General features: G+C 40.6%; 2 protein-coding genes across 3 annotated transcripts in view; one reads left to right on the top strand and one right to left on the bottom strand.

The window, feature by feature from the left end:
- Positions 1–35255: 35255 nt before the first annotated feature.
- Positions 35256–114520, top strand: LOC116040047 (cadherin-10). The gene is made up of 12 exons (XM_031285279.2): positions 35256–35506; positions 57635–58022; positions 68936–69230; positions 73107–73226; positions 78737–78904; positions 80976–81163; positions 85537–85790; positions 91207–91343; positions 92744–92865; positions 95321–95438; positions 95697–95948; positions 112386–114520. The coding sequence occupies exons 2-12, from the start codon at positions 57786–57788 to the stop codon at positions 112886–112888; spliced, it is 2394 nt and encodes a 797-aa protein (XP_031141139.1). The 5' UTR covers positions 35256–35506; positions 57635–57785; the 3' UTR covers positions 112889–114520.
- A 2608-nt stretch (positions 114521–117128) lies between these two features.
- drosha (drosha ribonuclease III) overlaps positions 117129–144179 on the bottom strand; it is a 95356-nt gene continuing 68305 nt past the window's right edge. For both annotated transcript variants that reach the window (XM_031285174.2, XM_031285173.2), the window contains exons 25-32: positions 142333–142490; positions 136754–136859; positions 134391–134532; positions 131690–131772; positions 129745–129848; positions 125890–125982; positions 124900–124946; positions 117129–117762 (exon numbers count right to left, since the gene is read on the bottom strand). In XM_031285174.2, coding sequence (XP_031141034.1) covers positions 117632–117762; positions 124900–124946; positions 125890–125982; positions 129745–129848; positions 131690–131772; positions 134391–134532; positions 136754–136859; positions 142333–142490 — 864 coding nt within the window. In that variant the 3' untranslated portion in view covers positions 117129–117631. The remainder of the gene's footprint in view (positions 117763–124899; positions 124947–125889; positions 125983–129744; positions 129849–131689; positions 131773–134390; positions 134533–136753; positions 136860–142332; positions 142491–144179) is intronic.

The following is a 144179-nucleotide window of genomic DNA, read 5'->3' on the forward strand; positions in this document are numbered from 1 at the left end:
GCCTTCTTATAGCCTCCCACAAATTTAGAGAAAAATGCTTGTAAAAATCAGACCTTCACTTGAGATTAATTTCATCTGCCTACAGGATGAGGATGTAAAATGAACAGCTCGTATTGTCAGCAATTTTCAGGCATCCCTCAACAAAAAAACATGAAAGTGGCAACTCTATTCAACAGATAATTGAGACTAGAGATCCAAGGCAGCGTTTCTACCTCTGTTCTTCTGATAGAATATTATACTGTGCTGCATCCTTATTTCAGTAAAATTGCCAGTGAAACCTCTCATCTCTCCTCAAACTTCTCAATTCTATTTTGAGAAAAAAAACGAAACAGGATCAATCTCAAGATTGTATCAGGACAGAAAAATAATGTAGAACCACAGTTTTTTGGATATAAGCTATAAAAAAAAAAAACAATATCCCCAACAAAAACAAGTCCACAAACACACACACACACACACACACACACACACACACAAAAAAAAACCTCACCAATTCTTGTGCGAGATTACTGGTTCTGGCGCTAAACACACACACACACACACACACACACAAAGAAATGACACGGTGGGAATCAACAGAGTTAATCTGGGGCTGAATCACCTGGGGAATCACGGTCCCTCAGCTCATCAGAGTCCAAGGCAAAGTTGAGGAAGACACCTCTAGCAAACCCCACCATAACACATCCAATATCCCTGACATGTTTAGCTGTCTGCCCATGTGTCCCCTGCCAGAGGAGAAAAACCTGGAGATTAGATCATATTAGATAACAGGGCAGATGACCCGCTAGGTGGGATTTTGGGGGCATGTTTTGAACCTTTTCCATCATGGGCTGCAATTCTTTCAGAAAGGCTGAAAAGTGACCCGGCTCCATAGTTTGTCATAGCTCCTTCCTACATCTGATATCAAAAAGTGTTTTCCAACATAACACTGTGGCATGGACACGCACAACAATTTGTTGCTACAAAAAACAGAAAAGGCATTTGTTGACAATAGATTCCCAGATAGACTCCCCTGGCCACTCTGCTAGTTAATTATCATTCCTTTATAACTTTCAAAAACAGCTGAGCCCTTCATTTAAAACATCCATAGACAATATTCCCTAAGTATATACACACAGCCAAAAAAACATCCCATAAAGCCGGCCAGCGTCAGACCCACAAGGCCTACCGCTATTTTCCAAAAAAAAGCGATACTGTTTAAATAGGTTCTTTTGATGAACTTCTGCAAACCCCATTCGGATTTGATTTCGGAATACAAAAGAGGATCATTACATAAACATCATCCAACCACCCACAGCATAAAATTAACAGCATCTAACAAGTTCTGCAGACAGAGAAGAAGTAGCAGGCAAGCAGAGGTGTGCGCGCTTGTGAGCAGGATGTTCTCATGAACCATCCATACCTGTAGCTATGAAAAGTAATGCACTGTAATTCACAAGTATTCCACGTATTTATTACTGTATACACCACAATGACTGGCAAGGTAAATTACAGTAGAGTGAAAGGCAGCGTAGGGAAGAGGTTGGGGAGGATGATGGGTCCTAAAACACCTGGAACACCTGGTATCCTGGAAGAAGTTAAGGGGAAAACACAAGACTTTCACCCAGGAAACGGGTGTTCATGTCCCGGTAGTACTACTTAAGGGGACCGGTTTTAATCCAAATCACAATGTTTTTTTCTAATCTTCTAATCTAATCTCTAAACCTATTTTTGAGGAGGAGGAAATAAACTTAAAGTTTTCGTTGCGAAAGCATGACCTCCGTGATCGACTCTTCTGGGCTTTCGGTGAAGCGACCGATAGAAAAAGAGGTAGGTGACAGTACAAACTTTGAATTTAAACCGTTTCTTCACAATGTCTGAGTTGAAAACACATCTTGTTGTCACATAAGGGCCCTGTTCATGTTGCACAGAAATTTGAATTGCATTTTATCTATTAAGAGGCACAAAGGCACTCTTTAGAACATGCCCCCGCAACTGGCATTTTAACTAACTGGGAACTATGGCCATTAGCTGCAGCAACTCCAGTTTGCTAGCACCGATTTGGTCGTTTTTTTTCCTGTCGACAGTACTCAGAGACATCTAGCAATCAAGATTCAGGTAAAAATCGGCCGGATTTCTCCTTTAAAGGTGCAGTAAGCAATGCTGCGCAAAGACTGCCAAACAAATACACACCCCCCCTTCAGAAGCTCCGCCCCCCCAGATTCATGGACAGATAACTACTGGCCAGCCAGCACATTCACACGCTGAATTTGACAAAACGTGTATTGATTAACATCCCTTACTATACCTTTAACTAGTTGTTTTGGTGTCTAAACTTAACTGCCACTTACTTCATAGGCTCTGTATTTGTGTTATTACATTATCTAGGTCACATAACAGTGATATAACCACAACATGTATCCTGTGATTCATTCAAAACATTACTTTGTTTAAAAAAGTAATACATTAATATATCTTTATAAATTTGACTGAAAGATACAATTATATTGTTAGTCACAATTATTTCTGAGACAATTAACCATACAGCAAAATTTGGAAATGTTGCAGCTCTAGCTAAATGTGCCAATATGTGCCACCAGCTAGTCCCTAACTTTGTCCATCTGTAATTTGGTGCTAGGCAGGTAGTGAACAGTGGATTTAGCCGAGTTTTTTTTGCTAAATACAACAGCCTGCTGTTGCTGGAAAACGGCGAGGTTTAGCTAAAACAGTTAACCGTAAAAAAGTAAACCGTTAGCTAAAGCGTTATGAACCACAGTAGAGCTGTGGGAAACTGCAGAATAGGGTGTGTCGGTACACGATCCGTGCTGCCTGCACGATCCGTTCTGCGACTATGCTCTGTTGTACGAGGATTTACGACGTAGTTGTAGCGGTCTATCGTTAGCCTCCACAGGCAAGCTAACATTAGTTTAGCTAACAGCTAATTAGGCTAACCGCTAGCTGATTGTAGCGGTCTGCCATTAGCCTCCACAGGCAAGCTAACGTTAGTTTAGCTAACAGCTAATTCGGCTAACCACTAGCTGAGACAGCATGTAATAACTTTAAAAGACCCTCAAAATAAAACCTGAAAATAACTGTTAAAATATCTAACAGCTGTTACGTCAGTTCTACTTTACTTGTGCTCATTTAAAATACAATCAATCAATACTTGTCTTTATTACTGTATTACTGTAAAGTCTTAATTTAGCTGTAGCCTGCTTTTCCCAGTGTTTAGTTTGAGTTGACGTTATTTTAGACTGAATCAAGCTGTCAGCTAGCAGTTAGCCGAATTAGCTGTTAGCTAAACTAACGTTAGCTTCCCGGTGGAGGCTAGCGTGGAACAGATCGTGCAGTGTCGTATCCTAGGTAAAACAGGATTATCATCTGTGCGTGTGCATGCACATGACGGATCGTGCAGGCAGAATGGATCGTGTACCGACAGGGTGATAATTTTTTTGTAGGTTCCTTACAAACCCCTTTCATTTTACACATCATTTGACATATTTCTAATATAAAGATATTTATTAGTGCAGCTTTAAGGTAAGGTTATCTTGGATGGATTTTTCTGCTTGTATTATTATATCTATAGTAACACCCCTATTCCTGCACCCACTTTTCCGTACAGAGACAAAAGATTAGCCATGGACAACCTGGTCTGAAACAACATTAGCAGTCATCCTCTGGTCTGCTGGCGATTGCTTATCCCCACGAGCAATGCTGCAAGTGCCTCAACAACAAGCACATGTGTAGTGGACAAGCCACAATGGTCTTTATGCAGAGAGGTGCCGGCAGTGTTACAGATATTTCGGTTACTCGCCCAGGCTGCAGTTGGAACACAATGATAGAGATGACCTTCTGTGCCAGAAAGGATGTGTTCATGACCAGCCCTGAAAAAGGAAGACTTCATGCCACCAACTGGATGACCTCTTGGCCATTTTTGCTCATTCAAAGTTATATTATTCTGTTACTCCAGCTTCTCCTCTACTAAGAGGAGATTGTTTTCTTCTACTAAAAGCAAGGACAGACTGCAGGACCTGATAGGCCGTGTGATAAAAGCATCTACAGCTTGTTGCTTCAACGGCTGCTAAAAAGACAGTCAACTCACATTTTGTTTTTAAAGATTATTTTTTGGGGGGCTTTTCCCTTTATTCGATAGAGACAGTGGATAGACAGGAAAGGGGGAGAGAAAGAGAGGGGATGGCAAAGGGCCGCAAGTCAGTTTCGAAGCCGGTCCGCCGCAAAGGACTCGGCCTACATGGGGCGCACGCACACTCTACTGGGTGAGCTAGAGGCCGCCCCTTCTCGGCTAAAAACCTAGGTGAAAAAACTTTATGGAAAAAAGCTTTTAATGCTGGTACACTGAACATGTATGGTGTTACTTTGTAGATATTACAATACATTTGGCCATTACTGTAAAGTAATGCTGCAGTATAAGGGTTAGTGTAATATGTTTTGGCTGGGGAATATTTAGAGTTCTGGTGTTTGGGAGGTTTTATTGGCCGTTGGGCTGGTTTTGATTGTCCATTGGGCTGTTTTTGACATACAGACCTAGCAACCCTGGATCCCTGCATAATACACAGCGACATGGGTGTTGCGGGAAATGTGTGCCAGGTATACACTGAAAACTTTAAGTAAGGGGGAAAGATGAAAAGGTCAGTCTTTGGTATTCTGATAAACTGATCAACTCCCTCCCTCCTCCGCATGGCTCACTTCTTTTGCAACCCCTCTTCAGAAAATCATAAAGGAGCGAGCTGTGTTTGTGAATTCCTTCCTTGGAGAGACTCGAGGAAGAGCACTGAATTATGGGCACCCCGGTGCAGAATGAAAGAAATATTTCTAAAACTTCCTGAAGAGCAGCTGAGCTCTCCAGGCCCAGTGAACGGAATTTGATTTAAGTTTAATTTCACTGTTTTTCTGTTTATTGCACCTGACTCCTGGACAATGACAAGGGCCTTGTGCTGTCTGCAGCAGCTGGAGGACAGGGATGGTTTCAATATTGGCTCATAAGAACTCATCTGCCATTCAGTTGCAAGGCATTATCTAGATTTTCTACAAACTATTGTATATGGAAAATTCATCTTGTGTGTGTTTGGGGGCATTGTGTTCATACTGAACAATCCGTGCACACATGGAGCTTAATTACAAGTATAAAAGAATAATTATTTTTAAATGAAGTTGTTTGTCTTGATTTTGAGTGTGTAACCCACGTGCGCATGGCCTCCATATGGGGAAGTTTCCACCAACGCCTCTCTGTGGTCCACCACTCGGTTCTGTGGGTTGCAAAAAGACTTTAATCATCTCAGCTATAATTGACAAGCTTGTTTTAACTGCGTCTGCACACAGCCACGGGAATGCGATTTGACATCTGTTGCGGAGGCCATTGGTGTTGCATTACTTATGGTGGTGGCAGCAATAGATTTTTTTTTTATTTCAAGCAGTACAGTAATTCAGCTATACTTTTTTTTCCATCTCAATTTTTTCTCCCTGCCTCCTCCCTCCCTCTCCACCTCTCTTTTTCTCTTTCTCTCTCTGTCTCACTCCTCCCGCCCACAGTATACCCTGGTACTTTGATAAAACAGTGAAATTAGAGGTCATTTTGGTGAGCTCCAAAAATAGAAGGCAATCCAAGTTTTTCCAGCCACCTGGTCTCTGAGGAGTCTGGTAAAATCAGAAATGGTAGAATGTAATACTAAAACAATGTTACAAGAGAGGAGCCGTGGCTCCCTGCTAGTAACATTAGCGTCCCTCAGAGACACACCCCCCTTTAGACAACACTGTTTCATTAGATCCACATGGCCGCACAAACATGATGCGCTGTGTTCAGAAAACCTGACTTTACATATTCAGTTATTGGTTTGAATGAAGAAAGTGATGACAGCAATTCTATCTATCTATCTATCTATCTTTCTATCTATCGTTCTATATATCCATATATCTACTGTATCTATCTATCACTCTATATATTATATATCTATCTATCTATCTATCTATATCTATTGTTCTATTGTTCTATCTATCGCTCTATATATATCCATCTATCCATCTACCTATCATTCTATATATCTATCTATCTATCTATCTATTGTTCTATATATCCATATATCTACTGTATCTATCTATCTATCGTTCTATCTATCACTCTATATATCATATATCTATCTGTCTATCTATCTATCTATTGTTCTATTGTTCTATCTATCGCTCTATATATATATCCATCTATCCATCTACCTATCATTCTATCTATCTATCTATCTATCTATCTATTGTTCTATATATCCATATATCTACTGTATCTATCTATCTATCGTTCTATCTATCACTCTATATATCATATATCTATCTGTCTATCTATCTATCTATCGTTCTATTGTTCTATCTATTGCTCTATATATATATATATCCATCTATCTATCTACCTATCATTCTATCATTTTATCATTCTATCTATCATTCTATTGTTCTAGCTATCGTTCTATCAGTAGTCCTATCTATCTATCTACCTACCTATCTATCATTCTATATATCCATATATCTACTGTATCTATCTATCTATCTATCTATCGTTCTATCTATCGTTCTATCGATCACTCTATATATCATATATCTATCTGTCGTTCTGCTGTTCTATCGTTCTATCTATCTGTCTATCTATCGTTCTATTGTTCTATCTATCGCTCTATATATATATATATCCATCTACCTATCATTCTATCTATCATTTTATCATTCTATCATTTTATATATCTATCATTCTATTGTTCTATCTATCGTTCTATCAATGGTCCTATCTATCTATCTATCATTCTATTGTCCTATCTGTCTATCTATCTATCTATCTATCTATCTATCTATCTATCTATCTATCTATGTGACAAAGCTTGTGACTGCTAGGGGGTGAAGGGGGGCCAGCAGTAATTTCCTCCTCCTCAGTGAGATGCTGGACAGAGGAGGTGATGGGGGTGTAATGGAAGCTGAGTGTCACAACAACATTGGCAGGACAGGAATGCAAGGAGATGAAGTACAAGAGAGGCCGAGGCCAAAGGGGCTGAGCTGCGAGAATGTGGGGGAGTCTTTATGAGCTGTGATGGAAAGAAATGGGTGTTTTTCAACTGAACTGCCCTTACGTGGCAGATCATATAATATAAAATATCGTATAATGTTTTTACTAGAATATCACTGACCAGAATTACAGTAACAGGAAGCTTTTGTTTTGTTTTTCATGCTGCAGCTGGATACAAAACCTCCATTAGCGAGTGATCAAACATGAAAACAGTAAACGCAACAAGTGCCAATTTAGACTGGGATTAGAGTTGTTTAAAAAAATGCATCTCAGTCGTATTATTTACTTTTTGTGCTGGATCGTTTCCTGTTATTATACCTGACTACACATGAGAAGAAAGACTGGTGGTCTGTAAGCTTCTGTTATTTGTATCTCAGGTGGTGAGTGCTCATTGCTGTGATGTTGCACTGCACTTTGTACACATCAAATGCCAGTCACACAATGCCTCTGGTACTGAGACACCTTTTCGTTTGGATGTGTTAAGCTGTTACAGTAAAGGGATAGTTTAGATGTTTTGAAGTGTGGTTGTATGAGGCACTTCTCTGTAGTCAGTGTATTACCTACAGTCAGGGCTTTAAATTAACTTTTTTGATCGCCAGCCAACACGGCAAGTAGGTTTTTTAAAGTTACCAGCCAATCATGTTCTCCACTAGCCACGTTTGTTTTTTCGTAGTCTATAACTATATCCTCTTCTGGGATTGCTCCGGTGCTGCAGGAAATTCCGCCGGATGCATGTCTTTTCGCTGATGTCCGTTTCCTTCCGCTTTCTTTGTGTTGGAATTTTAAACTCCGGTGGATTTATGAGGACTATGGTTAACTGCTCCTCAGATCTCTGCATGGTGAATTGATACAGCTAGCTAGACTATCTGTCCAATCTGAGTTTTCTCTTACACAACTAAAACAACTTTTGAACGTATACGTTCCACCAAAACAAGTTCCTTCCCGAAGCTATTTTGCAGCGGCTCTGTGCAGAGCTTAGCACCGCCCATGACGATTGTCATTGGTTTAAAGAAATGCCAATCAACCAGAGCACGTTTTTATCCTATCCCGTAATGCTGTGTGGACTAGCCAGACCCCCCTCCGCAGCGGTGGAGGAAGGTCTGGCAAAGTGAGACTAGTTTTTTCCTAACTAACTTTACTTTCATTTCTGCTCCTCTGGTTTGTTTCTCGCCGTTTCGTTTGTCTTCTCCCGTTCAGCGGAGCTCGTAATCGATACTGCGCATGCTAGGCACGTAGCCGACGGTTGTGCGAAACGTCACGACATAGTGTTCATGGGAAATGTAGGATTAGAAGCAGTGTTTGCCAGATAAAGATTACATTTCCAAGCCAAAGACATATAAACCGCCAAAATTTCTCCTTTGACAAAAGCAGTAACTCTACCTCGCACAAAACGGGAGTTGCTGCTCTACTGCAGCCTCGTTCAGTTAGTTAGTTTGTGTTATTGTGTGACTTTGGTGTTTTAAAGGATTAGTTTGGGTTCAACAAAGTCACACAATATAAAAACCTGAACCGATCGAGGCAGTGGTAGAACAGCGACTTTCCAAGTTCTGCGAGGTTAAATTACTGTTTTTGTCACTGGAGTTGGAAAGGGCTGTCTGTCTAAAATTCATTCAAGCCCCTATGTGCATAATTTAGATGTGATTATACAGTAATAATGCCTGGTTCCAGCCATCATATTTTTTGGGTGATTCAAAAAGGTCTGGTGTTGTGTGCATTAGCTGCTATTTTCCCTGTTGGAAAACCAACCAAGAGCTCTTACAAATGGCATCAAGCTTGAATGAGATTGATGCAGCTATACAGGTCGTTGCCTTTTTACAGAAAATACAGAAAATGATAAATGGCTAGAACATACATTTATGCCACCACTAGGAGCTGCTAACTCCAACAAATCCTGCACATATTGGCTTTTAAAAAAAGCCAGCATTACTTGTTGGTTTGAGACAGAATGTGACCCCCAGTCTCTAGTGCCAAAGTTGAATGTCTTACCCTTACTTTTTGCCATGCTGCCTAAAGGTCACTACCGTCTGCACTGGCACTGAATGTTGGCGATGGATATAAATGTCCCACAGAATCAGCCACTATGAACTTAATTCCTTGGAAGACTAGGCTGGTTATATCAGCAAGTGTGTAGAAAAATACTGTAGATATTTATTTGTATGAAATGTTCAGCAGTAAGCACCAGTAGAGTGACAATAATCTGATATGTTACTAGAGGGCAGATAGGAGACAAAAGAGGAGGAGTGGTTTGACTGTACTGTTGAAGCACCTGGAGAATTGGGCAATTAGATAGCAAGCATTTTTCAACCCAGGTCCTTGTGACAGATTGTAAGGAACATAGAATAATTGTAAAGAGCCCTGATCGGCCTTGGAAAGTGGCGGAGAGAGAGAAAGACAGGACTGGAGAGAAGCTAAGAGGCCTGTTGAGAGGCTGAAGACAACACTTTGAGGCATCAACACTGAAGCAGAGGGGGCTGGAGTGATACAAACTTGATGTGCAGAGGAATAAGAAAATACAAGGCCACAGACCACAGTTAGTTCTAGTGGTATTCATGCAAATGAAAACTGCTGCAGCTTATTAATTTCCAAGGTCTTGTTTTGCCCTACATTCTCAAATGTCGCAGTCAATCTGAAGCCTGAGAGAAATGTCAAACTTGTATCAGAATTAATTCCAACTCTCAGGTAGTCTGTGGTGAAATCTGTTTTGATACTGTATGTAGCAGGAGAGTCTCTGGTAAACACAGTGGGCATAAGCAGACACCACTGTTGGTTCATCATCTATAAATCAATATTTTGTGTCGCCATGTGCAAAAAAAAGGGTATATTTTCATTATACAGCTGGGAATAATATTGTATGAACACAATGCCGACAGGTCCATGTAAATTGGAACAGATCCACTTAAGTGCTGTGTTTTAGGCTGGATAATGTGCATCAAGTGACATGGCGCCAATTTCCCGCAACCTGTCAGCGATTCATTGCCAAACCAAACCAATAGTTACCTGTCATTTCCTCTATTACCTTGTCTGCATTGTTAAAATGCATTCTAATCTCGCTGCGATGTGGCTCACTTATTGGTGAGGTGAACATCCCCAGCGGAGGATGACGGCGATGCTGTCGACGCTCAGCGCTGACCCCGCTCCAATTTCCTCCTCATCTCATTTCTACACGGCTGCACTCAACCAGAGAGAGAGCGAGAGGAGAAGAAGAAGAAGAAGAGGAGGGGAGTCATCCTCCGAATGGAAATGGCCACTTTGAAAGAGTCCCTGGGAAATGCGCCGTCCCCCAGTGTAGTTTCATTGCAGACGGGGGCCATCAAAAGAGCTCGGCACTGCTACAGCAAAGGATACTAATGATCCCATGACGCTTGGAAAGGACTGCTGGAGCGTTAACCTCGCTCAAGAAGACCCATCCTATGTAGGTCAAAATGAATAGGTTCTGCCTCAACACCCCTCTACCTGAAAATAACAGATATTGTCCTCCTTTCCCCCCCTCTGCTCTATCACAAAAATGACAAAGGAGGCCCTTTGTGACACATCTCTGGGTTTTACTGCAGTTGAAAAACACATTGCAAAAGCTTTTGCGTCACAATAGCGTTTTGTTTTGTTTTTGTCTTTAAATCAGCTAAGGTAATTGTACTTGTTTCAGTACAATTTAGGTTGCTTAAAAGATTTTCTGGAACGGAGGCAGCATCACAGTGGAGAACAACTCTGATCCTTTCAATACATTGTTAATTGAAGAGCTTTTATAGGACTTAAAGGTTACAATCCCTGACCCATTTGTAGTGCAACATTTTCAAATTGAATGCCAGGTCTTTTGAAAGGCAGATGTTTTCTGAAGCTGCTAGAGGCTGGTTAATATACCCGGTCTCTTTAAAAGGATGTTCACGTACAAGTAGTTTGCAGTTGCAAATGTGTATTTTTTTTAGTAAATGTTATTGCCTCGGTTACTGTTTTTAATCAATGTGGCAAGGACATATTTATACTGAACATATCAGCAAATGTTTCACTGCCGACCCAAAATGGTGTATATGTACTGTGAGAACAAATCAATAGTAAATGAATATTTAGTGCAGGTTGTTATACAGTAAGGTTGATGCTAGAATGGATGGTCTGGGGGGACGGGTGAAGGCATGGCCCAATTCTGATTGCTTGATCGGTTGATTAGGTTTAGGCATGAGGAGTGAGATTGGTCAGGTTATGGGAAGAATATCAGGGTAAGCCAATCAGAGGTGGAGTAGGGCGGGTTCATGCCGTCGTCGGTCCCTCCAGACCATCAGATTTTTATCTCCAGTGGGGACAAAATGTATCCCCCTCTCAAAGTGATCAAAACTACTTCACCAATAGGCCATATATTATATACCTAAAACAGAAGTATTTTAAACTAAGTAAAGAGCTGTAACATGAACAGTCTATAGTGCCATAGAACAATAATATCTGAGCGGCAGTTGCTGGTTGTATTTAGCCGCTACAGAGCTCCGGGATGCCGGCTACCAGCGACAGTTGTTTAGCCGCCAACAGGTGACTGTGAGCCGGCTACAGGCACCGCCAGATGATGGTCCTTTCAGGGGCCGTGGTAGTGGAGTTTAGCCAGAAAAGGTGAGCACCATGCGGCGATGGCAGTTGAGTTTAGGCACCAAAATGACTAGTTAAGTTTAGGAAAAAGATTTTTGGTTTAGATTAAAACCCTCCCGATGAACTTTTTTCTGGGTGAAATTATTATTTATTTATTTTTTCCGCGAAGTGAACTGTTTTGTGTTGACACCACGTTGTGCAATTTCATTTTGAATGATTTTTTGTTGAATATTGAAGTGTTTTGGCATGGCTGGCCTCATGCCTAGCCCTTTCAATATCCACACACATATATATATATATATATATATATATATATATACATGTATTATAGTGATCAGTTAAAACAAACAAAATCTTATTTTTCATCATGTGTTTAAAGAAATGACAGCTTGGGTCTCAAACAAGGGACAAAATAAAATCTTTTGTTGGTTTGAAGGGATCCATTAATTAGACATACTTCATAAAGGCCTTGTGTGCTACGATAATGTGATGTGAATAATAATCACATATTGGAAGCACAAGTGTGATATTGATTCAGTCACACATGTTCCTCTGCAACAGCGGAATAAAAGACATTTGTGAGAATTAATGCGCTGATTTGATTATGATGCAGTGTAAACTCTCTTTCAGTTCCCTGATGAGGTAATAATGACACAATTTATTCATACTGACATGTTGCCAGATTAATTTTCCACCAATTTTGAACAATTATCATTATTGAGGGGGGGATTTTATTCAAGATAAATGAGGTGAAGAAAAGTTTTGCTGGCTTCAGCGCTGATGAATACACAGAGAGAGCATCCTTATTAAGCACCACTACTAATTCCAAAAGCACTCTCATTCATCATTCATAAACATTTGTTTTGTGTAGTTATTTTTATTTGTTTTCCGAGCTTGGCTTTTTCATGCCTGAGGCTCGCTTTTAACACAGGAAAATACGGCCATTGTAAGATTGGAGCGCTGGTTTCCTCCCTTAGGACTCTTTAAGGGTGTTTAAAATGCATTCAAAAGATACTAGGAGATGTGCTAATGCTCCACAATGTGCTACGCAGTCAGAAACAATCAGACTCCTCATCTCCCTTTATGCTGCATACACATTTACATAACAATGACATGGTCACACGTGCGAGGCTATACGACAGCCGCACAATCAAATTTGTCAAAGAAGCATTCCGTCCTGCTGATATTTCCCATTAAGCATCCCTTCTGCAGCTTTATTGGTTGCCATGCCAATGCTTGTGTCGACCAGGAAGCTAATTAGCAATGTGTCTTGTTTTCTCCTTGCTGATATCCTCATGTTTTTATGCATTAGTACTCTGCCACTCAAAAGTTTTTGAGCACCCTATATTTTAGCAAATTTTTTTGGGGGGGAGAATCTCAAGCAGAATGTGATTGTAAATGCCATAAATCAGAGCATATACATGAAGAATAATTACAAGTAAAGTAAGAAATGTTTTATTGGAAATGTGGTAGATCTAAGTGGAAAGTGCTTAATAAACTCAAAATGTCAAACTTGGATTCATCAATCCAGCAGTCCAGTGTTTACGTTTCTTAGCCCAAGCCTCTTAAACCCTCTTTTGAAGGCTTAATAAAGGTTTCCGAGCTGCTACACAACGCATCCGCCCTGCTGCTTAAGTCTTCTCTGCACAGTTGAACTTCTTCTGTTGACTCTCATTCAGCTGTGCCTTGATGTCATCGGCAGCCAGCCCTGTGTTACGCCAGCTACAGCAACTTATGAACTTGTTTGATTTAGTTGTCGATCTGGGTCTGCCAGGCCTTTTTTTCATCACAGTCCTTCTCGGTTTCCCGGCGCCTTTTGATAGCAAAAGCCACAGCTCTTTTTTTGCTCATTTCTCTTCAAGCCAGTCTTTCATTCCTCAGAGTAATAACAGCTTGCCTTCCCTGTCGTGAGCTGTCACTTCCCCATGATGACTGCTGAGTGCCTCGGAGTGTTCTATTTGCGACGTCGTTGTATTTAAGAACATATTAATTGGCATCCTCTCAGATCCTAATGGATCTCTAAAAGTCCCATTTCTCAATTCAGTTTTACTTATTTTCCTTTTATATGTTCTAATTTTAGGATGTTTGCATTGGCCCACTTCTTGAGATTTAACCAAAAGTGGCAAAAGAAAGTGGGTGTGGGACATTTTTGGAGTGACTGCACATATTGCATATACAATATATGCTCTCCTTAGTGGACACGAAAAAGATATGAATGAAATGATAAGGAAAGCTTCCATGTATCTTGTGTACACAAATATTTTTTGTACAGAGGTATACTGTATCTTGTGCATCTTTTCCTCTGCTGTGTACAGCCGCAATAGCTATATCTGTGATTGTATCTCTATGCTGTATGCAGGTATTCCTACATAGTGAGCGCACTGCATCCAGAAGCAGTCCTGTGATGCACCAGACTACAGACTGGGGAGACGCTTGTACTCCAACTCCTCTTTTCTCGTGCAGCTGCAAGACGTTTCCTATCAGCGCAGATTATGCCAAGCAGGGCCTATAGCTTTCATCTAAATGTCAGTGGCAAAGGCGTGTCAGTTAGATAAAAGCCCAGATAGACGACCGCCGTCAAGGCACATTCAACAGTGCGGGGGTAGAGGTAGAGAGGAGGGGATTGTGTATGTGTCAGTGTATTGACGGATGCTGCATGCTGAGTGCTATAGTCTCAGTGTGTAGGATTGCCATTTTTTTTTTTTTTTTACCCCTGATCCAAAGTTTATCTCTCCTAGTTTTTTTTTAGTTTGAGATGAACTGGTAAGTTTTGATAAGATTCCCGCAGTGAATGACACCCTTTCCATACCATTTCCTTAAGCATCTTTTATTTACTGGAGGCTAAAATTCATGAAGTGAATTCATTTCCAGACACCTCGTTCTCATCCTTCAAGCTCTTTGAGCGCTACTGTATGGCTCGTAGGGCTGAACGATGAATCGTTTTTCAAATCGAAATGGCGATTTAAAAGAATGTCATTAGCTAATCGTGAAGTTCAACAATTAATTGAATGTGCAATATTTTGTTGAATGTTTGGTGTACCATTTGGTTTAACATTATGTATTCCTCTTTTTATTATTATTATACATAATGTTGTCAAACACTTACAATATTAATCTGAGCCTGTCAGTGGCATAACGAGCACTTTTGTGAAGGTAAATACAAGCTGGACAATTGCTCTATTAACTTACATTGTAGCTTGTTTCTCCACTGCCGACTGCAGCGATCTTGCTTAATATTGGACCAATGTCAAAGATTGTTGTTCCCATCAGTCAATTAGACACAAAAAACATAGGAACATAGGGTCCAGGTTGAAAAAAACGGTAGTTACCCTTTAAGATAAGGATCTGAATACTTCTTCCACCACTGCACCTCAATCAAATTAAAGCCATGTGCCGCTGCGGAGGCCAGTGAGCTCCCTCAAGTCTTCCTGTTTGGCTTGACCCAGACAATTCTACAACCAATGATGCACATGATGCGGTCTTTCGGCTGGGGGCCGCCACCCCGGCAAGGGTCCCTTTCATTCTGAACTCTTAGATGAGGTCGCAACCCTGCTCTCTAAGGGGGTCATGGCCACAGATGGGACCTCGCCGCCCCGCGTTCGCTGCTGGGTTTGATCTCAGAATTGAGTTGCAGTCCTGGTGAGGTAGGGCCGCGTCTGCATCCGCCTCTTTAAAAGAAAATGGGTCTGTGTTTATGTTAACTCACAATGATTCACTGAGTGCCAAGGATAATTACCAAGGGTATTCCTTTATTGAATGGTAATTACATAAGACAAATAGCCTCCGAGCAACCGACTTCCTGAGTAAAACAGCTTTCTCCCAGTGCAGCTGGGTGGCGATGCCGCCAAGAGTTGGCGTGTTTATTGGTGTTGCTATCCACTCAAAACACTGAAACAAAGAGCCAAAAGGTGGCTGATTAAAAAATGAAAGGATGAGGGAATAATTATACAGTTTGCAGTGTTACTTGACCAGCTTTCTTTATTTTTACTGAACACAAATTGCTCCCAGCTTAAGTGAGGGTAATAAATCAAAAACCTTCAGCACTGTGTGAGTGTATTTGGCTACCGCTGTACTCTGACAATATCGCCATTGAGTCTACTGTAGTACAGTTGATTTCAAACTTTTTTCCCCCCCCCCGACCTTCAGATTTATATTATAATAACCGTTGACAATCTGCCATTTCCAAGGCCAACCCAGTCACAAGGTATACGGCCAGATATGGAGACAGAACATCATCATAGTAATTGACTTCTGTCCAGGTCTTGACTGAAGGTCATGCAGGCAGCCAGACAGATGAGTAATTAAAATCTCTTCTGCTCTTTAAGACACTCATTGAAGTCCACCCTTCATTTGGAACATCATTAGTCATGCTACAACTCACTCAAGCTTTATATCCTGAAACTTCCACACATTTGCATTCACACACAATGTATAATCATTAGCAATATCCTAAGTAATTGAAGGTGGCACTTGGGAAATGGTTACCTGACACTGACAAGTGGAGGATGGAGGGCGCTGTCAGTGAGGTGCCAGGCTTGCTACCTTCTTTTGCTTCATCAGTCATAATCTGTCAAAGTGCGATGAGCGGGAGGTTAAAATGTTCACCACAACTTGTTTCTCCACTTTGAAAGTGATGGGAACAAATTCAAAATGCACAAATATCTCATCTTCAGTGCAGAACAATCTGTGCTAATTCAGCTCTGAGTGCCGAGACAGCGTTTACCATGGGTAAGGCCACACTCATCGATTTAGTTTAATACTTTGATCATTTTAAAATGCTTCTCTAGGGCCATTTTAACTCTCTGAGAGGACGAATGACTCCAATCAACACTTGAAATAAAAGTCACTGAGAAGTCAACACTTATTAGCACTGGAACATTTACAGCTAAAATTAAAATAAGATGAGGAAATAGAAAAAACATTTACAAAGTAGTAGTCGAAGAAGAAGAGGGCATCCTTTATTAAATTCCAAGGGGAAAGTAATACTCTGTTTGTATGCAACGTTCCTTTACTTTTCTTTCATGATAATGTCCACTTTCAAAAACATAGGATATGCTTTTTAATATCATATACATGCCATGTACAAAACATGTACTGTAACATGTTCATATAGGGCTGGGCGATATGGAGAAAATCAAATATCACGATATCTTTGACCAAATACCTCGATATCGATACCGCAACGATATTGTAGTTTTTACTATTGGTGCTTTCACAAAATATTTACACAATGAGATTTTTGATAAATAATCATCAGTAATGTAGATATAATGACTAAGTGGGTAAAGGCAAATAATAGAACAGCTAGAACAGTCTGGTGAGTTCAGAAAATGACATCACTTTACTGTAATGCAGCCTTTAAAACCAGGAGAAGACAACACTTATGCCATAATACGATATTACGATATCCAAAATCTAAGATGACATCTAGTCTCATATCACGATATTGATATAATATCGATATATTGCCCAGCTCTATGTTCATATTCATGTACAGTATGCAAAGCATACAAATTGCACATGTTACAGAATACTGTGATTCTTTTTAAGTTTTCAGTAAATCGGAGTATCAAATGGAAACATCTAATACAAGATAAGCCCCTTATGATATAGCTATGTCTGAGAAAAATAATTTTTAGAAGGTTTTGAAATGATACAGAAGTAGTTATCTCTCAAATGGTTCCACAATCCAGCAGCTCTCATTGTGACTAATTGTTAGGCTTTTCTACTGTATTATCTTGCCCTGCCTCTGAATGTGAATGTGCAAGCATTTGTAAACATAAAACAATACACCAGACAGTCATGCACAAATGACAGTAATGCCCATGAACCCATACCAACACACACACACACACACACACACACAGCAGAAACACAGTTAGAGGCACTCACATACCCTGCTGCTGTGTCCCCGTGCTCTCGTTTACGTTATGTTAGCTTTTGACACAGTTCTGCAGTAGCACTGCCAGGGCACACTTTTACCTTTATTGTACTTGGCAAATTGTTGTTTACATGTGGTGATTGTGGTTATGATTTTGAAACAACACACCCATAACTGGGAAAGAGACAACAATAAGACACTGCCGCACGTAAAGGCGAACACACAGTCAACTCTGGTCTGGCTGGCTGTGGTGAGTGTAGAGTGAATGGACACATCACAGCAGCCTGCGGTGCTGATGGAGCCTGGCCCATCCGTGGCCTTGCCAATCTGTCATCCACTGTGTACCCTAGACACACACACACACACACACACACACACACACGCATACACACACACACACACACACACACACACACACAAGCGTTTATGTCCACACACAGCCTGCCAGCCGGCCTATGAATCAGTCATCTCCTGCTCTTCTGCGACCTCCACTCACCGCCGTTCGTTGCCTGACTGACAAAAGCAGCCGGCCACAGCTCAGCTCTCCTCATCGCCGCAGGAACCTGTTTGGAATAGCCGCTCTTTGATTCCTGTGTGACCCACAGGCACCATTCAGGCTTCAGGTCCGCTTCCCTGCCCCGGCAGTGTCACCAGGTCTGACTCGTCGGCAGGCAGACTTTTTTTGAGGAGCATTCTTGCTCGGTTTACTTGGGCAGTTGAGGAAAATGGCATTTAAACTCAGGTGGGGCGTGAAATAACTGCGCTGGAAAAGGAAGGTTTCAAGAGAACTGCAAGCAAACTTGTTTGGAGAAAGAATGATTCCAGGCCACATAATAAACTACCTCAAACATAAGAGGTTATGAAGAGGCTGATATCGGCATCTGATGGTTAGCTGTTCTTCGAAGCCAGAAGCAAAACAGATGAACTGAGGCCAAAACTCATATTCAGCTACTTCTGTATGTGTTTATAACTGCTATCAACACCAGCGTGGGTGAGCAACAGCAAAGAAGTCCATAATGATTAGGGACAGGGCTGCGGCAGGGAGTCCATTCAGAGTAATTTTGCCCGACCACCCACCTCTACCCTCCGCAGCCCACACCAAATCTCTAACCTGGCAGGATGACAGGTTACCAAAACTTTGTCCAATTAACAAGCTCCATGTGAGTTCATGTGACAAGCCCTGGTTGGCCTGTAATTGGGCAGTGCCGACCTCAATCAGCCAAATGCAACAACAAAAAAATGCACCAAAGTAAACTTTAACTGTGGTTGACAGAAAACGAAAACAAACTGCTGGGCACCAGTACTTACTGTATCGACGGCTTGTCAGATTAAATACATCACATTATACTGCATTATACTGTGCATCCATAGCCTTCATGGAACTCTCTTTCACAGTGATGTATAAAGAAACAGGATCTTGGGAGATGTGATTCAGATGAAATATATTTCCTCCCTAATGCATCAAAAATGACTATGATGATTGAGCAATGATGAGCATGATTGTTTGTGCAAAGACGTTAGCTGTGAATTTGACCATCTTTGTTTTAACGCTGATATGATAGGACCAGGGGTGAAATGAGCAGTTATGCAAGCGTAACAGTTACTACACATTCTGCATTATGTTGTCTGACAGACTCGTTTTGCCAGAAAATGGGAAAAAAACGGAGGTAAGCTGCATCCAAACACCCATCTGATGAATAAAACATTTGCAAAGACAATCAAACTCTCTTTGACACGTACAGTCAAATCACACGCGCCTGGTTCTCTGATGGCTGTCGGCTAGAAACGCCAGCCCTGTCTTTGTCGAGAGTGGCAGCGACGGAGAGACGGAGCACGGAGAGAAGCTCCATGTCCATTATCTGTTCTCTCTCACTTAAACAATGTGGCTTCCCCTCGTCCCCACCCCCACCCCCACCCCACCATCACCTATGGACTTTCTCCCATGGTTCAGCAGCAGGGAAGTCTTATAATTGGTTAGACTGCTGCACAGTCAGAGAAACACTGTTCTTTTCTTACCTCATTAGAGACACCCATATAGCCGCATTGCAATTTCAATAAGCTTTTTGATTTGAGGCGCTTTTAACATATGCAGACATTCTATTGACTGAATACATCCATTTTACACGCAGGGACATGCACTGTATTTCTATTTAATTTGCCTGGCTCATCCTGGATGAATGTGATTGCTGTTTGATCTATGTTAGAAAGATTAGATAGATGCATAGAGACATGTTTTTTCCTAAGCCAACGCTTGCTAACTGCATTGAACTGAACGCTTTTATCAGCCTATGCCTTGGTTTGGCCTACCTGTCTTATCGAAATGACTGAATGAATGAAGGCATTGTAACATTCACACTTTTTTGCACTTTAATTGTTCTTTGTGCATTGATAAAGATATATTTAGATAGATATTTTTACACTGGGACTGGCAATATGGCAGCTAAATGTTATGTTTGTTTTATGGCTGAAAGGATTTGTGTCCTAGCTAGCATAGCTAAAATATCACCATAGCATTATCATAGCAGCAGAGCATGCTATATTACTACATTTTCCAAGATTGATAAATAGAGTGTTCAAAGTAAAGGTGGATGAAGTGTTGACTTCTGTAACCCTTGTATATTGTTCATATTTTTGTTACACAGCCAATTATCCCGGGTCTGGTGGACCCACCACATTATCAGGCTTTTAAATCAATACAGCCATAACAGTGTATGTAAAAATACTTACAGTAAACATACTAACAAATGTTTACTTTAGCTCAATTACCAATGATATATATACATCATTTATGGTTCATATTTGCTATTTACCCCTGTGAGATCACATTTTTGATCATATGATCATTTTCGTTTTTTTGTGAGAAAACAGGAAATTCAATTATAAAAAAGGTAAAAAAAAAAATAGAAACAAGATTTTTGATCATTATTGGTGCTTATTTCTTAGAACTTGATCGGAACAGGTGAAAGTACTTGAAATGTAACAATTTTGTAACTTTGTGTTGGAATAGCAGGTGCAGAAAGACAACATAGTTTCATAGCACCTACATTTAAATACACTCGGGTCCAGTAGACCCGAACACCTCATATGTAATAGTTATGCGTAGAGGGGGTGTACCATGTGCAGTCATTGAAAATAAGTTATTTTTATGTTCTTCACAGAAAATGAGCCAAGGCCAGTGAGTTGAGTTAGAAGAAATAATAAATAGCATCATTTTTCTTTTAGCAAACATTGAAAACAGGTCCCATAGACCCGAACACCATACAAGGGTTAAGTGAGACTATCCTCCCTGAAAAAAACGCTCCCATACGTCTATATATATATATATATATATATATATATAAACCAAAGCTGATAAGCAGCTCATGATGTACATTAGAGAGTTTTCTGTCATGCACTGGCCTCGCTGTTACCTCCATTGAAACAGCACCTGTCCATTTTACACCAAGGACCTGATTCAGCGCTGCCTCCCTTCAGTTTTCTGACTAGATCTGCATTATGTTATAATGCTTAACGCAGATTAAAGTTACAGCGTTATACTATACGTATGCATTGTGAAAACTGAGCTCAAGGGGGAAAAGATTTTTTTGTAAATCTGCAAAGTTGTCTGATACTGAAAAAGCAAACAAATTATCCCAACTCATTGTACACACCCTCTCATTATGATCCAGGCTATAATAGACATATTTTGCCTCTGTCTCTGTGATTATATGGGCAGGCTGAGCCCCCAGCATGCCCCTGTTTTTGCCCTGCCATTTGCAAGGCCTTGTGGGATATGACTAATGGAGTGTTGTGCTTAAAGGATTGTGGTGTCTGGTGCGAGTGTTCCCTGGGTCGTGGTGAAGTTAATTACCTGGGATTGAACAGTTACTTTGTCCCACTCCAGGGATCCAGTCAGCAGACAGGAGAGGAAAGCGATGCATCTTGAACTGGCTGCATATCCAGGTCACTGTGGAAAAAAACAACACCTTTTTCTTTTTCTTTTTTTAATATGTAACCCTCCTGTGTGTCTCTTTGATCTCTGCATATGGCTTAAGAGTCAGACTCATTTCATGAGAGCCATAGGACACCAATATGTCCCCATGTGGGGATACTGGGAATGTAATGGCTACCTCTCTGACTTCTCTGTTTACTCTGTCAAAGAGAGAAAGAACATGTCTTTTTGTGTATTTACTTTACTACTTTTTTACTAATTAACCACACACTATCCATGATGTCCTTGTAAAAAAATGAACAAGTTTTTATTTATTCAAGATTTTATATTAAAAACATTTTTTTTTCCAAGCCACGCTTAGTCTTGCTTTGCCAGACCTTCCTCCACAGCACTGCGGAGGAGGATCTGGCTAGTCCACACAGCATTTCGGGATGGTAAAAAAAACATGTTCTGGTTTATTGGCATTTCTTTAAACCAATCGCAATGGTCTTGGGCGGTGCTAAGCGCCAGAACAGAGCCACGGTGCCGCTGCAAAATAGCCTCAGGAAGGAACTTGTTTTGGTAGGACATGTGTACGTTAGAAAGTCTGTTTTAGTCGTGCAACAGAAAACTCAGATTGGACAGATAGTCTAGCTAGCTGTCTGGATTTACCCTACAGAGATCTGAGGAGCCAGTTAAAGGAGAATTCCGGTCAATTTCAACACGTAGCTCTGTTGTTTGGAAATTTGGAGTGCTGGCAAAACAATCGGTGCTGCCTACACTGTGTTATCCCCCTGCTAGCGTTAGCACCCAACAGGCTTAAACAGGGCAAGTTTTAAACGTGTTTTAAGCCTCTAAACATGCTCGAAATGTCATTACAAGTGCCTACCCATGTGCAGTGTTTCCTTCCGAGCGAACACAGCGAATCTGACTGCAGTAGATGTGACAGGCATAAAAGTTGTGTTAATCCAGCCAGTGCACATACCTCCGGGGATTTTTTTCCGGTCAAGTCCACACTAGTCGATTGTCGAACTCCTACAAGCCAATATTCCAGTCAAATTTGATAACTCGGTGTAGGCAGCACCGATTGTTTTTCTTGCTACTGACAGCACTCCAAATTTCAGAGCTACGTGTTGAAATTGACCGGAATTCTCCTTTAACCATAGTCCTCACAGATAGACCGAAATTTAAAACACAAAGAAAGTGGAAGGAAACAGACATCGGGCCGAAAAGAGTGAAATCTGGCGGCATTTCCGACGGCACTCTTTTGGCACCTGACTCTAGCAATCCCAAAAGTGGAACGTTGTGGGTATAGACTAAGCCCCCGTTTTACTTACTATTCAGGTGGTTGAAGGAAAGAAAAACTTATTCAACTTTGTTTGGGAGTCACCTGGATAAAGCCTTGAGTTACTTCACTGCTTCTTCAGATAGTAAAGTAACATCAGTGAGAAAATGTCAGGTCTTAAACGCACACACCTTTGCACTCCAAGCAGCCAAAACAACCCAAACACCCAGTAACCTAAAAAAAAAAAGGGGGGGGGGGGGAATAAATGCCTGAATGCAGAGGGTGAAGAGATGAAAAATAAAATAAAAAAAGTTGAAGAAATCCCTATGAGCGTTGGAGCGTTTATCAGGGGGATATATATCCCCAACTAGTTGGCAAGTGTGCAATGAAGCCTGCCACAGTGTCACGCCGCGCTGTGGCTTTTAATAGGAACACGGCTTAAGAGGCCCTTACATCTTTCGTTTCACTTGAAGTTGTCACTCAGTAATCCCTCGGTAAAGTGTAATGCCGCTGGATTAGCGCCGCAACCCCAGATTTCCAAATTATCATCTGAAAAAACCCACTGAATGATGTCGCTAATAGGAACCAAATTATGCAAAAGAAGACGCCCCCCCCCCCCACCCTCTTTCAATTCGTCATGTCACTTTTTCCTCTCCCTCTGTAACTTTTATGAGGGGCTGATTAGCATGCCGCTGTGTTTATGTCCACTGCTCGGAACTCAGAAAAGAGGAAAAGTAAAAATGTCCAGATGAATATACAGCATCGCAGGAGGATTTATTAATAGGGGGCAGTCTCAGTCCATCTGTGGTTGAGCTCAGGCCTAATCCTTCCCTCCAACTGAATGAGACTGTACAAATTCCCCGTGATGGCCCACGTCAACAGCTGCCGGAGTGGGTGGGGAGGATGAGAAGCGATGGGAAAGGAGAGGAAAAGCATCCAAGGCCTCCTCCCACTGTCCACACTCCCTGGAGTCATCTTAACCAAAGCTGCAACCCAGGCTGACCATGTTTGTTGTGATCACTAAGCCCGGAGACTTCCACTTTCAGGATAAAGATGATTTCCGCCGGCCCTCCTCCAAACCCACACACCAAGTCTGACTTAGATTCTTTTTTTGGCAAACTCTCCCTGTGTGCCTTTTCTCTTCCTCTTTCCCACTCATACAGTGCTTTCATGTACTACTGTAACTCAGTCTCTCTCCCAGTTAAAAGACTGAGAAGACTTCCTCCCAGAGTGCACTTCAGCACATCTCACCCATGCTAAACCCCGTGCACATGGGGATCATGTGCTGTTTTTTTGTCCATACTTTGTCAACTCTGTATCAAAACGCCACAGAAGCCCAGTATCGTGACTACACCATGACTATAGCCGCTCAAACCCCGCCCACCGAGAGATCAATGCTGATACAGAAGGAGACAGAGAGCAGACATGTTTTTGCCGTTCCACTTCTTTCTTCAGACACAGCCAGGGGACATAGGAGGAGGGATGATGGTAGCTTCAACCTGCCCTCGCAGCACAATTGGGCTGCCTGCCATGAGCCCCATGATTTATGATGCCGTCAAAATGTACACTGTTTTTTCGGTTGCTTCACCAAGGGTCACTGTGTTGTCTTAGATGCCTCTATCTCCCGGTGTGCTGTGATGCTCTCAAATCTAAAAAAAGAACAACTAATCTCCAGCAGTCAGTGTCCATTTTATCTGCTACGAATGATGTTAAAATGCTAATTCTGCATTTTTAATATTCTTCCTCATTCCTCGATACTGTGATAGAATCCGTTCTCTCCCTTTCTTGCTGGGAAAGGAGCAGTATCTTAGATGCTACATGCCCACAAAGTCTTCAGATGTTAGCACCAATTACCGCAAAAACCTGCAGAGTTGCATATCTACACAAAAGTGACTAATAGGCTTTGAATATCACCTTAAATGGTGAACTGCTGAATGTATACCTCTACATATGCATGGAGCTGTGCTATTCAAACCTCTGCAGAGATCAGAGATGGACGGGGGGGGCTTGGGAGGGACAGGAAAACTCCCACACACCTTGCAAAATTCTAGAAGAAGTGGAATTATCATCATTTAACGGGACACTTTGTTTGTGCATTTCCTGCCAAGTCTGGAAGAGTAAATGCGACATGACAAACTGTTTCGATGTGTGGCTAATTCATTCCCACCACCCCCCTCCCTTCCCTCCACACGCTCATCCACACCTCCTACCCCCGCCGGAGTCAGAGCACCACCAGTTCATCTGCGGCGGCATTCCGACAGCGGAGAGGGATTTTTTTTTTCACCGTCAAAGGACACGGCTCGGCTTGGCTGATTAGCTACGCTCACTGAGCATGCCCGGACGCCAAGGCCCCGCCCGTTAAAGAGGTGGGATGGATTCTGCTCGGGGAGGGAGGGGCGGGTAAGAGGTGGAGGGGAGATTTTTTTTTGCCGACGCAGAGTGCAAAAGCTGAGGTTGCATGCTAATAAACACAGGGTGTCACAGTGTCATGCAAATATAAACTCCCCTTGGCAATTTCCCTGCATGTTTGATTCAGCCCCTGCGTGCCACTTTTGCCTCACTATTGTTAAGGTGGCCTGAAGTATGGTTTCAACTTCTGCTTTTTAGTTTCTGTAGAGCATGAGGTCCCCGAAATTGGTTCCAAATGCCATTTAAAATCCTTTTCAAATGCTTCACTGTGATTTATTGAAAGGCATAAATTGAACTAGCTCAAAAGTGCCAACCCCCTTTAAAACTGGCACTCCTTAAGCTGCGGAGAGACTGTGAGAACTTCTGACGAGCAGAGTCGAGACACTTTTTATGCTACTCTAGCTTTCAAATAAACATGGCAATTGAGTCCACATGATTTGCCTCGGCGTATGACTCAATCTGAAAAGAAAAGTCACATCGTTGCGATATTTCTTTGTTAGGAATATGAATGTTTGTCAGCAAAGCGTTCATGATCTGGGATAAATTATAGTCTCTTGGCCCTCTGAGCTGCTGAGAATCCTTTAAAATATTCCCAGTGACTAATCTGCTGATCAGCGTGAGGTGTGGCTGCCATTCTGTCAGCAGAGAATTATGTTGATTATTGCACAATGTCAGAAAATCGGCACCGAATTGATAGGGGGGTTCCAGAAACAGTTATTGCTCTGCTTTCCTCTGCATAACACCATTCTCCACTCAGTAGAGAGTAATCAGAATATTTCTGCGTGGAAACTGAACAGAGATGGCAAAGGACAAATCATAATTCCTGCCTTGGGTGTTTTGTTTTCTCTTATATAGGAAATAATTGCAGCACTATTCACCAATAGCTACCTGCTGAAGCTAAAAATGGGGTTTTGGAAACTGGAAAATGTCATCTCTTTATTGGGAATTACCAGAGGAAGCCATATCCTTGTGTTCAGTATGTACAGTATGTATACATAGAGGCCAAACACAAGTGCAAAAACCTTCTCAGTTTTCCAAATTAGTCATATGCACATAGAAGAAACAGCACTAAGTCCGTCTCACTGGTAGCATGCAGATCCACAGTTTAATTGGCTTCAGTGTATGCTTAGGTGCCCATGCCAGTGTCCCTATTAAAACATGTTAACCACGTTATATACTGTATGGAGGCACTGTACTGTAAATTAGATTAAACAACTCCTCCTTGGTCATTAAAAAAAAAGTCCATCAGCTGGAAGTTGCTGAACAAAATACCATAATTTAAGCTTTGCCTAGGCATTATTTAAATATTTCATCTTTCACTTGGTCCTATAATCTTATGTGCAAACAGAAAATACAAAAACTTATCCTATTAGTTCAATCTAAAAAGGAGGAGGGAAACGTGTTCTACCAAGCAAGCTAACAAAGTTGCACAAGTAACTATCCAAGCGACAAAAAGAGGCTGTAAACCTTATTTTGGTAACGCTTTGACTAAGTGACTACTGTAATCACAGCTGCTGTCCTCCACAAACTTTTCCAGAGCCACTGTTTCAAGCAGTGTGTTTGAGACTCAAGACATACATTTTTGGAGTTTTTTTGTTTTGTTTAAATGAGCCTGTGTAATAATTGCTGAATCTCAGCAACATTAGCCACGAGTGACAATTAAAGGATAACAGCAGCGCAAGTCTCAGTAATGCCCGTTAAACAGCGATATCTATGTTGGGTTTGCTAACATTGGATAAAATTAGCCGCCATAGCAACTGGTCATACCAGCCCAAGTCAGGCTGTTGTGACAAAACGCTTGACTTGAACAGACGTGCATTGTATTGCTGATGAATTAAACTTTGTATTTGCAAGAGGAGGAATGTGCTACTTTTATCTTTCAAAAGTTATAGTCTTGCTTTAAGCTATATTCAGCAAGTCAGAAGACCTTAAAACATGACTCCATCACTTTGAATGCTGGTTTCCACCTCAGTTTATCTAGAGAAACCTTTAACCATGGCTATATCCCTGCAACCAAATGTTATCTGCAGACTGTCTTCATTACTCTGGTACATATTGTCCTGTCCTAGGTCAGCTCTACAGCAGAATTATAAAGGACAGGGAATGTTGGAGCCTTTTAATTGCACTCCACAGAGGGTTATGCAGACTTCCTCACAGCAGTTTCCTTATTCCTTCACATGTACTAAAGGTAATGTCACAAGTTCCACAGTCATTAAAGGGGCACAGACACATCCTCAGTGTGAATAGCCCTCTGATAGATAGCGCAGGCCTTATTTTTCACTTCTACATCGGCTGAAAAGGTGGGATGAGTGTTTCAAGTTCTCTTTCCGTTTGAAAAAAGAGGTTTCATAACTTAATTTCCGATCCGCTTTAGTTTGTTTTACCTTAATCCACCATCTGCTGCAACTCCCACCTTTTGTGTGATTACCCCGTGTTTTTTTTCCATACTCGGGAGGACTTTTCAGCAGCTGCTTGGTCAGCAGTCATCGGAAATGTGCATCATATAGCCATGTCAAAGGAAAATTAGGGTCAAACCCCTAAGCACTGGAGAAAACGATTTACCATGCAGAGGAAAACTATCAGAAAAACATCAGCTGCTTTAAGTGTGAGTGACTCGAAACAGTGCACTGATTCAAGAAATGCCTCCAAAGATAATTACACAATGCACTATATATTTGCCGTAAACAAGCTTGACAGCATTGCCTTCTTGTGTTGCTTTATCTCCCTCGAAAATGACAGAAGAAATATGGTGAACTTCAGGCAGAGTTCCATTTTATGCAGGAGACGAGGCATTATTTGCGACTTAGTGAATATTTATGCCACAGAATCCTCCCAGGTTGGAAGATCCAAACATTTTTCTGTGTTTTTATTTCTCTTGGGAGTTGGGAAACTGTGTTGATAAAAACTTATCTTTGCCTCACAGAACAGTGTGTCTGATATTCTTTAAAAAAGGACTATGATATCTGTGATACACAGTGGTTGGGCGCCTGACTCCTCTGTGCTCCCTTGTTCATTTTCCTGTAGCATATTGATCTTTTTCTGGGATTGTTTATAGGACTATGTGTGTCTAAAAGGAGACCTATTGATTTCCTTTTGAGGGGTTCTGCCACAGCAGATCTCTAAGTCTCACCCATAAAATTAAACACACGATAAAATAAGTCAACTTAATCATAAATAATGACTCAACAGTGACAAATGCATTTGTAATGGTAATCTGTAATCTTGGCATTGTTTTAGTTTCAAGATCTCGTTGATGTAGTGTTGCTGTGCTGAACTTTCCAGAATGATTTGTGTATGAAACAGCATGCACCACTGCTCATGCTAACTCTTTTCTTTAACTTTGTTGTTCTGGACCCATAAATCATATCACTTCAACACTGGAACATCCAATGTAAAAGATAGGAGTAAAGCAAAAATGGAAATTCTGTCAAAACACCAAAACCTAAATTCTATTAACTATAGATTGTGTAGCCAAATGTTCACATGGGGATCTTATTCCTCTGTGCCATATAGAGCTCCATCGTTAAAAAAAAACTCATCAATGAGTCACGCTGTTGCTCTGGTTGACATCATCTGTTCATTACCATGAACAAACACACTGTAGTTTACCTTAAGGCAATCCCACATACACCATTGTGGTGCTGTAAATACCCACTAGAGCACCAAATGTTTATGAATGTGCAACTGAAAATAGTCCCCAACAAGAAGACTATTTACCCCTGTTTTAGCACTGTTTGGTAAAAACTACAGTGCCCAGCAGTTTAAGGAAATTACTAAGCCTTAAAAAAAATAATACCTATTGGTTCAGTAGGAACCAATGGGGCTAAAGTGCCTAGCTAATAAAAAAAAACTAATAAGCCTATCAGCTCCACAAAACTCTCCCTGTATTTCTCAGTATGGCTATGTTTACAAAATGTTGCCGTCTGGCGACTTTCACACGCAGCAGCTCTAGTGATGCGTTTTACGTCACCGCTGAGAAAGATCATCAGTGATCAGCTTTAGAGAAGAAGAAGAAGACATAAAAATTACAAGATGATTACACCATCATGTTTTTTTTTTTAAATCCTCATGTTTGCGTGCGTCATGTGGATGCTCCGACAGCGTTGTTGTCATTACTTAGAATTCCTCATGGGGGCGACAGAAACTACGTACAATAGCTTTAAGGTAATTTGCAACTTAATTCTACGTTTACTGTGTTTACATTCATAATAGTCTCACATTGCCAGACCTTCCTCCGGCTAGTCCACACAGCATTCAGGGACGGGAGAAAAACATGCTCTGGTTTATTGGCATTTCTTTAAACCAATCACAATCGTCTTGGGCAGTGCTAAGCGCTGGACGGAGCCATGGTGCCGCTGCAAAATCGCCTCGGGAAGGAACTTGCTTTGGTGGAACATGTGTATGTTCAAAAGTTTTAGTCGTGCAACAGAAAACTCAGACTGGACAGATAGTCTAGCTACTGGATTTACCCTGCAGAGATCTGAGGAGCAGTTAACCACAGTCCTCAGAAATCCACCTGAGTTTAGGATGCCAACACAAAGAAAGCGGAAGGTAACAGACATCCGGAGCAATCCTGGAAGTGGAAAGTCGTGGATATAGACTACGCTCATGACAACCCTTGTCTGTAGTGGAATAAACTACAGACTTAAAGTTTGGCTGTTTCCCCTTTCCTTTATTGTGTTATATATCTTTTTGTGCACGTTATAGGTTTACAAAGTGACCACCCCAAAGGGACTTACCATCTCCAACAGAAAACACTGTTTACAAACTGCTCCAAACAGCTCTATTGTAGTCCAGACTTTACTTCCGTAACGAACGTGCGTCACTTTGTAACACACGTTATAATGCTCACCTAGCTGCTAGCGTAGCACGCCCTCATACTCTGCTTCTGACTGGGTACCTATCTTACCTAGCTACTGCACATGTGCGACTCCCAACAAAGATGGAACAGAAGTGAGATGCCTCGCTCTGTAGCTAAAACAGAGAGCTCAACACACAGGGTGAAAAGAGGAGCTGCAGCAATGTGCAGTACAACAAAAATATGGTGTTTTTCGAAAACTAAACCATGTAAACGTATTCTGATATAACCTCTAAATACAATTAATTAACCTGAAAATGAGCACAATATGACCACTTTAAACATAACCACAGCCACAGAGACAATCACTGAAGCTGGGGTTGGTGTGACCGCTTGGGTGACTGGGTCTGAGACTGGATAGGCTCAGTTTTAGCAGGCGGGTGTGAACATAGCTCATTGTGTCCTCCATTTTTACTGTCATTTTGTCACAGACTCTGGCAAGGTGAGACAGATTAATGAGATATGGACGTCTATAAACTCAGAAGACGAGAGCATTGGCAACAAATGACGTTGGATTTTCCAATATGATACTTTGAACAATTCCTTTCTCTGACAAATCCTAGAGCATCTCAGCTGTCAGGCATAATAGGAGTACAGATTTGTTCTGAAGTTGCCCTCTACATCCCCTGTCTAACTCCATGCCCCATAACTGTCATTTTTCCGTAAAGTAACACAGGGTGCATAAGGGAGGAATATCTAGGCTTTCTATTTTAATATGAAAAAGTCCTTTTAGAGACAACTCTCACAGACATTTTAGACGAAAACAAAATCGTTGCATGGCTCCTTATTTTTTCATATCACCACAATATAATTTGGACAAGAACTAATCACATCGTAAGAAACTGCATGTCTAACAAGCAGTGGATATGGCGTATTGGCACAAAATTTGGTGTTTGCAGACTGCTTTCACTGTTGTGATGTGTTTACGGAGGCAGGCTGTTAAATAAACTGCACAAAAACACTGAGGCCATCTAAGCTCATTTAGTAGCAATGATGCAGTCAAGGGCAGCGGTTATTCGTCTGCGGCTGATCTCCTGATAGAACATGATGCCAAATGCAGACATCCCTTTGGCTCACTGCATTTTGTGCTATAGGCAAGAGTTTGATGTTTGGTTGAGAGGACAGGGCAGCAGCAAAGTGGATGCTTGGAGCGCTTCCAGGGATTAAACTCATGAATCTAACAGCAGCCAGTGGTCATCATGACACAAACACTGCATGGGTGGTAAGGCATGCACAGCGTGGGGTCTTTGGCTTCTAAAAAAAAAAGAAAAAAAATTGAAACCATAAAAACCATAAACTCCTGCAGACTTTCCTTCCTTCTTCATATTGCACATTTTATGTGTGCTACATTTGTATTAGATTTGACATGTTTTGTGGCTCATGTCTCACTAAAAGCTGTGTTTTGAAAATGATAAGACAGAAATGATAAATAAAAGACACATTATTATTTCCAATACCTAAAGCTGTCACTTGTTAAGTCTATTATGGGAATAAAATCAAATTACAATGTCGACAAAGTAGCATCGAAGCGCAGGGCAGCTAACAGCGGATTTTTACTTTATTCCTGTTATCCTGGGATCAAGACTGGAGTGTCCCGTTATCTCGTGAAATCACACTTTGTTTACTTGTGATTATAATTTCATTATCTCAACATCACAAGATAACACTGAGCTGCTTCTGCGACATCACAACTTAATTATGTGACAGATTATGTTTCCAGCATCCAGTACGGATATCTCCATTCAACACTGTTAATTACTCAGATTTCTCCTATAGGTCAACACCGGCTCAAAGGTTGTGAAACACACATGCATCATTAATTGGTCATTGTGAGATAATTGGAGCATTGTGGTAACATACTTTTTGTATTGTAAACCACATATTTTTATTTAAATTCCATGTAATCCCCCAAAATACATTATAAGTATCTTCAACACATTATGTTTTCTACTTTAAACTTTTTGCAACCTCTTTTAAAGAATGCTTTGAGACTGGCATTGTTTACAGCTTGCTCTCGTCTTTGCATTGCAGTAAGCTTTGCTGCTCCCATCTGTTTATATGCATCAATGCCCTCTGCAGTTGGCAAAAAAAAAAAAAGAGTATCATGTCTTGCCCGTGGCATGTACTGTATGTGCATCATTGTGTCTGTGTCGGTAGAACACATGATAGTTATCATACAACCCTTACGAGGGGAAAAAACAACAACTTGAAATTCATGTCAGACATGCCCGAAAACCACGTACGATGTTTCCATCTTATTCATTTTCCCCATTAGTTGTCCGGAATATGTGATATTACATGTGACCATGATGTCCTTTTACACATCTTATATTTCACTTGGGAATTATCAGAGCGATCACGTGTCAACATTATGTCCATTCCTCCTGTGAAATGTGCCTGAACTTTTTAACTTGAAATGGTCTTTCCACATGTGATACACATGTATGTTATATGGGATAAATACAAGGGTGCTTTTTATGAGGATAAACATCTACACTTAACCACACTTTTAAAGCTTTAGTGCATAACTTTTTATATATATATGAACGTCTGTTACATTCAAGCCATTGCCAAATGAGTTGCTACAAAGCTAATTAAGACTATCAGCTCCACACAACTCTCTCTGTATTTCTCAGTATGGCTATGTTCAGAAGATTGTGTCGTCCGGTGACTTTCCCGCGCAGAAGCTCGAGTGAAGATAATGACCTCTTCTGAAGAGTCCGTCATGTTATTTTAATCCTCCGTGTCCTCCTTGGCTACTAGCATCTGCATGGAGGAGGGATGGTGCGCGCTGACAGTTTTGTTGTCATTACTTAGAATTCTTCATGGAGGCGACAGAAACTATGCACTATAATTTTAACTGGCGGTTTTAAAAAAAACTGTCTATGGTACACTGTTTTTCTCAAAAAAGTAGCGTTAAAATGTTCGCAAACCTCAGCTATGCACATAGCTAACATAATAATATAATAATAAGTTAATGAGACAATGGGCCCCTGGGCCCAGACATGTGAGAGGCCCCCGACCCTGGGAACAACACACCTCTAAACTCAAATAATTTCAATGTGTCCAGTCATTAGGCGTCCCTTTGCACTCATTTTGCATCTAATTTTAGTCGTTTTGCGTGTCCTTGTGATTGTTTTGCATCAATTTGCAGTCATTTTGCATCTTTTCTGGTGGTTTTGAATCTATGTTTACTCCTTTTGTGTTTTTTTGTGGTCATTTTGGGTCGTTTGTGGTCGTTGCGTTTCACGTTTTTTTTGGTTGTTTTGTGTCTATTTTCAGTCATTTTGTCTCTCTTTGTAGTCATTTGTTGTCTCTTTGTAGTCCCTCCCTGGGCCTGTGCCAGGTAGGCCCGGGCAGTAATCGATCCATATATGTAACTCGTTCTTTAAACGTGACATTATCACAAATTCCTGGCCCCGCTGAAACAGCCTCACCAGCCTCACCAGTTTTACTTAAATTAGGATTCTGACAAAACAGTTTACTCGCTAACATCAACATCATAGACTCATTAACAGGAAAAAAAACATGCTGACTTTTCCTCACAATTTTTTGATCAGGCACAATAACGGTAACAGCAAGTACAAGAATGTATTACATGCACATGTAGGCTACTCGTACAAATAAAATATAACAGATTACAGTGTGTAATCTGGTCTAGGCAGGGCACTGGATAAAGCATTTATAAGCTGCATTAGTTTGATTACTTTAAAACCCCCACAGTTTGCATGCTTGGTCAGTAATCAGATTTCCCTCTTCCCTTCTCCAAACAGAATCTGACACCATTAGCAGCTGCAGACATCAACGGACCATGTAGCACAGATTAATTCACTTGCAAGGTAGGGAAGGTCCTTGCAAATCACAACTGGAGCACCCATAACTACTACCCACAATTGAAATTCAATTTGGTGTAATAACATTATAACTGCAAGCCATAGGATTCATAGCAGGGCTGTTATAGCTATAGGTGTACCTAATAATAAACTGATAATTTGGTGCACATACTACAACTAATAATAGTAGCAGTAGTCAAAGTAGCATTAGTCATAAGTTATTGGTAGTAGAAACAGCAGGATGTATTAGTCGCAGTAGCCTAATAGAAGCATTTTTATTACCAGTGGACATAGGCGTAATTTACGTGTGGGGGGGGGGCGGTGCTGCAGAGGAAGGTCTGGCTAGTCCACACAGCATTCCGGGATGGGAGAAAAACGTGCCCTGGTTTATTGGCATTTCTTTAAACCAATCACAATCGTCTTGGGCGGCCGGACGGAGCCACAGTGCCGCTGCTAAACAGCCTCTGGAAGGAACTTGTTTTGGTGGAACGTGTACGTTCAAAAGTTGTTTTAGTCGTGCAACAGAAAACTCAGATTGGACAGATAGTCTAGCTAGCTGTCTGGATTTACCCTGCAGAGATCTGAGGAGAAGTTAACCATAGTCCTCAGAAATCCACCAGAGTTTAAAATTCCAACACAAAGGAAGCGGAAGGTGACGGACATCCGGCGGAATTTCCGGCGGCAACGGAGCAATCCCGGAAGTGGACCGTCATGGATATAGACTAACAAATCTATAACTCTTGGAACCTGCAGATATGTTTAATACATGTCTAATATACGTCCCATGTTTTGTTCTTTTACTTAGGCTAACTAAGACTATAGAAGTGTAAAAAATAGGCTACTTTTTAAGTTGACTTTAAAATGATTCCAAAGGACATACATGTACATGTATATATCCCTGGATATGTTCTCTATCTTGTCTTTGGCTGAAAACAAATTTGAGAACCTCTGCAGAGAGTCTTGATCCTTGTATAGACATTATCAGTACAAGTACAGTAACAGCCAGCAGGCTATCAGTAGGCTAACATGGCAATATATCAAACACATGCTAATTTGCACTGGCATGATAGTTGCTGGCGCGTTTGTCGTTTGACTTCATACAGAGCCGCACGAATTTAATTAGCCATTGTAATCATATATATGATCCACGGCTTCCCAGGGTTTACTGTAAAGGAAGCAGGCAGTCTAACCGGAGGGTTTTAACCAAAAATATCCATTTATTGATTGTTTCAAACCCACACTGAACCTCTGACTTTGCAACTATCCCTTATCAGGGATTATGAAAATGCACGCAAGCGATGCACACAAAAACACTTTTATTATTAAACTTGAACATCGCACGGGCAGTTGAAACGCAGCCCGACTGGAGCTCTAATGTCTAATTTTTTCCCATCTTCCTTTTTGTTTTTGTCGGTCGTGTGTTTTTCTTTATTCTTCTGCTTTTCCTCCCCTTCTCCCTTTTTTTTTTTTTTTTTTCTGCTGGGGGACTTGTGAATGGCAGCCAATGGGAGGGTTGAGTCCCCTCAGCCTTTCAGCCTCCCTGACATCCACAGCGAGAAAGTGATGCAGCGCGACTGAGACGCGCAGTTGAGGTGGAACAACGGGCAAACAAAAAGCTGCAGTGAACGGATACACTTGGCTCCGACGTGCGCCTCCACAGCCCTGGGAGAGAGAGAAGAAAAAAAAAAGAAAATCGCCTACTAGAATAAACTTCATTATCAGGTGAGCCTGGGTCTTTGCTTTACAACTTCTATCCGCTGTGGGAAATGTGTCTCATTTCGGGCACATTCGCCCGCTCGAACAGAGAACACTTACTTCTTCTTCTTGCAGCGTTTTGAATTGACCGACTCCGGTTAGGTTATTCTGGGGTTGCTCGCACACTAATGACCTATAGATGCGAAATAGTTGCTTATATAAGAGCTTCGTCTCCCTCTTGTAATGAAATCGATAGTGGAGCGAAATCCATATAGCCTGCCACTCATAATTACTGGAATAAGCGTCGGACTTTGAATTGGAAATGAGTTTGAATCAACGTCCACAGCCTACAGTAAGCTATTTGTTCAACTTATAGCGGGGTGGGGGGGCCATCAATTGCAAGCGGCTTCATCAACTTTTGTATTTTGTCAAATGGCTCTGTGCGTAATTCTCATTCATGTGCCGATGTAAAAAAAAAAAAAAAAAAAAAAAGAGGTCCTGCACGACGCAGCAGCGTAGGCTGTACGTTTGGTTTGGTGTGTCCCGCCGCGCTGAAGTGATGCGAGCATGCGGGCCAGGGCTCTAAACGCATCTTTGTCCTTATTTTGTCACTTCAGGCCTTTCAAACGCTCGCTTGAATCTATCGGTGGATGTGTGTGTGTGTGTGTGTGTGTGTGTGTGTGTGTGTGTGTGTGTGTGTGTGTGTGTGTGGTTTTTTTTCTTCTCCACCGATGATCTTTCTGCACCCAGTGGCAAATCCACGGGATGCTAATCGATGCAGGTGGGACAGCATCCTCCGATAAACGCGGAGGACTTGTCTATCTGTGGTTGCCTGCAGTCGCACTGTGATGCCCTGCTGCCTTTTCTGTGCTCGCTGTTAGTGATCTGCAGAAAGGCCTTGTTTTTTTGTTATTGGGGACGAAGATATGGAAACACTCCTGGAGTTGACTGAAGTTTTCTAAAACAACATGTCCTTTGGCGTTATTGACTACAAGATGATATTGATGTGGCTGTAAATATTTAATGGCCTTGCTGAATAATGCAGGCAGGGCTACAAAAGAATTAATTTGGTGGCTTTACTCAAAAAAAGTTGCAGGTCCTGACAGAGTGAGGGGCAGAGGGTGGAGTGAATCTGAAACAGGACTATGCAATCTTGGAAATTGAATTTGGTGCTTAGGGGGAAAGTTTTACCTTCCTGTTGCCTGCAGATTGCTCCATGGTGGATATTGCGCTGGCTCAATGTAAGCCTGTGGTAATATGCCTGAAGGCAGCCAGAAGTTGTTTGGAGGGGGGTGTTGTCAGAATACCGGGGGAATATGCAGCAATAATCACTCCTCTGAGCACATGCTTTTTAAATTACAAATAAGGACGTGTGCTTATAAAATCAGATTGGGCAATCATGTAGGAGCTGATAGAAGATACATTTGTACACAGAAGGTTAACTTCTTTATTCTTTTTTTTCCCCCCATTGGAACAACTTTCGGCTTGTTTACAGAAGGCAGAGAGCAGCTTGGCGAACAGAGATTGTCTGAACCAGAACAGGTTTTGTGGTCCAGGTTTTTCATACACTGGTTTGAAGTTCAGAGATGAAAGGGACAGAGTAGAATCTGTGGCTGATCAAAGTCATACAGAAAACACGGCAGGTACTGAATATTTAAAGGCTCTGCAAATAGTTCCTGTGTGTGTGTGTGTGTGTGTGTGTGTGTGTGTGTGTGCGTGTGCGTGTGCATGTGTGCGTGCATGCATGTATATGTGTGGGGAACATACAGTACCGCACTGAATGTGTTTATAGTCCGAGGTGTGTGTGTGTGTGTGTGTGTGTGTGTGTGTGTGTGTGTGTGTGTGTGTGTGTGTGTGCGCATGCATATGTGTGGGGAACATACAGTACCACAATGTATATGTGTTTATGGTCCAAGTTGTGTGTGTGTGTGTGTGTGTGTGTGTGTGTGTGTGTGTGTGTGTGTGAGCGATTCGTATGAAGACATTTAAAGTAATACTGCAGAATTGATTTGACAGGCAGGGGAATAGACACATCAGAGCCATCTGCATGTTTTAAACCAGAGCTCAGATAACAATAGACAGTCCCCTCACATTTTCATCTTTCTCTTCTCCCAAATATCTTCCCTCGGCGGGTCATGTGCAGCAGCTTAGGGGATATTCCAAAAAGCTCTTGTCTCAATCTGCCAGGCCGGCTCCAGCCTGTCCCTGTGAGGGGGGTGACGTCACAGGATGGTGGGTTTACCCAGCGGCCAGGCGACGATGACCGCTGACCCGAGTTGATTACATTATTTGTGCTCCAGATGGGCAGCATCATTTTTGATGTGTCCTGCTCATAATATTGAGCGTCTCTAGTCCTCTCTTCAGCAGCATCTGGAGCTAATAAAATCGCGTCCCAGTGGCGGCTGACTGTGCCGAAGATAACTCGGATCCCCGATGGGAATGTCTATGGCCCTCTCCCCTCCTCTGTGTGTGTGTGTGTGTGTGTGTGTGTGTGTGCATGTGTGTGTTTGTGTGCTTGCTCGGATACTTGTGGACAATTGTCGAGCCACCGCAAGTGGCTCTAATGTGTGTGTGCTTCGCTTACGAAAGTTTGAAGTCGGTGGCAGAGAGCACCCATGGTCATTGTAGTTCACTAGATGTACGTTGATTGTTTGAGTGCATTAGTCACGGTCTGTATGATGTAATAATAAATCATGACGTTGTTTGCAATGCGATTGCTTCGGAGTCCTCTGAAGACTTTCCTTGTGCCAAATATTTATCTGGAGTGTTGCTACTGTGCCAGCCAACTGGGCCTCTCTCTTTTTTTTCTTTTTCCTCTTCTTTTTCTTTTCTTTTCTGTGTCCATAACAATGCCCCTGCTGTAGAGAAATTAGCCACTTCATGAAGAATGGCAGATTTTACTTTTTTTTTTTCTTCCTACAGTGACAGTCTTTGATTTCTTGAGGCGTCTTGTGACCATTAGAGCAAGTTTCCTGCAGGCGCAATGGCAACTTAATAACTGCTCCTTACTAATGAGACAGATTCCCTTCGGAGACGCCTATTTATGGAGCAGTCAGAACCACAATTGCACAGAAGCCAAAATAAAGGGCGACGTATTTCTCACCCACCAAATAACACACAGAGGCAGAAACATCTGCGTCTTGTTTCTAGTTAAATCTACTATAGGCAGGGGCCGGCGTCACCTTCTCTCTGAGGGTCAAACCTTAGTCCCAGATTGAATGTGCTACAACTTTTTTTACAACAAAAAAAAAAGTTAGAATTAGACGGGATGTGTTTAAGCCACGGCGAGGCGGTTTCTCGACAGGTTTCAGCAAAAGGGATTTGCGAGCTGGACGGTGGCCAGGAGAGTAGAACGTCGCTGTGTAGTCTGCCTAAATCTCCCCAAAAAGGGCCTGCTTTGCTCTCTGTGTGCTGAGAAGATAAATACACATGGATCAGACAATTCACACATCACTTAACAATGGGTAATTATCTCTCCCTGCTTTGTGAAGGAGAACACCAATTACACAGAAATATACTCATAAATCTATTTTCAAAGCGGTAGGAGGGAGCTATGTTGTGTGTGTGTGGTGTGAATGCATAGTGCTGGATGAAGCTGATAGTATACAGTGCATGGCTTCAGAGCTGGTGATAAGAGAAGAGTCTTTATACAGTGTTGCACACTAGGGCGGATGTGACTATGAAATCACTTAGATTCATGTCTTTGGGGTGGGAGACAGAGTAAATTGCTGCCAATGTTGAATAATGCAGTCTGCCAACAGCTTTTTTTCTTCTTCTCCCTATTCCCCCTCAAACTGTGGCTCGGCTCCACAGCTTTTCTAATTACGAAGTGGCTGAGAGATAGCTTCACAACTCGCGATGCTGTGGCGCTGATGGTGGAGAGTGGAAGCTGGCCGAATAGCAATCTAACTGAATTACCAACAAAGCCTCACAGACTTGTGGAGTATATTTGCAACATTTGAACATATTTGCAAAAGTAACATCCACACCTACATATTCAGTCACGAAATGAAGACATGCGCGCAGACAACACACGTTTTGAAGTAGGCACACACACACACACACACACACACACACACACACACACAGGCATAAATGCAAGCAAACAAAGTACAAAGAGGAAAGGTGTACAGTTCTCCGCACGCTTCTCAGCACAATTTAACAAGATATATTAGTCACCCAGGAGGCAGCAGAAAGCCAGGCAGCCACATTGTACAGCAGACTGCAGTCTGACAGTGGGAGATAGTGATTTACAACAAAGCCCTGTGGACCATGGCACAATTTCAGAGTTGCCGAAATGACACTGGTAAAGCAGGGCCATGAAAGTATATCCACCAGCCACGTCTCATTTCTTACACCATTTGCCCCGGGAAGGGGAGGGTGGTGAAGGAATGGGGCAGATGACGAATCCAGCATTGTAGCTACCACACAATGCAGAGTCGAGTCTGGGAGTGGAACTCAGTTTGTGTGTCATCTAAAATATGAGCAAAAAAAACAAGAAGGAAGCCACCGACAGGGATGCCAAACATTCCCTCTTACTTCAATTTGCGGCGAAATCGATTTCTTAACCTTGCCAGGGTACCGTTAAGGTTTGGATTGGATTTGGAATTAAATCTCTATATCCAATATGTGTGGGGAGGAAAAAAACAATGATCATCTAATAGTGGAAATCACAGATACAGATCACTTTCAAAATCTAATCAACTGGTCCTTGGCTCGAGGCTGATATCTCAAACCAAATTTCATGGAAATTTGTTTTGGAGTTTTTTCAGACACCCTGCTGACATTCAGATTAAGTAACAGAGGTGACAGTACGACTTCCTAAACCAAAAAAAAAATGTACCCACTCATTTACAGTTTACGTAAAATTAAGAATGAACTTAAAGGTGCTGTAGGTAGGATTGCGACGATCCAGGACTTAGCCAAAAAATTTGAACATCAACAACTTCTCAGTCCCTCCCCCCCTTACCGCTAAAGCCCAAAACGGTCTCATAAGCCCCTCCCCCCACAAGGGAGAATGAATATGTGTGCATGAGCAGTGATTGACATGAGCAGTTAGTGAGGTGTACGTATTTATTGAACTAGTAAAACTTCAAGAAAACGTGTAAAAATGATGAAATTGAATTACACTTAAAATGTAAACTCCTCCAAACAAAAATAAATGAATAAAACATGTTTCAGAAAAAAAATCGCCTGCCTCTCTGCTACTGTACATTATCCTACAGGAAGTTAAAAAAAAACGTCCTGTAAGATGTGGTTTTTTTTCAGCCCTGGTTTGACGTAGTCAGTGCAGGAGGAAGAGTGTGAGTGAGTACAGCAGACAGATCATGTCCGCAGGTCCTGCCTTTCCCCCTCTAGTTGGATTCCTGTCTGTGCAAAGCCCAGAGGCTTAACTCCGGCTGCAGTAAGTGGACTGAGGAACGCTAAACACTGTCTGGGGGAAGGCTGCTGAACATGACAGCCAGTTAATAAGTGTATGGGAGACGAGCAAGTGCATGAAGGAGTGGAGCGGGGCATCATTGTCTGTCTGACTTTTGAGACTTTTTTTTTTTTTTTTTTTGAAAGCAAGGGGACGGCTAGGGAAGGATTGGTCAGGAAGGGGGGGGGGGATAATATTGACTGTCGGATGACGAGAGGGTAATAGGAGATCAGAGATTCCAGCCACAGGACAGGGAGCATTAGTGCCTGACTGGAGTACAATGAAGACAGAGTCGGCAGTGAACGGAAGAGGGTCGGGTTGGGGATAAAATAACTTTGAAAAGAGCGTTATGCTTGTTCCAACTAGAGAGAGGTATGGCGAGAGAAGCCGATAATGATGCTTACTTTACTCCTGCAAGGCTGCCGCAGTGAGAGCTGTCAGCTTCAGGCACCACTGGCTGGTGGGATGCTGCTGGGATGCCACTTGGTATGTTAACCCACCAGACGTCACTGACAGTACGTGATGGATTGCGGGTGTGTGATAACATGCGTGTGTTTGTTTGCAAGTGTGAGAGACGGTGGCGGAGACGCTATTTGTGGGCCTTTGTGCGTGCGTGTGCATAATTCAGGTGCGTCTTTGTGTGACTTTTAGCCTGTCAATTTTTCTTGGCAGCGGTAAACGCAGAGTGATGTGATTTTCCCCTCTAACAGCCTCCAGGAGTAATGATCCAGGTTATTGCAAATGACGTGTAACACCTCAACCCAGCGGGCATTGGCGCTGCAAAAACCTGTCCTTATAGGTTAGGTTTTGCTTCAGGGAGACTGTTGTCTTGGTGGCAGCGTTGTGTGCACAATTCCTCTGTCTCCCAAACCTGTCACCTTCAGATGTGCTCCTCCTTCTGTGGATAATGGTCTGCTGTCTATGCTGTGAATGATATCTGGACTCCATTGTGCACTCGTTTCCTCCGCTGTGCTATTGTCCTGCAGAAATGCCTTTGTGAGGTTTTTTTTTCTTCTTTTTTTTTTTTTTTCTTCTTTTTCCTCCGTAGAGGTACAATGTGCAAGCTGTATTCTAAGATGCTGTAAATGAACAGGCAAACACATCAGCAAAGGTCCTATTTACTTTCATTCCCCAGAGTGAAAAAGAGCCATTGTTCTGCTACTTCTCAAAACATTAGGATTGTTCATTGTCAACGAGAGAAATAGAAAGACCTCCCGCACAAACTACCTGCCGAATCAAAGCGCGCGTATCATTCTGGGACCGTATATATTCCTCAGGGAAGGACACAATACAAGCTTTCTGCAGCAACATGGGACACACAGTAATAACAGCGCAGTGCTGTATTGGGCTGAATAATATCCACGGCGTCTCTCAGACAGTAGGGAAAACCTGTCCCCTTTGAGAAAAGGTCATTCTTTGAGAACCCCAACAGCTGAACACTGTGCTTTGACATGAATAACTGACAAACGGATATGTACGGGTCTCACAGGCCTCCAATTACTGTTTCACGCCGCTGTCCATCACAGACAAATGGGGCAGGACCTGCCAGGGGGCCTTCAAGTTGCCGGAGCAGGCAGCCTCAGAGTCCAACCCTGGTGCCAGAGGAGCTGCAAGCGCTCTGCAATAATTAAGTTTGATCTAATGAAGGTAATGCCAAACTTGGGTTATTGTTTGCCTGAGGACAATGCAAGAGAGTTGAATTGGTTGTTGAGAAAGATGCCGGGGGGATTTCTTTGAAATGGAAAAATTGCATTAAACATTCCATTTGTATTAATTATATTGTGCCTCTTATTAACATTGGCACGCTTAGCAGCAGCAGCAGCAGCCACAGTGCTGCCGGTAGTGTTGGGCTTAAAGCAGCACTCCGAGCAATAATATTAGAGGAAACCATCCACGCCTGAGGCACACTGAAAGCGCCTGTGATGTCACTGAATAAATGACTGTAGCTTTATTCTGAAGCATTGTGTCTAGACCTTTGGTCCTATGAGACGTCAGTCACTCAAGTTACTCACCACTAGATTCAATTAATCATAGCCTTAATTCAATCCGATGGTCGGGCCTCCCAGCTGTAAGCCTGTAAGTGGGTTTTAAGAGAGCTGGAGTCTGCTGGTGTACGGTCCTCCATGCTGGAGCTGAAGGGCCGCATGACTAGCAGGGATTTAATGAGACTAGGGAGGTCAAGGGTTAGACTCACAGAGGGTTTGGAGTGAACGTGCAAACACAAATACATAAGCACAGACTTGTGCATTTAAAAAAAATACAGAACAGCTGAAGACATGAAAGGGGAGAGAGAGGTGGAATGGCATGCAGCAAAAGGCCGCAGGGCAGAGTCGAACCCACGGCCGCTGCATCGAGGAGTAAACCGCGCCTGCTCTACCAGGTGAGCTACCCAGGCGCCCTACACACTTGTGAATTTGAGCAAACGTGCAAGAAAGTGGACCTGTACATTCAGCTATACTCGCTCATCAGCTTCCATCACAAACACAAGGACACGTGTGTGTATGCGCGTGCATGCATGCGCACGTGCGCGCGGACAGACGGAATAGAATGTCAGAAGTCGACCTACAGTAGCAGAAGCAGACACTGAAATGTGAAATGCAGTGCGGATCCTCCTCAGTCTCATAAATAATGGCCGTTGGTGAAGCATCTGTCAACTTTTCTGTCAACCCTGTTCCAGATGGGAGTCAGACAGGCCAGGCCGGAGCAGCGTGTTACATACACATAACAAACCTCCATCCAGTGTGTCTTATGCACCCGCGCCCTGTTTACATCAGCACACTGACACCCGCACTCACCTACACGCCTCGGCCTATCTGGTGATTTATTAGGTCCTGCACCCGGCTTCGCTCCACCCTTTCTTCTTGGACCTGCTCGCCACACGCACCCACACAAATGTAATCATTGCAAGAAAAAAAAAAAAGGCCAAGCATGCTCTGAAGACCTCCCCTCAGTTCAATAAATAAGAGTCGAAAAATAAATTCTGTTCTCTATCTAAATAGACACAAAGCTCTTCAAGTAAACGTGTCACCGCATCACATGGCGGTGGGGAGATGGTAAACACACACCCTCCAGTGCCCCTACGTTTTTGTTGACTTAAATACAGCATCGCTCACTCAAAACTAAACACTCGCTGTGAGTTCCTTTCCAACGTAGCCGCAGAGCCGTGCGCCCACTAAGTCATACTTCCCTGACATCTGGCTCGAAGAAATCTGGGTGTGTTGTCCACGGGCACAAGGCCAGGAAAGGGACAGCGAGCAAGCAAGCAAGCTCAGAGGTTTGTTGCACTGTAACAAGTTTCAGCAGCCACAGTCTCTGTCCTGCTTCCCTTCCCCTCTGGCAGCTGGGTGGTAGGATGAGTGGATCGGTTGCTGCCGGGTGGCGGTTACTGTACGGTTGCTTTATGGACTAAAGCACCGTCTTCCCGGCCTTGTCGTAATAGAGGATTCAGCTCATAAAGCAGCATCATGATTTGCAATAAGCAGAGTTAGGGGAGAGTAATGAAGGTGTAAATCAACTGAGCCATTCTTTTTGCTTTTTTTTTTTTTCCTTCTTCTTCTCTTTTAATCTGACATTGGCAGTCTCTCTCACTCTCTCTCCTTTCTGTTCTGTCCGCTCCCTCCTTCTCTGCTTCTTCTCCCTGTTCTCTCTCCCTTTGCAGTAATGGAAAGCCTGGCACTCTGTAATAAAGCAGAGTGAGCTGCAGTATTAGTAAACAGTCTGTGCAATCATTCAGCCAAGTCCAACTCTTTTATTTAGTGTGTGTGTGTGTGTGTGTGTGTGTGTGTGTGTGTGTGTGTGTGTGTGTGTGTGTGTGTGTGTGTGTGTGCGCGTGTGTGTGTGCGCGTGTGTGTGTGCGCGTGTGTGTGTGAGCAAGCAAAGTATTTTATACCTCCGTACGGTGTTAGGGCTGTGGGCGTGGGGGCTAATGAATGAGGATGGAATGAGGAGCATTTAATTCCAGTCTGGGAGAGGGAGAGGCAAGGACTATTTGTTGGATCTCCTCATGAGAACGCCTTTGTTTTCATTTTTTCACAGAGGTTCCGAACAAAAAAGCCTTCTTTATTCAATAGCAGTGTTGGGAAATAGATGCAAATGTGCTGCATACAAGCTTTGCAAAGAGGAAAAGGGACCACACAGCTACCAGCAGGGCACCAGGGCTTGCCTCTCTCACTGCCCTTTCCCTTAAATGAAGACGTCATCAGAATTTTGAAACGGGAGTAGTAAGTTGGATTGGAAGCAGTCATCAAAAGAGAGGGTCCAAGTTAAAAAACGCCTGGCTGGGAATCATGTTAAAATTTCCATTCCTCGCTCCAAATCGATCGTATGGGTCCCTGCTCTCCAATATCCATGGTCACCTTTGCTATAAAGTAGGGTATTACTTCTTTAATGCAGTGGGGTTTTCATTATGTGACCAGTGAGGAGAGGAAGGAAAAGAAATGTATCTGGTGACCTCAAACACAAAGAAATGATGGCTGAGGATACTGAAAGAAAGTGGCCTGAATTTTCAATACATATATATCGGTTCATGAGCAAGATTAGTTGCTTGAAGTCCGCCCATGACATTGGGTTGAATTATTTTCCTCGTCTGCCTGTTTAACTCCAGGTAGCCTCCGTGGACACGTTAATGCAGTATCGATTGTTTATCTGTAATAACACCGTGCTGTTGCTGCGCTGATGACAATGGGGGAGGAAGAGGGGAGACACGAGAGGGTTTGGGGATAGAGGGGAGGGTGCCGCGGGTGGGAAGGTAGTGATAGATAACGCACTATACCCTCTTTTGACTGGTGGCTGGCGATTTTGAATCTGGGGGTAAAACGAGGTGGCTGAAAATATCCTATCTGGCAATAGTCCAAGTGTGAAATGGGAAATAGAAACTGGGGTGAAAACGTCAGTGCAATGTGGCCGCTGCTCGATAAGACTGTCTCCTGTCTCCGAATAATTCAATCTCCTGCTCCGACCATCCTGCTAACTTGCCGGTGCCAATGCCGGCGTCCACCCACTCTCTGCCCCTGGGCCCGGAGCCCATATGGCCAGCTACAGTGTCTCTCCGTGACCTATGGCCGGGCCTGTTGTTCAGCCAACCCCCCCCAAGGAGCTTGGTAATTACAAATAAGCTGGAAGTCACACCAGCCACGAGAAAAGGTGAGTGTGATTAAAGAGATGTGTATACAGCAAAGTACAAGGGGTGCTCCACTGGCATGCCAACGTATTGAATGGTGTGTCTCGGCAGTGTGTGGGAATCAAATGCTAACTTGGATCAATCAGGCTTCTTTGTTCATTAGGAGTTGTCCGTTCCCTGGAGTGGCAATAAAAAAAACAACCCATCACAGCGCTCATTTCAATGATGAGGCCTCTGTCCCTCAGGGATAACTAGCAGAGGTAAATAAACATGAGTCACGGTTAAGGTCAGAGGAGATCATGGCCGTCTGTTGTTCATCTCAGAGGACGCCTGAATCCCTTTTGATGTGATTAGATTGAGAAGAGTGCAGAAAGACCCTTACTTTAGCAGCAATACTGCAGGAATGATTTAAAATACAACTGAAAAGTCGGGCAAATATGCCCCTTTCATTTCTCGAGGAGCATTGCTAACGAAATATGCATTTATACAAGGCATTTGAATTCAGATGCCATCGCAAATTGTGTTGCTTATTCTTGAATGGTATTCATAAAATGCATATTATTTTCATTTGTTTTTTTTTTTTATCCCAAGGCTGGGCTGATACCCTGGCAGAAGACCTGCCTGTGACAAATGGCTTTCTTAACACTCGGATGCCTCAGTGGGTTTAGTTGGATGCCGTTTGAGAGAATTTTGTCCAATTTAAGAACAGTCAAAAGCCATGGTATCAGTGCACATCTCTAGCTTTTTGAGTGTGTGTGAAGCCTCCAGTATTAATAATGTAAGAAGAGGTGCTCCTAACTATCGCAGTGTTAGTTTATGGTGGGCTTTGAGAAAAGGTCATTACTCTTAGTCGAGAGGGCGACACATTTTGTCCGTGCAGCCTTTTATTGGGGCCATATTTTAGGTGTGTGATGTCTTTGTTTGAGCTCTATGTATTATTTAGTGTTGTGTGACAATTGTGTTTGGAGCCGTCTTGCTCCTGACCCGCTGTTACAGTCGATATACGCCTGAATGGAAATGTGCTTCCATGTCGTTCCTTCTCATGTAATTGTCACAACGGGGAGGCTGAGACAAACGTGGGAACACAACTACTTCACTGATTTTCAATTCAGTGAGCCAAGTTTGACCTTTTATGTAGTCCAATCAATGCATCTGCTTCCAGAGACGCACTATTCATTTAAGAACAACGGCTGCGGCGTGATCTAATATCCTGGTAGGGCAATATATTCAAGAGGTAAACAAGAATATTGATATTGATAGAGAGGTAAGAGATTTTAATTACCAGGGTTTAATGTGAATATGATGCAGAATTGGCCTTCCGCTCCAGTCTGGTCAGGGCTAAATGTACAGAAAACAGATACTTGTGCTTGACTGCACATGGCACATACAAACACTTGGGAAGAAAACAGTGATTTGCATAGAGACAGAGGCTCCCATAACCACCAGTGTATTACCACAAAGGCCACTGTGGGGAAAGCAGGAAGCCACCAGACCCATCCATTGAGCCTCCTCCATCCTCCCATCCCTCCCCCCTCTGCCATTGTCAGTCCCTCAGAAGAGAGCTGTGTTAGACCACACGGCCGCTGGTGACAAGACATGTGCTCTGGTGAACACACAGGAAAGCAAACAACCGAGGATGTCTCATCTGCTAACGTGTCAATGGATGAATGCCATTAAGCTATTATTTCTTTGCTCTTTATGTGCGAGGATGTCCCATGCCTATTTGTTCTGCCGTCGCGGCACAAGGATGCCCACATCTGTTTGCCACCCGGGTACTAGGCGTTATTAATCTTGGTGCGAGCACATTTAGCGAAATCAAACCTCCATTTATTAGCCACAAGTTCAGGATTGGAGAACTGGCGAGGGGAGATAATGACTTTAAGCTCCCATTTAGTCAATTAATTTTGAGAAGTGGATTCAGAAACTGCACGCCAAAAAGTGAGTCTCTGTTGTTTATAATGACATGGTTCAAAACCATATTTCAGGACTGAAAGTCATTATTTGAGAGTTGGAACAAAATGATGCTGCCCTAATATACTAAGAGAATCTGGAGTGACTTCAGAGAAGAGGGACTCTTTAAAATATTGTGCTGAGAGTGTCCTCTTCAACTGCCATGTCGCTTGATGGTAAACACAGCCATAAACACTGGTGCGAGTTCATAGAATCCTATCTTTGTTTTTGTCAAAGTGACAACAGGGAGAAAGAAAAGGGAGTGAGCTGAAAAAAAGAGCACCGTGTGGAGAGCTGGCAACAAACAAATTTAGCCCAGACTGTGGAGACGTAAAATCAAGTGCACTGGAGGAAGGGTTACTTCAGGAGCCCTCGGTGGGTTCTAAACTGGGCCACTCCGACGACGGTTGTGAGAGCTTCGGACTGAGTGATGCAAGCTCTGCTGAATGATGGCACTGTGGAAATAACTAGAAAACAGGGAAAATTGGGGGCTCTCATTGACTTGGCCCAGATTGTATGATTTATATGGGTTATTTGGTATGCATTTGGGCAGCGAGGCAAGGTAATGTGTTTGCAGTGTGCTCTGGAGCGGTGCACTGGGATGAATGCTGTGGGCACACCCCTGCCTCTGACAGGGATAGTATGAGCTAATTTGTTTGGATCACTGTCATTCAAAGGCACAGTGTCACATGTGCAATATATCAATATTATATCGATATTGTGATATGAGAATAGATATTGTCTTAGATTTTGGGATGTCGTAATATCATACTATAGTAAGTGTTGTCTATTCCTGGTTTTAAAGACTACTTTACAGTAAATCAAAATAATTTTCTGAACTTACCAGACCGTTCTAGCTGTCTTATTTTTTGCCTTTACCCACTTAGTCGTTATATCCACATTACTGATGATTTATTATCTAAAATCTCATTGTGAAAATGTTTTTGTGAAAGCACCAATTGTCAACCCTCCAATGTCGTCGCAATATCGACATTGCAGTATTTGGTCAAGAATATTGTGATACTTGATTTTCTCCATAATGCCCTGCCCTAGTCTCACATCCTTGTGTCATGTCATGTATGATCAGGAAATTGATTAACCACATAGTCCACAATTTGAGGGTTTGTGTCCCATATTTCTCAATATTCCCTCAGATATGTTAGTAGTTTGCAGATAAACATCCTTTAAATGATATTATTAGGAACACGTTAAAATGTTGGCAACACATCTTGGACTTGGAAACTTAATGTGCTATTTAGAAGCAGAAAGGGGACTTAGAAAACCCTTAACTAAATCTTGGTGCTATTCCAGTGTTGTAGGTTGAATCCTAATTTTGACTAGAGGACTGTGGTGTGTGTGCTGACATTCAATCAGGAATTTCGGTTCAGCTTTGCATTCCAATTTGACTGGGGATTTTCAGCTGTTTATTTGCCGGCATTTTATGATGATGATTTTGCCCTCCTCAATCCGTAGACACTTTTTTGTTTTCCTTTGTGGTGATATGCCGCATCTGTCTGAAATCTCCTTTTAGTGATCAATTTCCTCGCCTTAATCTGTGGGGCGTGTGCTTCTGTATGTCATATTGGAGTGGGGTAAAGTTATTTTCAAGACAATGCGACAGTGTGTCTAGACGCTGTTTCTCAGCTAAACAAAAGATCAATATATTGACAGGCTTCTGTGGAAATTTCTTTTCTGTTTGTTCACATCTGTATCCATTTTGCTGCAAGGACAAGGGACCTTGTTTTTACACATGAGAGCAAAAGTTCATCCAGATACCCCACTTTTTTGATAATTTGCCATTGGTTGTGAACCACTAACCCAGATGGCCAATAAGACAAATGAGGAGCCCCAGATTTGGGTCGAGAGTACGGTTTTCCCAAATCGCACTTGGGAAATAGCCGTTAAATTTCTCCAGTGAGTAGCATAACATGGGTTGTGAATGGCACCTACTCTGAGTCTTCTTAACAAACTGAGTCTGAGATGAGGCGAGGAGGAGGAGGGGGGAGGAAGAGGATTTGAGGCGGCCAAAGAGAGCAGAGATGGTGGAACAACCTGCTGCTGACACCTCCACACATTAGCAGCTTTTAAGGGTCTCCCTTGTGGATTGTAACATGGCCACGTTACCTGTGGCACCAGTGCCCAACCCTCCTCCTCTCCCCTCTCCCCACTCCCTCCCTCACCCCCCTCTCATCTCCCCTGCTCGTTCCCCTGGCTGACATTCTCCTCTCTCACTTTTAATTGCACCCCCGGGGCTCTTTCTGGGTTGCGGTGGAAGTCTTTGTCTCAACGGGTGCGATAGGGTGCTTTGCCGTGTCGCTCATATCCCTCGTTAGGGAAAAGAAAAAGAAAAACAGGAAGAGAAGGTGGGATAGGTAGAAGGAGAGAAGAGGAGTAGGCTTACTCTAAGAGGTCACTCCCAAGTCTAGATTAGGCTAAAATGCCACCCAGGCCTGTGGTGTATAATGGCACATGTGCACTGGAAAGGCCATTAGCTGGCCAGATCCAATATGTATTGACAAATGCATTTGTGCAACTCTCTGTGTCCCTGTCTCTATCCTAGTGGTTCTGGGTTCGATAAAACCAATAGATACATTTAATAGCTAATTGTCCTGATTCAAAATGTTATCCCAAGCAATTCTTTGAGCGTAGAATCACGGGGCATTCGAAAATTGGCAGCAGACACATTAATCTTGCTTACCCAGCGACTAACACAATGCACAAGTCTTATTGCTCTGTGGCGACTCCACACAATCTGTGACAGGCAATTTAAAGCAATTTACTTTTTTCATTTTTTCATCAAGCATTTGTTTTAATATGAAGCGAGAGACGGGGCAGGCGAGAGAGCGAGACAAAGAGAGAGTGAGTGTGTTTAAGGAGGGAGAAAATAAAGGCAGCCTTGTGCTTGATGTAAACACTGCCTCTTAACTAGGAGAATATAATTATGGTGTCATGTTCTATTACACACCTTCATTATGACGATGGTGCTCCCTGAGAAAGCGAACAGGGAGAGACGAGACCTGTGGCTCCTTTTCAAAAATCACTTGCAGCGACGGGCGCTCGGGGAAGATGGCTGTGAACAAGAACGCACTTACTCTCTTTGGCACTTTCTCTGTCACAGTCAGAAATTCAGCTTTCTTACAACTTGGGTTTGTAGTTTTTTTCCATGGGTTTTAGTAACATTGTACAACAAAATAAGTTACCGTAATTATGCAGACGATACACACATTTACATACCATATCGCCAGCTTAGTATGGTCCAATTCGATCACGGTCAGAGTTAATGCATTGAACAAATGAACGATTGGATGTGCCAGAACTTTCTTAAATTAAACAAAGACACAACTGAGGTAGTTGTTTTTGGAGCCAAGGAGGAACGATTAAAAGTCACCGCTCAGCTGTTAAAAAAACAACACACAAACCTGAAATCTTGGTGTAGTCATGGACTCATCCCTGCATTTCAACCAGACAATTACATAGTCAGCCTACTCTCACCTTAAGAATATATCAATGATTAAAGGAATTATGTCTCAGCAGGATTTGGAAAAACTTGCCCATTCATTTATCTTCACAAGACTCTGTACTACTGTAACGGTGTCTTTACAGGTCTCCCTAAGAAATCGATTAGACAGCTGCAGCTGATTCAGAACTCTGCTGCTCGAGTCCTCACTAAGACCAAGAGAAAGTGGATCACATCACTCCAGTTCTGAAGTCTTTTCCCTGGTTTCCTGTCCCTCAAATAATTGATTTCAAAATACTACTACTACTGTTGGTTTATAAAGCACTAAAAGGTTTAGGGCCAAAATACATTTCTGATCTGCTGCTATACATTATGAACCATCCAGACCTCTCAGGTCGTCTGGGACAGGTCTGCTTTCTGTCCCCAGAGTCAGAACTAAACACAGAGAAGCAGCGTTCAGTTTTTATGCACCACAGATCTGGAACAAACTCCCATAAAAAGGCAGGTCCGCTGCATGATGGTCTTTTCAGAAGAGGTAATTATCTTCAGTCGAGTTTCTGCGCAGACACAATCTTCTGAACACACCATACTGAGAAATAGTTGTGTGGAGCTGATAGTCTTAATTAGCCTTTTAGCAACTCATTTGGCAATGGCTTGAATGTAACGGACCTTTATTAATATCAAAAAGTTACGCACTAAAGCTCTAAATCAAGGCTAAAGACTTTTCTGTTTGCGGCTGCATTTTATTCAAGAAAATCCTTATTAATTTATTACACAATACTGTAACTTTTATTCTTGTATTTTATGCCTGTCCTATCCTATTTTAGCTTGTTATTATTTTCTTAAATGTTCTTTTGTAGTGTAGTGTTTCTTTTGCACTTTGCCTCGACGCTTTTGGTGTTTTAATATATGTAAAGCACTCTGAGTTGCCTTGATGATGAGATGTGCTATTTAAATAAATGTTCCTTGCTTTACTCATCATGTTAGTTGCTGAGATCTGGAACAGTGGCATTGCTACAATGAAGTCTAACGGGGCAAGAAGCAGAAAGTTTATTTGAAGGTAAAACCGAAAGTGAGTGCGGCAGAAATTTAGATAATAATCAGTAATTAAACTGTGTGCCCACAATAACAGCAAGCATGGCAGGTCAAAGTTGAACCCTGATTTTTCAGTCTGTAAACAGGGATAGACGTTTACAACAGACTATTTTTCTCTTCCGATTTAATGCAGCTAAACTGGGGATTAGTTTAAAACGTGTCTGATTGTCTGACCCCCCTGTGTTTCATCAGAATGTTTCATAGTCATTATTCTAGTTGTTAATCTGAGTAATTAATTTGGTGCCAATAGAAGCGAAGGCCAGTACTGCGAATAAGATCCAAGTCGTGAGAAATTGGTAATTCTCTTTAAGTCTCCTCCATCTTTCTTTCAGCTCCACTCTCATACAGTACAAATGTAAAGAGGCAGGCATTTTGTCTTAGCCACTGGGCTACATGTGGCACCATAGCATTCTTAACCGACTGTGACATTTTTTGACGTCGCAAAATAAAGCTTTAGCTGACTTACTCCTGATCGTGGTCCCTTGTCAAGAGAATTATCGGGGCAGGGAGCTGTACAATATGGCTTCCAGGGTATGACAAATGCGGTCAAGGGGCGAGTGCTCTTTAGGGACGGCCGAGCCCTCCACACAGTGAAAGCATTAGCTTTCCACAGTGACATTATGAAGAAATCTATTGAAAAGGCTGGCTTCCCAGTGCTGGGGGACTCGAGGTAGAAAGCTTCATGAGTCCACCCCAGAGACCGACTGGTATTTCCAACTACGCTGAAGCCTACAGCAAATCAATAGCTCAAAGTCCCACATGTTCCTCACCAGCGTCAATTAAGTAAATTCATAAAGTCGAGTGCGCTGGGAGTTGGGGGATGAACATAAAAAGGGAAATACTAGAGAGGGTGGGGGAAAGCAGGAAAAAGCATCCAGTCATGTAGCAAATTTGGATAGGAAACAGAGCTTCTGCCATGAGAGTTGCGGCTTAGAGAAAGTAGAGAGACTATTTCTCTACGGGCGTTATTAAGAAGTCTGACAGTCCATCTCACTTTCACCTGCCTCCATCAGCACACGAACTGTTGACCCAGGAGTCTTTTCTTTTCTTTTTTTTTTTCTCCCCGTGCTGAGCCAGGCAGAGGACACATGCAAAGTGACTGGCTTTCAGCGAAAAGCCCAGCAATAATGCATATATCAGCTCAGGTCTATGCAAGCAAAGTAGGCAGTGGCAGGGGGATGGGATGTGGAGGCAGGAGGGTTGGGCGGTGTGCTATAAACTGCAACGCATGAGGGAAAAGAGAAAGAGGGGACGTAACCCCCAGCTTCTACCGCACTCAATTTGCTTCATAAGGGGAAAGCAGGGCATGCCTTGGCTGCCTCTGGAAGACAGGTAGCGTAATGGATGGGCCAGTCTCCCAGCCTGACTGCTGACACTGCTTTGACAGGAAGTGTCTACCTCTCCTTCACTCCCTCTCTCCCCGTTTGCCCCTTAGTGTTGTCACGGTAACTACATCTGATTTAAAAAACTTTTAGCAAGTGTTTTGTGAAATGCTGTAATTCCCATTCACCATCACATCTAGAGGGCATAAACAAACACTGGGATTTGAATTTGTTTAAAGAATAGCAGAAATTCAATAAGGCAGTTTGACTTCATCTGGTTTGGGCCGCCATCTCCAAAGTAATCGCAGAAAGCAGACAAACAATAATCCGCTCTCGATACAAAGAAAATAGAAAATGTTTTTTGACACAAAAGCAACCTGAACAGCGGACAGTTGTGCGGCTAAAGAGGAGGCTCCTTTTTTTGATTATTGGTACTTATCTCGGAACTTATACAAAAGTAAATGTCTTTCAAAAATGGCTAAAAAATGTATGATTCTCAATTTCCAGCTTAGCGAATGCACATATTTTAATTTTAATTGTAAGCTTTCATACAAAACAAGCCAAAAAATTCTTAGCTGCAGCCCTAAAAATAATGTACACAAAATACAAGTGAGCTAACATGCTAACCAGCAAGTGAACAAGCTAGGATGCTACTACACAACTGTCTTGTTTTCTGTTCTGCAGCTCACTGCGAGGAGTTAACTGTGGCAAAGTAAGGTACACCACAGAATTGTTAATAAAAAAAAAAAAATCTTTACATGCTGGACTTGGTGCCACCGGTGCATTTTGGGATGGGCTTGTAGGAGTGAAATGGACTCCTTCCAGTGGAACAGACAGAGCCACATAGCTGAAAACCGTTTTGAACCGAATCCTTCTTCACCGCAAAGTGTTTGACAGAGTGGGACAGCAGTGAAATATGCAGCTACTGTATTTTGTTTATCGAGGCGACAAAGACACCCAGCCGACATCAAAACCCCTGTACAAACGTTGCTCTAACGCTTTCCCAGTCCCATCTTTTGTTTGTATAAAGCTCAGCGTTTGTTCTGTGACATTGTTTGATGGTTTTTCTTTATTTTTGTGCTATCAGATTTTCAGATACTAAACTCAGTGCAAGTATCCAAGACAGAATTGTGGTATTGTGACAGGACTACTGCTTCCACACCCCTTAGCCAGCACCTTTCCTCTCACTCATCTTCCCTCGCTCCATTTCCCCTCATTATCTTCAGTCTGTCTGGCTCCACTTCTGCATGCAGGTCAGGGTACTTAATTCATGTCCAGAGACATTGTTTGCTCCTTCTCAAACATACTGTGCGAGGAAAGCTGACCAGACTTGCCATACATTGGGGCTAGACGGCAACCCCCCCCACACACACACACACCCCATGCCTCCTCTCCCTCCGCCGGCGTTCTGAGAACTAGCGATATGGAGGAACGTGGCAGACGCTCCCCAGCGGACCCACTGATAACCCTCCTACCAAACCCCAGCCGAAGAACACTGGCGGCCTGGATATCGCCCAGCCGGAGAGGAATAATGAGAACAAAAGCAGAATACATGGCCTTCTTTCTCTTTCTTCCTACCCCTCCTTCTCCTCCTCCTCCACCTCCGTCCTGCTCTGTTCCTCTTGTTCCGCTTCCTTCACACATTTGCCAGCACATTCTGCGTTGGCCTTCAGAGGATGGCGGACAGAGAAAAGGGAAAGGAGATGGGTGGGAGAAATGATTGAGAGACGGAGAGCCGAGATATTTCACTGCCCACATCAGGGCCCTTCTCTGTGGTTTGCCAAACAGACATTTTGTTCAGTATCTTTACACTGATCTTAAGGTAATAAACTGGGGTTGACATTGCCCAGGGTCTCCATTGGCATTCTGCTGGGTCTGATAACAAAGTGTGCCGAAGCAGATTGTGTAAAACGATAGAATGGGCCGCTCCACATTGAGCCTTGCACTCCATTAGATGTTGATTCAGCGGCTTAATGCCGATAAAGTAGCTCCGCACATGCTCTACAAGATGTAAGCCAATACATTGATGTGTAATATTTCTAATCTGATATTTATCAGGTTAGGCAGCACTCAGCCTGCCCATCAATCAGATGACTGACAGTCAACATAGAGTATGTGTGTGCACATGAATGTATATCAGGGCTTGAGTGGACCGGAATGTGTGGATGTGTGTGTGCGGCAGCAGAAATGCCATGCACTGTGTTACAGATTTCAGATCTGCTTTGCAGCTCCGGCTTTTATCATGTGGGCCCTGACTCATGCTTGTTTTTCACCTGGGCTTGATTTCTCAAAATTGTCTGCCTCAAGTGTGCACAGTAGTTGCATCTTTATTCAATGCTTCTTTTTTTTAAATTTTGCATTTGTTTGGATTTTGGCAACATGTTCAACGCAGGCTTTATCAAGTGATTGCCATACGTCACCTCAGATCTACCATTGCAGCATCTTTAGTTGACAACCTAAAGCAAGTGGAAACGTGTACCATTGCAGAAAATGAAAGAGAAACTGTCCAAATTCAGACGATAGGAGGAAAAGTAAATGTAAAAAAAAGCAAAGGATTTGAGAGTAAAATTGATAAAAGTGCTCATATTATGCTTTTTGGCTTTTTCCCTTTCCTTTATTGTGTTATATATCTTTTTTGTGCATGTTATAGGTTTACAAAGTGAAAAAGTCCAAAGTCCACCGCAAAGGGACTTACCATCTCCAACAGAAAACACTGTTCACAAACTGCTCCAAACAGCTCTATTGTAGTCCAGCCTTTACTTCAGAGACAAACGCTCGTCACTTTGTAACACGTTATAATGCTCGCCTAGCTGCTAGCGTTGCACGCCCTCATACTCTGCAACTGACTAGCTAGCAGTGCTAACCTAGGTACTGCGCATGTGCGACTCCCAACAAAGATGGAACAGAAGTGAGAGGTCTCACTCTGTAGCTAAAACAGAGAGCTCAACACACAGGGTGAAAAGAGGAGCTGCAGCAATGTGTAGTACAACAAAAATATGGTGTTTTCTGAACATTAAACCACATAAACCTATTCTGGTGCAACCTCTAAATACAATTATGAACCTGAAAATGAGCATAATATGAGCACTTTAAGTCATAAAACTAGGTCAATTGATTTCATTGTCACATTTCAGTTGTTTGTTTCAAACCCTCTTTACATTTTTGGGGTTTTTATTTCATTTTTATTATTGAATAGATTTTTTTAAGCAATTGAAGCACATTTGGAAATATATGTATTTTCTCTTCCCATCTGCACCTGGTATTGACTCCATTTTAGAGGTACTACATCTTCAGAAAGACTGGAACTCCACCGAGTTGGTCTCGACTACAAGTTATGAAGCAAAACAGGAGCTTGTGCAGTGCTCAGACGATGGAGGAAAAAGAAAATGTAAATAAAAGCAAAGGATTTGAGAGTCAAATTAACTTTGTCATAAAACTAGGTCAATTGATTTCATTGTCACATTTCAGTTGTTTGTTTCATTCCCTCTTTACAGTGTTGGTTCATGGTTTGCTTGTCTTGGTTTTTATTTCATTTTTTTATGATTTCATAGATCATTATCCCTATTGATTTAAAAAAAACAAAACATTTATTATAAAAAATACACTTCTTTTCTCTTCCCATTTGCACTCGGTCTTGACTCCATTTTAGAGGTACTACATCTTCAGAAAGACTGGAACTCCACTGAGTTGGTCTCGACTACAAGTTATGAAGCAAAACAGGAGCTTGTGCAGTAACAAATCGCTGCCTCCCCTCCCAGTATTGACACTGTGTTTTTCTCTGTAAATGTTGCAGGTGCTGTTTGCCACCCCATGTGAGTCTGCGGAGCCTTCCCTGCTTCAGTAGATTACAGTATGTGGACTGATCCGATACTCCAATAACCACTGGACACAGACCACTGAGGGGGGGGGGGGAAGAGAAGACAGAACGTTGTGGTGGTGTGGCCATGGATAGAAGGAAGGTTTGCCTATTGATGGTGCTGTGGGTAATGGTCCACCTCAGCTCTCCAGGGCATGGCCTCAGGGCCCTGCGAAGGACTACAGGGGGGCGGAGGGGGTCCGCAGGGCTGACGGGACAAGACGCCAATGGAGTGCCGCTCAGGCGCTCCAAACGAGGTTGGATGTGGAACCAGTTCTTTTTGTTGGAGGAGTACACCGGGACAGACATGCAGTATGTCGGAAAGGTAGTTAAATAGCACGCTTTCTCTATTTTTTCACACTCACAGCACCAAGCTGCTACACCAGTTGTAGACTAGGGATGTCACGGGAACCGGTACTTCGGTACCAACTCTATGCCAAAATTCTGAAAACGTGACTGTATTCATTCTTATACAGTACCGTAGGTACCGGGGGATGCAATCCTTCTGAACCTGACGGGGGCAGTATACACGCCTAACGTTACAAATGTTCTAAATTGCCATTAAAATGCTGAGCAGCCCGGAAAAACAGCGAATAGCCCCTCATCTCCGTGCATGGCTTGACCGCATTCAGCTTCTGGCTTTACCATACATCTAAGGCGGCGGCTTTCGCGACTTCAGCTGGAGCTTCCAAACCGCAAGTGTCTCTCTGCCGTTAGGGTTATGGTTAGTCTAGACTCGCTTTGCCAGACCTTCATTCACAGCGCTGCAGAGGAGGGTCTGGGTAGTCCACACAGCATTCCGGGATGGGAGAAAAACATGCTCTTTAAACCAAACACAATCGCCATGGCTGGCACTAAGCGCCCGACAGAGCCACGGTGCCGCTGCAAAATAGCCTCGGGAAGGAACTTGTTTTGGTGGAACATTTTAGTTGTGCAACAGAAACTCTGATTGGACAGATAGTCTAGCTAGCTGTCTGGATTTATCCTGCAGAGATCTGAGGAGCAGTTAACCATAGTCCTCATGAATCCACCAGAGTTTAAAATTCCAACACAAAGAAAGCAGAAGGTAACGGACATCCAGGCGAAAAGATAGATAGATAGATAGATAGATAGATAGATTTTTTATTGATCCCAAAAAAATGGGAACTAACATTGTTGCAGCAGCAAAATTTCAGACAGAAAACAGTGTAATCCGGCGGAATATGTGGCAGCATTGGAGCAATCCCGGAAGAGGAACGTCGTGGATATAGACTAGGGTTAGTCTGACCCAGCCTCGTTATTATGGAACCCACGCAACTTCTAGGCAAGACCCACCCTTCAATAGCATTCACACGCTACTATAGGTGTCCATGGTTACGCGAGGTAACGGAACCCAATTTGTTTAGGTCCTATCCCCTGACCATTCAGCTATCCTAACCTTAACTGTTCGAGGTCAATGACTAACAGCAACCAATCGGGCTGCTTCTCAGGGTGGGACTTGCCTAGAAGTTGCGTGGGATCCATAATAACACGTCACAGGCTAACGTTAGCTCTGATAGCTGACGATAGCTAACTTTAGCGCTTGTTTTAGCAGACCTCCATAACGTCCATTAACTTTAACCAGACCAGTTGAACCACTATGTGAAAAACAACAATGGCAGAGAGAAACAGACGTAACTAAACATGCTTGCTATCTGGGAATTCCAGGTGAACTTGTGAAAGACGTTACCGTACGCTAACGTAATGCCAGGCTTCAAAGCGGCAGGCTGTGGAGTCCAGAAGACTGACGTTTCCTCCTGATTACATTTAAATCACGCTCTCCTTGCCCCATCCACTCCACACCAAAACAGAAGGTTGAAACGGAAAAAAAAACACTGACACTGAAAGAAGAGTGACATGACACACACAAAAATATTTTATTTAGGCAAAGTTCTTGCATAGTGGCTTCTTTTGTAGAAAATACTTTGAAAAAGTATTGTTTTGGTATTGAAACCAAACCTTGCATATCATGATGAGACTAGTATTAACAAAACACTTACAGTAATCATCACAGAGCACTTAAAAACACAGACATATAAAGCAATATCTTCTTGCTGAGTTACAGTGGTCGGTTGCCTGTCGGGTTTATCAGATGCTGCACGTTGGAAGTTATGCCGTAAAATCGCATGTAAACTAAACACTTTAGAACAGTGACTCCCCTGTGTTCATTTGGATCTCATTCAACTAACATTGCATTTGCAGAAATGTTTCTGTTCATATTTTCTGACCCATCTAAAGTCCAGATGTCCCAGCTCCCTCAGAATATACTCTTTTAATCTGTTTTTCCATTTCTGACGGCAGTTTGTTCAGAATGAATAAAAGAAGTACTCAGTGGTTGATGTGAGCAGCTGTAACCACCCACCACAGTTGAAAAGAGTAATAAAAAAGGGTGGCACATACAGAAACTCAAACTTCATCATTCCTTAAACAACCCAGGGATACTTGCTACGCTGTTACATTGATAGTGAGCATTTGACAAAGATATTTGCAAAAAAAATGAAGCAACAACGTCCATCTCACAAATTGTAACTTTGAACACGGTGCATCAAAATCTACAGCTTTCTGTCGCCTTTTCAGTCTCTCTCTCTCTCTCTCTCTCTCTCTCTCTCTGTCTTTTCCTCAATGTGTATTGTGTGTTTATTCTTCTGGGATTTGTTTTCCACAACTTGAACTTTTTTACATGCTATTTTTGGTCATTTAAAAAATGTCTCATTATGTATTGTCCTGTCCATACATATATTTATGAAGACAGAGTTCTGTCTGTTGTTTTTTTTTAATTCCTGCCCATCCATCAATCCAAATGAATGCAAATTTCAGCAGATATTGTTTTTTTTTGCATATTACACACAAATATTCTGAATTTGTGATAGAACAATTTTAAAAAGGTTAGTTTCTATAATAGCACTAAAGGGGGGAAAAAAACTAAATACCAACTGTGCCTTCTGTTAGTAGCATAATGGAGTTCTAGATAACGTAATTATCCTCTACAAACTCAAAGGAAAAGATCTGCTCTTAATGAGAAGCTGCAACATAAATAACATCATGTACATGAGTGCATCATTCTGTCTCCAAGAATACAAGAATCACCCCATCATCGGAGAGTAGACATGACATGATACTCTGATCGGCTAATGCTCATATATCGGACTTACATCCATCCATCCTCAGGCTTTGTTTGCTGTTGGCTGTCCAATATATTTTGTGCCTACTGTCAGCTCTGTGGCTGCTTGCACGACGTCCATTCCACTCACATCAAGCCGTCCTTACGCGGCAGTCTTGCCCTACAGTAAAATATGACTTCTTCTGAAGGTATTATTTGTTCAACAAAATGAAAACACGGTGTCGACCCAGATAACATTGGGGGATGTACGAGAAGACGGGCCAAATAATGCTTGCTTTACATGCAGCGGAGCGGAAGTCAAGATATCCGTCTCCTCTTCCAACCTACTGTAATTGAGGAGATTGTGAAGCGTTGTGGCAAGGTCAGTACGACTGAGGAGGAAGAAAGGCTGTTCTGTGCGAGGAGTTGAATGGGACTAGTGCTTTGCATTCCCATCGTGTGTCCACGGAGGATAGAGTCATCCAACCAAATGAGATTCAGCAACATGCATCCTCCCAGAGTGGGGGTTGACTTTCAGCCCCGGTCTAAAAGGATTACAACATTCCGTACGGTTTGAGCCGAGCAAATACTAGGAATGACAAAAAGAAAGCTGAAAAACAACAGAAACAGAGCGAATGAAGATGAAAAGTAAGTACTGAGCATGATCAAACCGCTTTGTCTTCAGAGAGTGGTGACTGATGTACCACTCGTCCTTTTAAGCTTGTAAAAAGACTAATGGCAACAAAAAAATTGATTGATTGAATTGATTATCTGAGTGTGGTATACATTTAGAGAGCCAGAGGCTGTGGCCTAAGAACCCGTCTCCTGAAGACGCCATTAAGGCATCAACATTCGAGCACCACACTTAATCATGACGCTGAGCGCTTGTTGCTCCCCCCCAAGTACATGCAGCTGGGCACTTCTTCTCATTGTCAGCTCACTAGCCAGTTGTCACATAGGATTGCGGTACATAGCTCTTATCTGATTGCAATTACTGTTTGGTAATTGCTTGATAAAGTACAAGTGATGAACAAGGCCCTAAAAGGAATGAATGGCTTTTGAGTTGAACACGTGGCTCAACATAGAGAACAACCATCTGCATCCATATCCTCAGGTGTAGGCCGTGTTCTCACAATGTACTGGGTCTGAAGAAAAACAACACTACCAGAAACACAAAAGGAAAGGCTTTTGTCATTGCAAGTGACATCATGGCAACCAGAGAACACAGCGTGGAACAAAACCACTTTTGTTAGTGGTGAAAAAAATGAATCGGAAATAACACAATGGCAGGTTATTATAAACAAGGGAGCAGCTCTTGACACAGTAAAAGATAGAATGATGAAACTACACTTGAATTACAACATCCCGTCTCCAGTTATTTGGTAAACTCAATCTCCCCCGGTTGCTTTTTTTCCCCTTTTTTTTCTTTTTACGACGGCTTTATCGAGTTGTAAAGTGCTAACAAATGAAAGTTTAATCTTTCCTGAACAAGCGTAACAAAAGCAGTTGGAACAGGAAGGAATTAAGGGAAGCAATCGAGATGAAGGGGAACAGGAGACTCTGGCGGTGTCTTGTTGTGGAGCTGGTTGGCTGCTAATCTTGCTAATCTTGCTGTATTGGCCAATGATTTTTTTTTTTTTTCTCCTGCAGGAGGGGAATCGTACACTGCCTCTCATTAGCAGGCGAGCTGCATACAGGCCTCGCAGGGCCGCGGCTGTCACTGGGGGAAGAGAATGTTTGTTTATTTCATTATTTCTTACTTTACCAAAGGGCACATATCCACTGAAAATGGTTAATGGCCTGTGGTTTAGGAGTGTTTGTGCTGTACTATCATATCTCATAAAGTATTTACAGCCCCTGATAGGCCCCAGTGGTTCTTGGTCTGCTGGATAGACGCCTCAACACAGTCCCTAGCAAGTAAGCAATGTTCTCTGTATGTGCACAAACACACCAGCGTGCATGGAAATACACACTAGCCTCCAGTAATGGGCTGAAAATCAGAGGAAAGACAAAAAGGCAGATGAACACAGACATAATATTCTTCCCAGTCCTGAATGACTCAGCGGTTGAAGCGACCTAGGGGAAGGACTCAAGCGTCTTATGGCAGCTGAGTGGAAAGGTTCAGGGATGTGTGTGTTTGTTTGTAGGGGGGGTGGGGTGATTTTTGGTCTACCAGCTGCTCACCTTGGCAAAGAGGCAAGGAGTTTGCAATATGGCACAGGCCTGGCTCTACCCGCTCCATGGCAACCCCTGCGGTCTCCAGCGGCGAACCTGGAGCACACATTGGCAGTGTTTGTTGATTAGGCGATAAGTTTCTGCTTGTGTGCTGGGAGGGGGTGACTTCAATTATGCTCTTCTCCCAGGGTGCAAAGGGTGTGATGAGGTCATGTGGCGGCGAGGCCCGGCAAACATCTGTCTGACAACGTTGCAGGGGCGAAGCCATGTTGGAGTGAGATACGCTAACATTACCACAGCACCTTGCATTTGTTTCCATGCTATCACCTGCCCACTGCTGTTTCAAACACCCGTTGGTTTTGTCAGGGGGAGATTAATGGATTTTTCTATGATCAAATATTCAGCCTTTGTCTCTGCCATCAAGTAGTAAATTATATTTAAATGAGGGGCGAATGGATATGATATATTTTGTTCATTTGTTATTTTTTCGATATTTCATTTTAAAGGAACATACCGACTTATTGGGACTTTAGCTCATTCACTGTATCCCCCAGAGTTAGACAAGTCCATACATAACCTTCTCATCTCTGTGCGTGTTGTAACTCTGTTGTAACCGGTTCCACCGGTAGCTTAGCCTAGCAGGTTAGGTAACAGGTTCCAACTAGCCTACTGCTCCCAATAAGTGACAAAATAACGCCAACATGTTCTTATTTACATGTTGTGATTTGTATAGTCACAGCGTGTACAAATAACAACGTCACATGAGACACAGCCGTCTTCTAACCGTATATAAACTGGGAACTATATTCTTAGAAAGGCAAAGCAGTGCTACTTCTGCTACTTGGGCGGAGTGATATGCTTGCAGCACCTGAGAAGCCCCGAGCAGAGAGTAGAAATGCTTCGCCTTTCTGAGAATATAGTTCCCAGTTTATATACGGTTAGAAGATGGCTGTGTCTCATATGACCTTGTTATTTGTACTCCCTGTGACTATATAAATCACAAAATGTAAATAAGAACATGTTGCCGTTATTTTGTCACTTATTGGGAGCAGTAGGCTAGTTGGAACCGGTTACCTCCAGGATCTGTGCTAGGCTAAGCTACCGGTGGGGCCGTCGGACAGAGTTACAACATACACGGAGATGAGAAGGGTATGTATGGACTTATCTAACTCTGGGGGATACGGTGAATAAGCTAAAGTCCCAATAAGTCGCCGTGTTCCTTTAAATTGAGAAAGAAATTGAGAAAGAAAAAAAAAATACTGTGAGAAAATAATATTTCAGCCTCTTTCCTAGCGTATTTAACTTTTCTCAAGAACAATTTACCTTGATTTTAGAAAAAAACTAGGAACAGGTTGAAAAAAATGATTTAAGAACACGTGACTCAAAGACAAAAAATGTGTAATAAAAAATACAAGACACTGAGTCTAAAATAAATACTAGAATCAGCCTTAAAAAGACACCATGTATAGTTTGTGTGTAATTGTACAGTGTGTACAACTACTAAGGTTGTTAAAATTCTCCAAATTCCCAGAATCAACACTGAGGACATGACCTTGGCTCTGGCCCTGCAGCACAGTGAATACAAACTGTTGAGAATGGCCTGTAATTAAAAGATAACATGCTAGAAATTATGCATGGGACACATAGCAAAAGATGTCAGAGAGAAATATATGTTAACGGACATTTCACCTTTAAGTCTCTGCAGCTTTGACCACAAATCTCAAGTTTACACATCAACGGACATTTGATAGGCTATTTTTGTGCACAGTCTGAGGCTACCATCTGGCTACATAGAAGGCAGCCAGTTCTCGACAGGCCAGGACACAAGGCCTTAAAGGCTAACTGGCTAATTGCCCTAAGCAACCCATTTCCAGTGCCATCTTTTTGGCCTAACTCGAGTGAAACACAAATGGCGGCCAGATTGAGTCTGCACTAACATTTGCAGCACTTGAAGCTGATTAATTTCACAAACAAAGACGGCTCGCTTCGAAGTTCTCACGCACAGATGTCTGATGAGTACCACTTCACTTGTCAGCCCACTTTAAAACTGGAAGATGAAGCACGTAGGAATAGAAATAAATATCTTCTACTGTTAAAAAACGCCAACCATTGGAAATATTATGGTATCACTCTGCAGAGAAGGCTAATTGAGTGGAAGGTTTTGAAATATATAGCATGTCATTGATGATATAATTATAAATGCGCAATAGTTTGCTTCCCAACTGATTCACTGCCAAGACATGTTTTCCTGCAGTTTTGCCTTAGAGCCTTATTTCAAATCAACTTGTTAAGGATTCTCTGAATTCAACTTTATTTTTTCTTGATTTGCATGCAGCAACATTTCCTTGATCTTTTGCCACTCAAGATACAGGCACTGGTTATTAGAAAAGCAATAAAACAAGTCTTTTGCAAACAGTTTGAAATAGTTTGGCACTGCAATGGCAGCTTGTTTTATTTGGTTTAAAGGAGGTATAGAAATAGTTAAACATTTTGGGGAAAAACGCTTATTTCTTCTTGCTGAGAGTTAGATGAGAAAATTAAAGCAACACTATGTAACTTTTCCCGCTTCGGCCCCCCCTGCAGGTTGTCTCATCATTCATTGGAACTACAGCTGCAGCTAAAAGTTAAATGGTGTTCCTTTAATACCCCACTCATGTCTGTACGGTAAATATGAAGCTACCACAAGCTGCCTGTTAGCTTACGTTAGCAAAAAAAGTTGAAAAAAGTTGGGAAAACAGCTAGCTTAGCTCTCTCCAAAGGTCCCAAAAACAGACTACCAGCACTTCTAATGCTCACTAATTAAGACATATCTTATTTGTTTCATCCGTATGAAAACTGAAGTGTAAAACCAACAACTTTATGCTAAGCTAAGCTAACCAGCTGCTGGTTTTAGCCTCATATTTACTGCACTCTAAGAAATAAATCCGTAAAATAATAGAAAAAGTTTTGGCAGCTCGTTACTCGGACTTTGTCCTTTAATTAAAAAAAAACACAGCAATTATGTGTGTAGCTGTAGTTCAAATACAGAACATTTTCTGTTAGGCTGATTATAGAAAATTCTGTCATACAAAGCTGCTCAGTTAGTAACCCTCTGAAAACAAAAGAAAATTAAAAAATGTCGAAAACAAACGTCAAAAAGGTTGAAGAAAAGCTCAAAATGCAGTTGTCGGAGCACAAAATATGCAATTTGAAATGTAAAAAACACAAATAGAACTGTATGTGAATCACAAACTATGGACAATTTCTATTAAAATAAACAGACATACAACTGTTAATTTACAGATATTTCTTAGAGTGTGGATAGACATGATACCTCTTGGCAAGAAAGCTCATAAGCTTATTTTCCAAAATGTCAAACTAGTCTGTCAAGAAAATAAGGATTTTAGGCCACTATTATAGACAGAATGACTTGATAAGATGGGAGATTTTTTTTTTGCAGTGTCCTCTTCCTTTACAAAAAGACCAGCAGTCCCAGTTAATGGATATAGCGTCATGCTCTCTGTTTTTTTTATATAATTTGGTACCACAGGAGGGCAAAAGAGAAAAGGCTAGCTATTGATGTGCCAGAGCTTCTTGGTGACCATACTGAATGCACATGTGGCTTTCTTTTCTCCCCCCTGTGACAGTTTAATTGTATTTTCGATATAAATTGATCAAAGGGCCATTGTGAATGTACGTTGGGCTGCCACATTGATTTCCGGGGGAGTTTTTTTTTTTTCCCTCTTAATTTGAGTAGAAGGGCAGCAGTAAATTCTCCTCGCCAGCAAGGTGGGCAACTGGGAGGGACGGGTCACTGCAGCAAGTGCAGGAGTTCGATACTCTGAGCTGCCTTGTAATATCCTTCAGGGGAGAGAGGAGAAACTCTTCAGAACCACAAGATCTCTCTGTTTTCATAGAAATGATAGTCAACACAGCATATGTCACACTGTCTATCTCACATCTCAGCCGAAAGGAGAGGACTCAACAGTTATTAACTGAATTGTCGTGCCGGCAGAGATAGGCAGCTTGATAGACAATCATAGAAAAGGACATTGCAGCTATAACAGCGGGAGAAAGATAATAATGTTGAAGTGGATTGTTTTCAGCCAACCGAGTCTCTGTTTGGAAGCACGTACTGTAAAGCAGAATAGAAAACAAATACAATTCTGCAGGATATTCTCCTGGCTTGGTTAGACAGAAAGAATAAGAAAGAAAAAAAAAACAAGAATTGTGACCAGACTTCAAGTGGGTTAATGAAACAGTGCTCCACTCTAGATCCTAATACGAAGATGCTGAAATTCTGCAACACACTCGTCTGGCTTGGTTAGACAGACAGACAGAGAAGGAAATGAAAACAGTCATTTTTTACCAGCATTCAAGCAGGCGAACAAAATAGTGTTAAAGATGCTAATCCACAAAGCTGTTCATCTCACATGTGCCAGCTTTGCCCTGATAAAACAGCATGAATTAGTAAAGCTTCCGAGCACCTGGGATGAAAAGCTTTTTAATATATGATGAGAAGGGAGACTTTGCAATGTGCTCCCACGTGACCCTGCTGCAACGCACAATATCCCCGCTCAGTCTGTCCACCCGGCAGAGCCAAGAACGCCAGTAGACACAAAGACAACTCGTGCTCAAAGGAAAATATGCATTCGAACTGTCGAAATTCAAACGTGCCGGCTCACTTGAGTTAACGAGGTGTCAACAACACACCTCAGAATCACGTACTAGTGCCCACTTATCGGGGTAAACATTCAGGTGGCGTTTGCCTCGGTTTTGTACTTTGCAAACGTGCCCTCTTTTTGCCCTTAACCTCCCCCTGCAATTATTGACATGTCAAAAAACACGTCTGCTTGGTTATTAAAGGGGGGAAAGGGAAGTAGGCAGGGAAGCAGTGGGAGGGGAAACGACTGGACAAGCTTTTGATGAGTTCTCAGAGATAAATATGTTGGGGGGATTTGGTGGTGGAATTAAAATGTCAGCGCATGCTAAGCTGCTGTTCATGCAGAAAAAAATTAAACGGGAGATAGAGAAGGAGAGAGCAAATAATAATGAGAAGCACCACAGACGAGTGGACTCTGGTGGTCCTCTGGCATGTTGGTCATGTTGCTGATCCATCAATGATTGGCAGGTGGCAGACGTGCTCGCACTCACGCTGGTACTTTGCAGACTTCGACCCACTGGCATTCTGTTTTACAGCACCGTGAAAAATGCCACCATGGCCCTGAGGTACAAAAGCACGATGACAACCTGCATGTAACAATACCAGTAAATGCAACATTTTAAACGCTCCGGCTCTGTGTTTTCTTCTTGGCAGGATGTGAATTTCACCGAGACAAGGTGAAGCCACGAATGTGTATCGTGATGACTCGATGACAGTTTACTAAAGACGATATGAATCTGCTAACTAACACCAAACACACTTATCAAAGCTGTCAGTGTGTTTCTTTGCCAAGGCCCAGATTGGTCAGATCACTGATATGTGCACAGTGTATCAGAAAATACTTAAGTGGAAAGCTGGGATTCTACTTTGAAATTTGATTTTGTTGACATTCTCGGTACAAAGTGCGCATTGCTGGGAGGTTGTTGTTTTTTTTTTGCTCTGCACTTCTTAGAGATCACCTGTCAATCAAACAGTGCAGTCAGCACTGTGATGTTTCTCCATTTTCTTGGACTTTATGTAGATGAAGTTCCTATTCACTCTGGCTATTTCTGTTCATGCCAACTAGGAGATATTGCCTAAAAAGGGCTAGCTGACACTTTGTGTTCATTAGAGTACATTAAGCAAATGTGAAAGCTTTCATGAACCAAAGTGTGAGTCACTGTTGTGCTATAACAATTAGCAATAGAGAGCTGCAAAGTGTGAATTTATTAAAACGAAAATGCCACAAATTGTTGCTTGAAATAAATAGTTGTTTTGGGTGCTGCAGGAACCCACATTATTATATCTATTTTTTTCTCCACAGCTTCACTCAGATGGAGATCGAGGAGATGGAAGCGTGAGGTACGTCCTCACAGGGGAGGGAGCGGGGTCCCTCTTTAAGATAGACGAGAAGTCGGGGGACATCCACGCCACCAAGAGGCTGGACAGGGAGGAGAAGGCCTACTACATCCTCCACGCAAAAGCCATCAACCGTTTCACCAACGAGGCGCTGGAGGGTCAGTCCGAGTTCATCATCAAGATCCACGACATCAACGACAACGAGCCTCGATTCACCAAGGACCCCTACATGGCCAGAGTCCCTGAAATGTCTGACATTGGTAAGTTGTTGCCGTAATTTTTCCTCATAATTCCGTGAACTGTTCATAGTGTATGTATGTACCTACACTGTAGGGCTGTGTGATCATCGTTCATTGACTTGTATTGGAATGGTATCATGATATACGACTTGTCGAATAATTCTGGGCAAACTGTTAGTGTGAAGTTTTAGTTTCCCATGTTTTATAGGTTTTGTTTGAAGTAATGCCTCATAATGGAACAATGTTTTATTGCATTGCATATCAATTTGATTGAGTGTGAAGATTCATCTTTGACTTTGGAAGTAGTTTGACAAAATAATCTCTTCTCAAGATCGACCTACTGTTTCACTTGACATCTCACTAGACCAGGAACCAGACGAATCTGAGAGCTCCTGTTTTATTTGCTCTGGCAGATCCGTCTGGTCCCAGTCAGACAGATTTCCAGCCGACCAGATCCTGGCCTGGCCAATCACAACCGTTTATCTCACATGGGGTGGTTTTAACACAATGACGACAACTTGCGGAGCTTTCACGCTTTATGCAAAATACACAATGCCGTCATTTTGGGCTCATGTGAGCTTAAACCTAGCTTAGTAAAGACGAGCGCTGTTTTCGAAAACAACCAAGATGGCTGCAACTAATGTGGAACTTTCTGTCGAAGTACTATTTTCCAATTCTGATGGTAAAAACACTTGTTCGCCAACATGTTGATGCCACACCATCACAGCTCATCTCTGCACGGTGTAGTCTGTTGACATTTGTCCGTTGCGCAGCTCTACGTCACATGTTTTGTTGCTGCGTTTTGGTCTACGGCCATTGATTACGCCTCTCATAAATCGAAAATGAACTGAGAGGTTCCAGACTAATGGCAGCTACACACCGGGCCAATAATCGGCCGTTGGACAGTCTGGCGAGGTCAGTGACTCGAGTCTGTTCGGTGTGTTCCGTGCCGTCGTCCGTTGGAGGAGCTGTCGGCCTTCATTTTGGCCGACCTGACATGCTCAGTCGGAGACAGGGCAGTCGGGACTCACCCGGAAATGGCAAGCGGGATGAGCGTGACTAAGCCTCTCAAAATCTGACGAAAATCTTTTAAACTGACCTTTGTCGATCTGAAATGAAGACAGATTCAGCAACTGCATGGCCTATTTCTCGCTTAAAATGTTTTCAGAAACACGTTTCGGTGAACTATTTTAGTACAATATGAGATCGTATTCTGAATGAGTCGCCATTAATGGCCGATTGAAAAATCAAAAATCCAGAAGTAGCAGCCAGACCCACATGACGTGTTCGTCCAATCAGCTGCCGGTTTTCATTTTTGGGCGACAATATAGGTTAGCGCCGCCTGCTGTTATGGAGACGTATTACGTCTCGTTGCTTTGGTGTGTTCCGAGGCACTTTTTTGACCAATTGGGGAGACTGATCAGTCCAACTGCCTTTTCTGCCGAGGGTCGGCCGGCTGGTTGGTCTGTAATGGCCTTAAATCGCATTTGTAATCTGGTCTGGCGATGTCAGGCATCTTCTGCTGACATCTTCGTCAGCAGAAACCCTATCCATTTGCTGATGAAGACTATGAGATGTGGTTGAAAGCTCTGGAATAAGTTAGTAAGTGGAACTTGAGTTAGGATGTTGTGGTTGAATCAATTGAATTTTTAGGATTTTTTTAATGTTTTCAACTATTTCGCATAGCCCTAATGTTTAGGGCTGCTATTACCTTTTTTGTCAACTTTTAATACAGTGTAACAGATTAGCACACCAGTTTAGATTCCAGAATTCTAGTCACTCACTAGGCCCATGTTACTATAGAGCCCCCACCCCTGAGATATGTCTGCCATGTAGGGAAATTAATGACTTAATAGATAAAGAAAATAAACAAACAAAAGACAGATCGGTCCATAAGTAATAACAATAATAACAATGTATATAAAATGAATAAGTAATACTAGGTTGGTGTGTGTACAGCAGGCAAAGAGAGTTGCATTTAGAGTGTAAAACAATATTTATTAATCATAAAACACACAATATTTAAGTGTTTACACAAATGAAGGTTTGTGTGTGAGGAGCTGGATTAAAAGGCTTATGATTCAAATAGGATAGAGACGTTATAAAATGCCAGTCTTACTGGATCAATGGGACTTTATCAATCATAATAATGATGCAGACTCAACAAAGAGCGCCCGGCTAATTAAATGAGACTAGGAGCTGTTTTATGACCGGAGAATAAACAAGGTAAAGCGTTTCTGTGACGGCTCCAGCACTGGTGCAGATAATCTTTTAAATACAGTATTGTATCTTATTAAAAACAGCATTTAATTTAATTACCAGCATTTTCAGCTGTGTTATCACAGTGAATAATTGCAGATTCCACTTCTGCAGCGACAGTTTCTTAGATAGCACCATTTGCTGGTTTCATGTCATCATTTCTTCTTCTCATTCGGCAACAAATTAAACTTTAATTCACCGTGCACTTTGGCTCTAGCTTGGTCTAAAAGTACACAGTGGCCTCATGTATATAGATGAACAATATAAAAAGGCTTCTAATCAATACTTGCATAAAAACATGGTTTGAACTCTCTGTTCTGTTCTGCTGCGGCGGAGCTTCGGGGACTGAGGGACATCGGTCTTGCAGCCCAGACATGTGACAGAGTTGTCACTTGGTTCAGCAACCCCAAGAGAGAGGCCAGCACTTATCTAAGGGCAGCACGGGTGCCCATGGCAACAACCGAGGTGTGATGTCACCGCTTGGCAGAGCATGTGTTCACGAGTGACTGCGTCGAGACACTGCCCCTTTAAATGTGACATCCACTTTGAGTTTTATTATAGTCTCACGGCTCTGGCATTCTTCTCTCGGACTCTCGGGCTGGGACGACATTGACGCGCCCCTCCTTTGACAACTGAACGATTACATTCGAGCTAATTCACTCCCCCTGCACCAAAACTGCGATTAATCCTGACTTGTTTGTCAGAAAATTCTTTTCTCAAAAGATTAAAGTCGGCGATGAGATGGCTGATGTGGATCAGTGATATTTTCTAAAAAGCCGCCATGTCAGAGAAGCCTCTTGAGTCTAATTCCCTAGTTAAAGGTATTAGTGATCAAGGTTCAGTGAACTTGCTGAGGAATCCTCCCGAACTTTCACTTACACCAAATCAGACAGTCGTGGTCTTTCTCTATCTCTGCTTTTTGGTCCATACGATTTATTTTTTCCCACAATATCCTTCATCCATACGGATGACATTGATTTCAAAGGAGGGAAACACTCCTCTCACCCCTTACAGATCATAGCTGACATCAAATTAGAGAAGTTTCATGGGGTCGTTATCCCATTGTATTGCACAATTCTATATTTATACCACTTTGCCATTAAATATTTCTACTCAATTAATTTTCTTCTGCATGTAATGAGGCAACACTTTTGGCCCCGCAAGGCGCCATTTGGGAGGTAGCACTTGGCTAACCGTTTCCCTTTGTTCTACTGAAATAGGGCTTCAGCCTCTCTGGAAGAGAAAATGGATCACAGTCGTCTGCCTGCTATCAGATATTTGGCTTCTTAGAGACACTCCAGATCTGTGGATGCACTAATAGGCTTCTTGGGGTTTGCAAAGAGACGGTATTGGTGCCGCTTGTATGCTTAGAGAGATATACTTAGAAAAATACATTAGGACTTATCGATTACCCGTGGAAATCAATCACGTATAAGGGTATTAGTGGCCAAGGAATAAAGATTGGTTTGGGTAATGCAAAGGGACAGAAATTATCAGTCACATTCTGCATGAGCGTGATTGGAAGAGGATCCGACACCTCATCAGAAGGTGCATCAGCTTGACCAATTATCCAGCAGGCAATTTTCAGCAGTATTGAAGAGTTGATCTAAATCATTGTCATGAATCTTCTTTCCCCAGGCACCTCTGTCATTCAGGTGACAGCCATAGACGCAGATGACCCCACATACGGGAACAGCGCCAGGGTGGTGTACAGCATCCTGGAGGGGCAGCCGTACTTCTCTGTGGACCCAGAAACCGGTCAGTGTCAGGTTAAAAAGTCAAACCCCACCCCAAAAAACTCTTAATGTACTCAATATAGAGCTATTGGCGGTGTACTTTGTATACATGCCTCCATTTTGTTGCTATTAAAGACTTTAAAGGTCCCGTGACATGGTGCTCTTTGGATGCTTTTATATAGGCCTTAGTGGTCCCCTAATACTGTATCTGAAGTCTCTTTTATATAGACCTTAGTGGTCCTCTAATACTGTATCTGAAGTCTCTTTTATATAGACCTTAGTGGTCCTCTAATACTGTATCTGAAGTCTCTTTCCCGAAATTCAGCCTTGGTGCAGAATTACAGCCACTAGAGCCAGTCCCACAATGAGCTTTCCTTAGTATGTGCCATTTCTGTGTCTGTAGCTATTGAGTAGGAGAGAGGGGGGGCAAGGTGGAGGGTGGGGGTGTGGCCTTGACCAACTGCCACTTTGCTCGTTTGAAAGCCATGATGTTTCTCTCTCATGGGTGGGCCAAAGTCTCTGGGCGGGCAAAGCAGAGAAATGGGGGGGGTAACCTTCTTCTTCTAAAGATTCCAGATCGGCCCATCTGAAGATTCATTTTCTCAAAGGCAGAGCAGGATACCCAGGGCTCGGTTTACACCTATCACCATTTCTATCCACTGGGGGACCATAGGCAGGCTGGGGGAACGCATATTAATGTTAAAAAACCTCATAAAGTGAAATTTTCATGCCATGGGACCTTTAAAGTGGCTACATGTAACTCAGTTTGTGTTGATTCTAGCGGCCGCTGTGGACAAAAGCAATAGTGTTTTTACCACACCTGCTGTCATAAAGGTCTTTCTTTACGGTGCTGTATTACTGAGTTAGCGTCATAGGCGTAATTTACAGTGGGGATTGGGGGGTTACAACCCCACCAATAATCAAAACTGGCCAGTGCATTACAGTGCAAATAAATTAAACCTGGGCGCTTAACGGAAGGGGGACATAATTTAATGTTGGTTACTGCTTTACAACCACATTGCACAATGTAAAGTTATTTTATGAATGAAATAGACATATTACATACCTGAGGGCCAATTTGGGGACGGTTTTGAATCCATCTGTTGAAAGCCCGACCGAGATTGACTCGGGTTTTCGTCCGTCGTCACTTTCCCTTTTAGCTTTTAGTTGTTCGTCGTTTAATTTCCTTCTTTTCTGTGATGGCCCTGCCCCAGTATCAGCCATAACTACAACAGATAACTTCTAAAATAAAACTAAAATACAATTAGGCCTATATAAAGACATCTCCTGCTACCCTTTACTTGGCTGGATACGCTAACACAGGTTACGCCGAAATCTGTGACCCATCAGAATGTGTTAGTATAGAGCCAGTCTACCTGCCGTAAATCATTTTGTGACTTTGTGGGAAAAATCGGACCCATTCAGAGGCATTAATAAAAACTATATATTAAAATAGCGTTCTTTTCACTGTTAAATTCATTTGCTGTTACAGGTTATTTATGAACATTTAAAAATTACACAGTTTTATATTTTTGTAGCGTTGAGATCTTTCCATCTCAGCAGCAGTGAAAGTTGATCACAGAGATGTGTCTAAACATCAAAAGTGGACATCATGTCTTGGTGTCTTTCAGAATCAAGAGACAGGGGCTTCTTTGGAGATACACCAGAATGTAGCACCCATACAAGGAAAAATCCATCAAAAGGCAAATATTAGAACGTCTCCTCACCGTGTGTAACCTCAGTAAACCTACATGCACTGCAGCCACAAAGGATGTTTGCTTTCTGAATCACGCACACAATTCCTAAGTATTTATTTGGTGGGAAAAGCTTCCATCCTTCAACTCTAACAATGCTACTGCCACTGCACTCTCCACCTACATACAAGTTTACACCCTTCCGTCTGGAGGTGGCCATTCTGGGAAAACATAACAAATCGCTGAGGCAGAAATAAAGGAGGCAAGCTGAGCTTTTACCGAGAAAGGAAATTAAAACAATGTATCACAAAAGAACTCCTTGAATGCTGTGAGTTATACTTACACCGAACCAAAATGTCTGCGACCTCTCGCAAACTGACGGGCGAGGGGGATTTGTTGTAGAGAGTGGCAAATCACCAACCCCCAAAAATCTAGTTTTAATCATTAATGTGCGCTTTGGAACACATCCCACTCGTGTCTTTTTTGCTTAAACAAAAGGGAAACGACAAAAAAAAAAAGCCATTTGCAGATTAGCGGAGGGATTAACAGTAATATGGTTTATCCCACATGTGGTATGTAAGCTGACATCCCCTCTTACACAAAGACATGCCTGGACATCACATTATACGCAGGATTTGTTTCTCCTCTTCTCCTCCTCTGTGTGTGTGTATTGTAGTCATTAAGCAACAACAAAGGTAGACAGAGATATAGAGTGGGCATGATGCCGCTATAAAGCGGCTATACGTGTGCTTCCTTTCTTGAACGATTGCTGTTCTCTTAACAGTGTGTTGCCCGTGAGATACATTGCACATCGTTAGAAGGGGAAAGAAGGAAGAAGTTGCATTGTGCCTGCATTTCCTTTTCAACCACGATATGTATGGTGGGGGGGGGGGAGAAAAGAGCAAGTTGGAAGGCCTTTAGAACAGTGTAGGCCAGTGTGATCTGAGCCTGAGTGATGCGCCACGTCAGCCTCTCCTTCTTTGTTATTTTTTGACATGCAATGAATCATCTATCCAGACTGGAAGTTTGTCAAAGCGGTTTATTACAGTCGGGTGAAATTTATTTTTTTCATCTTTATTCTCCCTCTCCACGTCTGTCTGCCTGCCTCTCTCCCCCCGACCTGTTTTTTTTTGCTTCAAATTCAAACGTGTAATAGCAGACAGGATTTTAGAGCGGCTCTGATGGGAGATGGAGCACACCTTTTGAATACGCTGCCAATTACCGCTTCACTCAGCCTCCGTCCTGACTCCAAACTAGAGATCTAACGTGTCAGAGCGGAGAAGTAAGCAACTGCACAGCACTTGAAAGGCTGAACATTAACAGTCTTAATTCCAAAAAGAAGAGGTAAATGATGCCGCTTTTTGGATGTAAATCTAACGTGTAGAAAATTCGAGGAATACGCTGTGGCCACTTTGGTCCACTCACCAGTTAAATTATGAGAGCACAGACACCAAAATGTGCTCCTCTGTGACCGCTGAGCTCCATGCCGCTGCACTTACTCAGCGAGAGAACTGACCTTTCAGTAATAAAATGTTCCTCGTAGTTCAATTATCTGGCATGGAGACGCATGAACCTGAAAAATGAAATACCATTCATTCGATAGAGCTGATGCAGACAGGCTTATTTTAAGGGCTCGTTCAGGGGAGTACAGTGATGTGAAGATACACGCAGTCCACTTCTTTTTATGTCATATGGCGAGTTGAAGATTGTACACAAACCTGCCACACTTGCATAGTATAAAAGATGACTTGCATACTATTTATTGGCTCTGTTTGAACTGTACATCACATAACTGAATTCACTCGTAGCGTACACACTGTATTTGCAGCTAACGACTATTTTCAGTATCAATTCATGATTATGATTATTGTTTTGATGAATTAGGTCATCATTTAGTCTAAAAAAAGATCCCAAAGTCAAAGGCGACATCTTCAAATGCCTTGTTTTGTCATGATTATGATTATTGTTTTGATGAATTAGGTCATCATTTAGTCTAAAAAAAGATCCCTAAGTCAAAGGCGACATCTTCAAATGTCTTGTTTTGTCAGACCAACAGTCCCAAACCCAAAGATATTAAGTTGACAATTTATAAAAACCAAGAGAAGCAGAAAACATTTGCAATCAAGAAGCTATGATTGGGGTTTTAGGGGCATTTTTGCTTGAAAAATGGCTTCAATTATACATTAATTATTAAAATAGTTGGCCATTATTTGATTGGTTTGTTGTTCATACTGTACATATAACACTTACTGTACATTACTTACAGCTGCATGCATTTGCACTGTATACACTGGTATTTGGTTTATTGTTCATATTACATATTCATTCATCTTTATTTAAGGTGTGCGCATTGCTGCTGTTTGCACCCCGTGGTTAGATTATGAACTATATGTTGTTGCAATGGTACTAACTCAGGTACTAATGTCATCTAATGTCATTTCGAGCTGCTATACCCCAAACTGTGTGTGTTACAGAAAACTAGCTGTATGTAAAATAACAGATAAACTGTTATTATTTTTTTTATTTTTTTACAATTAAGACATAAAGAATACCCATCCATTTTTAAAGAAGTAAGTTTAAACTAGCCCCGCTTTGCCAGACCTTCTTCCACAGCGCTGCGGAGGAGGGTCTGGCTAGTCCACACAGCATTCCGGGATGGGCTCTGGTTTATTGGCATTTCTTTAAACTAATCACAATTGTCCTGGGCGATGCTAAAAATAAAAATAGCCTCGGGAAGGAACTTGTTTTGGTGGAACATGTGTACATTCAAAAGTAGTTTTAGTCGTGCAACAGAAAACTCAGATTGGACAGATAGTCTAGCTAGCTGTCTGGATTTACCCTGCAGAGATCTGAGGAGCAGTTAACCATAGTCCTCACAAATCCACCGAAGTTTAAAATTACAACACAAAGAAAGGGGAAAGTGACGGACATCCGGCGGAAATGAGGGACATCCGGTGGAATTACCGCCGGCACCGGAGCAATCCAGGAAGTGGAACGTCATGGATATAGACTAGGTTTAAACTGACCCAGGTCACATGTTCCGGCACACCCAAAGGTTATTTTTGCCGCTGCAAAATGGCGCTGTCGATCGCAGTTAAAGGGTCAACGCGGTCACAAGGTCCTCTTGTGCTGAGCATATCTCAGAAAATGCTTTCAGTTATAGAAAATAACGAGTTAAATGAGCCGCTGCTGATGATGAGTCTCTCTAAGCAAAAAAACATAAGTGGTTAAAAGTTTTGTGCTGCAATTTTCAGCTAGATCAGATGAAAATCTGATCTCCTAACACATAGCATTGATTCATTCTTTTAGGGTTGCAGCTAATGATTATTTTCATAATCAATTAGTCTGTCGATTATCTTCTTGGTTGGTCGATTGATCATTTTGTCTGTAAAATGTAAAAGAAAATGTAAAAAGAAATGCTCATTATATTTTCTTACAGCCCGAGGTTTTACCTGACCAACAGTTCACAACCGAAAGATATTCAGTTTACTGTGATGTTTGACTAAGAAAAGCAGCAAATTCTCACATTTTAAGAACTGAAACACGAGAATTTCTTGGCTTGAAAAATGACTGAAAAAAATCGGCTACTCAAATATTTGCTGATTAATCTTCTGTCCACCGCAGGTAGTTTCAAGTCAATTGATATTTTTTTTTTTATACATATAGAAACAAAGAAAATGAAAATGTTTAGTCTACAGATAGTAAAGCCCTCTGAGACACACTTGTGATTGATTGGGCTGTATAAATACACTTGACTTCACCAGACTATTAAATAACCAGATAGATGGATGTTCTTTTTAAATAAACTCTCACTATAAATATGTGCATTTCTCCTCAGGACTGATCAAGACAGCCCTGCCTGGCATGGACAGAGAAGTGAAAGAAAACTACCAGGTTGTGATCCAGGCTAAAGACATGGCCGGACAGATGGGCGGGCTCTCGGGCACCACGACGGTCAGCATCACCCTCTCTGACGTGAACGACAACCCGCCACGCTTCACCAAGAGTGAGTACAGCCTTCTGGAACCCCCCCCCACACACACACACACAGAGTGACCAATACATAGCCCATGAAAACCGCTTGTCAGTGTGAGCCGGTGCCAAGCAGGCAGCCCCCATCTGGTGTCAGTTTCAAAATGAATTTGGATTATTGCAGGGAGCTCTGGGTTTTGTGCGACTAAGGCGGGCCTCTTAAAGGCAGCGAATAATTAAATATAGAGCCATATGACAGAGCGAAGGGTCCTGCAAAGTGCATCAGATCAGCCCTGTAATCCCTATTAAATGAGGAGAGTACATTCTCTGAGTTTTATCCCCCTTGCTCGTCCTCTCTCTTTGTCCATCTCATGCTATTAAGTCTTTCTTTTGCTGCCTTTTACTCCATAAAACCAATGTTCTCAATTCAATGCTCCAACTGTCCTTGGTGCATTTCCCCCCTCTTTTTGTTACCCCTCTCAGTCATCAATCATCAGTCCTCCCTTCCTACTCACTTTCAGTCTCACACATTGTCTCCCTTTCTACTCTCCCCCACCCCCCTCCTCCCACCCGTATCACTTCCTCTCGTGCATCTGGCAAACGGCGACTGCGGGCGGATCATATCAACAGCAGCGGGCGACTGTGTGCACAGCCGCGAACGCAATACCAGCACACGACCGCAGAACTCCCGCCCTTCCCCCATTTATCACTCACAGGGATGGGGGGGGGCAGACACTGCCATCTCAGCCCCTGCACCAATGAATGAACAGTGAGAGGAAGGAGGGAGATGGATACAACAGGGATGGAGGAGGTGACACGAGGGGAAGATAGAGGAAGAAAGAAGAAGAGTGATTCAGACGACAGAAAGACAGCCTGTGATGGAGGGGAGAGAGAGACAGAGAGAGGGCAAGGTTGAAAGAGGAAGAGATATTGTAATGGGACACCCAGAGGAGGTAGAGTGTCAGGAAGCGATATCATTGTTGTCTGCCGGAGTGATGCCTCTTTTTTTCCACCTCATGCTAAATACCTGTTGGCCTAGGGAAACCTTCTCGTAGTGCGTCGCTTTCTTCTGTGTGTGTGTGTGTGTGTGTGTGTGTGTGTGTGTGTGTGTGTGTGTGTGTGTATGTGTGTGTGTGTGTGTGTGGAGGCAAGTGTCAGCGTCACAGAGACCTGCCGACTCAGGCATTGCCAAAACACTGTCAGCATGTTTTATTAGTGTGTCAGTGCTGTTTGTCTCCGCAGGCTGTGTGTATATCACGCCCGCTCCCTCCCGCCGTCCAGCTATTTATTTAAGCATACGAGATGCAGCTGGGGCCGCTGCGGCCGACAGGCAACCATCAATTTTTCCGCCTCAAACCAGGAAATCATCTTACAAACTAAAAAAAAAAAAAAAGAAGAGGAAGAAGCAATTAATTTATGTTGAGTAAATTGGCCCAGAATTTATGTTACATCCTAAACTTCTGAGTAGTGAGTCAATACCGCTTGTAGCAACTTACGCGAAAGGCCAAATGTCTGTTTTGGAAATGAAATATGTTTTACGGCATATGAAATGGCTGCTCCACAACTGATCTACAAACGTTGCAGCACTAAATCTCCCACACGGTTTCTCCTTTTCACACTCTCCCTCTCCGGCTGGCTCGTATATTGCTGCTCTCTGGTTGGCTCCGACTCACTTTCTCCCTGACTTGCTCTCTTGTATTCTTGCTCTCTGACTCACCGGCTTACACTCTTTTATTTTTTCACTAACAGGGTCATAAAAAGTATGCAGGTTATGGCGCTTGTCGGGTGTCGGGGGCGGTGGTGTTTGCTTTTTTTTTTTTGCAGGAGTATCCTCTCTGTCTTTGTAAATTAATCTTTGGGTGGATTTAATGGCTTTAATGCTTCTCGATTATGCTTTTAATTGTGATATAATCTTAAAAGAATTGCATCCTTGTGTGGACAACTGGAACTGGAATATGAAAAGAAATACCAGGGCCATGATTCCAGTTGTCATGGCCCTGCTCACACACTCAATCTTTGACTCCCGAGACTTCCCTCGTCGTAACTTTGTCTTGTTTTGTACATCTTTTCATGCCAATCACAAAGATACAATTCTTTCTCTCCAGCCGTCTACGAGTTCAGAGTGCCCGAGTCCACCGAGCTTGGGTCTGTGGTGGGTGTGATCCGGGCTATGGACGCCGACATCGGCGAGAACGCGGAGATGGACTACAGGATCATCGGGAGCGACGGCCCCGGCATGTTCGATATCTCCACCAATAGGAGCACACAAGACGGTGTCATCGTGCTGAGGAAGGTCAGAGACTCTCCGTTGGTGTTCTGTAAGGCGTTATTATGGAACCCACTGCAGTTCTAGACAAGACCCGCCCTTCAATTGCATACACACTCTACGATTGGCCATTTACCAGGCTTCCATGCTCGCCTGGTGACAACGGAACCCGATTTGTCCAGGTCCTAACCCCTGACCAATCAGCTATCCTAACCTTAACTCCTCCAGGCCAGTGCCTAACCTCAACCAATTAGGCTGCCTCGTAGGGCGGGTCTTGCCTAGAACTGCAGTATGATCCATAAAAACGCTTCTGTGAGGGGTGTTATCGGCAATGGTGTAGTTTTTCACCTTTTTCCGTCAGGCCATGAGCAACCGCAATCCGATTTCATGCTGCACACGGCGCGCAAAGTTTTCCACACAACAGCAGGACGCTGTCAAGTTTGTTACCTTGCTGAAGAGTCGGAGGTGTGCAGCCCACAGCTCTTCATCTAACAGCTCCCTGTGGCTGTTCCTTCTTTTTCTGTAATCCTGCAATGTTTAGAACTGATTCGCCCGAAAATGACATGTCTTGTTTTGTGGACATATTTTCGATGAGAGATCACAGTAGGCGCTAACTGCTGTGACAAATGCGTTTCTGGTGACTGGTTCCCATTAAAAGCCCCCCTGTGTTTTACCAGTTGAAAACCTTTATATGAAGCGGACTCCGGCACTATCAATGAAAACTACTATATACAGCAGAGAGGTAATTACAGAATGTGAATACGTTGAATGGATGAAAAAATAACCACCACACAAATACATTTTCTCTCATAATACCAGGTCACCATGAATGACACTAACAATGATTTTAAGTAGGGTAAGGGCGTATTAATTGCTTTATTGTTAGCCTGCAATTATTATGGACAGCATAACAATGTCATAATGTATTATTTGCTAGATTAGTTGAACTAAATGTAGGAAATAACATTTACAGTTTTACTTTTGTATTGGGTGTTTGTATTGTTGTTGTTTTAGAACCCCCCCTTTATCCCACTAACCAAACCTACATCATTGCTTATGAGCATCACACTTCTCATTTGGGCAGAAAAAAAGGGGAAATAAATTAACACAGTGAACTGCACTCAATAAAGAAGAAAGTGATAGAAACTTTTTAATTTCCATACGCTCTGACAGCCAGAGGATGGACACAGGAGTTATTAGATTTCAACTTCAACACTCGCCTACACACCCAGTACATGTGTTTTGAGTGAGATTTTTTTTCCTCTGAGCTGAGACCAAAGCAGAAATATTGATGCTCAGGATGGATCGCAGCATTCAGCAGTGTGCTGTGGGGTGTTTCTGATGTGTTCAACAGAATCTGGCAGTTGCCTTATCAAGCGCTCTCGCTGCAGCTTCCGATTGATCGCTTCCATCATGCCATCCTTAAGTGGACGATGACATAATTGCCTTTTGTAGCCGCGGCAGTACTGTTGGATGTGGTGTGCGGGCAGAGAGTATGTGGGGAGTGAGCATGCCCTAATTCTGAACCTACTAATTAAATGGGCTTGTCAAGTGGGAGTGTGTCCCATCTCCGCTTGTACTGGTCCTTCCAAGCAACTCATTCCTCCCATTAAGGTGCGCCCCCCCCCCCGCCTTAACACAAAATGACTGACTCAACTGACTCAAATTATGTTATTATTCATGGCTTGATAAAACGGCTCGTTCCAGCTGGACTTTTCCACGCATTCATTGGCTGTTTCCAACGACCGCGGACCCGCCATCCTTTAATATGTACAGTAGGCCGCCTGCTCAGCAGCTCACTCTGATCCAGCTGCTCCTGCTCAGCACATTCATTAAAATGCTCCGCTCCCCAATTATTCCCATCAATGGGGGGATACCTTCAGTGGCTACAACTTAAAAAAAAAAAAAGTTCAAAAAAGGAACATAAAAGCAAAAAACATACCCCCAACTGCACTGAAATGCACAAGGATGGAAAACATTAGCAATCGTGCAGGAATCAGGCTAGTAATCATTGTGTGCAGTCCATACATTAATACATTATAAGCTGTAAGAGCAGTGTAAACTCGATGCATGATTATAGGCGATCACACATGAAAAAAAACAAAGCTGCTTCATTTTAAGCAAACAAATGGGTAGGATGAAAGCATGTATACCAACAGAAAATATTGAGCATAAATAAACATTACATTACTATTACTAGCAAAAGCAACATCCACAAAATGAAGCCATTTCTATTAGTTATATTCATAGAATGCTTTATTACCATCATCTATTCAATGTGAGCTACCAGGGGCGATTCTGGGATCAGACCTTTAGGGGGACTCAGTCCCTAATGAGAATGTGACACGGATACACTAACAACCCCCCCCCCCACATGCAAAATCAGTAATTTCATTAGCCAATAATCTCTGAGCTAGCTACGGAACAACAACGTCAGCTAACATTTTTACCTAAACTTGACATTTATAAGTCACAGTAATAACGACCCAATGTTCTAACATTCAGCTAATTTAGTAGTTTACGTTTCAATTTGGGTTCTAATCTGCGCCATGAAATTACCAACTTCTTCTCTGGGGACTACCAACGATAAACTTCACAACTGCACTCCTGCTCTCCCTGTGACAGATTAGATAGACACTCAGCCAAAGGCGGGAGTCTGGCACAACCACCTCCGATTGGCCCAAACTATGTTTCTGTTAACCATTTCCTTGACGGGGTTACAAGTGCTTTAAGCCCTTTGAACCTGTAATTGTTTGCCCTCTGTCACGAACAGACAATTTCGCAAACTCTAACTTGAAACACCAAATTTGATTTTAAAAAAAATTGTTTTTTATTATTGTTAATTTTGGGGGGGGCTGAGATGAAATTTAGGGGCTTAAGCCCCCCTAAAAAAGGTCTTTAATCGCCCATGTGAGCTACACACCTTAAATATAAACGCAGAGGTAGTGGTGCTCAACAGATGTGTCCTTCAACAGAATATGTCATGATCTTGTTTTATTTTGTAGGTTTTAGTTCTTTTTAATCCTTCGCCATTATTAATAGATTCAAATTTAAGAAAACATGTACAATCTTGATACTTCCTTACAAATTAAAGACATGAATGGTTTTTTTCCCTGCGTTACAATTTCATATTTTCCATCTTGCAGTTGAATGAAACAGCACACCAAAGGCTCACCATCCACTGACACTCCATATTGCAATATTTTCTCTGTTGCTTATATACTTATCTGATGCACTGATCTTTTCATTTAACAAAAGAACAAAGTGAACAGATGTCACCAAGCAGACATCGAGAAACAACTTTGATTGATTGTTTCGTAGTGTGGCAGGGATCAGGAAGTTAAAAAGCACAAACATCCAAGAAGTTGGCATGTCTTTGTTTCTGCCTAAAGACACAGAAAGTAAAAAATGAAAATACACTGTCTAGTTAAAACAATAAATACTGCTTTGTCCAACCAGACTCCCTGGCTAAATGTACCTTTTATGTTTTTACATTAAACCCGACCATGTTGTTGTCATGTTAGTTTTCCACCCAAATGCCACATCAGTCACATTATTCAGGATGTGGCAGCAGTTAATGAAAGGCCTTTACATGTCCAAAGGAGCACAGGTCTGATCTATGGAGCAGCCCATGTGTGTCCATCAACAGTCTTGTTAGTGTCGTTGAACATGACACTGAGCCCCTTCACACGCGCTCATTAGACGACGCTCTGGAAAAGATTGCCAGTTTAATGAATAAAATCCCAATCTGACCTGAAATTAAATGTGGCAGGATGCTCTGAATGGATATTAGTTTTTCTGAAATCAACAGCTGAACGTGTCGCTGCATACAAATGAGTGTTTAAAAGTAAACTTTAAGGGACAAACAAAACGTCAGAGGGGAATTTTCTTTTTAATTCAAGAAAACAAAGAAACAAGTGAAGTCTAGGGCTGGGTAACGAATTCAACACTTTTTAGGCCCCGACGAATTGCCTTTATAGTATCGAGTATCGAAAAATGCCTTGTCATTCAATACCCAATGTCAATACCTAAGCAGAAAATCTCATCAGTGTCAGTGGGCCAGCATGCAGCATGCTTCCAAGATCTAATAATGTTTGTGATTGGCTGTTTAATGTTACATGTCATAGAGACACGCAGGAAAAACTCTACGTTCTCATGTAGTAAGAGCTTAAACATAAATAATAAGATTTGTGTCATATGTTGTAATTTTTTTTTGTTATAATGGATTTTATAAAATTAGTATAGAAAAAAGTATCATTTTGGAACCGGTATCGAAGTCACGGTATTGGTATTGGTATCGGTACCGGTACCGGTATCCAAAGGTTTTGAACGATACCCAGCCCTAGTGAAGTCACAGTATGTTAAATGGCTCACTCAGACATTTTGTTTCTATTTTACAGCCTCTGGACTTTGAGAGGAAGCGTCAGTACAGTCTCCGTATTCAGGTGGAAAATTCCCACATCAACCCTCGCTTCTTCTCCGTGGGCCCCTTCAGGGACGAGGCCACCATCAAGATCATCGTGGAGGACGTGGACGAGCCGCCGGTGTTCGAGCGCACCAGCTACGTCATGGAGGTCAAAGAGGACGCAGCCAGGAACACCGTCATCGGCTCCGTCAGCGCGTCTGATCCTGACGACAAAAACAGCCTCGTCAGGTACTGGACCACATCACGTATCAAGGGGCACATACCACTGCATCTCATGGCCTATTTCCTTATTGTGGGATAGGCCGTGAGATGCACGGATATGGGCGAAAGTTCAGGGAGAAGCTACTAAGTAAATCACAGAGTGGTCCTTTTACATTTTTAAGTTGCAGGAATTTTTTCTCTAATTGTGACATTTTGGATGCATTTTTCTGTGGACGACATATATTGTGTTAACGTGGTCTTGGACTGCATGGGAGAACTATTTATGTAGATATTACTTTCTAAAGACCGGGGTCTTGGTTGCAGCTGTCACTATGGACCTACTACACCCTGCTACGCTCTGCGATTCCCCGCAGTATCCGACTGCGTCCTGCTGCGTCCAACCGCGTCCACCCAGGCTGCTGTGCCACATTACACCCCATAACGCCCTGCTGTGCCCTACTATGACATGAACTACTACGACTACCATTGTGGCCACTGTTCCACTATCTTTATTATGACTATTCAAATTCAAAGTTTTTCCTTGCCACTGTCGCAATAGCTACTGCTAATGCTTGCTCTTGAGGCAACCACTGTAATAGTTGGGGCTTCGTAAACTACAGAGTGTGGTCTAGACCTACTCTATCTGTAAAGTGTCTCGAGATAACTCTTGTTATGATTTGATACTATAAATACAATTGAATTGAATTTAATTAAATTTTCCGGTTCCAGAAGGGATTTTCCCCATTCAATTCGTCCATTGACGTGTTAGAAAATGCTTATACAACGAGTTTTAAGCCTGGAACCAAGCCAACCGGCCACAAGATGAATCGCCATAAATCACTTGATGATTTGATTTGATTTGATTCAAGAAAGGCAAAGGTACAAGACTGTGTACATAAATGATCATAGACTTCAATGGTAGCAGCTCACTAGCCGTTCACGTACAGTAGATTTAATATTCAATAGCACAGCCTTTGAAGAAAATAACAGCTGTCAAGTGCTTTTTATCGACTTCAATGTGATTTCCACACCACTCCACTGGCAGTTTGGCCCGCTCTTCTTTTGCAAACTCCTCCAGTCTTCTTAGATTTGAACGATGTCTACTTCCAAATGTTGTATCCAAGATCTCTTTTCAGGTCCAATGGGATTCAGATCTGGACTGATTACTGGCCACTTTAGAACAGTCCAGTGTTGTTGTTTTTTAACCATTCCTGGGTGCTATTTGAGGACCCATGTCCTTCGACAGAGATGCAGCTTTGTGACACTGGGGGGAACATTGCGCTCCAAAATACCTTGGCAATCTCCTGAAGTCATGATGCCACGCACAGATTCAAGGCACCCAGTACCAGAGGCAGCAAAGCAACCCCAAAACAACCTCGTCAATGTTGTTTTCGTTGAAGGCTTTTCTAAACATAGATTTAATGGGATTTACCAAAAAGCTTCAGGACTTTGGCTTGTTCAGGTGTGTTTTAGCAAACACCAGCTGGGCTTTCTTGTGTGTCTTTCTCAGCAGTGGGGTCCTCCTGGGTCTCCTACCATAGAACCCCCTTTCATTGAGTTGGCAACGGATGGTGCGAGTTGAAATGGTTGTACCTTATGTCTATTTGGGTCAGCTTGAATCTGTTTTGCAGTTGTCTGAGGTCCTTTCTGCACTATTCAAGCAATCCTTTGCTACAATCTTTGTTTGCTACAAACCTTTCTCTTGCGTCCTCTTCTGGAGAGGTTGGCTACAGTACCTTGGGAACGTCTTGATAACATTGCGCATGGTGGACATCTTTTCTCTTAACAGCACAATGAGTACTTTGTTCCATTTAAACAGGTTGAATGAGTGATAATTGGATTGCAGGCCACTGTAATCTACCCCAGGTGTGTTCAAGAAGAATCACCTGCTTGAAATCCAATTGTTTCTTGCAACTTCTAAAAAGGTGCCAGTAACATTGTCCAGGCCATTGTTTGGATTTATGTGTGGAATAAGATTGAATTCATTATTTCTTTCAGCTTTTTTTGTTTTGAAAACACATATGTGAATACCAGAAGATGTTTTCATTTCACAATTTTCTCCTAGAAATAGTGTGTTATTTGAAGAAAAAACTGCAAGGGTGCTAATATTTTCAGCCATAAACAGCATTAAAATACGTAATGAGGCCATGGTAGAGACACATTGTTCTGTTAGACATACCAAATGCTGAACTGTGACAAAAGTTCACTTACACAACTTATTTCATGGAGATTTCCAAATTATGCAAGTATTCTATTAAACAGGAGTAATGGCAGTGGGGTGTGAGGCTACGTCTTCCACTCTGTCTCAAAGACTTTTTCATTTTTATGATGCACTAAGGGAGTTGGCTCTCAAGGTTGAAGTTCTACCACTTTATTGCAGGTGTCAAATATGATATCTTTCTCTTTTATCGCCCATCATCAAAAAGGTAGCTACCCTGTGGCATTTAAACCTGCACATTGGAAGAGGAGGGCCCGGGCAGCCTGGGGGCTGCCTGGCATAAGGAAGTCACTGAGACGGTTATCTTTATTAGCTCACCACAACACATGCAGACGCGAGCACATTTAGGCATGGATGGCAGGATGTAAACACAAATCCCTCAGTAAGCAAAGACGTCTGCATGCATGTCAACTGGGTTCCATATAACAGCTTTTCAACACAATTTACATGAATATATTTCCAAATGTAGCTAGGAATTGCTTTGCATTGCAATATAGTCATTTAAATGTTGTTGAAACTACCATTATATGAAACCTTAAAGATGCTCTAAGCGATGTTGGGTGACGGCACTTCTTGTTGACGTTCAAAGTATTTTCAAACAAAACGAGGCTAGCTCACCCCTCCCTCCTTCTCATCCCTTCCCCTCCCCCTCCCTTCCGTGCTTCCACGCACTAACCCCCCAACCCCAACCCCCAAATCCTTCTTGTCGGTTATTGGCTGGAACGCTGGAAGACTGTTTGCTATGTTTTGTGGTGCAGGTTGGCCAGTTTGTTTTTGTTGGCGTTTGTGGAGCCTGGGCTGTCTACAGAGACTACATTTTTTTTACAGTGTGTTCAGGGGACAGGCAGCTAGCGGATAGTGAGGAGATGTTTGCTGTATGTGACAAAAAATGTTGTAGCCTAAAAAACACGTGACATCGCTTAGAGCATCTTGAAAAACTTTCACCCAAATATAGCCCAGGTCAAGCTCGACATCTTTTGACCTGCAAATCCCCAAATCAATACTTTTGCTGGATTCCCACTAACTCTTGTTCTTGAAGAATATCTTCTGAAAATACTATCAAGCCAGCTGGTCATGTAGCTTCTGTAGGGAGCAAAGAGGATATATGTCCCAATCCGCTGATCACTAACATTTCTGTAACCCTACATGTCCTTCTGCTTGGCCTCCCATCCAGCCAGCTGCCTGCATGCTGAGAGCAGCACTTTGGGTGCCCGGTCAGGACGAGGCACACTGTTATCTCTCTGTCATTAATCAGGGGAAGGGTTAGGCCCAGCCAGCTGAATTATTGGGAATATTAGAAAAGCAATTAGTAAAGCCCACGGCCGACGCAGATTTAACGAGGTTAGAGTTACTGTCAGGGGGCCGGCGAGGTAGTTGGAGGAGAGGAGAGGCAGGCAGAGACGAGGAGGGAGTTTTTAGATAAAGACGCTAAAATAGTTGATGCAGGAGAAGCAGTGGGGAGGGGCTGGGGGGGAAGCAACTGCGGAGAGGGGAGAGCAATGCGGCGGTGCATTGAGAGACTGGGTTGATAGTCTCCCCTCAGGGGTCTCCTCCCTCTTATGCCGGCCCTCGTGATGCCTGCTACTCCATTAATCACACTGATGTATCACAGTAGTCTAAAAGCAGAGAAAAATAACACGACTGGATAACCTGTTGGCTCGTTTGTGTGTATATCTGTGTTCGTGGGACTGCAAACACTTACATAAATCCATCATGAACACAAGGCAGGGCGATTCAAGACCCATGGAAGACAAGGGTCACTTTAAAGGGTCTTAAATGGTTTTAAAGGGTCACGTCACCCACAGTCTATATCCCCGACGTTCCACTTCTGGGATTGCTCTCGTTCTGCTGGAAATTCTGCCAGATGTCACTCTTTTCGGATGTCCCATTACCTTCTGCTTTCTTTGTGTTGTAATTTGAAACTCCGATGGATTTATGAGGACTATGGTTAACTGCTCCTCAGATCTCTGCAGGGTAAATCCAGACAGCTAGCTAGACTATCTGTCCAATATTAGTTTTCTGTTGCACGGCTAAAACAACTTTTGAACATACACAAAACAAGTTCCTTCCAAAGGCTATTTTGACGGCACCGTGGCTCCGCTGGGTGCCACCCAAGACGATTGTGATTGGTTTAAAGAAATGCCAATAAACCAGAGCACGTTTGTCTCTCATCCCGGATTGCAATGTGGACTAGCCAGACCTTCCTCTGCAGCGCTGTTGAGGAAGGTCTGGCAATGCGAGACTACTTCACCCAAATCACACTGGTTTACTTACCTCTAGTTGTATCTAGTCATGCAGATGGTTTTGGTTTTATGTGTTCAAGACATTTGTATTCTGGGTGAAATCCAACATGAATGCAGTTATTTGTGGGAGAATTTTTTATTTGAGGGTTGTGTCAAAGCAATTGCGAGAATCTGTAAAAGACCTGCCAATCAACCTGTGAGTGACAGCAGCATCTGCTAGAAACAATATTGTGGTAAAGCTGGATAAGACCTCCTACTCTATATGAAAGTCTATATATGTCTCTATATGTTGACAGTGAGGTGTGTTGATTATCCAAAGTTACTAGTACATTGTTTTTGTTGCTGTTCTGTAGCTGCACACGTGAAATTCCATACACCACTGTATTTGTGTGGTGGCAGATGCTTCAGAGGCAGATATGTTTAAAGTTGTGCACGCAAACCTAAAACTATCTGCATGGTTAGATAACACAAAGAGTAAATGAGAAAATGTGCTTTTTTAACATATGTGTAAAGTGACCCTGTAAAAAGTAGTCTGAAAATGTTTAGAAGCGGTTATTTACCTCCTGTAGCTTGGCTCATTTGTGTAGGTAAAAACCAATTTTGTTCTATTCAACAAATTTGCCCTTTCTTCTGAGGGCAAACCACTGCTTGGATTAATGCTAAAATTTATCTTTTTCTTAATGCGTTCTTGTGTGGTATGAATAGCGAAGTAAGGAAATTATGTCTGAGTGCAGACAAGTCCATCATGCATATTCAAACTTGTTTTGATTGCCTCCTGCCTGCTGAAACCCTTCTACCCACACAGAATGTCAATTTTACCGAGACTCACCAGTAAATGTGAGCGCTATCACTCCGGACACACCTGAGAAACTCTGTAAATGTGACTGTACTCTGTATCCCTCAACTAGGGAACATGGCACACTTCCACACAGCCAGACAAAGTTTAGAAGTCTATCTTTGTATGTGTATGTGTTTTGAGCAGGTACTCTATTGATCGGCGCACAGACATGGACAGGATGTTCAACGTCCATGCAGGCAACGGGTCAGTGTTCATCCTCAGGGAGCTGGACAGAGAAGAGAGCGCCTGGCACAACATCTCCGTCATCGCCACAGAGTTCAGTAAGTGAGGCAGGACGGGAAGCAGAGCTTTTTTTTGTTCTCCCACTTCCTGTTATTCTATTGGCCAAATTGGATTTTTGAAATGTATACCAACCTCTGAATGTTGTGTTGAAGTGACAAAAGGGTGTTTTATAGAGAACAGTCACTGCCAGCCACACCCAGTATTGGCTGGATTGTCTCCACCCCAGTTGCTCTAGAATGCAGTAAACTCTCAAAACATGGCCAGGGTCTTTTAATTTGAAATAGACCAATAAACTTTTAATACTAATGTTTCATGTTATTGTGATTTTACAAATTAGCCCTGTTCTCTGATCTCCTACCGTTTTAATTGACTGTAAACTCAACACTTCCTTCATGTGTACTTGTTGTCTTGATAAATTCAGTATAATGTCCACAGCTTTATTTCCATTAGACCAACAACAATCTCAAGTTGAACTCAACAACCTGCTGCATTTTATCACTGATCTCATTGACGAATTCATTTTGTCTTCCCTTGCCTTGCCTTGGTGTTACGTTACTGTCAATTAAACAACACCTCCTGCAGTTTCACCTTGAAAGCCAACATGTGTTGTGCCCTTTGAGCTCCTGGAAGACTTTTTATGTGAAACATATACAGGATGTGTTGTCATTGTTACATTAATGTAACATTAATGTAACAATGACACCTAACACTTCTAGCACGTGTTTAATACGATTAACATAATGAGCCATTTCCAGTAGCTTAAACACTATAATTCCTTCACTTTCCTTGTAGACTTTCAATGTGAAACATCTACAGGAAGTGATAAGTTTCACTGTTTTACTATGACTAATTTTGTCCTTAATTTCAAGAGTTTAATTTTTCACATGTTCCTTCAATATGTTCAATAAGTGCCAAAAAGCTAGTGTGCAATAAAGAACATGAGAATAATTACAAAAGAAATATAAATAAAAAAAGGAAATATAAGTTAATATAAGTTGTATGGAAAAGTGTACAAACTGTTTCCTTGCAAATATGCAAAGGACATATGCAAATATACTCAGAGCAGAAGATTGCTGAGTCTGAGATGTCTGTTGATTAATGATTAAATTAGTGCTGCCGAAATATACCATATTATGCTATGTAAGGATGTAAGGCATGCATGTAAGGAAAATACTTTTTATAGAGTGCAAGTAGAGACTAATTAAGACGTGTTAACCTTAATTGTATTTATGTATATGATTTATTTATAGTCATTTACATGTCACATAATATGTATAATAATGTCAATATCACAATTACACTGTTGTTTCACAACACTTGCATTACCGTGTGCATGGAAACAGGCAAATGCCACACTTCTCGTGTACTATGACAGTTTTCTTAGGTAGAGATATAATTATCTGTGTAAATTCACTGTTCCCACCTTTCCGTTTCCCAGACAACCCGCGCCAGATCAGCCGTGTGCCTGTTTACATCAGAGTGCTGGACGTCAACGACAACGCTCCAACATTCGCCACCAATTACGAGACGTTTGTGTGTGAGAACGCAAAGGCTAATCAGGTTGGTATGACCAAACATAAAGCAGTAGTCATGGTTTCATCTTGACTTCCCAATTAGGATTATGTGTCCGTTTCCAGTTCAGCATTTAATTAGCAGACATCAGAGAGCATTTGTAAATCTGTCACGTGTGTTTTAAGCTAGAAATACTAGATGGGTGGGAGGTTAAAAAGCTGCATTGCTATTTGTATCTATTCAAAGGTTCCATATCATGGTTATTGTCAGATTCATACATGTAATTGCAGTTTCTACTAGAACATGTTTACATGATTTAATGAATGAATTTTTCTTATACTATCTGAATATATACCTGTGTTCACCCTCTGTCTGAAACACTCCGTTTTAGTCTCTTTAAGGCCCCTTCGTCAAAGAGCCCAGTCTGCTGTGATTGGTCAGCATTTCTGGGTCTTCCACATCTGCACTCTCATGTCTCTGTACCGTTATTGCAGCTGGGGAATGACTGTAACAGCACTGTGGTGGCACTTTCTACCTATATATAGTATACTTGTGACATTACAACCGTATGGAAGTCTTGAGTTTAAAGGCGCAGTTTCTGAATACTGGCTGTGGATTGAGCGTTTTGATAGTTTCACAGTATTTAAATAGCACCTTGACCTGCTTTATAATCCAAAAACGACACTCGCTTTTTACAATATGGGACCTTTAATACACATCACAATTTTACAGCTGTCTTTTTCGTTGCACTGCTGCCATTTTCCCTAAGCTGGAAACCCAAAATGTTGGGACACATTACACATACACTTTGACACTTTGAGTTTGACTATCATTTGTAAATTGCACCAGACATTGTGTGTTCACACTCGGGTCTGAACCAAATGTCGCGGTCTAGTTTAGTCTAGTTTATCTGGGCTCACAGGACATGTGATGACCCAAGCCTTGACTTGTTAGTCTTGCACAATGTAATACTCAGAAAAAAAGTACAGTCTGTACAGAATATTATCTTTTATTATATTGGATATCATATTAGACCTCAGCTGCAATGATGGAAGATGTACTTATTCTTTTTTTTTCCTGAAGTAAAAGAAGCAATACATCTGTGAAGAAATCACTGTCACTCTGTGACAAGTCCTGCATTCAAAATTTTAAGCATCAAAATATACTTAAAGTGCCAAAAGTAAAAGGACTAATGACGCAGAATAACCCATTTTATATTATTGGATTATAACTAGTGATGCATTAATGTGAAAGCATTACCTTAAAGTGGCAGCTGGTAAAACTAATCCCACTATTTTTTTAATTATAATACATCAGAATGTATTATGTATTTATACATTATGTATTTCTAATCTGAATCTGCAAAGTAACTATAGTTGCCGGTTAAATGTAGTGGACTGAAGTACAATGTGTTTGTATTTTAAATTACTGTTAGGGAATCTTTGAGGTGTATTACTTGTTAGCTTGCCATTAACTGTTTGTCTTGCACCTCTTTAACCAGAATTAACAGCTGATGTTAACATGCAAATACAAGCCTATCTTTGTTAATTAGATCGTTTCCAGCTAGTGTTGGCCAATATGGCAACATACTGTATAGCATAAGACAATAGAAATGTGTTAACCAATGGAAATGTTTTAAATTGTTTGTACTGAGGTAGCTATTCTTTTAATATTTTATTGTATTAGGTCATTGTGAGCAATGTTGTAAATGAAGGAGCTGGACTTGACTTATGGCCTATTCTTTGATTGCCATCAAAGATTTTCATCAGTGTTATGTATTACTTTGATTTATCAGGTGTTTTAATTCACTGGATTAGCCAAAACAGCTCAGGGTACAAGCGGCCGAAATGGGTTTCCTCAGGAGGGTGGCTGGCGTCTCCCTTAGAGATAGGGTGAGAAGCTCAGTCATCCGTGAGGAGCTCGGAGTAGAGCCGCTGCTCCTTCACGTCGAAAGGAGCCAGTTGAGGTGGTTCGGGCATCTGGTAAGGATGCCCCCTGGGCACCTCCCTAGGGAGGTGTTCCAGGCACGTCCAGCTGGGAGGAGGCCTCGGGGAAGACCCAGGACTAGGTGGAGGGATTATATCTCCAACCTGGCCTGGGAACGCCTCGGGATCCCCCAGTCGGAGCTGGTTAATGTGGCTCGGGAAAGGGAAGTTTGGGGTCCCCTGCTGGAGCTGCTACCCCCGCGACCCGTTACCGGATAAGCGGAAGAAGATGGATGGATGGATGGATGGATGGATTAGCCAAAACAGCTCAATTTATTTTGCATATAATGAAAAGAAGAGCTGATCAAATACTAGCATACTCACATCTACAGGTAAACATCAATCAGGTTTATCAGTGATTAAGTGATTCATTCCTAGAGCGAATAAGTGTCTCTATTGAATCCTTCTGAGATGGTTATATTATGTTGAATTGCTTAGTTATTCATAGCTAATGTTGAGTTCCTTAAATGTGGCTGCTAGAAGTTTAATGTGTAAATCACCTCTGTTTTTTTTTTCAGAGGATCCAAACCGTGAGCGCCGCAGACCCTGACGAGCCACTCGGAGGACACCGATTCTTCTTCAGTCTCGCACAGGAGGCTGCTGGGAAGGCCAACTTCTCTGTCCGTGATAACAAAGGTAATACACTCTCGGCTGATGCTTGTGGTCATCACATTAACTTCAATCGTCTGTATAATGTTTCCATAAGGCACTTACACCTGTTGTTAAACTTAACCACATCCAGTGCTGTACTGCCCATGATGTGATTTATAGTTTTTGATCTCATGGCACTAAAAGCACATTCACAGTCCAAATGAAATTTCTAGTAGAGTTTATTGAAATATTCATTCAGGTTATGGATTGCTGCATAGTAACTGGACATCCTGTTGTTTTCAGACAACACGGCCTGGATCCTAACAAGGAGGAACAGCTACAACAGTCTGCAGAAGAGCATTTATCACGTGCCTGTGGTCATTTCTGATGGAGAGTTCCCCATGCAAAGCAGCACCAACACCCTGACCATCAGAGTGTGCACCTGCGATCGCGAGGGCAACATGAAGCTGTGCAACGCCGAGGCATTCACCGCGAGGGCGGGACTCAGCACGGGAGCCCTGGTGGCCATTTTGCTCTGTGTCATCATTCTGCTCAGTGAGTACAGACTGCATGATAAGCAACCACCTTCAACTCCATCTTGCAAAGATTTTAAGCTTTATTTAACCCAGTTGGTTTTACTGAGTATTAGATTTGAGTGTTTATAAAAGCTACACTCAAGAACTTCCTTATGTTGCAAAGCCCCTCTTCCAGGTGATAAAGAGACAGTTTTGTATTTCACTCCTTAATTTGATTCTTCACTTCTTGTGGGCGGTAATTCTTCCAGTGACCACAGCTGACATGTTAATTTGATTTGAACAATGAAGCAGCAAAGATCTACAGCATCTCAGCTGAGAAAATGGAACATTGTGCTTTACTGCAACCCAAAGTTATGCTTATATGCATAACTCTGATGCCATTTTTTGTTTTACTATATTCTGACTTCTTATTACATTTTTATGACATACTATAATATGGCATTTTAGGACATTTTGAGATATTCTTCATGACTTTTTGACATTTCTTTGGAAATTTTGTATAGCATACTGTACTATGAATACTATGACTTTTTTGATGCATTATAGTATGACTATTTTTAGACTATATTATATATGACATTTTTCATAATTTTTTCAATGATCTTTTCGAAACTACTATGACTTTTTTTGACAAACTATAATATGAGATTTTATGACGTGTTATTTAGTGACTTTTTTTCAGCATACTATACTTGACTTTTTATGACATACTAATCTACTACTTTTTTTCTACATCCTGTACTATGACTTTTTTCGACATTCTATACTATGACATTTTTATTACTTTTTATCATCACTACTATATATTTTTTGACATACTATACTATGGCTTTTTTGACTTTTTTGACATATACTACGACTTTTTTTGACATACTATCCTATGACTTTTTTTAAAAATGTTTGGACATACTGACTTTTTTCAATATACTATACTATGACTTTTTCCGACTTACTATACTATGACTTTTTTCGACATACTATGACTTTTTTCGACCTAGTACTATACTATGGTTTTTTTTTACTTTTTTCGACATACTATCATGTGGCTTTTTTTTTACTTTTTTCGACATGCTATACTATGGCTTTTTTTACTTTTGTCAAAACACTATATATATAGTATGTTGAAAAAACTCAAAAAAAGTCATAGTATACTATGACTTTTTTTTAACATACTATACTATGACTTTTTATGACCTACTATACTATGACTTTTTTGAGTTTTTTCAACATACTATGCTATGGCTTTTTTCGACATGCTATACTATGGGTTTTTTGACTTTTTTCGACATACTATACTATGACTTTTTTCGACATACTATACTATGACTTTTTTCGACATACTATACTATGACTTTTTTGTGACTTTTCTCGACATACTATACTATGACTTTTTTCGACATGGTATACTATGCCTTTTTTCAACATACTATCCTATAACTTTTTTTTAAAAATGTTTGGACATACTGACTTTTTTCGACATACTATACTATGACTTTTTTCGACATACTATGACTTTTTTGTGACTTTTCTCGACATACTATACTATGACTTTTTTCGGCTTACTATAGTATGACTTTTTTTCAACATACTATACTATGACTTTTTTCGACATACTATACTATGACTTTTTTCAACATACTATACTTTGACTTTACAGACATACTATACTATGACTTTTTTTGGCTTACTATACTATGGCTTTTTTGTAATTTTTTTCAACACTATGACTTTTTTCGACATGCTATACTATGGGTTTTTTGACTTTTTTTAACACACTATACTATGACTTTTTTGACATATGACTTTTTTCGACCTATTATACTATGACTTTTTTTGACTTACTGTACCATGACTTTTTTTGACTTTTTTCGACTTACTATACTATGACTTTTTATGACTTTTTTCGACCTACTATACTATGACTTTTTTCGACTTACTATACCATGGCTTTTTTTGACTTTTTTCGACTTACTATACTATGACTTTTTATGACTTTTTTCGACCTATTATACTATGACTTTTTTCGACCTACTATACTATGGCTTTTTTTTACTTTTTTCGACTTAGTATACTATGACTTTTTTCGACATACTATCATATGGCTTTTTTGACTTTTTTCTACATGCTATGGCTATTTTCGACCTACTATGCTATGACTTTTTTGTCACTTTTTTCACCACATTATACTATGACTTTTTTCGACATGCTATACTATGGCTTTTTATGACTTTTTTTGACCTACTATACCATGGCTTTTTTTGAGTTTTTTCGACATACTATATATATATAGTATATATATATATATATATAGTATATTGTTATATATTTACTTGACTTTTCGACATACTATACTATGACTTTTTTTGACATACTATACTATGGCTTTTTTCGACATGCTACACTATGGCTTTTTATGACTTTTTTTTACCTACTATACCATGGCTTTTTTTGACTTTTTTCGACATACTATACTATGACTTTTTTTTAAACTTTTTCGACATACTATACTATGACTTTTTTTTTTAACTTTTTCGACATACTATACTATGACTTTTTTGACATACTATACTATGACTATTTTATGATTTTTGTCGACATACAACAGCATACTATGTCTTTTTTTGACATACTCTACTATGGCTTTTTTCGACATACTATACTATGATTTTTTTCAATTTACTATACTATGGCTTTTTTTGACATGGTATACTATGGCTTTTTGAGTTTTCTCGACATGCTATACTATGGCTTTTTATGACTTTTTTTCGACATGCTATACTATGACTTTTTTTTTAACTTTTTCGACATACTATACTATGACTTTTTTCAACATGCTATACTATGGCTTTTTTTTAACTTTTTTCGACATGCTATACTATGGCTTTTTTTAACTTTTTTCGACATGCTATACTATGACTTTTTTCAACATGCTATACTATGGCTTTTTTTGAGTTTTTTCGACATACTATATATACTATGACTTTTTTTTTTAACTTTTTCGACATACTATACTATGACTTTTTTGACTTTTTTCGACATACTATACTATGACTTTTTTGACATACTATACTATGACTTTTTTATGATTTTTGCCGACATACAACAGTATACTATGTCTTTTTTTGACATACTATACTATGACTATTTTTTTGACTTTTTTCGACATACTATACTTTGACTTTTTTGTGACTTTCTTCAGCTTACTATAGTATGACTTTTTTCAACATATTATACTATGACTTTTTTAGACTTACTATACTATGGCTTTTTGTGACTTTTTTCGACATACTATACTATGACTTTTTTCAACTTACTATACTATGGCTTTTTTCGACATGGTATACTATGGGTTTTTGAGTTTTTTCGACATGCTATACTAAGACTTTTTTTTTTTACTTTTTTCAACATGCTATACTATGGCTTTTTAAAAACTTTTTTCGACATGCTATACTATGGCTTTTTATGACTTTTCGACATACTATACTATGACTTTTTTGACATACTCTACTATGACTCATTTCGGCTTACTATAGTATGACTTTTTTCAACATACTATACTATGACTTTTTTCAACATACTATACTATGACTTTGTTTGACCTAATATGCTATGGCTTGTTGTGACTTTTTCAACATTCTATACTGTGGCTTTTTTAACTTTTTTCAACATGCTATACTATGGCTTTTTTAAAACTTTTTTCGACATACTATACTATGACTTTTTTCGGCTTACTATAGTATGACTTTTTTTTAACATACTACACTATGACTTTTTTCGGCTTACTATAGTATGACTTTTTTTTAACATACTATACTATGACTTTTTTCAACATGCTATACTATGGCTTTTTATGACTTTTTTTTACCTACTATACCATGGCTTTTTTTGACTTTTTTCGACATACTATACTATGACTTTTTTTTAAACTTTTTCGACATACTATACTATGACTTTTTTTTAAACTTTTTCGACATACTATACTATGACTTTTTTGACATACTATACTATGACTATTTTATGATTTTTGTCGACATACAACAGCATACTATGTCTTTTTTTGACATACTCTACTATGGCTTTTTTCGACATACTATACTATGATTTTTTTCAATTTACTATACTATGGCTTTTTTTGACATGGTATACTATGGCTTTTTGAGTTTTCTCGACATGCTATACTATGGCTTTTTATGACTTTTTTTCGACATGCTATACTATGACTTTTTTTTTAACTTTTTCGACATACTATACTATGACTTTTTTCAACATGCTATACTATGGCTTTTTTTTAACTTTTTTCGACATGCTATACTATGGCTTTTTTTAACTTTTTTCGACATGCTATACTATGACTTTTTATGACTTTTTTCGACATACTATACTATTACTTTTTTCAACATGCTATACTATGGCTTTTTATGACTTTTTTGACATACTACATCATACTATGACTTTTTTGACATACTCTACTATGACTCTTTTCGGCTTACTATAGTATGACTTTTTTCAACATACTATACTATGACTTTTTTCGACTTACTATACTATGACTTTTTTCGACATACTATACTATGACTTTTTTCGATATGCTATACTATGGCTTTTTTTGACATGGTATACTATGGCTTTTTGAGTTTTCTCGACATGCTATACTATGGCTTTTTATGACTTTTTTTCGACATGCTATACTATGACTTTTTTTTTAACTTTTTCGACATACTATACTATGACTTTTTTCGACATGCTATACTATGGCTTTTTGAGTTTTTTCGACATGCTATACTATGGCTTTTTTAAACTTTTTTCGACATGCTATACTATTGCTTTTTATGACTTTTTTCGACATACTATGGTATGACTTTTTTCAACATGCTATACTATGGCTTTTTATGACTTTTTTTGACTAATATACCATGGCTTTTTTTGACGTTTTTGGACATACTATACTATGACTTTTTTGACATACTATACTATGATTTTTTATGATTTTTGTCGACATACTACAGTATACTGTCTTTTTTTGAGATACTCTACTATGACTTTTTTCGACATACTATACTATTACTTTTTTCAACATGCTATACAATGGCTTTTTATGACTTTTTTTACCTACTATGCTCTGACTTTTTTTGACTTACTATACTATGGCTTTTTTCGACATGGTATACTATGGCTTTTTGAGTTTTCTCGACATACTATACCATGGCTTTTTTTGAGTTTTTTCGACATACAATACTATGACTTTTTTTTACTTTTTTGGATATATTATATATACTATGACTTTTTTATGACTTTTATCGACATACTACAGTATACTATGACTTTTTTCGACATACTCTACTATGGCTTTTTTCGACATACTATACTATGACGTTTTTCAACGTACTATGCTATAACTTTTCTAGGACTTTTTTCAACATTCTATACTATGAATTTTTTCAAGATGCTCTACTATGGCTTTTTTCAACATACTATACTATGACTTTTTTCGACTTACTATACTATGGCTTTTTTCGACATGCTATACTATGGCTTTTTGAGTTTTCTCGACATGCTATACTAAGACTGTTTTTTAAACTTTTTTCGACATGCTATACTATGACTTTTTTCAACATGCTATACTATGGCTTTTTATGACTTTTTTCGACATACTATACTACGACTTTTTTTGACTTTTTTGGACATACTATACTATGACTTTTTTGACATACTATACTTTGACTTTTGTATGACTTTTGTCGACATACTACAGTATACTATGACTTTTTTCGACATACTCTACTATGGCTTTTTTTGACATGCTATGCTATGGCTTTTCATGACTTATGACTTTGGTTTTTTATGACTTTTTTTGACCTACTATATTTTATGGCTTTTTTTGAGTTTTTTCGACATACTATACTATGGCTTTTTTAAAACTTTTTTCGACATGCTATACTATGGCTTTTTATGACTTTTTTCGACATACTATACTATGACTTTTTTGACATACTCTACTATGACTCATTTCGGCTTACTATCGTATGACTTTTTTCAACACACTATACTATGATTTTTTTCAACATACTATACTATGACTTTTTTTTACCTAATATGCTATGGCTTTTTGTGACCTTTTCAACATGCTATACTATGGCTTTTTTCGACATACTATACTATGACCTTTTTTCGACTTACTATACTATGGCTTTTTTCGACATGCTATACTAAGACTTTTTTTTTTACTTTTTTCGACATGCTACACTATGGCTTTTTGAGTTTTTTCGACATGAAATACTAAGACTTTTTTTTTTTTTTTTTTTCGATATGCTATACTATGGCTTTTTTAAACTTTTTTCAACATGCTATACTATGGCTTTTTTAAAACTTTTTTCAACATGCTATACTATGACTTTTTTCGGCTTACTATAGTATGACTTTTTTTAACATACTATACTATGACTTTTTTCGACATACGATACTATGACTTTTTTCAACATGCTGTACTATGGCTTTTTTGACTTTTTTCGACATAATATACTATGACTTTTTTCGACATAATATACTATGACTTTTTTGACATACTATACTATGACTTTTTTGACTTTTTTCGACATAATATACTATGACTTTTTTGACATACTATACTATGACTTTTTTATGATTTTTGTCGACATACAACAGTATACTATGTCTTTTTTTGACATACTCTACTATGGCTTTTTTCGACATACTATACTATGATTTTTTTCAGCTTACTATACTATGGCTTTTTTCAACATGGTATACTATGGCTTTTTGAGTTTTTTCGACATGCTATACTAAGACTTTTTTTTTTTACTTTTTTCAACATGCTATACTATGGCTTTTTTAAAACTTTTTTCGACATGCTATACTATAGGTTTTTTCAACATACTATACTATGACTTTTTTGACATACTCTACTATGACTCATTTCGGCTTACTATAGTATGACTTTTTTCAACATGCTATACTATGACGTTTTTCAACATACTATACTATGGCTTTTTTTGACCTAATATGCTATGGCTTTTTGTGACTTTTTCAACATTCTATACCAGGGGTGGCCAACCAGTTAGGTATAAAGAGCCACAAAAAAAAACGCACCATAGCAAAAAGCCACACAACACATGCACGTCCACACTACAACAGCAACAGTGTCTTCCAGATCTAATGACAGTCATAATACATAGCAGTTTTCATATTTTTTTTTTCTCACTTAGATTGACTCAGTGGGAAACCTGACAGTCTTTGTTATCCACAGTCCTTTTCAGGTCTTGCTTGAACTCGGTTGTGGCCACTCGAAGCAACTCTCTCACTCATCTGTCACTAAAGGGGCTTTCAAACAGTCGGATTCAGCAGTGAAAGGGTTAACGAGGAAGGTGATCTGTGGCCGCTGTTTTTCCTCAGGTTGCAGAATCTGTCCTCAAAACTCTGCTGCATTATTTTCCATTTTAAAATAATTGGCAAATGTATTGGCAGATGCATTCAAATGTGTCTTTTTTTTTTACTTATCTGAAATACTGTATGTTTCAGATAAGTTAAAAACAACAATCAACCAATGACACAGCCCCCAGCCACACAATAAGAGCCTCACAGGAGCAGGCAAAGAGCCGCATACCGCTCAAGAGCCACAGGTTCGCCACCCCTGTTCTATACTATGGCTTTTTTTTGACTTTTTTCAACATGCTATACTATTGCTTTTTTGACTTTTTTTGACCTACTATACTATCACTTTTTTCGACATACTATACTATGACCTTTTTTCGACTTACTATACTATGGCTTTTTTCGACATGCTATACTAAGACTTTTTTTTTTACTTTTTTCGACATGCTACACTATGTCTTTTTGAGTTTTTTCGACATGAAATACTAAGACTTTTTTTTTTTTTTTCGACATGCTATACTATGGCTTTTTTAAAACTTTTTTCGACATGCTATACTATGACTTTTTTCGGCTTACTATAGTATGACTTTTTTTTAACATACTATACTATGACTTTTTTCGACATACTATACTATGACTTTTTTCAACATGCTATACTATGGCTTTTTATGACTTTTTTTTACCTACTATACCATGGCTTTTTTTGTTTTTTCGACATACTATACTATGACTTTTTTTTAACTTTTTCGACAAACTATACTATGACTTTTTTGACTTTTTTTGACATACTATACTATGACTTTTTTGACATACTATACTATGACTTATTTATGATTTTTGTCGACATACAACAGCATACTATGTCTTTTTTTGACATACTCTACTATGGCTTTTTTCGACATACTATACTATGATTTTTTTCAATTTACTATACTATGGCTTTTTTTGACATGGTATACTATGGCTTTTTGAGTTTTCTCGACATGCTATACTATGGCTTTTTATGACTTTTTTCGACATACTATACTATGACGTTTTTCAACATGCTATACTATGGCTTTTTTTTACTTTTTTCGACATGCTATACTATGACTTTTTATGACTTTTTTCGACATACTATACTATTACTTTTTTTAACATGCTATACTATGGATTTTTATGACTTTTTTGACATACTACATCATACCATGACTTTTTTGACATACTCTACTATGACTCTTTTCGGCTTACTATAGTATGACTTTTTTCAACATACTATACTATGACTTTTTTCGACTTACTATACTATGACTTTTTTCGACTTACTATACTATGGCTTTTCGTGACTTTTTGGACATACTATACTATGAAGTTTTTCAACGTACTATGCTATAACTTTTCTATGACTTTTTTCAACATTCTATACTATGACTTTTTTCAAGATGCTCTACTATGGCTTTTTTCAACATACTATACTATGGCTTTTTTAAAACTTTTTTCGACATACTATACTATGGCTTTTTTGACATACTCTACTATGACTCATTTCGGCTTACTATGGTATGACTTTTTTCAACATACTATACTATGACTTTTTTTGACATAATATGCTATGGCTTTTTGTGACTTTTTCAACGTTCTATACTATGGCTTTTTTCGACATACTATACTATGGCTTTTTTTACTTTTTTTGACCTACTATACTATCACTTTTTTCGACATACTATACTATGGCTTTTTTCGACATGCTATACTATGGCTTTTTCAGTTTTTCGACATGAAATACTAAGACTATTTTTTTTTTTTTTTCGACATGCTATACTATGGCTTTTTTAAACTTTTTTCAACATGCTATACTATGACTTTTTTCGGCTTACTATAGTATGACTTTTTTTTAACATACTATACCATGACTTTTTTCGACATACTATACTATGACTTTTTTGACATACTATACTATGACTTTTTTTGACATACTATACTATGACTTTTTTATGATTTTTGTCGACATACAACAGTATACTATGTCTTTTTTTGACATACTCTACTATGGCTTTTTTCGACATACTATACTATGACTTTTTTCAACCTACTATACTATGGCTTTTTTCGACATGGTATACTATGACTTTTTTCAACATGCTATACTATGGCTTTTTTTTAAACTTTTTTTCGACATGCTATACTATAACTTTTTATGACTTTTTTCGACATACTATACTATTACTTTTTTTTTAACTTTTTCGACATACTATACTATGACTTTTTTCAACATGCTATACTATGGCTTTTTTTTTTTAACTTTTTTCGACATGCTATACTATGACTTTTTATGACTTTTTTCGACATACTATACTATTACTTTTTTCAACATGCTATACTATGGCTTTTTATGACTTTTTTGACATACTACATCATACTATGACTTTTTTGACATACTCTCCTATGACTCTTTTCGGCTTACTATAGTATGACTTTTTTCGACTTACTATACTATGACTTTTTTCGAGTTACTATACTATGGCTTTTCGTGACTTTTTGGACATACTATACTATGACGTTTTTCAACGTACTATGCTATAACTTTTCTATGACTTTTTTCAACATTCTATACTATGATTTTTTTCAAGATGCTCTACTATGGCTTTTTTCAACATACTATACTATGACTTTTTTCGACTTACTATACTATGACTCATTTCGGCTTACTATAGTATGACTTTTTTCAACATACTATACTATGGCTTTTTTTGACTTTTTTCAACATGCTATACTATGGCTTTTTTCGACATGCTATACTAAGACTTTTTTTTTTTTACTTTTTTCGACATGCTACACTATGGCTTTTTGAGTTTTTCGACATGAAATACTAAGACTTTTTTTTTTTTTTTTTCGACATGCTATACTATGGCTATTTTAAACTTTTTCAACATACTATACTATGACTTTTTTCGGCTTACTATAGTATGACTTTTTTTTAACATACTATACTATGACTTTTTTTGACATACTATACTATGACTTTTTTCAACATGCTATACTATGGCTTTTTATGACTTTTTTTGACCTACTATACCATGGCTTTTTTTGAGTTTTTTCGACATACTATACTATGACTTTTTTTTTTTTACTTTTTCGACATACTATACTATGACATTTTTGACTTTTTTTCGACATACTATACTATGACTTTTTTGACATACTATACTATGACTTTTTTTGACATACTATACTATGACTTTTTTATGATTTTTGTCGACATACAACAGTATACTATGTCTTTTTTTGACATACTCTACTATGGCTTTTTTCGACATGGTATACTATGACTTTTTTCAACATGCTATACTATGGCTTTTTTTTTTTACTTTTTTCGACATGCTATACTATAACTTTTTATGACTTTTTTCGACATACTATACTATGACTTTTTATGACTTTTTTCAACATACTATACTATTACTTTTTTCAACATGCTATACTATGGCTTTTTATGACTTTTTTGACATACTACATCATACTATGACTTTTTTGACATACTCTACTATGACTCTTTTCGGCTTACTATAGTATGACTTTTTTCAACATACTATACTATGACTTTTTTCGACTTACTATACTATGGCTTTTCGTGACTTTTTGGACATACTATACTATGACGTTTTTCAACGTACTATGCTATAACTTTTCTATGACTTTTTTCAACATTCTATACTATGACTTTTTTCAAGATGCTCTACTATGGCTTTTTTCAACATACTATACTATGACTTTTTTTGACTTACTATACTATGGCTTTTTTCGACATGCTATACTATGGCTTTTTTAAAACTTTTTTCGACATGCTATACTATGGCTTTTTATGACTTTTTTCGACATACTATACTATGACTTTTTTGACATACTATACTATGACTCATTTCGGCTTACTATAGTATGACTTTTTTCAACATACTATACTATGACTTTTTTTGACATAATATGCTATGGCTTTTTGTGACTTTTTCAACATTCTATACTATGGCTTTTTTTGACTTTTTTCAACATGCTATACTATGGCTTTTTTCGACATACTATACTATGGCGTTTTTCGACATGCTACACTATGGCTTTTTGAGTTTTTCGACATGAAATACTAAGACTTTTTTTTTTCTTTTTTCGGCTTACAATAGTATGACTTTTTTTTAACATACTATGACTTTTTTTGACATACTATACTATGACTTTTTTAAACTTTTTTGAACATGCTATACTATGACTTTTTTCGGCTTACTATAGTATGACTTTTTTTGACATACTATACTATGACTTTTTTCAACATGCTATACTATGGCTTTTTATGACTTTTTTTGACCTACTATACCATAGCTTTTTTTGAGTTTTTTCGACATACTATACTATGACTTTTTTTTAAACTTTTTCGACATACTATACTATGACTTTTTTTGACATACTATACTATGGCTTTTTTCGACATGCTACACTATGGCTTTTTGAGTTTTTCGACATGAAATACTAAGACTTTTTTTTTTTTCTTTTTTCGGCTTACTATAGTATGACTTTTTTTTAACATACTATACTATGACTTTTTGACATACTATACTATGACTTTTTTAAACTTTTTTGAACATGCTATACTATGACTTTTTTCGGCTTACTATAGTATGACTTTTTTTTAACATACTATACTATGACTTTTAAACACATACTATACTATGACTTTTTTGACATACTATACTATGACTTTTTTATGATTTTTGTCGACATACAACAGTATACTATGTCTTTTTTTGACATACTCTACTATGGCTTTTTTCGACATACTATACTATGACTTTTTTCAACCTACTATACTATGGCTTTTTTCGACATACTATACTATGACTGTTTTTTTTACTTTTTTCAACATGCTATACTATGGCTTTTTATGACTTTTTTCGACATACTATACTATTACTTTTTTCAACATGCTATACTATGGCTTTTTTTTTTACTTTTTTCAACATGCTATACTATGACTTTTTATGACTTTCTTGACATACTCTACTATGACTCTTTTCGGCTTACTATAGTATGACTTTTTTCAACATATTATACTATGACTTTTTTCGACTTACTATACTATGGCTTTTCGTGACTTTTTGGACATACTATACTATGACGTTTTTCAACGTACTATGCTATAACTTTTTTATGACTTTTTTCAACATTCTTATACTATGACTTTTTTCAAGATGCTCTACTATGGCTTTTTTCAACATACCATACTATGACTTTTTTCGACTTTTTATACTATGGCTTTTTTCGACATGCTATACTATGGCTTTTTTAAACTTTTTTCGACATGCTATACTATGGCTTTTTATGACTTTTTTCGACATACTATGGTATGACTTTTTTCAACATGCTATACTATGGCTTTTTATGACTTTTTTTGACTAATTTACCATGGCTTTTTTTGACTTTTTTGGACATACTATACTATGACTTTTTTGACATACTATACTATGATTTTTTATGATTTTTGTCGACATACTACAGTATACTATGTCTTTTTTTGAGATACTCTACTATGGCTTTTTTCGACATACTATACTATGACTTTTTTCGACATACTATACTATTACTTTTTTCAACATGCTATACAATGGCTTTTTTTTACCTACTATGCTATGACTTTTTTTGACTTACTATACTATGGCTTTTTTCGACATGGTATACTATGGCTTTTTGAGTTTTCTCGACATACTATACCATGGCTTTTTTTGAGTTTTTTCGACATACACTACTATGACTTTTTTTGACTTTTTTGGACATAGTATACTATGACTTTTTTCGACATACTATACTATTACTTTTTTCAACATGCTATACAATGGCTTTTTATGACTTTTTTTTACCTACTATGCTATGACTTTTTTTGACTTACTATACTAAGACTTTTTTCAAGATGCTCTACTATAGCTTTTTTCAACATACTATACTATGACTTTTTTCAACTTACTATACTAGGCTTTTTATGACTTTTTTTGACCTGCTATACCATGTTTTTTTTTACTTTTTTGGACATACTATACTACGACTTTTTTTTGGACATACTATACTATGACTTTTTTGACATGCTATACTTTGACTTTTGTCGACATACTACAGTATACTATGACTTTTTTCGACATACTCTACTATGGCTTTTTTTGACATGCTATGGCTTTTTATGACTTATGACTTTGGTCTTTTTTTGACCTACTATATTTTATGGCTTTTTTTGAGTTTTTTTCGACATACTATACTATGGCTTTTTTAAAACTTTTTTCGACATGCTATACTATGGCTTTTTATGACTTTTTTCGATATACTATACTATGACTTTTTTCGACTTACTATAGTATGGCTTTTTTGTGACTTTTTTGGACATACTATACTATGACTTTTTCGACGTACTATGCTATAACTTTTTTATGACTTTTTTCAACATTATATACTATGGCTTTTTTGAGTTTTTTCGACATGCTATACTAAGACCTTTTTTACTTTTTTCGACATGCTATACTATGGCTTTTTTAAAACTTTTTTCGACTTGCTATACTATGGCTTTTTATGACTTTTTTCGACATACTATACTATTGACCTTTTATGACTTTTTTCGACATACTATACTATGACTTTTTTCAACATACTATACTATGGCTTTTTTTAGTTTTTTCGACATACTATACTATGACTTTTTTTCGACTTACTATACTATGGCTTTTTCATGACTCTTATCGCCATGCTAAACTTTGACTTTTTCCATGTGACAAAATGTTCATTTTTATAGTTGGTAGTTTCAAATTCTTTATTGAATACATATGCAAAACATTCAAAAAGAAGCAGTCAATGGCAATGCACATCTCTAACCATTGTAAAGAATGCATGAAATATGTCTTTCAAAATAAAATAAAAAGGCTAAACTATACAAGTTATAAAATATATCATGTAAATCATAAATAAAATATATTTGTGGTACACAGTAATTTCAAAATTAACATTCTGTATGTAAACAGGAATGTAGTAAATGTATGTGCATAATGATTAGTAATATATATATATACATATATATACACACACACACACACATATATATAAACAGTGATGAAAATGTAGTGATTAGCTTAAGAGTCTCAGATCCTGAAACTGTCCCTGAGCCTGGTGGTAAGGGAACCAGATGCTGTGGTACTGCCAGACAGCAGCAGGTAGATGATCCTGATGGCTCCTAAACCCCTGGATGTAGAGTTCCTCCATTGATGGCAGCTACCTCCTGTTGATGTTCTGAACAGTTTTCACCACCCTCTGTAGAGCTTGTATGTCAGTAGTGTGTTAAAAAGTCCTAGTACAGTATGTCAAAAAAAGTCAAAGTATAGCTTGTTGATAAAGTCATAAAAAATTAGTATAGTAAGTTGAAAAAGTCATAGTATAGTATGTCATAAAAAAGTCATAGTATAAGTATGCCGAAAAAAGTTATGAAAAATCTCAGTATAGTGTGTCGAACAGAAAGTCATAAAAAAAGTCATAATATAGTATGTGGACAAATGTAATGTAAAATCTCAGTATAGTATAAAAAAAGTCATAGTATAGTATGTCGAAAAAGTCATTGTATAGTGTGTTGGGAAAAAAAAGAAGCCATGGTATAGTATGTCGAAAAAATCATGAAAATTGCACAGCATAGTATGTCGATGAAAGTCATAGTATAGTGTGTCGAAGAAAAAGTAAAAAATGTCATAGTATTTCATTACTCATAGTATAGTATGTTGAAAAGGTCATGAAAAAGTCATAGTATAGTATTTTGAAAAATGCCATAAAAAGTCATAGTATAGCATGTTGAAAAAAGTCACAGTATAGTTTAGAAAAAAGTCATAAAAAATCATAATATAGTATGTCGAAAAATAGTCATAAGTCATAGTAAAGTATGTTGAAAAACATAGCATACATACTATGTCGAAAAAATTCGCAGTAGGGTATGTCGTAAAAAGTCACAAAAATGTCACTGAAGTCATAGTATATCGAAAAATATGAAAAGTCATATTATAGTTTGCCGTATAAAAAATTCATAGTATTGTATGTGGAAAAAAATCAGATAACTGTCATTGTATAGTATGATAATTAAAAGTAATAGTACAGTATGGTTAAAAAAAAAGTCCTAGTATAGTAGGTTAAAAAAGTCAATAATGTGATCATGTTATAGTTTGCTGTAAATATGTCATAGTAAAGTATGTCAGTAAAGTCTTATCTTATATTTCTGAATATTGGGGTGTACCAAGTCCTGCTTGCCAGACCACCTTAGCTGGTAGACCTCACAGCGACGGTGTATCTCCAAATTGGTCTCAGGAAGGAACTTGTTTTGGTGGAACATTTGCACCTTGCAAAAGAAAATGGCACGTCAAATATTAAATGAAGTGTTACCACGATACATTGACGTGAGCTATTTATATCAGCAGATACGTGGTTAAATGAAATTAGCTCTTACATGTGTATTGCTTTATGTATTTTGTCCATAGCAAATCCCAGCCAATTGGTCCCAAAAATTATTCTTATATTAAAATATTCTTTGTAAATCTTTACAATCCTTACTGTTCAAATTTTCCTCAAAACGTGCCATTTTCAGCTTGAAGTTTGTTGATGTTTCCCCAAACCAACAGTTTTGCAAGGCGAGGGACATCTAGCGGAAGATCTGGTAAATGAGTTGTCGTCGATATAGACTAGGGGGGTACCCAAAGTGTATTGTGATAACGCCACAGCTCAAATGCCACATGAAGTTGTTTTTCTAGCACACATGTACATGTACTTTGTTGTCTTCCTAAACTGCATTCTTTTGTGATTTTAAGCAAAAGAATGCAGTGGCCCTGGGGAAGGCAAATACATAATGCATACTTGTGGTAGCTGAGTCTGTTTCTACAAAGTCAGACAAAGTCCCTGAACATCAGTGAACACTCATGCAACATCAAGAATTCCCCCTGGGCAGTCACTGGCCTTCAGAACAAGGAGAGGGAGCAAAGAAACAACAGCAAAAGTCACCAAAGTCTGTAACTCTCTGTTGTGGTTCTCCCTGTAGTGATCGTGGTGCTGTTTGCTGCCCTGAGGAGACAGAGGAAGAAGGAGCCTCTGATCATCTCCAAAGAGGATGTCAGAGACAACGTCGTCAGCTACAATGACGAAGGGGGCGGAGAGGAGGACACTCAGGCCTTTGATATCGGCACGCTGCGCAACCCAGAGGCCATCGAGGAGAGCAAGCAGCGGAGGGACATCGTCCCTGAGACCTTCTACCCTCCGGTTCGACGGCCCGCGCTTCCCCCGATCCGAGACACTAACGGGGATGTGAGAGACTTCATCAACCAGAGGCTCCAGGACAACGACAGCGACCCAACGGCGCCGCCTTACGACTCCCTGGCCACCTACGCCTATGAGGGAAACGGCTCCGTAGCAGAGTCCCTTAGCTCACTCGACTCGGTGACCACAGAGGGCGACCAGGACTACAACTACCTGAGCGAGTGGGGACCCCGGTTTAAGAAACTGGCGGACATGTACGGGGGCGACGACAGCGACAGGGATTCCTAACGAGAGCCTGGCACGAGGAGAGAAAAAGTGAAATGAAACACATGTGAAACTTTCGTGCAATTTTGGTGCATGTGTAGCGAGAAAAATGGCGAAAGGACCGAGAAACGAGCACCATTTGTCCAAGTGCTCTTTCACCGCTACTGCGCACCATTCAGTTGTCCCTCCGGTGACCAGACATAGGCTTTGTGTGTCAAGTCAGTGTTAGTTGCGTTTTTGCCAGCGTGCAGTGAAAAGAGACTTTGTGTCAAGACTTTTGTGTGTGTGTGTGTGTATATACATGAGGCCCAAATATACTGATTTTTTTTTTCAAAGCTGCGTTTGATGGACATGTTCAACAAGCAGTTTTGTGAACCAACAGATATGCCTACGTATTTTTCAGTGTTTCTCGGACAAAAACATGCTGCATATTGTGAGTTCTATCCTAGCTTGTGTACGTACGGTAATATGATACAATACGCTGTACAGTTGTTTTGTTTTCTAGGGATTTTTATTCCAAATGATCCCCTCTTTCAGCGATGGCTGCCTCACATTATCCACAGTTTTGCTTGAGCCGGAACATTTTGGCATCCTCATCTCTGATGAGAAAATGAGAAATCTCGATACAGGTTGGGTTGGGTTGGATTGGAGAGGTAAGCATTATCGAATTTGTGTTAGTCGTGGCACGTTGCTGTCGACAAGTGGCTAATGTTCTTTAAAGCTTACAAAAGCTGTTCAAGCTTAAAGCTGTGGTAAAGGAATGTGGGATTTACAGCCACAGTTAACATCTGCAAAAACACTAGTTAGTTATGTTTGCAGTATCTGATTTTCATCTCCACACAGCTTTGATCATTCGCAGTGAGGTGAGCCAAATACCAAATATTTCCTTGTTGAGCTGAATGTCTTCAGAACCATTTTTCTCTGTGCAGCCAACTCTGGCTGAAAAATGAAGTACACAAAATAGTGTTATTTTCTAAGATACATTGATAAAATTTTACCAATCTAATGTGCACCATCCTCAGAGGAAAATACTGGTCTCGTTGGGCTTTTTTTTGTTGTTGCTCATATCGACCGCGGAAATGTGTAAATGTTTCACTCTGTACAGCATGGTGTAAGTCACATTAACTTGAGCTTGAAACTACGGCATTAGATTAAACATCTCGTGGACAGTTATCATTAAAATTAATCATGCAAATTTATTTTCAACAGGAAAAGTAACATTTGAATCAATGTACCAAGCTGGAACAATGATATGCCGATTGGAATTAGAACAATTATACATTCACATTTAAACTTGGACTCAGTCCATCTGTAAAGCTTCTATGCTTTTATATAAGCATCAAAGTCTATAATAGGAGTCAAAAGAGTTGCCTTAAATTAAAAAAAACAAATCTTCTCAATGGGAAACCGCCTGAAGTCTAGATTTTCTTAAACTTGGGGGTCAGATTCTTTTCAAAAGAAGGGAAAGAACCATCTAAATGTGACCTACAGCATTAAAAAATATATATATATGAAATGAGTGCTTTTCTTACACTTGTTTGATCAACATTTTGTGTCCTGAGATGGGCTCGGCGCTGCACAGTCGAATGTATAATAATGTAACATAGCAGTTTTTGGAAATGTGCCAAAAAGCAAAGAACACTAGTATTTTCCTTTAACCCTTGTGTTGTCCTTCGTTTTCAAATTGACCCCAAATAACTTGGATGTATGTTGTATGGGTTCCATACAACGATCATCGCAGGTAAAATTAATCATTACTTCCATTGAATTTTGGTTGTTTTATTCAATTTCATTACATTCGATAATTTAAAAAAAAAAATGGTTTTAAAACAGTATCCTGACTAAACTTTGACATGAACCAGCCTGTGATTCGCTCAACATTCGCTGATCTTAACTATTAGTCAAAATAATTCATAATATCAGCTTTTTTCCAAAAAAATGTTTCTGGTAAAAAGTCATTTAAATTAGGTTTATTGACCATGCATTAAAAAAAAAGTTAAAAAGAGGGACAAAAACGTTTAAAAAAAAAAAAAAGTGCCAAAAACGTCTTATCTTATCTATCTTATCTAATTATGAAAGGCGCTCAAAAAAAGTTAATTTTCAATTTTGTCCCGCAGAAAGAAAACAAGTTCATGGTCGACGGGAAGACAACACAAGGGTTAAGATTCTTCTAATTTCTGTACACTGTTGAGTCTCCTTCATTACATGTACTGTATGTAGTGTTGACCATGAAGCCAGTCCAAGTGTTCACCTAACTGATTTCCTGTGGGACGAACAGCTTTTTTCCATAAAGGGGCGCCTGACCTTTGACTGGTGTGGAATAAGGTTCATAAACCCAGAGGTGTTTCATCGTCTCCGAGAGAAGGTCGAAACATTATCCTGCAGCAACAACGCACAACGGTTAAGTTTTTAAAGCGATTTAGAAAACAAAATGAAGAAAGAAAAGCAATATCATCAAATTACTTCAAGACCCCCTAACAATGAAAAAAAATAGTCTTGAAGTACAGAGGGCTGGGAACTGGGAGGGCAGAATGAGGCCAGCCAAAACAAGCTCTGCCCTCACTTTAACGAAAGGCCAACCTGTGAAGAGGCTGACATTCATCAGACATTTGAACAGTAATATCAAAACACAATTGCATAATTGCCACAGTGGTACACTTTTTTCTCTGTGTACTCTGAATCAGGCTCGACATCGGCGCAGCGCATTAAACAATCCAATTGAAAACACAGTGGTTGGAAAATTCTTTATGCTCGGCTATTGTATACACGTGTTCTCTTTTTCGCCCCCTTGTTTTGTTTATTAGCTTTTTGCTGGCGCTCCCATTGTGTAAGTGGCCATTTTCAGACTGCGGCAACGTTTTCTATGATTACCTATTAATGGGTTTGAAAAACCCTTCACTCTTAACAAAGCTGCTTTTCTGCCTCAAGGTCCAATGCGAGGTCTCAAATGGAAATCGACATGACAGCAGCACTCAGCAAAAGCATTTGTTTTCCTTCAGTCTTCACTATTTTCTGTCTTCATACAGGGTGTCAGCATATCGCCATTACGAAGACGTGCTTGTGTTTTCCTATGGAGAGTATAATTGCCTCCAAGCATTGGCGCCATGCTCAGCTAAGATAACAGAAAATGTTGCACATCGCAAAGCACCGCCACTTCTGGTTTTTAATTTTTTATTTGAGGCAACTAGATGGTGACGCTGATGTCCTCTGTCTCCAGAAACAATAGATCTGTGCTTGTTGATGTGTAGACACGGTGGGCCTCGGGGCTCAACCTCTACTGCGGTATATTATGTTGGTGACAATGTGATTGAGCTGTGGAGTTTTGTTAATGTAGAAACAACTTGAGGTTGTGGTAGTGTAAGAGGGCCCTACATCATTGGCTATTCATCAATCTGCTTTGTAAAACGTGATATTTTGTACTGAATATTTATATGACACGATTAAATATCTTTAAAAATCAGCCTCTATTTTCTTTGTGAGGTGTTGTTTCAAAAAAACAAAAAATATTTTAATTACAACGTAATATGTCACTTAAATGCACTTCATATGTTTATGTAGTAATGTAGGCAACAAAAATGTTCCTTTTTCCGAACATTTTACCAAACTATTGTTTATTATTGCTCTTCAATAAAACAATACAAACAGTATTTCTTATCCGATTACTCGATTAATCGATGAAACAATCGGTAGAATACTCGATTACTAAAATAATCGATAGCTGCAGCCCTAATTAAATCGAGGGTTACAAATTTGACAGGTTTATGTTTATGTACTTGTGTAGTAGCTCCAGTGGACTACTCACTTTTTTTCCTTCAGGGTTATGAAGGATAATTTAACTTTTATCTGAAATATGATAGCAGCCACGGGCTAGCAGGTAAGAGATTTACCATCCTCACGGGTATGTATGTATTATCTACAATAAATCTCAGTACAAAAGACTCAACTCCACATGTGAGATAGTAATTCATATGACGGCCGTTGTTAAATAGCTGGATCCAGAGGCTACTGAGCTGAGGAAATTGTTAATTAGACAATCTATAATTAAGATCTGTCAGACAGCCAATCGGATTTGGAGAGAGGTTAAAAAATGAGAGGAGGGATAGAAAAAAATCATTTTGATTATTAGAGGATGAGTGGCAGATGTGGGACAGATGGTGACATTGTAGTGATTGACTATAATTGACTCAACCCTTTTTCTGGTTAAGGCCTCTCAGCGGAGCACTAAGCGAGTGCGGATTACAATAAATGCAAAAAACAGATTTTCGACGGTTAATCTGAAACTTTATTTACAATAAAATATTTGATGGTTTATTTAGCATTTCATACTTCATTTAAAAACTTTTGTTATGACATGTTTCAGTAACATTGTGAGCTCCTGCTGTGGTTTTGGGTTTAAATGTTAACTCAATATTTAAAGATTAGGCAACAAACATAAACATAAGACAACATAAGGCCACCTTTGACAGTGCAACAGTACTAAACAGCATAAAAGATGAAATCGTGGACAAAAACACTAATTTCAGCCTAAATCTCTGGGTTAAGAGTCAAAGCAGCCCAACTAATGCTCACCTGTGTCCCACCAATGTCCGTGTAGAACTTAGGCAACAGTCAATCATCATTTCTAAACTATCACAGCTCCACAATTTACTAGTGGCGTCTGTATTTTGCCAACTCTTGCCTGGACGGCTGCCACCTTTGCAGTCAGAGCTCCTTAATGTGGATGCGAATCCTGATTGACCTCCAAAAAAAAAAAAAAAAAAGGTGCTGTCACTTCCTGCATTCCTCTGGCTCGTCGGTCTCCTTCTCCTGCCGCTCCCGCTCTCGTCTCATCTCCTTCAGCTCCTGTCTGTATTTCCGCTCGATGAAGCGCTTCTGATGAGCCATCTGTGGGAAGTTATCTGGTACAGGGAGAAGCAGAGCAGGAAACAGAGAGAAGTCGACCAAGGAGAACAGATAAAGAGAGACACAAAGAGGCAGGGGTGTGAAGAGACAAGGTCAGTTTCCAACTGGGCGAAGACAGCATTTTAGGGTTCAAATTGCACAGCCTATAGTTTTCATAGCAAGTGTCATGTTGTCACTTTGGTCAAATGAATGATTAAATTGCCCTCATGTTGTTATTTCATTATTAATGATAAAGTAACAAGGAATTAGACAGGCCTTGTTTGGTTTCAGCACGCTGACTGTGAGATCTGATAACATAATTACAAGTGAACATTTCTAAATAAGATCTGCAATAAGATGGTGTAGTGTGACAGCAGAGAAAGTAACACAAAAACAGATACAAGTTGATAGTATGTTAACTTAGGCTTCCATAGTTACAGCATGGATGATCTATAAAAGTGTCTCATGCTGCTTTGAAAACTCTAATATAAAACTGCTGATTGCCAGAACTCTTTTATAGCTGACAAATGCTAATTGTTGTCAACCAGTAAGCTGTAGAAAAAAAACAAAACAACTGGAATCTAATCAGCCATCAGTTTCTAAAGAAAAGTTCTGAAGTCTCCATTCGGGTTTTCTGCTCTATGCCAACTTGGCTGTACCACACAACCAATGAAGGTTTAGAAAGCGAATCTGAAAGGTTAGGGGTCCTGTTAATCAAGGAAACACACTCAAAAATGCACCTAAACTTCTGTTAAAATCTCAACCAAGACACAAATGAGTTATTGAGGCCATAATGTGTTGTGGCAAAAAAATAACTTTGCATTTCAATTAAGACATTTGCTATTTTGAGGCGGAACCACTACAACAATTTCTTTTCAGCCAGCACCTGGTGGTCATTATTTGGTACTGCATGTATAGTCACTTCCACACTGCATCACTGTCCTGCGAAAACCACGCATCTCCCGAATGTCAACTTTTCATGAGCCAAGAAAAACGATTGTTTGGTGTTAAAAAATGTCAGGAAAAAAATGCTCATTAAGACTCCCTAAAGCCCAAGCGTATTCAAATAGGTTGTTTTGTCTGACCAGGAGTCCAAACGACTAGAAAAACCATCACAATTCACGTCTGAGAAACAAACCAGAGAATAAATTGCATTTTTATTTCTTAAAAAAATTACTGTAAATCAATTTAATAACTAAAAGTGTTTGCTCTAGCTATAACTAACAATTCAACTAATAATTCCAATTATCAATTGATTTTGATTATTTCTTCGATTGATCCATAAATCGTTATACATGTAATATATAAAATGGTGAAACGCGCCCATCACATGTTCTGAGAATTCAAGATGACATTTTCAAATGCCCTTTTTTTGTTCAACCAACAGAACCATGACCCAAAGATATCCAAACAGCAATTATATTAAACATTATACAAATGTTTGGCACTATCTTATCACAATTTTTTTATCAAAATTGTTGTTATTTTTCTGTCCATCAACTTCAAACTTAGCAGAATTTCCCAACCCATAAAGGAACACATAATCCTATTTGGAGATACCTGGAATTCACTGGAAGCTTTAGTTTCCTGTGAAATCCAGCAGGCTTCAACCCAACGACCCACCAGGCAGCACTGTTTGTAATTTTGTTATTCAGAGCTTAGGTCATTTCCCATTAAGTGTTTACATTACTGGGTCTATCCACTGCACACCTCAATTTAAAATAGCACGCATGACAGAGGCCCGGTGGCTTGTGTCAACTCGCTGAGACACACATTTGACTGTGCAGTTTTTCCCGGTCACTGACCATGACCATGCAAACCTAAACAAATTAAAATTAGTCTTTCAATACTTTTTCCCAAAGAAGTTTTAAAGTCAGTCTTTGACGGAAAATAGAGATGACCCACACAAAAACAAATCTAAAAGTTTTAATTCTGGCCTTTCTGTTAGTGGTTTATTATACAAAGTGTATTTTGGCTCTGTACTTTAGCAAGTTGAGTTTGTAATAAGAGGGAAGGTAGAATGGTAGGTAGACAGAGGAGAGTTGTAGCCTTTTGTGTACTCAATTTTAAAAGGACCAACCCATATTGAACTAATTTGCATTTGATTGTAAATGTAGCAGACACTTGTATCTTCCCTGGTAAAGCTCTTGTCAGTTGTTGGACTTTTTGACTCTCTTGTCTTAAGCAAGTAATACACTAACTTTTCCAAGAAGTACTGGGTCATAAAACATGCCTTGTTGCCTTTGCTTGTTTGTTTCTGATCATTTCCCTGCTACTAACCTCGCCAGGACTGTTTATAAAAAGGTCTACAAGTGTGCTTAGTGTAGGTGTAACCATCCTCGAACACCTTAAAGCTGAGAGTCAGCACTTTAACCTCACACATTTTTTATTTCAAATCCAACGTGCTGCAATACAGAGCCAAAACAACAGACCATGTGTCACTGTCTAAATACTTAGGGCCTGTGCTGCAGATAGTGTATCTTATCCTCTGATAAATGGGAAAATTTAATTATTACTATTGTCCAGACAGTGGACTCGCACATGATAATATGGTGCCTTAGGGGTTTCAGCCAACTATTCAACTATCTGGTGTGGATATTGTGTTATCCAGCAATGGCTGCTGTCCCACTGCTGCAGACGCACACCCACGGTCGGAGAAACACGCCACAGGAGCAGAAGTAAAAATGGCTCTCAGATGTTGGAGCAACACATTATCCATCTGGGTTGTGCTCAAATCCCTCTCTGGTGCTGATGAGCTATTCCAGCAGTTAGCAAATCAGTCATTGGAAACCTCATCACTCCAAAAGTTTATTTAAAGAATGCCTAATTTCTAATAAAGAGCACAGTCAGAACCTTTCTTTGTGCGTTTCCTGTGTTAAATGAACAAATTTGAGAGTTTTAATCATTTAAGTAATTTATCAAGTTAGAAATGCAAGAAATTCAGTTTTCTGTGTTGGTCAGACAAAACAGAATTTCACCCCAAGGTCTAAGATGCTGTGAGGTATTTCTCACTATTTTCTGTCATTTTATGGACTGAATAGTATTTGGCCTCAGGGTGGGCCTTACAATACATTCTTCAACTGGTTTTCAGGAGGAATTGGCTGTAAAACAACTAGAGGCCATGGAATATCTTAGTTGCTTGCAATTAGAGAATTCTAAAACCTCCGATGGTAAATTAAACATTAAAATTCCCATAACATTTGTGTTTGACGAAGGAGGATGTATTCTGCCTTTTGCAACACTCTAGTTCATCATTATGGCAACAAAGAGACAGACCAAGATAACGGCAATATCCTATTAAAAGGGGGACGGATCTAATAAGAATCCTAAAGAAAAAATGCGCTGAGAAAATGATTCTGAGGGAAATTTGAGGTGCACACACATGCATGGATACACACAGAAACACAACAATATGCTTTCGGTGAGTAAGGAACAGTTGGTGAGCCTTGGAGAGAAAACTACATATTGCAGTTAAAATATGGAAATCACCAGCATTTTTCCCTAGGAGATGACTTGAGAATAACCCACTCGAGAGGAAAGAAAAGCTTTGGCCATTTACATTGTTTAACATGCGGCAGAAGAGCAGGAGTCAAAGAATACGGGTTGCTAAAGAATACACAAGGCTTTTCATTTGAGTCTGTGTTGGGCGTCGCAAAGACACGTTGAGAATTCTCAGCCGTCCAGCGTTCTCGAGAAAAGCACCTTTGAGAAACGGCGCACTCTGCGTACTGATTAACCAGGTGAAGGCGGTAACGCAGCACTCAGGTCTTTTTGTTTATCGACAATTCCTCTCAAGGATGCGGATTACAGTCTTGAGATTCGGGATGTAGCTGCTTTTGGAGCAGCGCTGGCCGTTGTTGGTGGTGGTGGTGGTGGTTGGGGTGGGGGGGTGTATCTAGGCAACAACACGGCCTGTTGTGCCCGGCAGCCGACATGCAGTGCTGAAATGCGCGCTCACACAGCAGCTGGATGTGGAATCTGCAATGAGGGATCAGCTCCCCTTTTAAGGGCACAAGAACATACAGTGTCCTTTCACTTAAGCATTCACTATTCAGCCTAAGCTCAGGCTGTGAGATGACTCCACAATAGGCTGGGTCGGCTGAGTCTATCACCTAGAGCGCGCGCACACCACATCAGTCAACAAGCCAATAGTGCACCTGTATAGTGCTGCTAAGGGATTTCCGTGCCGTGAAAAGGCCACACAAAAGGCTCAAGACATTGAATGGAGATCCTGCATACTGTACTTTACTTTGCCTCTATCCATCCAATGCTTCTATCTGGAGATTAAGGGGTTTAGAGAAAGCTGAGAAAAAAAAAAATGTAGTCCCCTTCCAGCAGATCGAGGCTTCTTCTCTTATTCAACAGATATTGCATTGTTTGAGAAACAAGCAGCTGCGGGGAAGCTAAAAAAAAAAAAAGTGGGAAGGGGAGGGGGGTGAGACTTGGAGAGGGAGTGGAGACTTTAAACAGAGACAGTATTATCTGAAAGGATGCATGATAACTGGTTAAGCCGTTTCCATGTATATTTGATGTCGCCTTAGTCCTAAAGGTGCGTGGTGCATGGAGCCTCAGGCTCTGAGAAACTCTGCACCACCAACTCCGTCCTCCTGCGACTCTGTTCCCCTAGCTGGCTGCTCTCAGCTCGATTTGTTTGCACTCATCTTTCTCCCAGTCTGGGCCTTGGTTAACATTTAATTCTGCCTTGACAGATACAGGCAGGAGACTGTCAAAACGTGGGCCATCAAATAATGAAATGTGAATCAGCTCAGCCACCAGCGGATCGGCCACAGACAGCACACACACCAAATATTGGGCCTTGCTCTCTTTAATGAGCTCAGAGCTGTCTGACTGAACACAGCCATGTCTCTCACCTCTCCGACACCGCTGGAGCCGCGGATTTCTGTCAGCCCGGAAAAGCTCTGCAGCAGAAACAAAAAGTTCAATCCTGCCTCAAAGTGCTCCTGATACTCGAGGAGGCCTTAAATAAAACATGGAAATGAATCCTGACACGTTGCGGGGAGCTATCTTCGATCCGAGAGTAACACAAGGTAGGGCTGTTGTACAAGAGGAGTAATGGTGTAGCTGATGCTGCAGTGAGGGCCAACAAGACAATCAATGACGAATTACATGACACCGGGGCTAATGTCCTTGATTAGTCTTGCTATGAGAACAAATGAAGCGAGGCTCTCGACAATCACATGAGAGACAATGCGGCTCCTATAGGAATTGATGCGTCAGGCGGTTCTGCAGCAGATGAGCTTAAGTCTGATTGTACTGTACAAGCTCATGGTCAGGAGACACACAGATCCTTGAAAAGGCGGGTTTTAACCCCGCTGACTGACCTGGCGTGTTTATCTCAACAAAAAGACGTTCAACAATGGAATAACAGAATATAAATGATTAATTTAGGCTTGAATAGTGAATTTAGAAAGATACAAAAAAATACCATTAAACTGTATTTAATAAAAACTAAATGACCTCCAAATAATGAGCGCTACCTGGAAACGATGGATGGCGGAAAAGATGTGATCAACCGCAACCAACGATTCACTGGTGGAGATTTTTGTAGCCAGTGCTTCCACATTAGGGCTGTGTCGATAACCTTTGTGTCCATCGACGAATCAACACAGTCTTCATATTCTATTACTAGACTAGGATAATAATATTGGTCAAATTCTAAACTGAGTTTTTATTTCTCTAATGATTAGTTCAAATCATATAATTGACAGGCTCACCTCAGGTATTCAGGAGCCCTGGGTGAAAGAAAAGCGTACATTGAGCTAAGGGGGTGAGTTGTAAATTGGCGGGTTAAATTAAGTGACAATACAAAGTCAGACAAAGCCCTCGATCTGGTAGCATTTTGTGCCGAAAGGAAGGAAGACTTGAAGAGATGATTTTAAATTAACTGACCTTTTAAAAAAGGCATTGCTAATCTAGTCACATGAAACAGCAATTTATGAGGGGGGAAATGTTCATTTGCTAGCAATGAGCATCTATCAATCATGGTGACAGGGGTGCACACTGGGGAGAGGAAATGGGAGGAATTTAGGGAGGGAGGAAGACACAGGAGAGAGAGAGTGGGTGTACTGAACTACGCCCCCTGATAAGGAGGGAGGGAGGTGAGGGAGAGGGGGGAGCCAGAAGCAGACAGAAAGGGAGACCGAGTGAACGGCTTTAAATAATACCACCATAATGCTAATGTTTTATAAAAAGCTAAAGCTTGGGCACACAAACAGTATCAATCACAGGTAGCTGGAGAAGGCTTCATGAGCCAAATGAAATCAAAGTTTGAGCTTTCTACCCTTTGCAAGTTCTACAGGCCTGTTCCAACAAAGCCATTTGTGCTCACCTCCAGCTAATTAGTCGAGTAAAGAACAAATTGTACATCTGATTAATGTGCTGGTCACGGGGATAGCAAGCGAACCCAGTCCAAAAATTACACTTGAACACGTACCCAACTATTTACACACTCCGTGTAATGTATGATATTATGCATCCACATACATATGCATTGAGTATAAGTAGGCGAATAGGAGATGATGGAAATGGCTCGTGGATGTGTTTCTGAGAGCCCTGTAATTGTATTTTTACTTGGCAGCAAATGAGACATTGTAAATGCCTAAAAACCACTATCTATTTTCCTTAAGTGGTGGTTGATAACAAGATGAAAAACAGCCAAGGAGTGAAGCAGCTCACGGGGAAGGCAGCTCCCGCACTCCTTCAAATCTGAAGAGGAGCGCTGAGCACCAAAGAGCCGCTCCGAGTGTAAAACCTTGTTCTAGTGGTCTGTAAAAGGGCTCGAAAACACACCAAAAAAAATACAAACTTTGTGGTGGCCCTCGACACAAACTTCCTGCGGCCCCCTCGGGATGATCGCCGCAGTGAAGGACGCTTTAGCTTCCCCCGTCCTTGTTTTATTGGTTCTCCATCTCTGGCTAGGCCCCATGCCTGTGCTCTGGGCTAGCACTTCAAACAGCCTAATGTCCTATATGTCGCAGCCAACCGGCTGGTCAGGCCACAGCTCTCTGCCAGCCATCTTGCATACTGTACAGCCAAGGCTAATATTCAACACTGAGGCGAGGCACGGGAAAGGCTTTAAGTGTGAATATGTATATGTGTGTGTGTGTGTGTGTGTGTGTTGCCAAACAACTCACATTTTTCGAGCGCATCCATCGCAGCTCCCATTTCCGCCTGTTGGATGCTAGATTAGAAATATTTTTTTAAAAAGGAGACAGAGAGGGAGACAGAGAATGAGGGAGAATAGGTCTTTAGCATATTCAAAATGTCCCTTTTTGGAAATTTTGTCAAAAAAAACCCAATATTGAGAGGATTATCAGAAGTGCTTTATATTTGTTTTGAAAGAGCCCTTTTGCCTAACAATCCAAGGTAACACAGCGCACACATTTCAAAAAGGTAAGCCTATTGGCGGCTCTGCGCTGGGCACTGTTTACGCCTGCAATTCACCGTCCCTCCGTATATATTATGTGCTGTGTGATCATAGCCCAGCAGCGGAGGTGGCTGGGAGCTTAAGTCATGTAAATACAAAAACAGTAAGCTGTCAAAGATCCTATGGAAGGGACAAACTTATCGCCAGCTTAGAGCAAGAGAGAGCGCTTTCAAGTAGCGGGCCGTGGAGGGGATTTTCACATGTGGGGGGTGAAATATGTTTGATGGATTTACGTTTCATTTCTCGCAGGCTCAGCTGCAGCTTTATTGTCAACCCCTCCAACCCTGAAAAGGCCTTCGTGCAGAGAAACTTAACAAAAGCATGAATGTGTGAGCACACACAGAGGTGTGCAGTCAAAAACAAAAAATACACACAAACACATCACTGTCCTGCTGTGAACACAATATCCCAGGTAGACCTAAACGCATCCCCCCAGATGCAGCGTTGCCTGGTCACAGATTCTTCTTCGGCACAAAGTGATGGTTCCATAACACAATTTACGTCAAATCAATAATGAATCGATTCATTTTCATTCTGCATAATGTCTCTCTCGATAGAATAGGCCAACAAGAGCTTAATTGCTATAATAAACACCATCAATAAAGCACAGCCATTATTCTCGAGCCCATTAGCGGTGCATTGAGAAGTGAAGCTCCTTGTCCTGTTGTGTCTTATTATATTGTACTGTCTTACTCACCTTGGGCCTTTGCCACAGCCGATTCGCTCCCCTTTGAAATACACAGCAACGGTGTAGGTGCGAGCGTGTGAGGGCCCCACTGTCTGCAGGGTCCTGCAAATTCAAACACAGAAATATAGGATGACAGGGAGCAGGATAGAGTTGAGAAATAGTAATAATACCCAGGAGAAAGGCACAAGGGCACTCAGGGACACTGTCCTTCAGAGAAATAACAAGAAAAAGGGAGGTGAGAAAAAAAGTTTTCAATTGGAACAAATATAATTCATCTCAAGCGGCGGGTTGAGAGGAGGGTAATAGCGCTTTGATTCAGCAGCATGCTTTGAGAGTGTGCAGAAGCCATCTGAGGGACATATAAACAGCTTTTAAAGCCTCCCCAACTCCCCACACCCATCATGTTCAAATACCAAGATCTGTGTTTGGTAAAAAAAAAAAAAAAAAAATGACATGTTGGGAGAGGAATTGAAATAAAAGAATGACAATAATCTTTGAGAGACCCACAAGTCTTTGGTACGCTAGCAGGGTAAACAATGAAAAAGCTAAAGAGGGACCAACACATCTAAGAGAAGGATGGGAACATCACTCAACTAATTAACAGAGGTACCTCATTTAAGAGAGAGAGAAAAAAAACAAGCTGTCAATTTTGTTACATTTCTGCAGGGACATAAGTACAAGACAGCTGACAAAACTTGGGAGATGTTTGAAAATGTTAACATTAGCATAAACATCTTAGACCCAAGCTGTGAGTCACCTAAATTATTCACAGACAATTTACTTATTTCAGGAGAGCAATCCATTTTTAATGCAATGTGGTCACTTATGACACTTTATCAATAATGCAGCCCACTTTCTCACTTACAAATGAAGAAGCACATGTGGGAAGCAAAAAAAGACTCTTGTGAGTCACGTTTTAGCCAAATCTCAACAAGGAAAGCGTGTCGCTTGGAATTATCCCGCTGCTGAAATAACACAAAACGAGACGGAATAAAAAGGAAATCTGTGAGCTGTCGGGAAGTTGTCAACTTCAAGGCAGCGCAAGGATGGAAGTGTGCGAGCGAGAAGAAACAGCACCAGCAGAGGGTCTGTACGAGCTTCAGTTCACACTAAAAGGGGCTACTTACTGACATAGGCCATTCTCTGCACAATGTGAAAGTGTGCTATGTGTCTGCTCCCTGGTGTGTCCTGCCCAGACGAGATGTACAGTAAAGTGATGGTGCTGGGGTTGAGATACGAATCCGTCATCAGCCAGACACAATCACCAGGGAACCTTTAGCGGGGGGCTCGGTGCATTAACTCCTTTCCTTCCCTCTTTCTATGTCCTTTCCTGCCCTCACTCGGTCATTTAGTCCCCTTCTGTCTGACTCGCGCTCTTGTCTCACCCTCTGTTTCTCTACTCTTCACACTTGTAAACAAATTCAGACGGACCCTTAAGACAGTCTGACAGACTTGACGCCAACAACAGGTGTATGAACTGCTATGAAATGACTATTATTCTGGTTTATCGACAAACAAAAGGTCAGCTCATCTCATGAGGAGGTTGAACAAAATCATCAGTTGCTGCTCCTGTATATTCGTCAGACAGGACAAAGTTAGCCGTATTTTGCACACAAGGCTGTGGCAAAAGCCTCAAATTCATCGGTGGCTAGCTTTATATAAGCTTTTGTCTATTCTTGCCTACATATGTGTCTTTTGAATTGTTGAAATTCAAGTCACCCAGGGGCTCTATTTGTTTCTCGTTCACGTTCTGGCAGGCAACAGAGTTGGAGGGAAGTGTTGATTGTAGTGTCAGAGTTGTGCTGTGTCAAAAATCACAACCGGGCGGATAGACAGAATAACAAACAGAGGAGCTCTGAAAAGACATTCAAATAAATACAAGGAAGAGAGAAAGGGAGGAAGAGGGAACTGATTAAATGCTGAATTGTGGAGTTCATTGTACATAAAACTGCTCTGTTTCCAACCGCCCTTGTAAGTCCAGCTGACCCCCTTTTTTTCTCTCATAGAAAACACAGTTTGACAGTTTCCATGGTGACAAACGCACTGCTTCATGGCAGCTCTCAATAGCATTCTGTCAAATGACACTTGCTCCTTGACCTTTTGTCAAATAAGAGGTCTCTTTCGGCATGTTTATATATCACAACAACAGAGACCTTTACACAGCTATTCAAAATGTTCAGGGACCAATGGCGAAGAGGAAAGTCCTGTAAATTATGTTTGTGCCATTTGATTTCTCTGAATGTGTATTGTGGCCCATGTGATGCATGGCTGAACCAATCTCAACTAGGACTAGGTCATGTTCTCTTGTATGTACAGTGTACACATGCATTCACTCATGCACGTGTTTAGGTTATATTAGACCACAAAATCTTAGATTTCACAAGCTAAAATCTGCAAATATATACAAACAGAATTTAAAGGATTGGCAGATGTGACAATATGCATCTTGAGACAATATACATGTTTCAACTGTCCGAGATTTTATACCTGGTAGCTTTAATGTGTATGGGTGTATTAGACCAGGGATTCCCAACCAAACTAATCATTTTGCAGTTGCTTGGGGGTACATGGAAAGATTGTGGAGTAGCTCAACTAAGTGAAAATTTTAAGTTACAATAAAAAAAAATAAAAAATAAATAAATAATATATATATATATATATATACACACACACACATATTGAGTCCGTTGTACCTGAACACCACATGTTGAGGGTGCATGGATAAAGGGTTGAAATATTAAGCTAAAAGTTGAAATAGTTAACATTAGCTAAAAGTAATGGATAAAGGGTTGAAATATTAAGCTAAAAGTGAAGGCTAAAAGTTGAAATAGTTAACACTAGCTAAAAGTAATGGATAAAGGGTTGAAATATTAAGCTAAAAGTTGAAATAGTTAATATTAGCTAAAAGTAATGGATAAAGGGTTGAAATAGCTTAAATGTAATGGATAAACAGTTGAATTGGTTAGCTAAAAGTTATGAATAAATGGTTTAAATAGTTAGCTAAAAGTAATGGATAAATGGTTGAAATAGTTAGCTAAAAGTAAAGGTAAAAGTAGAAATAGGCTAAATTTTATGGATAAATGTTTAAAATAGTTAGCTAAAAGTAATGGATAAATGGTTGAAATAGTTAGCTAAAAGTAACGGATATAACTTGAAATAGTTGTTTTAAAGTAATGGATAGACTTAGAGATAGTTAGATAAAAGCGATGTATAAACGGTGGAAATAGTTAGCTAGAAGTTATGGATACATTGTTACAATGAACGGTACTATTGATGAAGGGGTACCAGGGTTCATACGCATTTTAACCAATACTTTTCCATGACTATGTATTCTTGAAAATGTCAGTCGACATTATACAATAAGAATAAAAATCTGTGTTAAAGTTTACCCTCAGAGGTTTAACAATAAAATGAATGACAATTTATGTGGTTCATAAAGGGATTCGTAATATCGTGCCCCGAATAGAACGGTAAGGTTAGGACGACGTGAAATACATTTATTAATCACATATTATTATGCTGTGTTATTATGTTTACAAAACCTTTCCAGGCCTGGAATTTGCATTGTTTTAATTCCATAACTTTTTCAGGTTTTTTCAAAACGTATGAACCCTGGGGTACTAGAATTTATCTGACAGGTCTTACTCTTAATTTGCCTACAAATCATATTTTAGAAGCTATTTTAAATTAAGAAATTCACTTTTAAAAGGTAGATTTTAGTGAGCAGCAAAGTCACCCTCATATTACATTAAAAAAAATATGACAACCTAAAATGTCACTCTTGGCATAACAAAGTGATTTCTTAAAAATCAACATCAGTGCCAGCTTCAAATATCTGGTGTTTGTGTTTTCTGAGGGTCTTACTTATACAGCGGGATATCAGGCTCCTTGCCCTCTGTTCTCAGGGTCAAACAGCACTGCTGCAGCTGAGACTTTGGATCATTCCAGTCCTGGTTCAGAATAAACTCCTGCAACACAGAGACCAAAGAGAACACACATGGAATCAAACTACTTCTTTCGCAAGCTTCTTTCAAATAATCAGAAACATAGGAAACAAAAAAAATCAGCTGCCACTCTCTCCCTTAGTCGCTCATGCTTTTATTTCATTCTTGCCATGAGCCTTTCCACCATTTTCTCCCCCTTCTTTTGCAGTCACTTATTTGCTTTCTCCCTGACTTGGCTTTCCATCTGTGTCTTTACAGCGAGTACAAATCACATGCTACTTAAGACAAAAGCCAATCCCCGGCCAGATATAAAGAGCGTCTGGGAGTCTCCCAGGTGTGTGGCCCTGATACATTTCTCTTATCCAAGGGGGACTTCTAAAAGCCCTTCCATTAACAGGGAGGCAGCCTTGTCATAAAAAGGCAGACTTTGAATCCAGAACTGTCTGCTCCTATTAATTTTCTACAAAGAGTGCTTCTGTTGCTTGCGTTCTCTTACTCTATCGCTTTACTGCCCCATCAACCCCTCCATCTCTGCTGTTCTTCCTTTACTTCCCTTTTTTCTCCTTCCCACTTTTCCTCTCTCTGGGGGGCACATACACCGATGTAGCCTAAAGCAGAGAAATTAGGGTGTTTTCAAAAGAGCGTTGTTATATGCTACGCTATTTTGTTTGTACTTTATTCCATAACTGAAAGGAGTGAACATAAGGAAAGGAGCATTTATGCATTTATGTCCCATCCAAATTGGATGAAGCAGCACACTGTGCAACACTGTGGTTTCCAGAAGGCTATGTAAGGAGACGTGTAGGCTGTTTCACAACTTTTCTCTTGGAAGTGGAAATGAGGTGCTCTCTTGCAGCGACCATGACGCAAAGCTCAGCTCCTCCAGAGCTGGGGATTCTCCCTGGAGAGGCACACCAAGACAGCAATTAGCATGGCATATCAGACCATTGCAGCAGCTTCACAAGGAGAGGTCCACGCTGTGTGGGTACTCGTACAGTACATGAGCATGTGTGTGTGCACACATCCCCGTTTAGGTATGAGATAGAAAGTGATAATTTGTCTTTTACCACAGCGGCTCTATTAATGGGAAAATGGCAGTCTTGGGGCTCTTCTACCTAAAGTTCGACAATCAAATGGTGCTTGAGAGAATAAAATGCTCGACCTTCCTCTCTCACATCTGGCCATGGGAGCCCGGAATGAAACTCCTGGAACAGAAGTGGACGCCATCAACAGCACAAGCACTTCTTGGACCAATTAGAAAAAGACTGCTGACACTGTTGCGTTTTCCATTAAAGGTGCTGTAGGTAAAATTTGAACATCGACAACTTCTCAGTCCCTCCCCCCTTTCCGCTAAAGCCCAAAACGGTCTCCTAAGCCCCTCCCCCCACAAGGGAGAATGAATGCGTGTGCAGGAGCAGTAATTGACACGCAGTTCAGATGCACCAATCAGGGCCAGGGGGGCCCTGATTGGTGCATCTGAACAGGGAGCGGTGGATTTTTGCAAATCACACTACAGGCTGTAGGTGGTGCCAGAGGAACCGTTTTTTTTTTTTTAAATTACCTGCTTCATGTAGTTCTACTCAAACATAGGGTCAGTTTCAGCAAATATGACAGAAAGTTAGTTTTATAAGGCTTACCTACTGCATCTTTAAAAGGTGACTAAAATAGCGATCAAAGCCGCTGTCACGAGTTTCATTCAATGACCAAGCACCACGTTTGGCATTACGTTGATGCTAGCATCATTAGGGCCCGGCCATCAACTCCCTCCTAATCATCTCCCTGGTTCTTTCTCTTTGTCTGTGGTGCCAGGCTGAGCGGCTCATTGATCAGGTGCAAGTGGTGAATGACTATCAATAGGGTCTCACCTTCAGCCGGGGGAAAAAACAGACGTTCATGAAGGTGTGCACGTACTCCAGATCTTTATCGATGTAGAGAGCTGCGATGAAAGCTGCAGACAGAAAAATAAAGACAGCAATTACAAAAAAAAAAGCAATAAAAGATGGTGGTTGATGTGTGGCTTCTTTTTCTGCTCAGTTGGCCCTCTTCCTGCTCCTAATGTAAATGACACATTAACAAAGACAAACTTCAGCTGTGACGTAATGGTAATGTATACGATGGAAAAGATGGCTCTCAAGTCCCCTGCCTTTTTTCCATCAAACGGGAAATTGGTATAGCGAGGGCCACACAGAGTTCACAGAAACATCTATATAGTATATAAGATAAATCTGTATGTCAAGCTGAGCGGTCTAACTGAACTGAAAAAAGATTTGAAATCCAAGAGGTAGGTACTGGGTATCATCTTCATCTCGTGGCTGTCCTTTGGTTTCCTCTTCTATTAGCTGCCAGTGCATTTACTCATCTCCGTGACTAAGACAGTGGGACATGAGAGTGGAATAATAGGTAATATTTCAGGAGGCCAGTGAGGGTCTGCTGTTGCTGCAGGGCACAACTGTTCATATGTGCAGGAGCTGCACTCATTTCCAGCGCTGACCCCCGTCCCTTTCCTGTGTCATCAACTCTGCTCTGGCCTCAACTTTGAAAGATAATTTGAAAGGCAAATGATATGAAGTTCATGTATTAAAGTCTGCCTATTGAATGCTGACCTGGAACGCGTTCATGTTTCTTTCTCTCCTTGTTTTTGTTTTTTTCACTTTTTCTGCCAACATGGAACGTACTACAGCCCCCGTCGTTGCTAGCTAAGTCCCTCTGGCCGCAGTTCCTGTAACTCTTTCAGCTCCTACTTCAGGGCAGGGTCTTTTCCCTTTTCAGCATATGAACCTAGGTGAACGAGGGACGGGTTTCCGGTACAGACAGACCAACAATGGGACAATTTGAACAATTTTCGCCATCTTATTCATCACTAATTTCACTTCTGACAACGTTTTAGGCGAGAAATTAACTGTTTAGATTTCGAATATAGGCAGTCTTGCGTAAATTGCTGCCGAATTGACAATTTGCTTCAAAGTTTTCGGAGTTGAGACACTCCATGAAGTGAGGCGACAGCCAGCCGTCGCCTGCCCCGGCCGCTAGCTGGTCGCTTGGCCAGTCATGCTCAGAGACTCCGCTGTAAGCTGGAGGTCTCTCAGAGCGGTCTCGTAAATAAGAGGCTTTTATTTTGCCATTGACGGTTCGTTTGTTTAAATATCACAACACATTTCCATCATAAGATTAACGGGAACCTGTGGTTAACTGATTATTGTTTAGGTACAAGCTTTTTCCTCGCCATAGGCACCAATGAAGAAGACAACGCTAATGTGAGATAACTTATATAATCGTTGGATTTCGGTTTAGTTCTTTTGACAGACTTAAGTGTTCATTACAAGACATGGTTTATGTACATTAAACCGCATTAAGCTTTTTTTCACGTTAAGCAGAATGTCCCGACAGGCAGGGTTGCGAACAGAGACAGTGGACTTTCCCTATAACTACATTCCTGTAACTACTTGGTCGGAAAGCGGCTATTAACTCAATCCCAATAACACCCTTTTTCGCTCAACTGTGTTCACGTGGAGTGGTCACCACATTCTCTGCTAATATTAATTTGGACGTGCACATAAGCCTAAACCTGTGCTACTTTCCTTAGACTGCCTTTTCATTGTGTTTTTGAAATCAAGGAACATGCAGGGTAGCAAGTTAAAAATATATATTATATATTTATATTATATATTATATTTGAGGACTTGGGGATTGGGGGACATTATGCATTCTTGTCAGAACAGTAGGCTTCCATTATATCCAGACCAATATTGGATTTTTTAAAGGCCAAAAACAATAGATATCTCAGAGGTTTAAAAAACATTAAGGGATCCTTAACTTCAAAAATGTTTGTTTATGGTACGTGTTAATGCAAAAAAAAACAAACATGATCTATGCTGTTGGATTTTTCTACACTCTCAAACATCGATATTCCCACCCGCAAACACAGCAACATTTGTTCAACAGAGCCACACCAGAAGCACCAGAACAAGGCATTGAACCTGCTCTCCTGTGATGGCGCCCCATACAGTATATATCTGGCAAACTTAACATGAGGCAGGTGCACAGCTACCACTATGGATAAACCTACATTGGCTGTGTTTTCAGTTTGAATTGGTTGATGCTTAAGTTATGAGACTATCGACATTATAATTTGTATAATGTCCTGAAAACAAGATGTTAAATCTGTATAAGCCAAGGTGGATAAAACAGCCACTGGACAATTCAGATAATTGTTCCTTTAACTGCCAAATGTCTTCCACCATCCACTTATTTTACTAAGCATATTTTATCATATGTACTATTCTGTTCCAAAAAATGTATTAAGGTGGTGGAATACCATAAGCAGCTTATCCAAAAATCAAAGATAGAAGAAATCATCACTAACTGCTCCAGTCATACTAAGCACATAGGGGATAGTGTCTTCAGCAGAGAAGTGACTGTTTGACATCTCACACAAAGGGAACAAAGAAATCAATAATGGTACTTGATGCTGCCATCCTAAACTGCACATTCTGGAGAGACGTACAAGAAAAAGGTTGCATAGCAACATTTTCTGCCTGTAAATGAACCAAAGAGATGTGAACATACACTCCAACAAGTCAGCCAGAGTCTTGGTCCGTAGTGCGACTGGCCGTTTGGTTTTGTCATTGGTAATGGCGAAGTCCTGCATGCCCAACTCCTCCGCCACTTTGGCCTGTGTGCGGTTGTTTACCAGCGAACTGCGGAGCAGCTATGGGCAAACAAAAAGAGCGTCACATTTTCATGTCCACTTGTCAGAAATGTACTCACGGTACTCGCACACTACACGCACGCTTACATGGAAATATACATAAGTACAGAGAAAACATCCACATGGAATAATTCATCAAAGACAGAAATGGTAATGCAGACTAAATGTTTCAGGGAGAATGCACGTTGCTCTGTTAAATATTGCATTGTGACTTGGAGCTGAGCGGATGACAACATGTTGGACTGGGTAAGGTACATTAACGTCTCTAAAAGGAAAAACACAAACATGTTAAATATAGCTACAAGATGCGGAAAAGAGCAAATAGAATGCAATATGACTGAATATGTCTTGCTGTGATGTGCCCTCCTTAACAGCACACATGCAATTGGAGCCACACACACACACACACACACGTTGAATGAGCACTTTTCTCCCCGATTTGAAATCCATTTCAGATGTACCCCATCTTGACTCTTGGGCATAGGCATTGCTGGAGCTTTCAGTCTCTCAATGAAAGCTTTTAAACAAATGACGTCACAGCCTCCATTTATAAGAAATATCCACGAATAAATATCTAACTGCAAAGGTTCTTATTCTGGTTAAGCCCAGTTCAGTCCTTCTAGCCTCGAGTAGACTTCCGAAGAGAAGTGCTGATGCTCGAATAAAAAGAGGGAGTAGCAATGCCATCTGACGCTGTCAGAAAATGGACTTGCATGTTCAAAGAGTGATCATTTGCTTTGTACCCGTGTTGCAAGCTGTTTGCACGCTTAAGTTTCCGTAGTTCGCACACACGCAACTTTATTTTTCAGACACTTGACAGCTTGTGCAACAATCTGCAGACAAATGTGTTATTGAAAACCACTGAACAATTTTGTCTCATGACAATACCCATCACAAGAAGTACAGTAAACACACAGGCACAGTGTGAGGTGAGGAGTGGAAGAGAGTTATTTTGTGGAAACAAGCAAAAGAGGAAGGGGGTGAATACCTGGCTGTCACTTGGAGATTCAAGGATTGATGGGAAGGAAGGAATGAAAGAAAAAAAAAACCCTCACCCACACACAAGCCCAGCTGTAACTTCATTTCAAGGTAAACTCATGTAAGAAGCAGGGAACAGCGGTTTTGAGCGACTACAGACAACAGAAGCACAAAGATGTAAGAAAGACACAGCACAGGTGAAAAGATGTAGATGTAAAAAAAACATGTTCAGTACAGAGATGGAAACCACGTCATGGACTTCTTTACATTACCCAAGGAGTGCCACTGAGCTTCTGTATTTTATAGAACAACCAACCAATGCTTAGCAATGACTGTAATAACCTGAAAGTAATATGGAAATGGTTGAAAATGATATCTGAAATGATTTTTCATTTTAGTATTTTTCATTTGTCCTGCACCAGCCAGAATGTGGGATGTGCACACAATTACTTTTATAAATGAAAATTATATCTGACCATGGAAAATACATAAGGGAAGGAAAAGGGAAATTCACCCAAACCAAGATTACAGTGCTCGTGGGGTACTTTCCATAAAATCATCTCTCAATGCAAATCAAACCAGCTATTAGGCTAACTGAAATAAAACCATGCCAATCTCTAGGTATGGTGAAGGGGATGTGATGATGTGGGGGGCCAAGGGAACTTTATCAGGATGCATAGTATCCTGGATCCATGAAATAACTGGCCTTTAAAAATAAAAATCTGCCTGCCTCTATGGGAATTTAACATAGGGGTGTGTATATTTATGCCCCCTGTATTTTAAGGAAGAACATTTATTTATTTATGATACATTATTTATTCACAAAGATAATTGGTGTCCTTAAAGGTTGGATTTTTCCTAATTTTTTAATTAAGGCATTAAGATCAATTTCCAAAAGATGATTTTTTTATTCCTCTTTTTAGTCAACTTTAGCATGGGTGTATTCACTTATGCTGAGCACTGTAGATAGAAGGGGAGTAATGCATAACAATTTGTGTTGGAAATGTCAGAAAGGCGCTTTATTACACTGTATTTGGGAATGCCCAACTATCCAGACCTTCTGGAGATTCATTTTGGAATATTTAGGCAACTGGGCCAGAAGAAATTTACCAATATCTCTACTTTACTTTGTCTACTAGCTGACAGAAGTCAATTACACAACAAATCAAGTAAAGAACCCTAACCCGGAGGAGCCTCTAAAGAGTGTGAGTGATGACATATGATTAAAGGGTTTTGATCTTACTGTTAAATGTCCTTCATGGTGGTCAGGGAAGTGGATGAAGAGGTACTCTGTGGCCACCAGCTGCATGATAGAGTCTCCCAAGAACTCCATCCTCTGGTTGTGGCCTCTGGACAGTAAACAGAGACAAGGACAAGGTTACAAAAAGATATGGGGGGATATTAAATAGTAGGGGTGAGGTCGGAGGGCATGGGGGGAAACTGTGCAAAAGGAGGGGGCAGGGCGCGTTTGACATGAGGTTATACAGCTACACATTAGCTGGGCATGAAAGGCATCATGCTCTCTCGACAAATCCACCAGGCTTTTAGTCTTTTAACAGAAACGGTGAAGTCGGCTGACGTACATTTCATGGGTGGCCTGTGGGAACAGCTGCACTGACAAGCTGTGTGACATCTCGAAGGCTGCCTGTAAGTAGCAACCCTTCTGAAGAAAAACACAGGGCTTTGATTGTAATTCAAATGGAAAAAAATCTGGGGTGGGGAAAAAAAACAACATGCCTAAAAAAAAACAAACTCTGGTACACCTGCAGGAGTGTATCAAAATCCTAAGCCCGTAAAAGCAGCAAGCAAGCAAACACACACACACACACACACACACACACACACGGGTTTACAGAACTCTCTACCTTCTATCAATTCCTCGAAAAAAGCTAATGGCAGCACTGTGATACTGTGCATCAGCTTCCTGCCTTTCTCTCTTATCAGTGAAAGGCAGGTCATTAATTAAACAGAATTATAGATTAGCATTGCAGATGTGGGCTGGTGCTGTGCCAGGCTGGCAGGTAGGCGGGAAGCATTGGGTCGGGGGGGGGGTGTAAGAACAAGCAGGAAGGTATATACAGCAGCAGCAGCAGCAGCAGCAGCGCACATATCCATCTATAGATATGAGCTCCTCGCAGGAGGGGAAAGTCTGAAGATGAGAGAGAAAGATGCAGAGGTAGAAGACGAGGAGGAGGCCGACTTCAAAGAGGAAAAAAGGTCAGTTTATTGTCCAATTTCTGGCGCCTCTGCCTTTTATGAGCGTATCCGAGCCAAAACAGATGAGCTAAAGACTGAAACAGCATCTTTAGCAGGGCTGCAACCGTCAATTATTTTGATTATTGATTATTCGCTTGACTATTTTTTCTGCTGACTAAATGTTTAGTGGATAACAGATTTTAAAAAGCCCATCACAATTTCCAAATTGTTTGTTTTGTCCGACCAACCGTCCAAAACCCAAACGTATTCCATTTATAATGATGATAAACGGAGACAAACATTATTCCCACATTTGAGAGTTGGAACCAGAAAATGTTCCCATGAATAGGAATGTACTCAAGAAAAGAAACAATTACTTGATTATCAAAAGTATTATGAATTATTTTTTTTTCTGTTGATCAACCAATTGTGTACTTATTGAGCTTTAGTCAATCATGGAGTCTCTGAAGAACCAGTGATTCCGAGCCACCTTTTCCGCTTAACAGAGGACTGATTGATTCCATAATCACTTCTCTCACCCACGCTGTTACATAAGAGGGCAGAAGAGGAGGGAGAAATGACTAAATTCCAGTCACTTAAACTACTACAGCAGCACTATTGGAAGTGTACAAAAACTTTTTTGGCCAACTGGCATTCAAACACATATCTCTGATGATCCATGATCACTTAGTTTTTGAAATGTCCGGAAATAGTGCAACATGCCCATCACAATTTCCTAGCCCACAGTGACGTCTTCAAGTTGCTTTTTTTTTGCCCAAATACCACTTGAACATTCAAATATTTATTATAAAAAAGTAAAGTATTTTGATAGATACCAAAGATATAAGAAAGATGGATGAAGTAAGAACTTGAAAAGCTACTTTTTTTTATTTCAGTCTGCCTTTAAGCATCATTAGGAGGGATGGGACACTGACTCCCACATTAAAAATAATCACAGAGCTTCTAATGAAAAGGCTCTGCTACAAGACAGAAGCGTGTGAAGAAACAGAGGTTGGGATGAAGGGGGTATGTAGGGTATAGAGGAGGGAAATGGATGCCAGTGGGAGGCTGAGAGAACTCCCTGCTCATCCTGCACTTCAGGGCTGTACATGTGAACACGTGTCATGCTGCAGATTTTCTCAAGATCCATACCATGCATACTGTATGTGAGCTGGGAAGGGGCTACGCCAGAGTGTGAGCTGATTTCATGTCCAATAGGAGGCAGAATGAGAGAGGGAATAGTGCAGTGACAGTGAGAGACGAAAGGAAAAAAAAAAAGGGAAGAGATAGAGGAAGAAAGCAGAGATAGAGCGGGTCAAAGAGGAATGCGTTGCTGTGCGAAGCGGCACAAAGAGCCATCTCTTATTCACTTCAACAGCAGAGGCACAATGCTCCAGTAAGGTGGGGGAAATTGAGGTAAAGTGTGGAGCCGAGGTCTTTATTCGCCTTTGACTGTGATCTGAAATACCTTTAACAGCCCCTCAGAGGAGACAGCGACAGACTGCCCGCTCCGAAAGAGGGGGAACACTCATCATTTAAGGCCATTTTCCCTCTGTGTGTTTTGGGAGCTAATGTTTTTGTGTGTAATGTGTAATCTGTAGCTACTTTCTACAGTATTACGGGGGGCATTCAGTGTCATCTGGGTAAAGGTAATAGAAATTTGTTGGTAATGTATGGTAAAAGGATACATTTTTCTAAATATAAAATAATATATGATAATTGAAGTCCCGCGTGAAACACACTTGGAACAATTTACAACACACCTTAAAACGTGTAAAACACAATTGTACCTATAGGTCAATTTAAAACCATGATAGCAAACTACTATGCTCTTAAACACAACTTTTTTAACTGTGTTCTGTTGTTGTCTGGTTGTTCTTTTTTGTCTGTGTGTATTTATTCTTTCTGTTTTAATTGTACTCTGGATATCATTGAAAATAAATGGTACTTGATGGTACTAAGAATTAAGTGCGTTTTCGCTGCAGAGGACGTATAGCAGTATTGCCTTGTATTTAACGTTCCAGTAAAATCTTTACAGCCAAGCTATTAATGGACTGCCTGATCTTAAAAGTCACTTTTGTCAAATAGCAAATTAGGGAGAAATTCTTTCACATTACCTTTCATTGTTTTAGCAAAATTATTAGTTGCCTTGAATTAAGTCATTTGAGTAGTCCGCCCTTTATTTCATGACTCATCATCATTAAACATTATTTTCCACCTGAAACTGGCAGCTGAACAGCTGTGATGCACATCATCTGCAATGATGTTTGAGAATGAAGCAGCAACAAGATCTGTGTGCTCAAGTTATTGCAGTTTCTTTGTTTTTGTTCTAGAAAATAAAAAAATGCTTTTTAAATTTCCCAAAAAAAAAGTTGCATTTACTGATTCACTTTATCTTTCTATTTTGTGCAACCTCATTCTATTTTGTAAAGTATAATGTATATACATGTTTCAAATAACTACTCTCAAAGCTGCACAGCAAAATGTACTTTCATTTAACAAACACTGAACTTAAAAACGAGATGGATCCTTTCTACTAACAACACGCGGCTCTTCCGCTGTGAGAGGAGATTGAAGCCCAGCGCCTGGGGGCCACGGCTCTCCATTTCTGCTGTCTGATAGTAAGCCTCCGGTCTCCACCGCCTCTAAACAAGGTCAACTCCCATCTTTGCTTCTTGTCTTCTTCTAGGTCACTTTGTCCTCCATTTCTGCAAAAAGTGATAGGCCGAAGGCCAACCTGGGCCCCGTCTCCTCATCTGCTGCCTACCTTATTGTCTGACCTTTCTTTCCGTTATCTGACCTCGTTCTTCTCTCCATCTCGACAGCGTGACCCACTTTGGTATAACCTTTGGTCCTTTTGGTCAGCCGCTGCTCAGTTCCAGCTTTTCAAATGAGTCGGCTCTATTTAGGTCAACCTGCCTTTGGCCACTAATGAACATAAATTACCCTGAAAACATAAGAATTATTCCCTTTCGCTCCAGGAAAAGTAACAATACAATTCTGTAGCATAAATAATGCATTAGGTGAAATGTCCACAATAAATATAGTGAGTAAAGTGTCTGGATTTGATGCCATCAAGTTGGAAAAAAAATCATTGAAATCAACCTTGAGTTGGAAAGTCCTCAAAGTAAAGCTCAGTTGGAGACGAACCTCTGGACCTCTAATCAACTTCACTGACCATGAGTGGGGAGAGGTTTGACATTTAAGTGATGGATTAGAACATACACAGCAGTGTACTGTATGTGTGAACATGACACTGACACTGACACACACACACACACACACACACACACACACACACACACACACACACACACACACACACACACACACACACACAGAGCAATGTCCTTGTGGCAAATCAAAGCAAGCAATTACAGAGTGTAGCCTGCCAATAAGATATCAGAGGTGTGCTGCCAAGGCTAATTTGCTTTAGCTGTCAAACTCACTATTGTGTTGTGAGGCTCAGAAGTGAGTTAAGCTTCCATTGCAAACAGCCCTCTCATACTCTGAATCAGAAACACCTCAGATCGGAATGAACAATCTCATTAGTGAAAATATATATATTTTTTTTTTTTTGAAAATAGCAATCTTTCTCAAACTTCAAAACTGCATTCTATCAATGAATGAGGAGTGTTGCATTGTATCTACACAATGATGACATGTTTGTAACAAATAGGCCAAGCCATCCAATTAATTTCAAGATCTGACCGTAGAAGTTTGTAACTTTACTGACTATTGAACAAATGTCATAGCAGAAGGCTGCGGGGGAAAAAACATTTCCAATGTCAGGGATAAATCACCACAGGGTCACTGTGAAACGTTGCCATTAACAGAGAAGAACAAGTAAAAAAAACTAAACTAAATACAAGAATACCACAATAATATGTGTATAGTATATGTAGTCTAAATTACATCTGGATACCAAAAAATACATTTAAGTGAGAATCGAGGAATTCACAAGGTGGACTCAAGCATGATAATATGAGAAAAAAAATCTGTCAAATAGGAGATGTGGCTGCAACGAATGAAAAGGAGAAAATGTAAACCCTTTGCCCTGAACAACCCAGTGAATCAAAACCCCATTCCCCATGAGGCACTGAGGTTACGGCCTCACAGGTAGAGGCAGACTACAGATATGGGGGACTTCAGAGTCCCTCGGGGGTCTCTCTCTCTCTCTCTCTCTCTCTCTCTCTCTCTCGGCTGTGAAACCCTTGGATTATAGGGATTGGGCCAAAAAAACCAGTGAAAGAGGCTATCTTTCACTGAGGGACTTTGTTGAACTTGACATTCAAGACATCCCTTGTTATACAGGCAGTCTTAGTCACTGCAAGAAAATGTATAAGCTGCAGGGGTTAAACATTATGATGATGTGGGAGGAGGAGGCTGCCGCATTCACAACAGATAAAACTATTTAAAATGCTCGACGTATGATAAAACTCCCAGCATCTCAGATTATATTATATATTATAATGCATCATGACTCATCACCTCTGAAGGGAACAACAGACAAAGCCTGACTTGTTCTGCAGAATCCTTGCAAATTACATCAACTACCGGGGCCTCGCTTTGCATTTTAATTGGCTGGAACTCAATTATCGACAAACAAACACTGACCGTACTTACAGGGTGAGGTGGTTGAAGCCCACAGTCCTCAGGGTGAAGGCTCTGGCCAGAAGACGCACATGTGTGAACAAAACTCCAATAGAGTCCTCGAAGCTGGTCAGTTTCTGGAGGACGGGAGACGTCTCAATCAGCTGCCTGTCCGTCTGAGGCTCCTGGACCTGGCCAAGGAAAAGAAAATAGCATGTAGAGAAAGTATTCTTTTGGACACCAATGCCACAATGCATTTATCTGCTTCATTGTTTGGGCCAATGAAAGTCTTAATGGTACAGCACACAATTCATATTTTTTGTACTTCCAACTTTGTGGCAACGGTTTGTGTCCGTCCCTTTCCTGTTACAACATCACAATGCCACCATTCACTAAGCCAAGTCTATAAAGAAATGGTTTTCCCAGTTTAAAAAAACAACAACTAAAAACTAAACAAAAGCAAGTCTAAACAGATGGGTCTTGAGCTGCTTTTAAAACGTGTCCATAGTGTCCACCGATCTTAGGTCCAATGGGAGAGGGAGCTACAACCTCAAAAACACAGGCTCCTTTTATCTTGAGCTGAGAGGAACAAACATCAAACCCTGATCAGAGGAGCTCAGAGACCTGCTGCTGATGAAGGGCTGCAGATACTCTTTAATGTAGGCAGGTACCTGACCACGCAGGCCCAAGGCCTTTTAGAGCCTAAAAGTGATCACAAGGATCTTGAACTGGATTCTAAATATGACTTATTTGTCATTGAGTATGTCATACACTATTTTTTTATTTTTAAAAACAAGACAAAACAATGTGCACCAATACACCGAGGTGCCTGTTTTGAAGAGTACATATAAATACATATGAACTAAGTCTGTAATATGACACAGCAGTCTCCATATCCCATACTTTACTGAATGTATTGCTCTTGTTTATGTATGACATATATTTTTGCAGTAAGTATGTTATACGTATGTATTAACCTATGACGGAGTGAAACCAAACCAAAAGTAGGACAGAGCAAATATGTGTCAAGTAATAACCAGTGTGACCACTTTGAGGATCCTTAAACCAGACACAGAAAAACCCTACCTACTTGCTCAATGAAGTCGTTCCATATAAGAGCGTCGCGTAAATTCCTTAAATGAAATGAACCTGTGTGTGCTGCTTGAGGGCTTGCTTAGAGTGTGTGTGTTTTTTTTGCTCCGCCTCAAAACAAACTCAGATGATCTGCAGCAGATGGAATCTCTTAGTCATTAAGTTTGAAGTCAAACTACTCTAAATACGGTGATTCAGGCAGTCAATTACTATCTGTGGTCTTGTTTGGTCTAAAGCAGGCTATATCAGAGACTACTGGCCTTGTGACGTTGATATGTCTTGAAAGAATAGCTTTTGGTTGTGAAAATTGCTGTAGATTATGTATTTAACAGTAGCTCTAGGGCTTGGTGAGTTCAGCGGTAGACGGTTTCAGCAAAAACATGCCGCCTGATTTATCTACAGTATTTGCTCATGTCTGTGCTCATTAGAAAAATAAATGGGATGCTATGTGCATGCATGTTTGTTGAATCAAGAGATATCCTTATGGGTGCATTAATTAGATGGCTAGAAACATCTAATTGGTCTCTGCGTGGAGCAACTGTATGCTTGACCAAGACGTCTTTCCCAAAGAAAACAGAAACATCGACATTCAAAGGGAAAGCACAATAAATTGACTCTGTCCCCCCAAAAAGAAGAATAAAGAAAGCTACAATCAAGACTCTCCAGGGAAAGATGGCCACTTTCATCTTCCAGCATCTTCTTTGACTGCATTTTCATGAAGGAATGTCGTGTAAAGAGCTTTCTCAGAGTCTCCCATGTCAAGCTAGTGCGTAGCTTTAAACTCAGTA

This window comes from Sander lucioperca, chromosome 23 (genome assembly GCF_008315115.2).
Source record: "Sander lucioperca isolate FBNREF2018 chromosome 23, SLUC_FBN_1.2, whole genome shotgun sequence".
Taxonomy (NCBI): domain Eukaryota; kingdom Metazoa; phylum Chordata; class Actinopteri; order Perciformes; family Percidae; genus Sander; species Sander lucioperca.

What these genes read in the sequence shown, in the direction of transcription:
- LOC116040047 (XM_031285279.2), top strand. Translation starts at nt 57,786, where the DNA reads ATGGATAGAAGGAAGGTTTGCCTATTGATGGTGCTGTGGGTAATGGTC. An exon ending in GTGTCATCGTGCTGAGGAAG is followed by an intron (nt 81,164 to 85,536) that starts GTCAGAGACTCT and finishes TCTATTTTACAG; the next exon opens with CCTCTGGACTTTGAGAGGAA. An exon ending in GACAAAAACAGCCTCGTCAG is followed by an intron (nt 85,791 to 91,206) that starts GTACTGGACCAC and finishes TGTTTTGAGCAG; the next exon opens with GTACTCTATTGATCGGCGCA.